Consider the following 144,179-nt stretch of genomic DNA (forward strand, 5'->3'; position numbering starts at 1 on the left):
AATGACTTACTCCTAATATCATACACTGTGAACAGTATTGAATCACCTGTGGGTATTTGTGTAGCTGTATACACTTATCAAATCAAGTTGATTAGGGGGTCCAAATCTTAAAATCAGCACCCTCAACACAATAACAATTTCAACCTCTTACAGTACTACATACTGATCAAATTTAGCTCTACTCAACCCTGGCTTGGTTTCTGTGACTCTAATTGCGCCCTAATATTGGATGTCAGACTCTAAAGGGTTAATATGTAAAATTTCTCGTTACTAGTGAATATGTTGTCCAAAAAAAACCCAAGCCAGTTACAGCTAGTTCAGCTTTAATGTATACTACACTTCTTGTGACTTGGGGTTGAGACAAAAAGTGAAACATTTCCGTAAATATATTTGCAGTGAAAGTACATGTACTTTCAAATGCAGTACAAGTTACAAACTGGAACATCACAAATAACTCACAGTACATTAGCACTAAACTAGTACTCAGACTCACTGTGTGCCATTTTTTCTGTAAATGATTTTGAGACAGATGATAACGTTCAGCAAATTTTGGTTCATTTTTCACTCACAGCTGTTCTGTATTGCACACTATCTAGACATGTTTTATTAAAAGTATCAACATTTTCACCACTGGGGGCGCTCTTCACCCTTCAATGTACTGTAGAGATTGAAAATCACCTTGATGCTTGCAAGCATGTTTACTAAGCGGTTGTGTTACATCACTAGCTCTGTATCTCTTATTTCTCTCATACCCATGAGATACGAGAGAAACGAAAGTCAACGATGTTACACAAGCATGCATTAAATAGGCAATATGCTTGCGTACAAACTACAACATTTCACACACCTAAACCAAAACCTGAGAATTTCTGAGCTCCAAAGTCCTGACAGTTTAGTACTGTTACATTAATTAAAATAATAATTAAAAATTAAAAATGTGGGAAAGTATGAGAAGTAAACCTGAGGAGAATGACACAACATAATCACACACCTTAAAATAAACTGTAAATTGAAAGTATGTCAGTTTTAAGCTAGGAGTACCAGATTTTGATAGTTTATTGCATCATTGTGAACCTCTGTATGGAAAAGAAATAACAATGTCTCTGAAAATTAAAATATCTTGTAAATAAGAATAAACAATATCTTGTCTGGCATAAATTATTCTTAAAAATGTTTTATAACACAGAGAGATAAATCACTGTATTTGTTCAAAGTTCAAAGTATTTGTGACTCATATGTTATTATTATGTATCGTAAACAAACAAACATTATACCCTAACCTTTGACCTATGTCTAAGAAATAGACTTCTCTATTTGCATAATGGACGTAATATATAAATTAATGTTAATAACCACTAGTATAATGTTTGTCAAGCACGGAACAAATAATGATGCCCTTTTGTATCCATGGAAACATTTTTGTATCCATGGTGATGCTCTGTCACATCCTTTTACTTCAGCTTGGGTATTCTGCGTAGATTGATGTAAGTCAATATGAGGAATCCAACAGACATAGATGCTAGTGCGACCTGATTGGACCAGATGCCCCAGTCACTGTAGTCTATGCCTTGGTTGTCAAGATACACTGTACCTGATTGGCTGAAATGAGAAATAAAACATACTGTAAAGGTACACAGTACGTGATTGGCTGAACTAAAGAATTTGTTTGGAATCTCTGGGAAATTGAAATATGGACACTAAAATTTTGCAATGGTCAAATGTGAATTTACGTAACGTAACCTTCATAAGCATAATACACAAGTTTACTATTATTTTTCTATAAATCAAATGGGGGGGGGGGGCAGTATTCTGGGGAGTGACAGTGTAATGTCAGGGGTGAGCAAATCAATTTTGAAACTGGTAGTCTCACAACATCTAGTGGTCCTGCAGTCAGATCTGGTTATCCTAATTTTATTAATGATAATCTTGAAAGGAGAATGCCACTCCAGGAAATGGAGACATTTTCATAAACTATGGACTCTGGAGAGTCATTACATGATTTTTTCATCACCTACAATTACTTGTGATTTAAGAGAAACATCAGTTGATCTGGTGCATTTATAGGGTATCATTGCTAAGGGCTATTGCATCATGGGAGTCAGCAGACATAATGTATTCAAGTTGTGCAATGAATAATCATGAGTCTCCTGAGTTCCTATACATACGCTTCAGAGTTAAACAGCTCTCATGAATATTCAGTGTACAACGTTCGTGAAAATACAGCCGCAGAGTATACCGCAAGTACTCGTGCAAATACCCCACGTACATCATCAAACTTGCAATCATGTTTCATGTGGTTCAATCCTAGTATTTAAAAACTACATACCAGACAGCTATAGGTGCTGATGTCACATTGGTAAAACCTGGAACTGTTGGACCTGGAGTGTAATCACAGAAGACCAGGTCTCTCAATTCCACAGCACTCAATGTCTGAAAAATAAAAACAATAAAAGAGTAAAGTAATTATAAATAAACGATTCAAGATAGACATTTTTTTGGACTGGAATGAAATTAATGGCAAATAACACAGACCAAGTCTGTTGGTAACTCAATAACTTGCAAAAAACTAAAAACTGTACAATAACAAAAATTTTACAATCCTCATCCATATGGTCACTTCAAACTCTATCACATCACATTGACAGTTATAATTACTATCAGAAACTGTACACCTTTTGCCAGTTATATACCACTAGGGGGCGCTGTGTTTGAATAAGTTGTGAGCTGTACAATGTACTGCCATACTTACATCTAAGCTGTACTTAAATATACTGAGGTAGGAGATCCACCTTAACCACACCACAATAGTATTTAGGTTTACAAGGAATCCACTGAATACCTGGAAGGAGAGAAAAAAGTACTCAAATATTGAGACACAAAGATTTGATTATCTACTTGTTGCTATCTTCTATCTAAAAAAATTATGGAACGTAAAATCAATTTCATAAAAACTCAATGCATATATTTCATTTGTATATCCTGTTCAAAACAATTTAAGAAAATTATTTCATCTGATGACAAAGTTTGACCATAACTTTTCAACTGGTTTGAGAATGCCATTAACTTTTACTGTGAAAGATTGGAAAATTATTATTTCTTTAAAGGTAGGCTATAGTATCATGACCTCAATTTCTGGTGCAAGAGCTGTTTCCAAACAGCACTCCTAGTGACCAAACTAAAAATTCTTTTCTTTTTTTTCTGATCACCGGCCTATGACATGACTCAGTTTCTGTAGACACTTACCATCATGAAAACATAGCAGAGTGATATGAATAAATTAGCAAGGGCTGCTACGGATACCAATGAACTCAAACAAAATGCTAAGGATGATGCACAGATGGCAGTCAGAACCAAATTAAGTAAATAGATAAAGAAATTTGTCACTTCCAGTTGAAACCCTGTAATGAAATGAAAATGAAGGGTAAATATATATTGGAACACCCGGTCACATTTGGTGATTTGTTACAGAACATAATTGTACTGCCCATTTCATGTTAGTGTTGACTGGCTCTGTTTGATACAACCATACACAAACCAATAAGAAACTGCACATGCTAATCTTTAAGAACAAGTCCATCTATCATAGATAGAAGGACTGTGCTTTACGATAGTAAGAGTAAATGAATACATTTTCATGTGATATTTTGTCTAAAATAAATGAAATGAACTTAAAATGGCCATATGGATAAGGATCATTGGGTATTTATTTTGGAATCTTAATTTATAAGCAATTTTATCATAGCTTCCTACTTGAAAAATCAATGTGAAACAACATTGACCAAGTCTATGTTTGTAACTCAATACATTGCAAAAAGATTTTTTTAAATGTGTAAACAGTTTGTTATTGTATAAGAACATGGACATTACTTCTTACATGGCAAGACAATACGCAACTGTCCATGGTAGCAAAATAGTGAAGATGCCATTATCTGGTCACATGACTACACTTAAACCACTCACAAAATAGTTTACATCACACAGTCTGATCACATGACTGAAACTTACCAATCATGAAGTATGTTACAGTAGCAAATATGGTGGTAGGAATGATTCTCATTGGTATGAGATCACAGAAGACCTTGGCAATGAAGAATGCAGACACCCTGTAGTAACCACTTGCTGACTCATGTCTGAAAGGTAGAGGCAAAAGTTTTATGTCTCATATTTTGAGGTTATTTTGAGGTTATTTAGATACAAAGCCTTTCAATCATCTGACAAAATGTGTCAGAGCATAGACCCTCCAGCTCCACGGGTCTATGGTCAGAGATAGTGTAACTTAGATATTTTCACTACAACAAAATTTCGCTATTTTTCAATATTCAGCTAGTTCTCAAGACTAATTTTTACTAATTACCAGAATCGTACATTGTGTTCATATACAGGAAGGAATTTTAGTCACTACTTATTTTTACTAATTACCAGACTAGTACATTGTGTTCATCTACAAGAAGGCATTTAAGTCACTACCAATTTTTACTAATTACCAGACTAGTACATTGTGTTCATCTACAAGAAGGCATTTTAGTCACTACCAATTTTTACTAATTACCAGACTGGTACATTGTGTTCATCTACAAGAAGGCATTTTAGTCACTACCAATTTTTACTAATTACCAGACTGGTACTTTGTGTTCATGTACAAGAAGGCATTTTTAGTCACTATTTATTTTTACTAATTACCGGACTGGTACATTGTGTTCATGTACAAGAAGGCATTTTTAGTCACTACTTATTTTTACTAATTACTAGACTGGTACATTGTGTTCATGTACAAGAAGGCATTTTAGTCACTACTTATTTTTACTAATTGCCAGACTGGTACTTTGTGTTTATGTACAGGAAGGTATTTTAGTCACTACCTATTTTTACTAATTACCAGACTGGTACTTTGTGTTCATGTACAAGAAGGCATTTTAGTCACTTCTTATTTTTGCATTCTTTATTTTCCAGCGAAATAAGTGAAAATAAGTCTTTTAGCAAAAATTTTGAGGTTTACAGTATTGACTTATACCAACAAACATTAAGATTCAAGAAACATAATATCTACAAACCTAGTTACAGGTTTTGTGGACATAGCTATATATACTATTTAAAAAGTGATCCTTGTTACTCCTATGTTTCTCACTGAAATACCTTAAAAATGATAGGTTGATTAGTTGGTTTAAAAAGAACGTACATACATGTTGGCGAAAGTTACAATTCATAATCGTACTTTTAACAATCTTGATTAAATCAGAAGGAAACTATGAAACACTTTCAGCAATTCAAAGTAACATTTGTTGGGATACATGTTTGTGGTGTTGCCACCTTACCATTAGTGATGTTGATATTTTCTGATCCAACCACAAAGGGCGCCATCATATTTTTATATCTTTAGGTCAGATTTCACAAATACAAGGGGTGGTCAAGTCATGAAAAACATGGAAATAAATTGGGCAAGAATTTGTGAACTTCAAGACATCAAAAATAACCACAACAATGTTTTCAAGTCGGCCTATTTCATGAAAGTAAAGGTAAATCATCAATATTCTATGCGGAGAGTACTCACAAGAATAGAACCCTCTCTTGGATAAACAGCTCCACAGCCGACAGATTACCAAACACCATATTCATAATGATAAAGAAGAATGCACCAACCCTGAAATAGGGAAACAAAATAATGTAAACATACAACTTATTAATCAGTCATCCAGTTATTGATGGAGTGGTGGAGTTATGACTAAAGTGCTGACCACGCAATCTTTGCACCTAGTAGACTTTCTTGTCCCCCGCACTGCTCGAGTGCGTCTCCGGGGAGAAAGAGTTAGCCTCCCTTGTTCCTGTCTTTGACTTTGCTTAAAGAGATTGAGCTAAACACAGTTGGGCTTTCTTTATAGTCTGCTTAGCACACTGTTCACATTAGCATTGTATGTACAAAATGTCGACAACTCACCAATGAGTTGGCCAGTGGCAATAAATTTGTCTATGAATGACTTGGTCAATCATGGGGACTCGTCTCCCTAGTAAAGCTAACAGTAGATACTGGGGTACATTACCTGTTTTGGATTCCTGATGATAAACTGTCATCAACCTGCCAGTAAATAATACCCACTACTGCTGCAAATATCAACATTATCACCATCTATGAAAAAAAATGGATAATTTGCTGTATGAGACATGTCCATAGAAGAAAACAAACATCGAACAGGGAACTTGCTAACCCGCCATCTTGAATATCCTGAATGTTGCATCATGGGAAACATGATGATAAATATGAATCAATCAGTATAATTTAGTAAAGTATAATAATCAAATAATATCTATCTATCTATCTGTAAACAATCTTGTTACATTGTTTGTAACCACAAATAATGTAGTCATGGTTACCCGGACCATTGTTGGAGATTTATTTTATCAATAACTCCGGATTAGTCATTATGATAACTAGAGATAATCACATAGTCCTTTGTGTCGGAGCATGCTCAGGCAAGTCTGGATTGCAAGTTCCCTATTGGTTCCCTCCTAACCCTAATCCCATCCCCCATACCCCCATACCCCCAGCCCCACCCAGTCAGACAAGAACACTATACCTACCTGCATGACAGAAATAAATGGATTCCTGATCAGGTTCATGACAGTTCTTCTTGACAAATAAGATAACTAAAAGAAATTTAACAAGAAAAAAATTTCAGTAACATGTCATATCTGATCAGCAAAGAAAACATGGATTTATCTTTCTCACAAATTTCCTTGAAAATCAAAGTTCTTCTCAATTTTCTCCAAATATGAAAGCTTATTCCTGGTCCTTTTGAAATGATAAAAAAAAATCACCAGTTTGTTTTCGAGGAAATACCCATCATGAAGCAATGTGTGCCTGAGGTCCAAAAGTTGACAGCAGCAAATGACAAACAGGATAAGAAAGGGCCCCTATAATGTTTTAAAAAATTCAAAAAAATGGGCTCCCTAGATTGGTAGAGAACAGCAACTAGGAGCAGATTACAACATATTATCTTGTTGGATATCCTCACCTGTTTCAGGAATCCATTGGCATATCCTAGCTCTTCCATGGAAACCTCTTCACTTCCCCTAAATGTATCAAGGATTGGATTTAATCTGACGCTAAGAAACTGATTATCGGTAGACTTTGAAAACAATTCATTCAGGTTTTCTGACTGCATATCATCACCATCTCTTGTATAGCCTCTTCCTTGTTCAACATCACCTATAAAACACAGAAAGCTAACTTTGAAAAATTCTGAAATCTTTTAGGGACAATCATTTACAACGAAAATCATGAAAATGCTCCTCACTGGACAAAAATCTTACCAACATTGCTCCTTTAATTGGCCATTCGAGACTGTAAACATGGCTGAATTATTTGAAGGTGGTAAACACTTTGGAGTGACATCGCAAAATGACTTTCCAGAACCAAAAGTTTACGAACATGTCTACATTTTCTGCGGTAGTGTTCCTATTTAGGTTTTAGTTACCTAGTTTGTCTTGGACAGCAGCTACAGCTGTGGAATCACCATTTATAACATCCAGGAAAAAATCGGGTGGATTGTTGTGTTCTTCACAAAAATACCCTGTAAAGATATACATTTGTAGAAGGTTTAAGCAAGTATATAACTCAGGAACCTTTTTATTTGAAAATTAAAAGAAGCTAAATGAATCATCTAAAAACATTGGCTCGCCATTTGAAAGTCTCATCTATAACAGAACCCCATGCTGCATGAGTTCCAGTGTGGCATACTCAGGGTATTTGCAGGAGTGCTTGCGATGTTCTCTGCAGCCGTACTTTCACCAGCATAAAAGTATGGGCATCCACTATGGGGTTCTGTTATTACCACATATGTTGATCCGAAACAGCAAATATCTGTTAATATCATACTGTGCGATTACATGATATCGTATACAAAGAATGAGCATGCATGCATTTGCATATAATTTGCATACAGGTATGCGAAAATGTTATCGGTATTGCACTGCAGTGTAAATACCATTGGTATGCATGTATACTGGTGCATGTAATCACTGGTACATAGGTAATAATAGTCTTTACAGGTCATTGCTGTAACAGAAATCTGGGTGTTTTTATACTTACCTATGCTGCTGAAATATTCCAATGCTTTTTCATTTGGTCCATGATAAACAGTGTGTCCATGAGATAGTAAATGTAATGTATCAAATACTCTATAGATGGAATATCTAGGTTGATGGATTGACACTATTATGCATCTACCATTACTTGCTAACCTAAAACATCAAATTAACAATAATAATGTGTTAGGGTTTTTTTAGACTTAATTTGTGTGTCACTGATCAGTTCATTTCATTTTGATTAATATCTCAACTAGATACCTAAAATAACATCCACATATCCAATATGCAATAGTCTCACTCTAGCTCTCTTTCTAGCTCTCTATGTGTTTGTGTCCCTTTCTGTCTTGCTGTCTGTCTGCCTGTCTGTCTGTCGCTCAATCTCTCTGTCTGTCTCTGTCTTTCAATCTGTCTGTTTCTCTGTCTGTCTGTCTCTGTCTATCTGTCTGTCTGTCTGTCTGTGTCTGTCTGTCTGTCTGTCTGTCTGTCTGTCTGTCTGTCTGTCTGTCTGTCTGTCTGTCTGTCTGTCTGTCTGTCTGTCTGTCTGTCTGTCTGTCTGTCTCTCTCTCTCTCTCTCTCTCTCTCTCTCTCTCTCTCTCTCTCTCTCTCTCTCTCTCTCTCTCTCTCTCTCTCTCTCTCTCTCTCTCTCTCTCTCTCTCTCTCTCTCTCACCAACATGATGAATCATAGCAATATTCAAGTAAGATTAAAAATTTGATGAAAGTCATAACATATCAAGTTATTTCTTACTTTTTAAGCAACAACATAACAGCATTAGCTGTACTAGCATCTAAACCAGTAGTTGGTTCATCTAGAAATAATACACCTGGTTGGATTATCAATTCCATACCAATGTTGGTACGTTTCCTCTCTCCTCCTGAAATTCCACGTATAAATACCGTCCCTACCTACATGAAATAAATCACATACAGATTGTAACTATCACTACAATGAAAGGAAAAATAAAAACAATTTTCTCAAAATTTTAAGAAAAAAATTGAACAATAGTAAGTTTTTGGTCGTAACAAAAATCAAACAAACTAGAAATATTAAAGTACCATTTAGCATGTCTGAAATTTTGATTCTGTTGTGCGAGATCTTTTTATTTTTTGCAAAAAAATATAACACTCAGTACTATTAAGCTTGAATAATACCATGTATATGAGTCAGTTTTGAAGTTGTGCTGTGTCTTCAATTTGAAGGTCAAGAAATCGATCAAGAAGTAGAATGTTAATGCCTAGAATGTAGTTGATATCTTAAATTTATAGAGCCTTGTCAGGTGAAATTGTTTGTTTGTTTGTTTGTTCCAAAAATATGGGTTTTTTAAAATCTGATGTACTCTTCTTGAGCTGTACATACAGAGAGAGGGTGAAAATTACGTGCTCAGCAGCTAAGTGTAAAAACATCAGCCCGATAAATAAAATCGGTGTCTGTTTGCATTTTTACACTGATATAGGGAGTCTCTCTCTGATTCCATTTATATTATTGGGGATTATTTGTTGTGGTAGTTGTAAGACGTTAACACAAACACAGAAGACTACCTAACTTGCTGGTGCAATGGAAGTGAACGTATAATCACTTGGCATGGCCATAGTCGTAATTGTGTGGCAATATCGCTTTTGTTCCATTTTAGCAAGTGAACAAAATATACACTTTTTTCAGACTTCATATGGATAGAAAACCCAACAAAACGTAGTCACTTTTCAGAATGATGACAAAACACTGTAACTTTAAAATAACTCACCTTTGAGTCAGCAACGTCACTCAGACCTAATTCAGAGATGACTTCCTTGACTCTTTCATCTCTCTCTCCTTTCTTAATAGTTCTTGGAAGTCTTAAGGCAGCAGAAAATGCCAGGTTTTCTCGTATCGTCAGCGTTCCCATGACAACATCATCCTGATGAAGAATCAAGATAAAGAGATATGTACTATACTATACCATCAATACAATAAATTTGGCTGTCTTTTCCATTTATGACATTTACCTTGCAATTCTCATGAAGTATACTAGAATAGACAACTGTGGTCATGTGTTTTTAGGCACTGGATTTATTTTGGCTGAATACTCACAAAAGCTTTTTCTGCAGAGCTTACTCTCGCTAACATAGTTCACGAGTTGTCATATTTGTTTGTATTGAGCTGTTGTGAAATATGCCATTAAGATTTGCACTGATGAGCTGACTGGATAAGTTTAATAATTTACAAGTAGTGTCTACTTTCCTCTCTCTCTCTCTCTCTGTCACTGCCAAATTAAAATGCATCTGACATGTCCTAAATTCCCATTCTGCAAAGTTGTCCATGCACCAAAATATATATTTACAGTAATCATTTGATGGAACTCTTTATTTTTTGTTGGGGGGGGGGGGGGGGGGTTCAAAAAGGGAAAGGGATAGGCACTGAAATAGCAATCCATTTCTAGAGGATGTTTTAGCCACACTGGGAGTTTCTGGCCACTGAGGGCGATATCCCTTTTATGGAAGTTGCCTCACAAGTCTCACCTCAAACCTCACTTTAACCTCAGTTCAGATTGAAGCCAACTCCATTCTGATATATGACAGTGAGTGAAACCAATGCATTTTATTTCATTTACCATCCAAGTTTTTATTGAACAAAGTGAATTCACAAAGTATACCAACACATACCTGTACAACATATCCTGACATACATTTGAAATTACGTGGTTGTCTCTGTCCATTGATTAGAACTTGACCATTCAAACCTTTAGGATCCTTCCTTCCTGCTAAAATATCCAGTAATCTATGAACAAACAGAGGAAAGATTAATGACACAAAAACAAAACAAAGAAACCAAGAAACCCAAAGGATAGAAACAAAAGATGTATCAATTCATGTATAGATCGAGGCCATAAAACTGTTCTTATCAAACCATGACATGTAATACGTGTACAAGTCTCTGCTGTTCCAACATGCTATGCCAAGTGTTATTAATCCAATTCATGTGTTTACTTTCCCTGTTTGTGACAAGTTCTATTTGTCAATGCTTAGATGTTGGTAGTTGTACTTCACATCACTTCGGTCAGACATTCACTGCCAAAAGATCAAAATCTTACAGTTCCATTATCAAACTCTGCCTTGATGTACACATTTTGTTACTGATTACTGATTGGTCAGTCTGAGTGTCAATCAACCTGGGTGGATGTTGACCAGATATTATACTTCACATATCTGATCAAATGACAGATGGATATCGTGCATTTAATCTTCTCCTGATCCAGCCTAGAGTCAAGTCATGTGGGGAGTTTGACTGTCCTCATCATCTGCCCTCAAACTTAGCATTTCCATAACGTTTTTTACTTATTTTTAAAAAAATGAAATTTCAGCCAGAGTGAACAGAATAACTTCGTATTGGGTTTTAAAATTTGCATATGTGAGATGACATCAATAGTGTCATCATGTGATTAGATTAGAACCAATGAGGAGAGAGGAGCCATACAATGTAAATATGATTATGACATCATGAACTCCACTGTGTCTAATTTTAGGTGTGAGTGTACAACTGTTAGTGATATGCTAGGTGAGAGGGTATCCTGAAAGATCCAGTTGTTTTTGCTTATTAGCTCGATGGATCACCAAAACGAGTGGTTATATAAGTGGACCTACAACTGGACATTTTAGACTAGGTGAGAGGAGAGGTGAAAGTCAAAATCCCCACACGACTTGCCTTTGGGCTAATACAGTTTTATAACCAGTCTGTAAGGGTATGCTGTGATGGGACTCCCTCACACAACGGCCAACCCCTCAAGTTTAATCAAGTTTGGGTGAGAAGAAGCCAGTGAGGGCAGAACGTCACAACATATCTTACAGTCTATGTTATAACCAGCTATAATTTCCACAAGGACAAAACTACTAAATCTGTTTGCATCATCACGATCTGATCAGATTACATTGTAATTGTGTACTTACGATGTTTTTCCACTTCCAGTTGGTCCAAGTATGGCATTAATACCAGGAGCAAATATACCACTGTATGAAAGATGGAAAAAAAATTGAAAGATAATCTACTGGTAAATTGATAATCAATTTGTTATCGTAAATCACTATAGGAAAATAATGCTAAACTTATACAAACACAAACAAATGGCAGGGAGTGATTTGAGCTAATAAGACCAAAATAGAAATCTGCTTACTAAAGACAAATAGAACATTTCCTATATAGACACCTAGGGCTTTCACATTGGTAATTTAAGCATGGCCCTAGCATAGATTCTTGAACTTTACTGTTGATTATATAGAGCTAAAAATATAAGTTATAGAGCTGGGGGTAAAAGTCTAAGTCATACTATAGTCTGTAAAGTACAGCGTGATGGGGCGCTCTCGCATATCAGCCAACCCCCTCTCAGGAGGCCGGTGAGGGCGGAACATCACGACGTATCTCACAGTCAACCCAAGTCAATAACATATATAGAATCTAGGCTAGTCTGACCATGAGTATCTCTTAGTCTTAGATTAAGTGTTGTCTCATCAATGTGTTTTATCATCTTTGGCAAACCACAAAACATGAGTCAATCAACAACCAGTGTATTCTCAAAGATACAATATTCCATCCTATCAGATTATGTGATAACACTTGAAAAATGAAGCACTGATTATAACTGAATGTATGTATGTAAATTGTATCTCATAGAGTATAACTAGTCACTATTGTTAGTGACCGACTGTAACCTGTGCTTCGCATGGGATATACATATTTTGTTGTAACCTGTCCTTTGCATGGGATATACATATTTTGTTGTAACCTGTGCTTCGCATGGGATATACATATTTTGTTATGTTAAAAAACTGACATATGGCATAACAACTGGAATATTTAAGTCAAATCACTTCATATAAGTAGCTTTCAACAGGTATCATCAACAGCGATGAATACAACAAATTTCATGTACAACTGTGTTGTGAAGGTAACTCTGCTAATATTTTTGTAAAGGAAATACAGGGGGGGGGGGGAGACTCCTCCTTAGTATTATATATATTATATAACCAAAACTGGCTTGTAAGATACATCCTGTTGTTCAGCCCTATCAGGCAACCATGTAGTCTGTCTGCTAGACCTCGGATGTTCTTCCGATACAATACGACACACGACCGAACATCGCTATCAAGGATGGAACATCCAAGGTCTAGCAAATGTCATCAGGATATAAATAACTGCCAATCAGAGAACCTCATTAGCGACAAGCACAAACAGAGGACAATAGCTAAATTTTCATGCATATTCATCTTAAGGAGGGGCTTGTAAAAATAACCACCAATGCGTTAAATGAAATGTGTGAATGACAACGTCTACACACTCATCAAACACAATTACCATAAACCGATAAGACATAGTAATGTACATGTGTTTGTCAACAACTGCATGCAGAGATTGAATATATTAAAGTATATATATGCATACATGGCCGGCCGGCCCAACCCACTGCTTAACGTAATCTCAATGGAATGTCCGGTCTGAAAATGACATTTGCTAGACTCTCCGGGCAAGCCCTCACTGCGAACTTCGTTCGCTTATAGTATCGAAAGAAAGCCCGAACGTCTAGCAGCAAGACTAGCAACCATGATGAGTGCTGGTGAGCCGAGGCATGAATGTCTGTATCTTAGAGACTAGAACACAACTCGAATAGAGACAAAGTCAAATCACTTCATAATATGAGTAGCGCTTGACAGGTATAATTGACAACGACGAACCCCACAAACATAGAACTATCACGTGAACATAACACGTAGCACTAAAATTTTGCTAATCAATTTGGTCAAATAGGAAAATACAGATGTGCTTGAAACAGAGCGATGTCTATTTGATACCTATCCAAAAAGATAGTACCAAGACATGACAAATCTCCAGACTAACATGGATCAAATATTTAAAGAGTTTATGGGGTCAATAAATGTTTCAATGATCGACTTTTATGGTCTCATGGGTTATACTAATCTGGATGTCAACCTGATCTGGGTAGAGAATTCGCACTAGACTTAGGGTTGTACAAAATGAACAAATATGTCATTGATTCTTCTGCTCCACATTATACATTATGCAATGATAGAATACTGTACTTAAAGGCAATACAAGAGTACAGAAAAATAAACAAACATACATCATAAGTAGTTGTCTGGATCCAAACTAGACTATAAACAATATTTGACTAAAAGTCAAATATTTCGAAAACTTTCAAACCTTCAATGATTGTTTTGTATTTACTACTAAGATGTTGATAAGTTGATTAAAATTAACTTCTAAATGTGAGATACAGTATTGGGTTTCTTGTATTTTAATGTGCTCAGTAACCATCATATCTTTACATTACATTGATTATAGCAGTGGTGTGACCACTACATAAACATGGTGATGTCACACTTGTGAATGTTTGTTTAGGGGGAGGGGTTTTTGGCCTAAACAACAAAGTTAGTTTATTGAGCTTACATACTATGTAAGTATGTAAGTGTGACAGAAACAAATCTCTCCCCAACATCGATAATTAAATGTAGTGCCAATAACTGTAGTAGTCATTTTGTTTCCAATAAATTCCAAAACTTTCTTTTGTGAGTCTTAATATTTTCCATTTCACTTTTTGTTCAGAGATAGCTATTCAAAGAACTGCTACAGTTACAGGGTTGAGATTGTCATGACATGAAAAAATCACACCATTTCTTATAGGTGGATTAAATGGAACTTGTTGTATGTTAACTCACAGCTAATCAGTTTGTCTGGTAGTCTAGTCCTATAGGTAATCATAGAGAAAGAGATCGTAGAAAACAACTACATGTATACAGTAACTAGACTACTTGTCAGCCAGGTGGGAGAGGGGGCTGGGGGGTTGGTGGGTATTAATTATCACAGTACAGTACAGTACAGTGCAGAGCAGTGCAGTGCAGTGCAGTACAGTACAGTACGTACAGTACAGTACAGTACAGTACAGTACAGTACACTGTACAGTACACTACAGTGCAGTGTAGTACAGTACAGTACACAGTGCAGTGCAGTACAGTACAGTACAGTACAGTACAGTACAGTACAGTACACTGTACAGTACACTACAGTGCAGTGTAGTACAGTACAGTACACACAGTGCAGTGCAGTACAGTACAGTACAGTACAGTGCAGTGCAGTACAGTACAGTACAGTACAGTACACTGTACAGTACACTACAGTGCAGTGTAGTACAGTAAGTACACACAGTGCAGTGCAGTACAGTACAGTACAGTACAGTACAGTACAGTACAGTGCAGTACAGTACAGTACACTGTACAGTACACTACAGTGCAGTGTAGTACAGTACAGTACACACAGTGCAGTGCAGTACAGTACAGTACAGTACAGTGCAGTGCAGTACAGTACAGTACAGTACAGTACACTGTACAGTACACTACAGTGCAGTGTAGTACAGTACAGTACACACAGTGCAGTGCAGTACAGTACAGTACAGTACAGTGCAGTGCAGTACAGTACAGTACAGTACAGTACACTGTACAGTACACTACAGTGCAGTGTAGTACAGTACAGTACACACAGTGCAGTGCAGTACAGTACAGTACAGTACAGTGCAGTGCAGTACAGTGCAGTATACTACAGTACACTGTACAGTACACTACAGTGCAGTGTAGTACAGTACAGTACACACAGTACAGTACAGTACAGTGCAAAAACAACATACAGAAACAACAAAAACAAAAATAATAGATAATTATATATGTAAAACACTAAAGTACAGTATTGAATACAAAGAGAATTTTCCCAATGCTATCAGTGATAAAATCATCATATATGTATATGTACTATAAATAGTACAGAACAAGGTCATCGTCAGACAGTCTTATATAATCACATTATTTACAATCTTACATAGTCTGTTATTGTGCCAAAGGTTAAATTGTTATTTAATTTAAATTGATAAATTTGTTGAATTTATCAATGAAAATACCATTTAAATTGATATTAAAAGTCAAATCATATTGTTCAAATTGGTCAAATGTATGTAAACTGAGTTTGGTAACTGTAACTGTTTTAAGTTCTGTTTAGACTCAAACTGGGCAAGTTGGTTAGTCACTCTCATTGCCATGCAAATATCTTAAGATACATTTGGCAATGTGTGCTCAAGACTGTTTGATAACACTATTGACAATAGACACACATGATATGTCAGTATGTAAGTCCCTTCATTTCACAGAGTTTACATCCTAGGCTATATTTACATCTGCCAATATATAAGCCTGGTATCTTACATGATAATCTGGATGCCAACGTGATTTCTAACTAAACCAATGATTGGAAGTGTAAATGGTAACAATACTGTATAGGAACTAGACTACTTACATGACTGCAACAAATTTCACTATTTTTCTAGCCTTGAAGACCAAATGCTATGTCATTTATTTCGATTTTTGTAACTGCTATTTTTATTTTTTAAATGTGTGCTCATCCAGTGGAGGATGAGACAAAATGAATGAAGTCAAAATGGCGGTTATTTAGGATTATGATAGCTGAAATAGTGTAGTATTATTAGTCCTTCAAGACTACAGGTAGGCTACAGTTAGGATAGTGTAGTAGTGTTAGTCCTTCAAGTCTACAAGTAGACTACAGTTAGGATAGCTGAAATAGTGTAGAAGTGTTAGTCCTTCAAGTCTACAGGTAGGCTATAGTTAGGATATCTGAACTAGTGTAGTAGTGTTAGTCCTTCAAGACTATGGTATGATACTATTTTTCAGACCATTTCATATTTGTGGTACATGACAGAGAACATGATAGTTACTATAACTGCAGTGAATCCTAGCTCATAATCAGTTCACATGATAAACTTCCCTTTGCAAAATTCATTTAGCTTGGAATCCATGAGGATTGTATTTTTACATTCACCTTTCCAATCACGGAAACATTAATGTAAAAAATTCAATCCGTATGGATTACAGATACATGCATCAAGCTGGGTGGGTTGGTGGGTGGGAGGGCTACAAAGTATGGGTATGTACATATGAGTAGTAAAGACACTATAGTGTCATATCTGATCTTGCTAGACATATTCACAATTGCTTTTGACAATTAAGCAGAGCAAAGCTTGAAATCAGCTCCCTCCATAAAAAATTTGAAATTTTCCCATAATGCATCTGGTTGTAGCAGGTACAAACAAATGATTGGTTTGCCTTTGTCAGCCATTTTGAGTATGTTTAAGCATTTGGTGTAGGGTCTATGGTTTAACTAGTGTTGCTGCTAGACGTTCAGGCTTTCTTTCGATACTATAAGCGAACGAAGTTCGCAGTGAGGGCTTGCCCGAACTTGGATGTTCCATCCTCGATAGCGATGTTCGGTCATGTGTCATATTGTATCGGAAGTACATCCAGGGTCTAGCAGATAGACTATGGTTTAACTACTTATTTTATTGTATTATATTGTAATTTTCAATTAGATCATTGCCCACTATTTTTCTTTGTTCAGTCGAGGAAAATATGAGTGACCTAGGGTACCTTGTCACTATGAGTTACTAGATGAGTAACAACAAAACCTTTATATAGGTCACGAGTATGTTCCGTCCAAATGAAGAAAAAAAATGGGGAATAATATAATCCCTCAAGCATTAAATCTATGAAAAGTCATGAAAAATAATGACAATTTGGAATGTTTTGACTGATATTGTAAGCATCACAGAACCAGTGACCTGAGGACTAGACACAGGTTATTGTGATGTAGAGTAGACCGGGGTAAATCCACATTTACTGTTCAAAGACAATAGTTTGGCTTGTACATGTATTCAATGTTATATAACATCCCACAGAATGGTTATCTCTTGTATAGACTCCCATGATCAGTGCTTTTGTATCCTGGATGTGGTGCATTATACTTCCTCCAAATCAATGGATTAAAATATAAAATTATCGAAGCATTTTTTGTGAAATTACTATGCAAAACCACAGTTGGTGGAGGGTCTATGGCAAAACACATACCTGACATCTTCCAGAATATTTTTCTTCGCCTTCTTTCCATCAATTTTGGTATTCACTGTGTACACAATGTCGTGGAATGATACCGTGGACCCCTTTGTCTTTGGATACGATTCGATGCCGTTCTTTTTCACGCCAACGCTCCCATACGACGTGTGTCCGCCATCTGCAAGCATTGGGTCCTGTCGATCAGAAGGAGAATCAGATGATACGAATATAACCTTACCATCGTCATTATCTACATCAATATCGTCCGTATTTGTTGCCTTTTCATCAACACTATATGCTGTAGTGGTAGCCATCTGTTGTGTTAATCAGGGGAAAATGCTCTGTATTGAATGTGCCGACGCGACGTCAAGCACAATGGTTTTGCAAAGTCAATGGACGTAGTGGTTACCCTTGAAACTATTAATGTATAATCAGACCATACAATGATACATCGTATCTCATTCGTCATCAATGGTCTGTTGACGTGTTGTCATATTTACATATTTTACGTAACAGGGATACACGTCCACCAGAAGAGTAAAGTGACAACAAACACGATATTACCTGCTCGCAAACGCGATAGGTGGTCGTGTTCCTTTCCAGTGACATTTCATTCGCTCCGCAACTCCCTAGACCGCGCCGCGCTGTCCTGTCGTCTCGACTCTGTCCGTATACGCACCACCGGTACACTACCGCTGTGGCTACAACAGAGTTTGACCCTAAGACAGGTCACCGACGCGACACAGCGTTTATATAGCTATGACCTCTATAGGGGTCATGCACTCTCGCTTTCACACTGTGAGTTCATCTGAGGAGTCTGATAGTAATACTAAGGCCCATTACTTGGACTGAATGGGCAAATAACCCATTTTAGCAAAGAATTAGGCCATTATGATTTAGGACTTACACTTTAACCATATGAAAAATGCACAGCTGACCATAGTCCTGCTTGCAGACGGTGCACTGGTCGCGAGATACATACAATGTAGTTTGCTCACCGAGGTATCTCGACAGCGCAGTAAAGACTGGGGCTAGGACTAGTAGGAGATACAACCAGCTAATCTCGACAGCGCAGTAATTTCCCTCCCAAGGACGACTGTAACTTTTGTGGAAAATGAATAAATAAAAGATCCATGTCTGATCCGCTGATATTGAAAGTACGTAAAGATGTAAGAAAAAAGTCTAAGCTTATATATCCCGAAATGTAGCCTAAAAATAATAATCACAATAACTCTTTTGGAAAGTGAAGTGAACCTTCTATTTTAGTTTATACTAGTCCAACAGGTTTTGGACGAAGAATCTCCGGGAAGAATTTTAAGCTCTGCCTGAGTTGAACGTGCGGGTCGTGCGACAGGGTATAGGCGTGTATCGATAGGGCACACACTAGTTTGTTTGTTTCAATGTTTGTTTGTTTGTTTGTTTGTTTGTGTTACAGTTTTTATGCCAAAGGAGATATATGCGGCCTATCAGTTTTCTTTCAAAGTGCCGCACATCTCATCAATGGTGTATGCTACTGCTTTTATCAGGTAAATACCTAGAGGCTGTCGACTGTCGTCCGTGCCTCTTTTGCTACGTTTCATCTAAATCAAAGTCATCGCATCGCTCCGTAGCACTGGATACTAATGCGTACCACAGACAAGTATATCTTCTTAGTTGTCTGTGTGCGTACTGATAGGAACTGCGATCATTGCCGAAGGCACGAACTGTGAGTGCCGAAGGCACGATAAATATTTAAATTACGTCTATCCATGTAAATTTAGAATTGCAATGTCTAGGTTTCGTTGTTCCTCTCATGATCTGAATATTGAGAGAGGAAGACATCAAAAAAAAAAAAAACCTTATGTTATTGTAACTTCTGTATCTTAGACAATGTTTGCATTAATATAGAAAACGTGTATCATTTCTTAGCATTTATATTATGTCCTTGTTATGATGAGCTGAGAAGGAAATTCCTCCTAAGATAGTTTTACGAAAACCCTTCAGTTGATAAATATATGTCACTGCTGGTAAGGTCACAAAATGTCACAAAGTTAAATGATCGCGCTGGCATGTTTCATTTACTTTTCTTTCAAAATGAGAACCTAAATTTCATATACAGTACTTCCGTTATCTTTTCTGAACTGTATATTTTGTGTTGTACAAGCTCTTTGAACATGTGGCCTTCATTGCAAATAAACTATCTATAATTCTAGTTTACACTGATAATTTTGTTTTCCCCCAAGACCCTTCGATATCTCACAGAAAACGTCAAGCGAATTGCAAATTGGATCTGTAACCTTGTTATTAACTTACGCGGTGATATCATCGTTATTGTGTCACTGTCTTCAAATTCTTTCGAAGTTTACGACAAAGCTACCCGATACTCAACGTCACTATACAGGTGTACGCCGTAAGTACACTGCTAATGTTTCGCCAGCGCAAAAATTTGCACTGTTTTTTTGTGGGTTTTTTTTTGCGAGGCTACATGATGAGTCCACTATCACTGCATTTGAAACAATATAATAAAAATCGATGTAGTAGACGGCTATTTATTCACTTTTAATATTCCCCATTTTTTGTTAAATTGTCCATTGTATGCGTATTAGGTCATGTTCACCTTTTGCTCTTGGTTACCTAAGACCAAAGCTTGAAGATGATGTAATTATTTACAAAACCGTCACAATTTCAGCAAAAAACCCAGAGATAATAGTGAATAAATAGCCAACTGAACATACATTTTGGGGGAAATGTAAATTTACCTGAAATAAAACACGTTCTCACCTTTTCGTTTTTCTCAATTTGCGTACTCATGTTAGACCCTTGTCCTCTCCAGTCCATGCCGTTGAAATGTAGGACCTGCTCACCTTGATAGAGTATATAGATATGTCTAGGTGTTGAACAGTCACGTGTGCATAATATCCTGCCGAAGGTAACTGTAGCACACTTCTACATAAAGGGCTCTGTTTCAGTCCCAAGTCATCGCATTAATCTTATCTAAACAGTTGATATATAACTAAATGATTTGTGACGTGGGACTATTGTTTTGTGGACCTTTTTTTTCTGCCAAACAATGTTTTTCACATATAGATTTTAATTTTTATCCTAAGTGGGCCTTTAAATTTCCAACCATAACTTGACCGTTTAGTATCTATCCAAATTGATTGATATTGTAACTGATCAACAATATCAGCAAGTATATGGGCTGTGAATGGTTTTGTCTGGTCATTAGCAAACACAAATAAGTAACTATGATATAAGTCATTATAGGGAGGGGTTCCATATTACCACAGCGACGGTTATAGACAGCAGACAAATTGTGTGCATTGATTTATATTATATTGCAGTCTGCAGATTATATCCCCTCCACTGGTGGATGCCAGATTTATAGCAGAGAGGCCTAGGGTGTCGGTGAGACATTGAGAATAGCATGGATAGGTCAAAATATGGAGGTAGGACATTTTGGATGATTGAAATGGGGCGAGCGGAAAGGGAGGGGAGGAGAGGGGTGGTTGACGAAATTCAGTGTCAATGAACCTTCTTAAAAGTTAGATTCATTGGGCAAACCAACAGATACCCACAGAGTTAAATTTACATGTCAATAGATATGGATAGTTAGCTGAACCACAAACAAAAGCAGACGGTGTCAATATTTTTAAGTTTACTTCATAACGATAGGAGTTAAGCCAGAAAGGGGGACAAACAGACATAGACAGACAGACAGACAGACAGACAGACAGACAGACAGACAGACAGACAGACAGGCAGGCAGGCAGGCAGGCAGGCAGGCAGGCAGACAGACAGACAGACAGATAGACAGACAGACAGACAGACAGACAGACAGACAGACCCTTAAGTTTACTTAATGACGATAGGAGTTAAGCCGATGATACAATCGGATATGAATAAGGGGTAAAACATTTTAATGTGAGGGGGGTGAGAGGGAATTTAAATGTAAATGTGCAATATATATTATTAACGGCATCAATTTAAATTGATTAAGTTTAAAATGTTTGAACCACACCATACAGACATTGGATTACATCTCATCAGATCAGAAGAAAGACTGGGGGAGGGGGGAGGGGGGGGGAGGAAGAAGTAGCTGCTGTCTGTCAAACGGAAGGGACTGTCTAAGACAGAATTCGAATGATTCAAAAACATACTTTTTTTCTCCTGTCCCATCCCTTTCCACTGACCACAGCCATGCGCTAAAACTTCGACTGTCATGAAGATTCCAAACACACTGACTTTTTTTCAGCATGTTTATAAAAAATCCATCAACCACTGCACTGTGACACGAGCTCATGTCGATGGTCCGATTTCCATATAGCGGGACATGTTTGTGAGTGCGCCAACAACGGCAAGTCATTCATAAACCATAGGAACCTGTCCATACCTAAACTACCTGACTTGAACTACTATCGCTACTACACTGTTTCGCATTTTTTTTTTAAACAACGATATCAAACGAAAATCAAATGTCAGTTAAGGATAGGGGAATACTGTTACAGTAGTAGTCGTTCAAGTCTGCAGGTAGGCTAGTCCATACCCAGTACGATGAGACTACAGACAAGGAAAAATATGTCAGTGTTTGAAGTAACAATACATGTATTTTATTGTTTAGAAACAATCTTCAAATAAACCGTCTACGGTTGGCACTTCACTTCACGTTTTCAAAAATTATAATCTCTCTGTGCTGATGTTGTTTTGACTTTTTTTTTGAAAGATAAGAGAAGCTTTCCTCCATGAGAAAAAAAAAAGTGGTTGGAGTTCTTTGATGTAAGATGGTAAAAAACACTTACAATCAAAACTACCCGAAGAGGCATGCGCATAAAGAAGATGAAAAATGTTTATAATTTCTCTGAAATGAGTACACCTGCGCGGTACGGTTGCCTAGATTCTCGCAGCCAGAGCCTGGGCCACCAGCGGTGAATTTGGGTGGAATCTGTGGAAATATTCGAAATATTTCGGATCGGAGGGGACTGGGAGTGGGATGATAAAGTATACTATCACGAGATTATAGGTTTAAATAAACAAATGTAAATTTAAGTATATTTCGATATAAAGTACAATTTTTTTATTGTCATTCAATAGTATACAAATGTAGGTTTACTGGTCATATTCCTTCTGTACGTACCTGCGCGCGCAGGTGAACTAGTAATCTGGGAAGTATGAGTATCATGGTACAAATGTACATGATTTGGTTTGGTTGGGAAATCGATGTAATTTTCTCAGATATCAGCTTTACCTATTCACCTGTTGAAAGAATGTGTTTCGCAGATTCATTGTTTGAAGTGCGACGAATCCGCTCACTTCACACCCACTTCATACGTATCACCGGTGAAGTGTCCATTCGTTGACAGCTCAGTGTTGATGTACAAAATAGGGTGTTATTAACATGTAACACCACATTTTGTACTTGACACTGAGCTGTTAATCTGATTAAAATGTTATGTGGTTGGACTGGAGGCGATCGCTCCCGCAACAACAAGATCGAAAAAAAACAACGCTAAACGAAAGAAATATAGGTAAATCTCAGACTTGTAAAGAGATCGAACTGTCCTCACTACGTCAGACTTTAATCAGATTCTGAATGGGGGCATTTGATGAAAATTTACGAGTCAAACGCTTGATGGTAATTCGAAACAAACAAAAACACATGACATACATACATACATACATACATACATACATACATACATACATACATACATACATACATACATACATACATACATACATACATACATACATACATACATACATACATGCATGCATGCATGCATGCATGCATGCATACATACATACATACATACATGCATGCATGCATGCATGCATACATACATACATACATACATACATACTGACATACATACATACTGACAGACAGACAGACAGACAGACAGACAGACAGACATGCATGCACGCACACAGATAGACATACATACATACCTACCTACCTACACACACACATACATACATACATACATACAGACAGACATGCACACACACAGACAGACATACATACATACATACATACATACATACATACATACATACATACATACATACATACATACATACATACATACATACATACATACATACATACATACATACATACATACATACATACATACATACATACATACATACATACATACATACATACATACATACATACATACATAGAACGAACAAAAGCCCAATAAAATAAAAATGTGTTCATGAAAAACATGTTTTTTAGGTTTCACTGCAATCGAAACCCAGTTTTATTATGTTGGAGACTATCATATTAAAAGCCAAATTCTGATTAAGATTAATTTTAAATGTGAACCTGTATTCAATAGGCTCCAATAAAGATTGAATTGTCCCAATATTTGATAACTATGAAATAATATTTGTACCAATTTCAAATTTGAGTGAAAATGTGTTAATTTATCAAGATATAAAAAATGGTGATGATGCAATGTCAGGTCGACTTGATTTAAAAGGTTGTCCAGATTTACCGTCGTATGTTTGATTATTTCATCCGAGATTTTCTCAACATATTACAATGTAGTTCTCTTCAAAGGTAACGTTTATGATTGGATACTACGATCTATACATGAATTTTGTCTTGTCAGTCACCGTCGTCAACGCATGCGTGCTGAGGTCACCGGTAACATGTGACTCAAACGCCATATTGGAACTTCCTATAGCAAAATGGCGACCGAGCAAGTTGAAGTAACAGGAGAAAAGGTAATGATACTGATATTTTGAGAGCTACCATTAGAATTTTTCAGTTTTACTGGTTACTAAAGACGCCTTTATTAACTGCAGATGAAAGAATTGAACAGAATCCCAAAAGTCCAAAAGTATCAGTGATTGTTTCACGAAATATGCTAACACAGTTGGACATGGAGGTTACACAGAACCCGGCATGTGTTCACGTTCATATCAGCTCTACAGTGTGCAGCATGTAAAAACGTAAAATTTAGAGTTTCATTCTGAAAACATGTGTCACATTATTTACTGCCAAGTGTTCGCACCCGTAAAAACATCAACGAAACAGTTCAAAGTGTTGATCTGAAAATATTTGCTAGGTATGTAACAGCATGTTGAATTTAGGGTATCATTGGAAGCCTGGCCTGTCGGTTTCATTTTTTTTTCCGTTTCAAAATGTTCGTTCTGTTGCAACGAACACAGTTTACGTAAGTTTTACATTACACATGGACCAAATTTTCTAAATAATTTTTAGAAAACGTGTTTTGGGTTCAAAACAGCACAACCATGTGTTCACACTTGAATGAAACAAAATTTTCATTGATGACAATACAATAGCGATTTGTCAATATAAATTATTCTTTAGAAAGAATAACACGACAGTTATAACTAAATGTCACCCAACGTGATTTCAACTTGGACGCCAGAATGCAAACCATGCCATGAATAACTTAGTATTTGTCAAGTGTGTACAGAGAAATAAAACTGCATCCATGTCACTTTTTCGCTGGAGAGCTTGATATTTTTCAAAGGGACTTTGTTACTTCATTTGAGCATCCCCTCTAAGATCTATGAATGATTGGTCACACCAGACTCAGTCTCAATTTAATGTTTTTCCTTTCTCTATTTAAAATTTGACACCAAAAGTAAACAGTACTTGGTAGTTTGGACACGAATTCCAAATAGTGTAAATAATTTTGAACTGTGATACTTAGTTTGAGATTGAATCATGATAGCGAAATAATATTACCATTATGTATTTGTAAATTAATATTTTTCACCAGCTCAGCAATAGTCGAGTCATAACTTTTTGTGTAATGTGATACGGGTTATTTCAATAACTGCTGGTAGGAACCTTAAACATTACCTCCACGGGAACATTATTTTTTATGCAATGATAACATGTGTGAATGAAGTAGGATATTTGTCATCATACCAGCAATTTTATCAGATGTTGTGTAAGGTTAACCGATAATTTGCTTGAACAGCTTTCACAAACAAAGCTACTCTGTGTAATATATTAAAGCCTCAATAGTTATAACTGGATTTTTTTTAAAAATCAGACAATATATTTGCTGAAAATTATTGAAATACCAATATTTACACACTTGACATATCATGTGGGTTTATTTTTTTATCTATAAGTAGCACAGTAGTAGGTTGATATTGTGACTGCATTTGGGTACTGATTTTTAGGTGCGGACCCAAAAATCAATTTGATTTGATGTAAAGCACTATATTATGTGTCTGTTACACAAAAGTTTAGCCACAGGTGATTTATTACTGTACAGGGAGTATGATACTAGGAGTAAGTCAGTCATTTTATGTACAACAGTCTTTTAAAAATGTTCAAGTTGCAGCTAGTTTGGGTTCACATTGAACAGTTTAAGCATACTCTGCTCTTAAGATGGCCTATGATGGGTAGCACATTTGAGAAATCCAACTGTGAATGTAGCTTAGAAACCAGCTGATTAGTTTCATGACTTTCTTGAACTAGCGTTGACTCTGGTGTCTGTTATGTGAATGTAGTGTATATTGATAACACACTTTCAGTAATGAAAAATGATATTATGTAATGATATGAAACATATGTAAGAAATTATTAGAACAGTAGATTGATTATCACAGTGTTTGAATCCTGATGTAAGTGAGGGTGAGAGGAAATAGAGAGAAGAATGGGAGGGAGAGGAAGGGAGGTAGAGGAGGGCAGGGGGGGGGAGAGGAGAGCAAGAGAGAGGGGAGGTGAATGAAGGGGAATTCAAATGAATTGAAATGTGGTAGAATTTACATCACTTCATATTCCTTTAAATTCTAATTCTGGTTTTAGAGTAGGCTGTAGAAAAAGCCTTCTGAACTAAGAAATATCTTAAAGCACACATAAAAATATTGATACAGACTCTATGATAGTTAATACGGTCAGCTTAGGTCAGGAAAAATGTCCCTCAAATAAAGAACAATGTTTGTTGTTGGTAGGAAAAAGGGTTTCCTTGTGAGTTAGCACATAGTAAGTAATAAGGGAATGTAGTTTGTTGTAAGAAATTTGCTGTGTATCAGTGGTGTGCATTGTGCCCGCTAAGATAATTTGACGCGCCATTGATGTACAAGTTTCTAGTGACACCAAAATTTGGTTTTCCACTATCTCCTACTATGTTTCTCTCAAGAAATGCAAGTTTTTTCTCATTTTGACTTGCAACAAAATTTGGCTATCATTAGAGAACACACTGGTGGTGTGTCAAATTGGCTGAGAGGGCAGTACAGTCAAGTGAAATTTCATGCATATATAGTGTAGTCTGTCATTTTTGTTGATTTTGGTAAATTTAGTGATAAACTAAATGATTTGTAGGCACACTCCACATAGTATATGATTAGATCCAAACCAATGGCAATGTGAAGTACCCACAATGATGAATATGTCTAATTTCAATGACAGATATGAAAGGGGAAAAATACACAATGCCCTCCAATTTTTAGCAATATTGTTGGAGGGGAAGGAGGTGGGGTTTAAGGATGGGTATAATTTCTATAACAATTATAGTTCAAAGTTGAAAGGTTGCATCTCTTGTTGGTACTCATTGATAGAGGGAGTGAGGGTGGGGATGTTTATCAAATGGGAAAGAGCCAGCTGGTGAAATCTGAGGACACTGTAATATTTTTAATCATCAAAATAGTTGTCATGCTCTAACTTTGCAACACAGCAAGGGTTTCTTTTAAGTTTCCTGAGTGTACATGATATCTACTTGTAGTAGCATAGTCTCAGGTTTGACCGAAGACTGTCTACAAAAGACAAAAACAAACCTAAAATTTATTATAGGAACTAAGTAGGTGCTAACACAATGTGATAGAGGTAATTTCATATGTACAGAGAAGACTGGTAATCGAGACTGACATTGTCAAATATTTTAGTAACCAAAACTTATGTCATAATGTTATTTGTATATCCTGTCTGTATACCTGGTTAGAATTTGACCAGTCAGGCCAAATATATGTGTTTCCAGTAACCTGAAGACCCTAGTTAGTTGAGCTGCTAACCCTGAACAGTTTTCAAACATTTTCTTTTAAAAAAAGGTCAGAACTTTTTTGTCCTCTTGACCTCAGTGTATATTTGTTTTCGTTCCCCGGTGATGTCTGTACATATTTCATCAAAAACTATCACTGACTGACACTGACAGTTTGTCTCTGGGTTGAAGAAATGTTTTTCTATTAAAAAATAATGTAAAATATAATGAAACCCTGACCTATAAAATAAAATAACATTGAGTAAAATAAAATCCCGACCTACTTACACTATTTTCTAAGGCCATCTTTTCAGAAACACAATTATTATTTTTTTTTGCTTGATGAATTTTATGCTTTGTGAATGTTCGCTGTGACAAAATATCACCAAGTTGTAAAAAGAAGATCAATCGTCAACTGTGGAGTATAAAGTTTTCAAGCAATCACTCAGGATTTTTACCCAGCTTGGCAGATAGCCAGTGAAGGTCGGGATAAAATTAGCAACATTATAATGATCCAGATTTTTATCGCATGACATGTGATATATTTTGTAAGGATTACTATTACATGGCCAGGCTAAGGAGTGGTCCTGGAATACAGAAATATTTCCAAGGCCACTCCCGGAATACAGTAATGTTCTCAAGGCCACTCCTGGAATATAGAAATATTGCTAAGGAATATTGAAATTATAGTGTAATAGGCAATTAAGATAGTGAGTACAAATGAATCGGTAACGTGACACAAACTATGTTTATTAATAATTTTAATGTTCAAATGTTAATACTTACATAAAACTTAAATTACTTAATTCTAGTACAGTATCATGTTATGTTATATGTTGTAATGTTAACAATTGATGTATGTCTTCAGCGGCATTAAGCGTTGTCTTCCGGAGATGTCAGCGCACGATGGTGCCACGATAGGGTTTCCTTGATATTTAGTAAACATGTAAATAAGTTGTGTGATCAAATTGTTTGTGTTCTGCCTGTATAGAGGTTTGAAATCTGCCAATAGAAATAGTTCAGTATATTTCAGTTAATAGTGGAACACTACATATATCTTCTGATATGTGTAAGAAACAACAAGTTGGGTTGCTCTGTACAATATCTTACCCACAACTCTCTCTGATTAGTATGCTTGGGGGTTCCTTATTTTATAACTTCTTCAATAACCCATACTTATCAACATTTTAAACATTGTAATTACGTTTAATTAACATGTAACAAAATTGCACTTAGGAATCAAAAATAAAGTTCTAAATGTTTTATAAAAATGTACTAACAACCAACTTAAACATGTACATGACTTTTCAATGTCAAGTATCACTAACTTGGGTAGTCAGTGTGTATGATGAGATTTAATATGTAAATTTCTTTTGTCATACCTATTCAAATAAATCTATATTTTTGGCAGAGTCAAAACAGGTGCATATCTTTTCCTTAGTTTCTTTGCAAATATTCTGCATGTCTTTCAAGAAAATCTGTACACAATTTTCTAAAATTGCTACTCCTTCTGCAATAAATCATTGATACCAGAACCGATGAAAATGGGTATTCAGAAACTCATCAGTGGCAATTCTATGCTTTGCAAATGGCAAAAATATTTTTACAAAACCCTGTACACTTGTGAGATTTGTCTAACTTAAAGGTGATAATGTCCAAAAGTACAAATCGGAGAGAGTTGTGGGTAAAATATCGTACAGTGGGTTGGGTTAGTTCATAGGTTGTCTGTCAGTGGTCGAGCGGTTAGCTCATATGTCTATGACCTCTGCAGCCTGGGGTCAAACCGGCCAAGAGTCAGCTAGGTTTGATTACAATGTTAACCAGGTCAGTATGTAAGAAGAGTGATTCTCACTTTGTCCCTGGTTTTCTCTGGGTACTCCAGTTTCTTTCTGCTTTCAACACTAGGGCACTGCTCAGTGTTGACCATTCAACAGATTTCTGAATTTATTCAGACAATTATTTTTATAATCGATTATTTCATCACACACAGTTGTCAGTGAAAGACAATTTACAACAATCAGACATTAGTGAAAGACCATGCATCAATCATAATTAGTGTCATTACCAAGTACTATAATCCTTTGATAGGGTTTCATTATGTAAATCTCGTTAGATTTCCTAGGATGTGTTATAACTAATTATAGCGTTTTGTAAAGAGAATATTATTTCATAGGTCATGGTAATGATACTTCTATACCAGCTCTCCTTTGATTAACCACAGTGTTGTAAATGTATGTAGAGTTTGTAAATTTGCTGTCCGCATTTTGCAGTGTTCTGCTAAAAATAAAGTGTTGTACTTAAGGTTTGAACGTGAAGCTGTTGTCCACAATTTGAAGTGTTGTGCAAAAAGTATATTGCACATATTGCCTATATATTGACTAAGACCACAGTTGCACTTTGATAGCTTGGGGGCTTTGGGTTTGATTGCGAGGTGATGACCTTTATTTTATTGCACATGTCACTTTATAGTCAAAGTGTAATTGCAGTCTTGAGTTAGTCACACAGTTTATTTGTTGCAGTAATGTGTACTGCAAAAAGTATATTGCACATGTGACTAAAACTGCAGTTACACTTCTGATAACTGTTAGTAATGTTTCATTATGAGGCTCCTGTCCTCATTTTGAAGGGTACTGCAAAAAGTATATTGCACATGTGACCAAGTCATGACTGCAGTGACACTGATAATTTAGGTGTCATATTTAGTGTTTCATTATGAAGCTGTTGTTCTCATTTTGAAATGTTGTGCAAATAAAATGGTATATTGCACATGTGACTAAAACTGCAGTTCGGTTCTGATAGCTTAGATGTCGTGTTTAGGGTTTGATTGTGAGGCTGGTGCCCTCAAGAGATTTTAGTGTACTGCAAAAAGTATGTTGCACATGTGACTAAGACCACAGTTACACTTTGATAACTTAGATGTTGTATGTAGCGTTTGGTTATCAGGGACTGTCCTCACTTTGAAGGGTACTGCAAATAGTATATTGCACATGTGACTAAAACTGCAGTTGGGCTCGGATACAGTGATAGTTCAGATGTCGTGTTTGGGGATTGATTCATGATTGTGAGGCAGGTGCCCTTAGAGATTTTATTGTAGTATAAAAAGTATATTGCACATGTGATTGGTGTGACATATCTTTTAAAAGCACACCTCATATGATTGTATATAGTGTATAAGATATGACATTCATGGCACGCTATCAATGGAACGATCAAGAAGTTTGATAGGCTGAATAACACGACATATCGTACAGTCTAGATTGTATACAAATATAAGAAGCATTTTTTCTATAGAGTAGAGTAGAGCAGAGTAGGGTAGAGTAGATGAAGTTTGCATTCTTAAGATATTGCCCAATTACCGAAAATCATTAATTATGCAAATTACCCATTAAAATTAAAAACTATACCAAAAGGCTTTAGAGGATATGTGTGTTTTCTCATGATCGATGTATGTGATAGATTACATGGAATTTGAAGCATGTATTCCACAGATATCGATAGACTGAAAAACTGTCGTTATTCAGTTTCCCAACGAAATTTGCACATGACACCTTGCATGATATTAACATCTGTGTATGTCTTCACTCTGTAAACAATTCTCTCTGCTACAATGCCCTTGAATACTAGATATTACCAAAGTGCAAATTATTAGATGCGACTCTATCAGGAACATAAACCATGCAGCCTTTTTCAGGGCCACCACAGACTCTTGGTGATTCAATATACTCTCAGGAGGGGAATATAAAGTTGTTATTCCAGTTTACAAGGTCATTGTTTATATGTTATTCCCAAATATTCGTTCAGCCAAGGAAAATACTCATGACCTAAGGGGCCGTTGTCAGTACAAGTTGCTAGAAGAGTAGTGACAACCCTTAGGTCACGAGTATTTTCCGTCTGAATGAAGAAAAATATTGGAGAATAACATATTTATACCAGCACCAGTAATATCAAAGAAAAATTGGGGAAAGTGATGGCAATTTTGAATGTTTTGACTTATATTCCAAACACAGCAGAACCAATGACATAGACACGCATTGCCGTGACATAGAATGACCAGAATATGTGTTCCATATTTTTTGTTGAACTTTGCGTGTGCATGGTATAATATCCAACATATTTCCTTCTTTCCAGGATAAAGTTGAAGCCGAAGAGGCGATGGACGTTGTCAAGGAGATCGGAGAAACAGACATTAAACCAGATTTATCAAAAAGTCCCACAGAAAAAGGTGCCGTTGGAGCTGCACCACTGGAAGTACAGAAAATCAAACATCCCTTACAAAATACATGGGCACTATGGTTCTTTAAAAATGACAAGTCGAAAACATGGGCTGCGAATCTTAGGTTAATTACAAAGTTTGACACAGTTGAAGACTTTTGGGCGTAAGTATTCTTTAGATGTAATTTGTGATCCTCTGCGTAACAGTACACTTCCCATGATGCCTTACACATGTAAAGGCAGTCTCATGACAATATTTATTGTGGTATTTTACACAATCGAAGATTTTTGGACATAATTATTACCTAGATGTTATTTGTGATCAGCTGTCTGAACTTTGACCTTTGTAGTGTGTTGTTAACAGTAAACTTCCCATGATGCCTCACTTGTACCTTTGTACAGCAGGTCTTTTGACAATTCTTATAACATTATTTTACACAGTGGAAGACTTTTGGTCATAATTATTATCTAGATGTAATTTGTGATCAGCTGTCTGACCCTTGACCTCTGAACTCTAGTGTGTTGTTAAACAGTAATTTTCTCATAATGCATCACACATGTACAGCAGGTTTCATGACAATTTGTATAATGTTGTTTTTAAAGAAGCAATGCATGGTGGTAGAAATGACTCTTCTGCTTCCTAAACGTAAGAAATGCATTCAAATGAAATCAGCTTCACTTTTGTATCCCTTTGCTTTGAAGGTGATTCCAAATGCCGCAAATCACAACCTAGAAAAATGTTCTTTATATAGTCTCTTAACCTGTAAATGCAACGCTGACTATTCAAAATTACATGATAAGTTAGAAAAAAAGAGATAAAACTAGCAATCAGTGACTGACCTGAACAGCCCCGGACTTACAGTTCTACTGCCTATTGTTCTCGTGTTTAGAGTGTATGACATCATAGAGGGGAACATTTTGTGTCTAATAGTAAGCAATGGCAGACATTAGTAATTTTGACTTTGATACTCGTCAGAATTTATCTGAGAATGCTGAATGTTCTTTCAATGATGACTTTACCATGTTCGATAGATTAATAGCACCTTTTATGTAGGTGTCGTGTCTTACAATAGAAGCAATAGTGAATGCTAGTGATTTTGGAGAGTATATCGGGTTCATGTTGATCATTGAATTCTAATGCCAGTTCGGACCTCGATAAATCTAGGAGCTCAACTACTGTTACAAGTTGATATCAAAATGCCTCTAATGATAACTAGAATGTTTTGAACCAAGCATAATGTTCCGATTGCCGATTTTTTTTCCCGTCATAGAAGTTGATTGCTATTATTTTTTGACTGCCTTGGCGAGACAAAAATTAAAGCCGGCCGAATTATTTGTTGTCTATATTTGAAATTAGAGTGACCTGCAAATGTTTCACTGTTTTCGTTGTTGTCTTGTATTGTCACATGCTTGGCATGACAGCTAGTTGACATCTATTATTTTGGGCCATCGAAATTTAGTGTGTAACTTTAACTTTACGGGAATCTCAGCGATATATAGAGCTGTTTACATTGAATGACTCTGAGTAAATCAGTTATAGCATGGAAGTATCACTGACGATACTACATGTCAGGACAGGACTGCATGTCATGATACACCTTATTGGAAGATTAAATACTGGTATATTTCATTTGAGATGAAATATTTTTACTTTCTCATTAAATGAGCCACTAAAAAGGCAACGCGAGTGGGAGAAAAACGCAGCAATGCCGTCAAGATGGTATCGCAGTGCTCTTCTCGGCAAATGGTAGAAATAAGATAAATAAAAGTCATAGACATTGAAACACCAATATGTTTCTAACATGTCGTCTAGCAAAATAGCAATAGTGAATGTGAGTATTTGGAATCACCTGTCACTCATTTTATATGGATGCCAAAAACCTGGCAATGCCCATGGCTTTTGTTTATGTTGTAAATTCGTACACAGAATTTCATTTTCAGTTTTTGTGTTACTATTACAGGTTATATAATCACATACAAGCAGCTAGCAGATTACAGTCTGGCTGTGATTACTCATTATTTAAGGTAAGTTCAATAATAGTGTGAGAGAAGGGAAGGTGGGGGAAGGGCAAAAAAAATGCTCCAATATTCATAAAAATGAAAATGGAAACTCCCAAAAGGGGGGAAATGTTTTTACAGATGAGGTCAGTGCAATGATGGTACTTATCAATAACAAGAAAAACTGTGTCTGTATTTGTTAAACTTAACAAAACTAAAGAGGGAGGGGTGAGGAGGGAGGGGGGGGGGGTCTTTACAGCTGAGGAGGTTCTCAGAAACATTACCTAATTTCTATGTCTGTCCTTATTGCATTTGATTTCGGCTAATCTGATAAACATATAAATTGATAATCTAGGATTGTGAAAGTAACAAGTAATACAGTCCTTATCAATCAGTATAATCCTTGATGTTTCAAATAACAGTTTTCCGACTAAAAGGCATAGGTAAGATAAACGTGGGTTAAATACCCAACGAATACCTGTGTATTGAAAAATAGAATGATATACCATATAAAGTTCAAATAAACAGTAAAGTACACACAGAAAGATGCACACCAAAAAGAACGCAAACATGCACCCTGAAAAATAGAATAGATGTAGTTAGATGGTTTGGAAGAGTTTGTTCATTCCGTTGGGTTCTAACACTTTTTCTAACTGTTGTTTAAGATGTGTCGTGATAAATCTGTAAGTTGATAGTCTGTAAAATACATTGTGTTTTGCTGCCAGTATTTACAGGGGCAATTTAGTAGTAAATGACATGTCACATGATGCGTTGTGTGGTCTAACAATTACAATGATTGTTGAAAGGGAAATATGGTTAAGTTGCATCTATTCATTTTATGGAATAAGTATTTTTATATTTTTTTAACTTTATTGACAATTTATCCATATTGACAGACATCAGTATAAAATACAATAAAGTATAAGTACAAATAATTTCATTCAACAAAACATAATATCATCAATCAATAGTGCAACAATATATCAGAGTCTTCCAATATTTCAACAACTAACAGCCATCTTAATCTGGGAATGAGGCAATGACCTAAAAAAAATGAATAAATAAATAAATATGTTACTGGGCAGTGTTGTGTTGCCTGTATATGTAAATGATGGCAGCTGCAAGATAAGTACTTGTACACCTGAAGTTACATATATTGAAGCTAACCTTTTCACACCTCTGGTTACTCAACACCTCCAGCAAATTTGGATCATTCTGTCAGATCCAGTTAGACACTGATGAAGGACAAGTGATTTTGTTCGAAACTGTTTCTTAATCAAAAGTGGAAGAATAGAACTTGTGTATGGACATCTCATCTTATTCTATAGTGAAATTTAGTTATCAGTTCAAATCAAGATTTTGAGCGGGATATTTTGAGTTCAATTTAGAGCAATAGAAAATGGAGATAATCTCTTCAAGTTTCAAGCATTACATCTTAATGGGTGATAATTGTATGATTGTATGATTGACCAAAATATTTTTGTGTTTCAGGATGGAATTGAACCCATGTGGGAGGATGACAGGAATAAAAATGGTGGCCGATGGCTAGTTAGTCTTAGTAAAAATCAAAGACATAGTGATTTAGACAGATTTTGGCTTGAAACGGTAAGTTATTTTTACCCTTGTGTTATTTTACCCTTGTGTTCATACTGCAGTTGTAAAGACATGCGACTGTAGAGTGTCTCTGAACTTTACTTCATACTGGAAGCTGGTTGGGTGATTTATAAGTTGATTCATTGCTTGATTTTTTCAGGCTTCAACCAAAATCACCAGGCCCTGACAATCCTAGATTAATGATAAATCATACAGGATTAAAATGTTTTCAATTAAAAGGGAACACCACGCCAGGAAATGAAGTCATGCCTCTATTTCCTGCAATGGCATTCCTCTGTAATAGAAGGTGGTCGTCATGGAAATAGACTGAATAACCATGACTTTGAAGTTAAACCGTGATGTCATCATTTTGAATAGATTATAATTGTTTCAAATTTACTGTTCTTCAGTGGCTATGGTTTACTGTACAATTTGATTCTTGACACCATGAACTCTATATTTGCCCATTGACTTTGAAACTGTTCACTGAATATTACAGATGCATGTAGTATTTTGGTTTATGTATAAATAATTGTTCTTTGGTTTAATCCAACGTTTTCAAAAGTTCTTAAAAATGTTTCATCAAAAATTCAGTCACCTTGAGAACAAATAAAAGGGGAACATGCACTCTAGGAAATGAAGGCATTTTTGTACACTTTGTGTTCTGAAGAGTCTTTTCATGATGTCACATCAATAAATTTCTAGCAGTTAGCAGGAAATGCAAATATTAAAACTTGCTGGTTCATCTGTGGTAATAGAAATATTTGGGTTAACCATCTTGTTTTCAAGGAAATCGTCAATCTTGTATTTTCCAATTGAGTTAACATGGTATTAGACGGTCATATTGGATTCTAAAATGATTTTGGTGTCAATTTGACCGCTGTTTGTAAGGTGATCCAAAATTTAGTGATTTCAACTGAGAATAGGTTGGTTTTTACTTGAAAAACAGAAACAGCAAATAATTTAAAGCGTTTATTTCCAAGGCATAATCTATGTTACACTTGACAATCAAATGCTGAAGTCCATCTTACCTTTGAAAAATAACAGAGAAATGACCAGATGAGTAGAAACTATTTCAAATATGTCAATGTGAACTTTGTCCATATAATTTTATATATGTCTGGAATGTCATTTCAATTCAGACTGCAAACAGGAAATTGAGAATATAGCGCCCTCCCTCAAATTGGGGTATCATCACCGTACCTTTTCCGTGTCCTTGGGTATTCTGTAGAAGTGTAAATCAGGGATGTTTTTTGTATTGATCAGACATCGAGGAAAGCAGCAGTGCTCTATGATTAACTGAATAACCTATACCATGTATACCCCCAAGGTACACACAGACAGGAAGTAGAGTGCCACCATGGCAAATTTTGGAAAAGCCTGTAGGATATTTTGTGTCGGGAAAGTTTTCAAAGTCAAGATTTTGAATACATCAAAATTATTACTTTATTCTCCAACACCAAAGCACATCCTAAAAACTTCAGAACTATTTCTTAGTCAACATCATGACTTCTTTTCCACATGCTACAATGCATTTACTACACGGTGCACTTGACAAAATGTCAACCTTCTTGTTCTATTTTAACCCTCTAGCATAAGGTAAAATGTTACAACTCATGGAATAACACCGGTGCATTTGCTTGCTTGTGGTAATCAGGAATGAGAGACAAGGTTCATGCAAAGACAAGTGTCTGTACCTTGTCAAAGCGTAAACCACACGCAATTCCAGATCCAATAAGCCAAAGAAAGGAAACTATGCAGGAACAAAAGTCAGAATGGGATACTATTGTTGTCTGTGTCTGTGTCTTCCAGAGGGTGAATCAACCTCCATCACAAACACCCACTGTTATCTTTGTATCAGTTATCTTGGTTCTATGTACCTTAATTTGTCTTTGCATTAAGTTCACTTCATTCAAGTGAATGCACTGGTGTTATTTTGCTAGTTGTATTGCAGGTACTGAGAATCAAGCATAGTAGTACTAGGCTTGTAGAAGCCTTGCAGGTTAACAGTGGAATGTCACTGATTAATCCTCTTTTTGTGGGGTGGGGTGGGGGTGGGGGGGGGGTACTTGCTTACACACAAAAAAGTACAATCTGGGAAAAACAGTATTAAATTTTACGAATTGAAGTGTACATAAAATACCAGGAAACAAAAATGGAACATCCTCTTACAAATGGTACTTTCTTTTTCTTTTTAGATATTATGTCTTGTAGGCGAGGCATTTGATGATGACAGTGAGACTGTCAATGGTGCTGTAGTTAATATTCGTAACAAGGGTGATAAAATTGCCGTTTGGACAGCAGATGCATCTAAATCAGAAGCTACAACGAAAGTAGGGTAAGTCTAGATTTCATATCATATCATATTAATATTGCTACATTTTAACAACAACTATCCGTGTAGCACTGTTGTGTTGGTAAGATTTTTGTTGCGCTAGAGAATGTTTTGTTTCACGTTTCATGATTTGTGTTGCAATTTATACCAATGTCTAAAAGTGGTAAAACAAAGAATAGAATAGGTCAAATAAAAAAAGTTGTTTGGTTCCAGTTACCCGACCCCACCTAGTTTTTCATGCCAACCCTAAACTTTTTTTTACGTATTCATGAAAAATAAATAATAAAATCGTGTAGTTTCGCAAGAAATAGTGGGTGCGGAAACTGACATCAACTTAAAAAGACAACATAAAACCATTCCAATCTGTAATGGCTGTACATCTGATAGGAAGAAATAAACACCACAGAGACCATTTGGAAAACAATGGAAAACCTGAGGTAGACACTCACATAGAAAAAAAAATAGAATAAAATAAAATAAAAAATCTACCTACCCCACCTATTTTAAAATTGAATGTAATCGGAACCACACAATTTATTTTTTACGCCTTAGTAGTGTATATGGTAGGGTAGTTTGCCTGACTTTGATGTGATGTGGTCTGGTGTGGTGTGGTGTGGTGTGATGTGATGTGATGTGATGTGATATGATATTGACTTAAATGAAGTTCTTGAAGTCAAACCACAGTGATGCAGTGTTTAAGATAACAAAACATAGGCTATCTTATTTCAACTAGGTGGTATCAGTTCAATGTGAATGTGATATCTTTCAACAAATCTGCTTCCTTTGTGTATATACATTTCAGTCAGTTTACAGGAGACATGAAGTTGGCTTGGTGTTTCACTCTTGGGGACATGATGTTCTTAACACAAAGATAGACACAATTCAACTCTAGACTTAACAGTAAGAAAGCCACAACACTCACAGCAGGATTTTTTACCCAATCACATTGAAAGTAATTAAGTATTGCTGTTTACAGTGCAGTAGTAGAAACAGGCTTCTGCTGAAATATATTACACACTGACTTGATGATTTTAATGACTTCAATTGTTCACTTTTCGACTAATAATCAACCTGTTAACTTGACTACTTCTACATCCCCACTGTTTGCGGCACCTCTAGAATTGTTTCTTTTACATTTGGAGTAGTCTTTGTGTGTAAAAGAAACATCCTGTCTCCTGATTGAAACACCATGGCATCTTAATTTCTCCTGTAAGTGTAAAACTTTTGACCTACAAACATGGAAAAGTTATTACTGTAAGTTGACCTCACCCAATTTGACCCAGTTCTACAAAATATGGCTGTCATACATTTGTGCCCTAGTTACAGAAACCATTACTGTCATACAGTCAGTCTGCAACACCTTCATTTGCATACAATCTATCCTTCAGATCGCGACCGTTATACTTGTCTGCCCATGGGCCGGGGCTGTATTTTAGGGTATTTTCAACTCACCGTAACTTTCACCAGAATCCACCATTTTAGATAACTATAAAAGCGTAAACCTCAACCTCAACTGATATCTCTTCTTTATTTGTATATTAATTTTAAAGTCATTCTGTGAAGCATACCTAATCCATGGAAATTTCAGCCCGGTTTTTCACTCATAGTTTCCTTAATACGGACCGGAAAGTTTACAAATTTCACAAAAGATGGATTCTTATATGCTTTAATGACCATGGTAAAAAAAATTTAGCAAGGTCGTTATGTAACGATCCGTTTTTCGGTAGAAAATGGGTGATTTGACCCAGTTTGAAGCGGCCTGGTTTGTCCGAGTGATCTTGCATGCCAAAGAGGAAAGCGGGAGTTAGAAAATGGGTGATTTGACCCAGAATTTGAAGTTGGCCTGGTTTGACTGGGTGATCTTACACGCCAAAGAGGAAAGCAGGAGTTCTTCGTGCTTACTAAAATCACAGTTCAGACCCATTATAAAGTTTTGATGTAATTTGTGTTTAATTTGATATTACCCCGCAATTTTAAATAATAGTGAACCAGAATAAAGAAATTCGCATTTATAGCAAGGTGTATTTTTGAAGTTCATGATGCATGTGCAGTCCATAGTAAGCTTATTCAGAGTTCAGTGAATTGACCAACCTTTGTGGGCTGACAATTTGAATGACATAAATATGTCTTGCCATTTCCAAAATACAAATATTTGCCAAGTGAAAATGATTATAACTATAATTTGGCTTCAGCTTTTGCAATTTGTTTTGTGTCTCATTCCCCTTTGTATTTAAAATCTGAAAGGATTTTCTCCGGTCATGTTGGTGCTTACATGTACTGGAACAGCGTTTTGAAGTAAGGTGACACATGTCGAGGTATTTTGTTGAGAATTACATATAAAATATTGCAAAATATCAAGCGGAAATTTAAATACAATGGAATTTCACAAGATGTCATCTGCTAGTAACCTAGTTGGAAGCTGGAACAGTTACAATTGTATATACAGTTAATTACATAGTAAGTACTATAATGTAAGGAATATATAATTATGTAATTTCTGACTGATGAAAGTGAGAAGGGTAAACTCATGAAGACTAGTAACGCACTAAATCGACACCCACACCTCTATCTCACAAAAGACAAATAAAAGTCCACACAGAACAAGTTTTATTCAAGAAAAAATAAATCTAACCTAAATTAAAGAAATTCCAAACTTCCAGTTGGAAAAGTAAGTCTAATATAAGAAATCTGCAGAAATCGCAGTTTAGTGTTTTGTAATCTTGCAACGAATGTGAAAATAAATAGAAAAATCATGTCTTCATTATGAGTGAAAAAAACTAAATTTCAAGTGTACGAAAAGGAAATGTCATTGTCGATTATTACTGTGCGACACGAGTGGATTGTATTAGTAGCAAGCATGTGACGTGATGCGATCGGATCAAATTATTATATGTAAACACAACTAAAAATGTTGTGGATTATGCAAGTACTATGGCCCTACATTTGTGTTTTTTGAAATACTAGGTAAAGGTTAGTTGACGAAAAAGGTTGTTCAGTCATTGTTGGTGTTCTCAGTATGGGAACACTTCCTGGCATCTGTCTTCAATTGACATCACATCCCCTATAAGTACACGCTGACACTGTAGGCTCCTTCCATATTTTTCATAGAAAATGGCATCTCCAAGGCATAAAATAAACCAAATTCAAACCATAATATTGCTAATATGCACTGGAAAGTTTACATACTTCATGGTAAGCATGATGCAGGTCTATATTTTGAGTCAATACAGCTCGTTTACGGTGACATCCTTGTGTAACACTCAGTTCAAGAATTTTGCAAGACATGTCATGATGAAGTGAATTTTCATGGCTGTCAAATTTGTTTGGTTTCTCAAAATATAAAAATCAAAACTGGACAAAACTCGTCAATATATAGTTCGATATATGTACCTTTTAATCAAGCAACCGGATGACTTTGAACAGTCTAGAAGGAAGCCAATCAATGTCGGAAAATTGGAAAAAAATTGACCCAAGTCATGCAACCGTGTATGGAGCCCAGTGTAACGAACCAGTTTTTCAAATTACTTTTCTAATTCTAATATGTTAATGAAGGTGTTGCAGACTAACTGCATATATTTTTGCCCTAATTCTGTTATAGATATTTGACTTTTGATTGCTCTTCATTGCTGTGCTCTTGTTGATTTTAAAATTTCATCACTTGCCCAGCATGATTATCTTACATTCTCTCTGTATATTACACTAGTAAGAACCCCAGTGATGGGGCTTCAGTGAATACATAGTTTCAGATGCATTTTGCCATTACCATAGTAACAAGGATATTACCATAGTAACTAGTATATCACCACCAGAGTAACTAGGATATTACCTCAGTAACTAGAATATTACCATAGTAACTAGGATATTATCTTAGTAACTAGAAATTACCATAGTAACCAGGATATTACCATAGTAACTAGGACATTACCATAGTAACTTTGATATTACCATAGTTACCAGGATATTACCTTGTAACTAGGATTGTTTATATGTGTTACCCCTGTCTTTCCCTCCCCACACCATGGATTAAAAAAGATAAGAATATAACCTGCAGGTGTTAATTTTTGTTGTCATTTTCTTTTTATCCACAGACGAAGATTGAAAGAAAGGCTTAATTTGCCACCTAAATTTATCATAGGTTTCCAGGTAAGAAAATTATTTGATTTTTGTAACATTTTGTTTCAAGAGCTGCTAGAATACCATAGTTGTGCCTTGTTCCACTTTGGTCTTCCCAGCTGACATGTCTTCTCATGGGTGGGTAACATGTGTCTATCTAGCTACTTACCCTCAAAGGAAAGCTGGTCAAAATGATAAAATCTAGGTTTTCATGTCCATTGACTGCTAGTGAGAGATATGGCAACACCAAATTTGGAATGACGCCAGAAATTGCTAAGTGTCAAATAGACACACTGGTCTCTCCATTCTCATATTCTGAATAATAAAATCATTACAAATATTTGTCGGTAAAAATGACTATTTGGTCAGTTTTGTCACTGCATCTTATGTGTATGTAGTGTTTTTGTTAAGGGTGGTAACCAAATAAATTCTCCTGAGTTCCCCTGTTGTTTTACCAAGGTTCCCTACTAGTGTTTTTGTTAAGGGTGGTAAGCAGGTAAAATCTACCTCAGTTGCCCTGTCATTTTGTTAGGATTCCCTACCAGTGTTTTTTCATGAGTGGTAAGCAGGTAAAATCTACTGAGTTCCCCTCTCAGCTTATTGGGGTTTTCTACCAGAGTTCCCCTGTAATTTTATTTGGTTCCCTACCGGTAGTTTTGTTATGGGTGGTAAGCTGGTAAAATCTACCTTAGTTCCCCAATCACTTTCCAGGGTTCCCTACCAATGTTTTCGTTATGGGTGGTAATAGGTAAAATCTATCTGAGTTCCACAGTCATTTTATCAGGGTTCCCTACCAATGTTTTTGTTATGGGTGGTAAGCCGTTGTAATTTACACGAGTTCCCTATCAGTGTTTTGTTAAGGGTGGTAAGTAGGTAAAATTTACCCGAGTTCCCCTGTCATTTTACCAGGGTTCCCAACCAGTGTTTTTGCTAAAGGTGGTATGCAGGTAAAATTTACTCAAGTTCCTCTGTCGTTTTATTGGGGTTCCCTACCAGTGTTTTTGTTAAGGGTGGTAAGGAGGTAAAATCTACCTCAGTTCCCCTTTCATTATATTGAGGGTCCTCACCCAATCATAGTGCAGTGTATTTGAAACTATGCCAGTTGTGCTGTATATCTCCGTTTCTGTTACCATGGTTACCAAACCTTAACAAAAACATTGATGTAATAAATAACACATTTCATACTTTGTTCATGGAGTCCACGATTGTAATCGGTTTATTTTGTTTGTTTGTTTGCAGGCACATTCAGATACGATTAGCAAGACAGGTTCGACGGCTAAGAATCTTTATAGTGCGTGATACTGCATCTTTTATCTTTGTAGAAGAGGAATCCTGTACATTGTTTATCCCCAGATAAGTTATGTTATAGTATCCGGAAAATGGTGATATTGATGAAAGCCACACGGCGCTTAACTTCAATATCAATGATACATCATTATTATTGACTGTCATTTTAGAGTTCTGTAAATCATTACTAGTATGCTTGCACCCCTATTCTCCATTAACATTGGTATGGTCCTATTGTTTCCTTTTCATGGGTTGGTCCATTGCTTTGACAAGAGGGGTGTAGTTATTAGTTGCTCTTCTATCGCATCAACCTATTGTCGAAATTGCTGTTTTAGGAGACCACAACTCAAAATTTTGGGTAAAGATAGATAAAATTTGCTGAAAGTTTTGGTTCACAATTATGTGGAGAATAAAACTTTACGTTTGCCATACTAGTTATTTTAAGTTAGTCACAGATATTAAATGTCACCCTGGACCTTTCTATGATTATGATATGCTTGACTGAATTTTTTGGTTCATAATACAGCAGGCTTGGGCTGTTCAAGCAGATAAGAAATTCAATTGAGTTTTCAACAAAATATGTGAAAAATAGGCCCAAAGGAATGGACTTAAAGGGCGCCCTCTAGTGACGAATCATGTTAATTAGTGTAAGTTGTCTAAAGGGATAGCTATGTAGGGCTAATGTTTGTCTGCCATGTCTTTTATTTTCAAATCTTCACACAATATCAAATCCTACTAAAAGTTACTCAAGAATTGGAAATACTTTAATTCTGGGTTATCCATCACACTATTGTAATTATTACAAGGGTTGATGTACAAGTATTTTCTTTTCGTATCAACGATTTTTATTCAGTTTTTATGTTAAAGTTGATCACAGATCACAGGAAGTATTGAATGAGGATATAACAACTTGTTTAGTAATATGTGAGTGGCACTTTCTAGAAAACTGATAAATATTTAGATCATTCTGTTGTTGTGGTTTAGGTTAGTTATGATACACGATTTCCAAAGAATCTCATTTTCACCAAAAATACAAATCGGCTTTCAAATTTTATTGATTCAAGGCGAACTGTATGAAACTGTCTCAAAAGTCGTAAGAGTGTTATATACCAGTATGTAGTAATGGATGAGACTGCATGTAAAATTGATTTCTACTACGTTGTCATGACGATTTAAGCACTCGTTTTTTTCAGTAAATTTGTTCCAGTGTACTTAGAGATGCTGCTAAACCATGAACTGATATGATAGTTTTGTAGTGAGGTGGTATATACACTTTTACACAAATTGAAAAAGAACTGTCCAAAAAAAAATTTATATCAAAATTTCGTAAGTACATGTATGGAAATAGTAGAGAGCAAATTATTTGCAGTTTCCATTGAACTTCGTAATTTAGAAATATTGTTGAACCATTTGATGAGACATAGAATAATGTTATCGTAGTGATTTTTTAGTCTCCAACAGGCACTTGCCCGGAGGGGAGTTATACGTTGGGTTCCGTCCATCCGTCCGTGTGTTCACCCTCATATCTCTGGCAATCCACCAACTGATTTCAACCAAACCTGGCACAAAGGTAACATACTATGTGAGACATATGCACGTCACTTTGTTTTGTGACTGAATCAAATATGGCCGAATGGCAGCCATATTTGTTGTTAAATTGCATAATATGCATCGTAAACTTTGGATGTATTATATGTAGACTCCACCCATATCAAATATGTGCTTTCTTTTAAGACCTTGACCTTTGACCCTGAAAGTCTTCTGCAGGGTCAAATAGCCAAATTTGGGTTATCTTCATAGCTTTTTGAATCAAACATTTCAAGTGATGAAAATGTAATCATGACTTGAGTTTGACTGACGCATATGAACGTCACTTAATTTCACAACCTTGACCTGTACAGCAAAATGGCAGCCATATTTGTGATCAAAAAGCACATTTTGCATTTTATCTCCAAAAGTTCAATGGACACCATTCAAGTGCCTACATCTACAGAAACCATTCAAATTTGCAAAATAACTCAGCTGTATAACACACCAGTTGGGGACTATGTCTTCTACTGGCTTGTTCTTGATAACATTTCTGAAAAAAATGTTGAAAAATGTAACACAGAGGGTACGACACAGTTTTTTTTCGGTATGAAAACAATGCTATTGTTATGATTTCCTTTTGAGAAGTTCTTTGGATTTTTCTCCCACCTTTCAGGATTCTGTAAGTTGTGACCGACAAGTGTGGTTAGCTTTTAAACGGTGCAAATCAAAAATATTTCTAAGGTTAAAAAAAAATGTATGGTAGAATAGTTTGAAGTTTAGAATTATGACTTTTTTTAGCTAGAAGACTGCAGTCATAAACATCATGAAATTACGATGATGGAAAATTAACATTAATTATTGGGAAAATTTACAAAAATGAGAAGCAGGAAAAAACAACAAAAAAATGAAGAAAAAAAATATTTAAAAAAATTTGAAAATTGAAAATTAAAAAAATAAGCGAGTTGAAGCTACTCAATTGGTGACCCCCTAAATCTAATAAATAATATGTATCCTCTGTCACTGTTTAACTATTTTGTGAGGTTCACTTTGGTCCTATAGAAATTGTGTTATCGTTTCGTTAAAGTTTGTTTGCAGTTGACACAACTTTTACGGATAAGTTTTGTTCTATAATGTTTAATAAACACCAAGAATCTTTCAATTTGTAGGGAATTAAAGGCCTAGTAATGAACAGCAAGCATGTCCTCAATTTATTATACATCTAACTACATTAGTCAACAGCGCCCTCTGTGGCCAGAATTGTTTTTCTTTTGCTTTTACCATGGGCTAAGTGATGCAATGTAGAAATGGTGTTCTTCAGATTTCTACCAGCAGGTATGTTACAGTTTTATTTTAGAAGACAACTAAAGAATGTGTTAGGGATGATCGCATAATGTCGCACAAGCTCAACAAACAAACATTGTTCGGTTCGGTAAGGTTAAAAAAAAATCCCCCAACCCCCAAGTGTGACATCAAACATTTATGTATGAGAACTGTAGCATTCACACCACTATGATCGATGTATAAATGTAAAGGTCTTTAAAATACTACCACAAACTCAGCACCATATCTCATTTTAAGGAGTGAAAGTTTTGCTGAAATTTGGTTAGAAGTGCAAAAATGACCCCTCCACCTAAACAAACCCAGTTCCCTCACCCCTAAATGAACAAAGTTCGCTTGTTGAGCTTGTGTGATCGTCCCTTACCAGTCTGTCAAACTGTATACAAATGCACTGTGTTCTCTTAGTGTTGAAGATGTAATGTATAAAGGTATTTTGACTGTACATAAATTTGTTGACATTATGTACATGGTATTTTCCTGTCTCTGTGCTCTCTTCGTTTCAAACTATAATTTTACAGCACTTGGCAAAATGCAAAAATCAAATTTAAAAAAAAAAAGAGGAAAAGGAAAAAAAAAACACTTTACTACGTGATGTAGTATAAAACATTTTCTATTTGAAAATAAATTAATACTGCTAGTTAAATACTGCTAGTTCTGTGACTTTTTTTATGAATGAATGTGTGGATGAATTTTTGGCCAAATACTGGATGGTTCTACACAAAACACCACCACTAAGTTTCACTGCAATTACAAATTGGAGAAGAATTTTTTTCACTAATTGGTAATGATTGTAAATATATAAAGCATTTAAAGTAATGTATATCATCACAGGACCAATGTGGCAGAGTGGTTAAGGTTCTCGACTTCAACCCTTAGCCTGTACAATTTCAGGTTCAATTCCTGTTGGGGTATAGACATTTTTTTTCCAATCACTTGGTGATTGTAATAGATAAAAGTGATAGACTTACTAGTGTAAGTGGGGGGGACCCGACAGAGTAGTGGGTAAGATGTGGACTGGCAAGACAGAGTCCTGAGTTCAATTCCTAGACAGGCAACCCGAGTTGGAGTTGGAGTTGGAGTTGGAGTTGGAGTTGGAGTTGGAGTTGGAGTTGGAGTTGGAGTTGGAGTAGGAGTAGGAGTAGGAGTTGGAGTTGGAGTTGGAGTAGGAGTAGGAGTAGGAGTAGGAGTAGGAGTTGGAGTTGGAGTAAGAGTAATTTGTTGCTACACAACAAATGATTCTTTATTAGAAAATGTATTTATTGACTATAATTTTGAAACAGCTGCATAACAAATGATTCTTTATTACAAAATTTATTTGACTATAATTTTGAAACAATTTCAAATAAATGACACAAATTAACTTTCATAGTAGCTTTAACAAATCAGAATGTACCACTCCAAATAAAGACTACTATAATTCTTACTAGACTTTGTTCAATATTACAAATATAAATGTCAACCCTATTTTCTAACATAGTAATTTCATGGAAATAATAATACCATTAAGTGTATCCTATTGGTCAATGTACTATCAATTTTATCTTCTTTGAAAACTTATAAGTAATAGATAGTCAACTCGTTCGAGAGGGTTATGTGCCAATAAACGAGGGGGGCGTAGTATCAGTCTAGCCATAGTATAAGTTATGTTAGAAGGACTGTTCTTAAAATGCCATTTTAAGTGGTAAATATAAAACTGTTCTTCCAATCTGTTGAGTAAGTTACTAAGGGGATATTTTATCACCTAAAATCATAACAGTAATCGATACAATTGTACTAAAGGCAGAAATATCCTTGACTGCATTAAGTTTTTATGATGAAATATGTAGAATAATTTAATTGGTCACCTTTTGGGTAAAGTGAGGAACCTTCAGTGATATCCCATTTTCACCTTGGAATGGAGTGGTACATTCTGACTGGTTAAAGCTACTATGAAAGTCACTGCTTTACAATTTGATAAGCATGAGAACACCATTGTGCACTGTGAAGAAGCTGTACTTAATTCCTATTTTACCCTGGTCCCTGGAGACTAAGTGAGGATGCTGTAAGGAGATGCAGGGAGAGCTAAAATTTACATATAACAAAGGCATAGCAAAGTTACACCTCTCACGGTTAGTCTAGTAAAACAAAAGAACACAATACAATCACCATTGGGGGCGCACTTCAAAATTCACTGCATATCATGTTTTGGAGGATAACACTCTGGTGAAAGATCAAAGTATTTTTGACAGTAGATAAATAAATGTTATTCATCCTACATAACCATTTCATAGCATTTTTAGAATGCTAAGTTTGACAACATTATTGTGAATGGCATTGTAAAACAACTATGACTGAAATACATCCTGTTGCTTGTTGCATGCTTCTTAAGCCGAACTGAATCATGTCTCTATGTGATGTCTAGTTCTCACCTGATATTCATATACTGTATTGCTCATTTAAGAACTTCTGAACAATTTGTTCACAGTTTCATGCACAGCCAAATGATCAGTGGCCGTGATGAAGAATTGTAGCTTTCACTTTGCCAAATCTGGGGCGCCCTCTTGTGGTGCTTACCTGCAAAATGGCAGAACTTAGATATCTGGAATATGGCCTATTTGGCTTGTGTGTAGGCAAATGACCAATATTATTCTGTTGACTCAATCTCAATCTATATACAATATAGTACTTTCCAAGTCTGTGTGTCAAAAGAACGAAATTTCAGATTGGCTCCAGTTCCTTTCGCCGATGATCCCTGGGAAGCCTTATGTGAATTTGATGATCGCTGGGGAAGCCAATGTGAGTCTGAATCTCAGTGTATGGTAGTACTTCAGAGTCTCTGTGGTGTGTCAAAGGTTCAAATTTCAGATGGAATCCAGTTCCTTTAGCTGATGATCCCTGGGAAGCCAATGTGAGTCAGAATCCTTTATCAATGTCAGCATCGTCTTCACCCTGTACAAAATAATAAACAAATGAAAGGTTTAGTATTTTGCACTAAATTATTTTTTTCAAGCCAAAAGATGAATAATGAAACACCATCACACATTTGTCTCAACTATTTTCAAAATTTCCAGTTGAGGAAAGCAAAATTCTACGTGCATAATTTATGAAAAATTAAAACAAAATAGTGGTGACTTTGAACATTTGATTTTGAGTAATGAAGAACCAATGACATTGCCATGATGTAGGAAGACCACGGTATAAATTCCATATTTTTTGTGTGAATGTCTTCAACTTGGCTTGTGCGAAGTATAATATGCAGACACTGAATACAAAATCGACATGAATCTTTTGACTAGTTTGACATCATTGGGAGATTATTAAAGACGTTTGATTTGAATTTAATAATCAAATTATATAATTTTATATAGCCAACAATTTAATAAAAATAATTTTTTTATTTTATCACTGGTGCAGCAGTGTTAAAGCCCATTATACCATGCACATGCCATTTTATAGAACAAAAAATATGAAATATGTACTCTGGTCATTCTCCGTCACAACAACGCATGTCTAGCTACGTCACTGGTTCTGCTGTGTTCGAAATAAGAGTCAAATCGTTTAAAATTGCCATTACTTTCCCCAATATTTTTTGGACAAGGTATGTATGATCAAAATCTGCAGATAGCTCTTAGACAGGTCTGAATGTTTACATTTGGTCCCCATAAGTAGGAGATTACACAACAACACACCTTTACATATATGTACAGGTATACCAGATATCTATTGGCAACAGAAGGTGAGATTCTTTTGATTTGATTTCCACCACACTGTGCCTACAGTTGTAAGCGAAGGGATGATAAGGTAGCTCACTGTACAATATCTTACCCACTACTCTCTCTGATTGGTATGCTTGGAAGTTACTTAATTCATAACTTCTTCAATAACCCATATTTGTCAACATTTTAAGCATAGTAATTACGTTTAATTAATGTAACAAAATTACGTTTGGGAATCAAAAATAAAGTTCTAAATTTTGCATAAAACGTGCTAACAACTAAATGAAACGTACTGTGAATAGAACACTTTTCAATGTCAAAGTATCACTAACTTGGGTAGACAATGTGCATGATGAGTTTTAGTATGTAAATTACTTTTGTCATACCTATTCAAATAAATCTATATCTTTGGCAAAGTCATAACAGGTGCATATATTTTCCTTAGTTTTGTAGAAAATATTTTGCATGTCTTTCAAGAAAATCTGTTGACAAATTTCTAAAATTGCTACTCCTACAATAAATCATTGATACCAGAACCGATGAAAATGGGTATTCAGAAACTCATCAGTGTCAATTCTATGATTTGAAAATTTCAAAAACATTCTTACAAAATCCTGTACACAGTTGAGATTTGTCTGACTTCAAGGAGATGATGTCCAACAGTACAAATCAGAGAGAATTGTGGGTAAAATATTGTACAGTGTAGCTCTCATAGATGTAGTTTACATGATTTTTCTAAGGTTTTTGAGGTTGGGTATTATGTAACATATATCAGCACCATATTTACATATACCAGACGACTCATCGCAACAGTAGGTGATTCACTTGATTTGATTGCCACTGCGTCATCCTACAGTATGCCTACAGTTGTAAGGGGAAGTATGATAAGGACACCCTAGCAACCTATTGGACAGTCTAGATGTGGACGGACTCAATCTGATGTAGTGTACACTTCACGATTTTCTTTTGACTGTTACTTTTACTGTCGTTTGATTAAAAGATTTGATGTGCACTCTGACTTACCAAGTTGTTGAAATTCATTCCACCTTCAGGAGCTTTAGGACTTGTTTCTCTCTTAGTGTTTCTCGGCTGCTCACTTTTGGCAGGCCATGTAGGGAAATCAGATTCATTTATTTGGTAGAGGTGATTCTTTGAAATATTCATGTTCTAATGCTGTGTCTGCAGTGATACATCTCGTAGAGTTGTATTGTTAAAAACCTAGAAAAAAAAAATTTTAAATTTAGTTTTGAATATTCATGGCTTTTGCTTTTCACTCTGTGGATCTTGGTTCTCCCTTGAAGAAACGTAATCATTTTTTATGGAGGAAGTATACTCCACTTTGCCTGAGATGATTGGTTGCATCAAGGCATTGGCAAAACACAAAAATCAACGACAGATTATGGCGGCCATCTTAGACTTTCAAATGTCCAATCAGAACCATTAAAAATACCGCCAATGGCATTGTAGCACAACTGTACAGTTTTTAAAAATGCTATCATGCTAACAATAAGTGTTCATTTGGTGAATGACTATCCAGTTGCCTATCCAACCATGTTGCTATCTTTACGATATATGCTATCATTTGGCTGTTGCTATGGACGTGGTCTTGTTGCTAGGCATATTTACATACATTTTTTGAATGTTTATTCAATTGTCTATTAAACCCCATTGTTATCTTCGCAATATATGTGATCATTTGGCTGTTGCTATGGGCGTGGTCTTGTTGCTAGGCACACTTGCATACATTTTTTGAATGTTTATTCATTTGTCTTTCTATTCCTGTTGTTATCTTTGCAATATACATGATTATTTGGCTGTTGCTATGGGCGTGGTCTTGTTGCTAGGCATATTTACATACATTTTTTGAATGTTTATTCAATTGTCTATTAAACCCCATTGTTATCTTCGCAATATATGTGATCATTTGGCTGTTGCTATGGGCGTGGTCTTGTTGCTAGGCATATTTACATACATTTTTTGAATGTTTATTCATTTGTCTTTCTATTCCTGTTGTTATCTTTGCAATATACATGATTATTTGGCTGTTGCTATGGGCGTGGTCTTGTTGCTAGGCAAATTTACATACATTTTTTGAATGTTTATTCAATTGTCTATTAATCCCTGTTGTTATCTTTGTGAAATACACGACCGTTTGGCTGTTGCTATGGGCGTGGTCATGGTTGCTACGGTATTTGCATACATTTTTTGAATGTTTACTCATTTGCCTACCATATGATATTTGTTATTTGACCAAAATATACTGCCATTTGGTTGTTGCTAAGGGCGTGGTCATGGTCGCTAGGGCCAATTTTGTCAAAATGTTTTGAAGAATAACACTCAGAAACATCTCACCAAGTTTCAGACTCTGTGACAAAGTACTTTTTGAGATATAGGTTTTTGACCAAAAATGAACTTTTTTGCACCTAATTTGCATATCACTCCTGGAATCATGGTATGCTTAATATTTCTTTGTCCATACATCCCTAGATACATTCCCATTAAATTTCAGCCCAATCTGCTCAGTAGTTTTGGAATGAAAATGAACTTTTTTGCACCTAATTTGCATATCACTCCTGGAATCATGGTATGCTTAATATTTCTTTGTCCATACATCCCTAGATACATTCCCATTAAATTTCAGCCCAATCTGCTCAGTAGTTTTGGAATTATAGATTTTTAACCAAAAAGACACATTTTTAGCCCTAATTTGCATATCACTGATGGAATCATCCCGTCATGAACAAATCTTACTTTACACCCCCTTAAGAATGTTCTCACCAAATTTCGCATCAATCTGCCCAGTAGTTTCTGAGTTTAAGTTTTTTGACCAAAAATCACATTTTTTGACCCAAATCACACACCTGTGATGCGATCAACTAGACACCCAAGGTAATGGACCCACCAAATATCGTGGCAATCGGTTCAGCGGTTTTTGACTTTAAGTTGTTTACACACACACACACACACATCCACACACACACACACACACACACACACACACACACACACACACACACACACACAGACAGACGCCGGGCGATCCCTATAGCACTACTGAACCTCAGTTCAGTTGTGCTAAAAAACATCCATCAGGAATATTCAGGCCATGTTTTATGCTCATATCACACCTGTGGTGACACCATAATTTTTAACACAAAATACTGTAATGGGCTTTTGAACATCAGTCACTTTATAACCAGACATGAAAACAAAAGGTAAACACAAATGGATGTGTGGGGGCGCTGTTTGTTTTATTTTGACCTTAGCAATGGTAATAGTCACCAGTCATTTTTGAGTTTTTGATTCTTACTGTTTACAAAGTCCAAGTTGTCCACGTTGACAGTATTGTATGTAGTTATAGGCAGCTTTTTCATCTCCTAGCTGTGCTTTGAAGGTTACTGAATGAAAGGCAAAGAATGACAGTACTTCTGTTCACAGTCAATATGAGCAAGCCGTCAGATATGCAAAGAATGGTTACTTTTAAAAAAACTTTCCTATGAAATCTCATAACTATTCATAGTATAATCTGTTTCAATGAAATGTTAAGTCTGTTGTAGTAAGAACTAAGATCAACATTATGGAACACCTTAATGTACTGTTGACATTCAATCTTGCGAGACATTCAAAACCCACATAAGAAACCAGCACCCCACAAGGTCCATCTGAACGCCCACCACCACTTGTCAGAACCTTCCCAGTTATAGTCCCTGGTGGACCAATTTTGGAAGTGAACACTACAAAGGTACAAGGGTACCATTGTTCACAGTCCGTGTTGGCGAGTACTCAGATATGCAACCTATGGTCACTTTAAAAAATACAACCTTTTCCTATGAACAGTCATAACTACATTGTTTCAATGTACTGTTACATCTAAAGAAGAACCCAGGTCTACACTCTGAATGTTACCCAACACAATCAGACAGTCCACAGTCCCTACTGACAAGCCCTCAGGTATGTAACCTTCACTGACTTATGTAATTTCCCACATGTATCAACAATAGTTTTAGATTGAGTATATTTGAATTGGCCTATCCTTGATTTCCATACTAGTATATAGAATGAATCTCCTTCCTACCTTTGCTCCTAGCAGTAGTTCAGGCACTCTATACCAGAGTCACTACGATAGGCGTGTACTGTTTGAGAGGGGAACCATACTCCCTAGCTAGTCCAAAATCACCCACTTTGAGAACACCTTATGACTTAACAACAGGTTTGAGGTCTTCAGATCACGATGAAGTATCCAATTGTCATGGAGATGACGTAGAGGACATTTCACTTCACCTACATGGATATAATAGATAATATCAATATATGCATGAACACTCATTTCATAAGACAGTACTACTAAAAATTTTGTTTCTGAAACAAAGTTGAACAAAAGAAGTGACAAGAAAAGGACAATGTGATTTAAACTGTAAATATTTTGATATTATTCAACAAAGAAAATATGAGTGACTTAAGAGACCCTACATTGTAAGATACGTCGTGACGTTTCGCCCTCACCGGCCTCCTCTCACACGACTGTACTACTCTGCACTAGTATGTTGGAAACTTCAAAAGATTTTGGCCCCGCCCTGAACTAGTAATCAGAAGGTCATGTAGAGGTCGTTATGTAGATTTGAAATAAAATATGTAGAATAGCTTTACGTCAGGCGATAAGAGCAAATGTTGCCATGGTAATATATGTCAATCACTCGGTCGGCGACTCTCGCTCTAGGATTGGGCTTGCATAACCACCGATAATACCACCAAGTAAATAAACATACACATGTGTGGGCTAAACTGTACTTAGAATAACGTTCTTGTACTCCAAATTTTCAAATTATTACTGCCATGTGAAGTTTTGTAATAAATGTTATGGAGTCATGGATGAAGGTAAAATGCAAACGAAGTCCATGATCACCACATTCAAACTTACGTGTATGGAGTGTGTCGTCTGTAGTATACATATTACACCCTAAAAAGGCTATCTGTGTTTCCTGTACAGACGATCGTTTCACGTCCTATTACGTGATTTATTTTGTGTCCTGTTATGATTTATTTGTTGTCCTCGTCAACAGCAATTCCAATCAACTTTGTTGACGCATGTTTGACACCAGCTTTGGGTGAACTGAATACTATTTGCACCTGTCCACCAATGACATGTTTTTTGGTATTACTGTCGGTCAAAGTCGAACCAACAAGCGATGCTGTTATGCCTAACTTTTGACTACGTTCTACTTGGTCCATTTACCGCATTTTCTTTTGCGGTGAGTGGACCTGCGCGATCACAGAAGCAAATATATAGAGCAAGTAAAAACACCAACATGTACAGAAAGTAAAAACACCAACATGTAATATGCACAGCAAGTAAAAACATCAACAAATGTACAGCAAGTGACATTTACAACAAGTAAAACACCATTAAGTACAGCAAGTAACATGCAGAAAGTAAAACACCAACATATAACATGTACAGCAAGTAAAAACACCAACCTGAACAGCAAGTAACATGAACAGCAATTAAAGACACCACCCTGTACAGCAAGTAAAAACATCACATACAACAAGTAAAAACACCATCATGTACAGCAAGTAACATGTACAGCAAGTAAAAACATCAACATCTACAGCAAGTAAGAGTTGATTTTATTATATTGTATAAAAAATGCCACTCATTTATAAAAACATATAGTTATATAAAAATACATAAATACTGACTGGCGTGATAATTTCCAAGCTTACAAAAACTGACTAAATATTTAAAATTACAGGGTATACTTTGGTGAATGTACAAACTTTACAATAAGTACGAGTTTTCCATAGCAACCAATTTCATTTATCCATTATTGAATTCATTATTCTGGTCTGCCTATCTTTAATATATGTGAGGAAATTTTGTTAAAGCTGCATTAGGTGCAACTGGAAACTTTTTTTGTAACTGGTTACTGATAAAATGACTTGTTTGTACTATCACACACCCAGTGAATTACCCATGGGTACACAAATTTGTATAGCTGTACACAAAATATGGTATAATAAATTCAATAAAATTTGAGTTTTTGGGTCCACACCCTAAAATCTGCACTCACAATCCATATGACCACTTTAAGTCCCCTTATCAAAGACAAACACGTCTTTCCATTTGACCATTTGTATAAAATACACAGTCTAATAAACAAAACTGAAATCCACTTTTTTCTACAACAATTCATTTTGACATGATTATAAAATAAATAAAATTAGTAATAAAATACAAATAATATTATTTCATTCTTGAGGTTCTGTTAATATCTTTAATTATTAATCTGATTTCTAGCCTATTCTGTGAGAGTTAGTTGATTTAATCTAGACTCGAACAAAAAATATTTACATAGATGTTGATAGATTACCAGCATTGGTTTCAAAGTTAGTCTCCAAGTTTAAATTTCCTTCACTTGTGGAAGTGTACAGTAAATTACTTGAAGATTTTATCTTATCACAGTTGGATACTAATAAGTTGTCAATGGATTTGCCTGTCTGATGAACAACTTTATACAAGGAGTTTCTGCTTTTTCAGGGCTAAGTCTTGCTTTCTTTTCAGAGATATATACTCATCAATTTTGTGTTTGAATGAATCTGTTTTAAATACCTGCATATGTCTAAAGTAGAATTATACTATCATAGCAGCCATATCAGTCAAAAATACATCGAAGATCATAGAGCTAGTATTTCCAGAAAAGGCAACTACTAAGTGTGTACACCCTGGTGTTTACTGCTGATATTATCTCTAACTTCAACAATGTCTGTCACTGTTATAGCAAATGTAGAGACAAAGTTGGAAACCAATTCTAGTAATCTAACAATATCTAGGTAAACATTTTCATTCTACGCTACATTAAATCACAGACAGGGAAGAAATCAACTACCACCTTTTCCTGGCATATTTAGTACAAACATCAATTATTTTAATGCCACTGAGGGCGCTGTTTAGTATGGGAACAACTGGGTCGCATTCGATTAGCACAATCACAATCAAGATTTTGCATTGATAAATACCAATCACACTCATGATTGGTAATCACAGTAATCATGCACCAAACCATGATTGACGTGATTACAAGATGGCGGACAACGTAATATCATTGAGGGGATTATGAGCACATAGCTGATGGCAAGTTAGACATGTCAGAAAACATTATATAAATAAATTGTGATTGGTCAGATTGGTAATTTGTTATCATTGTAAACATTTTGATGATGTAAAATAATCTAAGAAATGTGTCAAACTTTCATGTAAGTAATCATGATTGTGATTGAGTATTTTGTATACAACCTCGTTTCCAGAAATGATGTCAGATTAATAAAAATCATGATTATGCAAATCGAACGCAACCCAGGTGACACTTTATTACTCTGCAAACAGAAAGCACAGCTATTTCATATACACTCATATTTGCATTACCGGTAGTGCCAAGACCGGACCTCTGGGAAGGAGAATGACTGTTCATGATACTTGTTGCTACAATATTGAGGTGTCACTATTCCTTTTCTTGCCACTGAGGGCACTGTTTGCTTCACACTATACTGGTAGTTAAAATATACATGTTTTACATATACTTGGGGCAGCATTACTGACTAATGTTGACCATTATATACATGTTTTGTTGTTCAGTTACAAACAACCACATTTTAAAAATATCCTAAGCTTCTAAAAAATTACAAAAATATAGGTGACAATATATCTACAAACAGTACTTGTGGAATTACAATTCTGTGACATAGTACAAATTACAATTAATATAATTAGTGGAGTAAAGCTGAACATTATTGCACAAACACACACACTGTGTTTACATCACACAATAGAAAATTCATGGTTGCACACATTATGCAGTGCTTTTTGACTAAGTACGGCATGGTGGATTGTTTTATGTAAATTTATCTATGTCATATAAAATATGATCATTCGCACATGTTATTGGAAAACGGGAAAGAAAACTAACTGGTCCAAAATATGTTATTTGAAGCCATTGATAAGAAAACAATATTTCCATTGGTAGCTGTTATGCTGGTGGATTTTAATGTCGCCATAACTCCATCCACAAGTGTGACAGGCTAGGCTATATACTTGGTAGTTGATGTTGTCATGTACATTTGTATGTTGAAAACAGTCTGATGTTATACTAGCCTTAATCATGCACAAACCAAATAACTGTCTTTGAACAGAAAATATGGTTGATATACCCTGGTCATTCTACGTCTACATTTGAATCGACCTTTGAACTGATTATGACCACTGGTGATCTCATTTTGGAGTTGAATGTGACGCTGTCACTGACCTCAGTGAAGTATGGACGAATACAGTCCATCGTATTTCTATATATACAACCAGACTACTGTATAATGTAGAAACATCATTGCTAATTAGTGTCACATATTAATTATTTTAATTAATGTCATGTTAATTTGTGTACGGTCATTATGAGTTGTTCTACAAACGTTTTGTTTTTTTACCCTAAATGATCTCACACAGCTGATTTCAGTAAAACACATGATTTATGTTAATTAAGATGATTTATGTTAATTAAGATGATTTATGTTAATTAAAATTACATAATAAATATGTTAGTACAATTTTCCTACAATTGAACAGAGCCTGCTTTCTTGATATCTAACGTTGCATAGTCACTTTTATTTTGTGTCCCGTCTAATTCTTGATGCGTTGAATTCTCTACCGAACTTGACCTCTTGAGGTTATCTGCATGACCTAAATCCATACTCGTATCGCTAGTAGGTGATGCTGGAACATCTTCTACAGGTTCACAGTATGCTGCAGGTTCCGCATATTTATTTTCTACGATGACACCATTTGGTTCTTCTTGATACGGACCTTCTGGAGTAGTCACGTTATCGTACTCGGAACTAATGCGCTGTGTTGCTGGTTTTCCTTCTGTGTTAGCAGCCTCTTGGTACACTGGGTCATCGTCCTGAGGGTGAAAACAAATTAATTTTTTCATTCAAAGTAACAATATTTGATTCCCTATGAAACTACTGTGATGTGTACACAAACTCAGATACAGTGAAATGAGTTTTATCTTCTTGATCAATGTGTGTATGTGTATGTGTGTGTGTGTGTGTATGTATGTGTGTGTGTGTGTGTGTGTGTGCGTGTGTGTGTATGTATGTATGTATGTATGTATGTATGTATGTATGTATGTATGTATGTATGTATGTATAATTATGTAATACTAACGTTGGTAAACTTTTTTGAAAGAGCCTTCCAGGGTAAGTGTTGTGATCAAAGTACTATGCAACTATTATCACTGGCATGGACCTGTAATGTCACAACTGTCTAATATAACTTCAGGTCAGTATGGAGCATACAATCCACAGGATTAACGCATTCACATAGCAAACTGGTCCTCATTTATACAGCTGGGTTGATTGGGGCATAACCCCAGCTTAAACCTTGCTTAACGACTTTGGTGATGCAGAAACAAATGACAGTGCTCAAACTGTCTACTTTGTTCAATAACTTAACTACAATAACATTGATATTTACTCAGCTATTTTGCTTATGATTAGTCAGGCCTGCACTTTGATGTGTGGATATTTCACATGGTATACATTTAGTACATGTGTAGCAAATGACAAACAGTTCATAATACACTGCAAAACACCCATTAGTTGGATATCAAAGATACATTATTGGAATCTTACCTTATTAATTTTCCTAAATGACCCTCCTTCTTTCGCTGTCATAGCAACATCATCATATGCAGGATTTGTGAAAACAGCTACATCTGGTCGACTTGAAAAATATCGAGCTTTTCTTGGTGCATGTTTTCTGTTCAAAATTGAAAGATTCATACATTCAATCCATGTTTGTGTGTGTGGTGTTATTGGAATATGAATAGCTATCAATACTATACAGGCAATACAAATACACCCCCACTACCTCCAACCTTCAACATCCAACCCCAGTGTCACCAATCGTCACCCAACCTCCACTGCCTCCAACCTTCACCCCATCTCTATTACCTCCAACCTCCACCCCATCCCCACTACAACCAATCACACCCAAATTCCAATCATCCATACTTACATTTGCACCTACAGAATATCACACATACAACCAGTATAGCAATCATTACAATAAAGGCAATACTAACACCCCCCCTCCAACCACCACCCCCCCCCCCACCCACCCCCGTACTTACCTACAGAAGATGACAAGTACAATCATTACAATACAGGCAATACTAACACCCTTCACCCCCCCCCCACCCCCCCTCCAACCACCCCCTCCTCCTGTACTTACCTACAAAATATGACAAGTACAACCAGTATAGCAATCATTACAATACAGGCAATACTAACACCAACACCGATTGATATGTTACGTTTTCTTTCTTCTTCCTCTGTACGGTGAAAAAAAAACATACAACAGAAAAATGTTACAAAAAATAAGTATTTTTTTCAACTCCCTTTTTTTCATCATATAGTATCAGATACCTGTCATATTCTACATACTGAAGTAAACTTAACCATCACTAAAGTTACTATCAACAGAATTCCAACCTGGTATTCAGACATAGTGCGATTTGATGACATAATCTAGTATATCATATGTACACTAAAATGTCCAGGACACCTGTACTACGCCATCAACTTTTCCTAACAATGCCAGATGATAATTATTAGAGCTGCACTAGCTGTAACTGAAGTATTATTTTTAAGATCAGACAACCAACAATATATTCACTGTAAATTGTTTACACCAATAATTAGACACTGTGCATGTTAATCAGTGGTCGATATTATCCACAAGTAGAACAGTAACGGGTTGAAATCATGATCATGTTGGGGGCGCTGTTTTAAGGTGTGGACCTGAAAATCGATTTGATTGTATATTATGCACCATACAATGTGTACTGCTACACAAATATGTTTACCAACAGGTGATTCAATACGGCACAGGGTGAATTAGATGAAATAAGTCATTATTTCACAAAACTGTTTAAAAGAATAAAATATTCCAGTTGCAGTTTGTGTAGCTTTAATGACATTAACATTCTACAATAGTTTTATACTAAGTATTTCCAACGTATAGAATTTCATATTTTCTGCTCCACATTTGGTTGAACAACAAAGATTTAGTCAATATAAATCGGAAATTTTGTACCTAGTTTTCTCTTCTCAGCTTGCGTCAATATCTTTTCCTCACAAGTCCTCCCAGTAAAGTTGCTATGGCAACTGTAAATGAAGAAAATAGGAAACATTTCTAGACTTACTATATCTGTAAAACATTTCAAAAATGCACAAATATGACCTCAGTATGACCCCAATGATGGCATCCTTATGCACGCAATTTTACTGCCATTTTATGTGTACACATATATAACATCATTTGTATTTGTTCTGTCATGTGTTTCCATGTAAACAAATAGTAAAGAGAAGACTTACAGACAACGCATCTCATTGGTTCCATCAATCCTCAACTGAAAACAGGTTCCACCATTATGACAATAATCAGTAGAATGTTTGGCATCACAGCGAATAAAACCCTTATCACTGGTTGGTTCGTCTCTGGGCTCGGCAGTTGTTTGTTTATCTCCGGGGTAAACACTTGTTTCTTTCTCCAAGTCAGAACTAGTTGTTGTCTGTACTGTGGTTGACTTTTCTTCCGTTGTTTTTTCTACAATTCACAAAAAAAATGAAATTTTGTAAGTGCGTAAATCATAACGTACCTGAACTTGCAGTAGTCTACACATGCGTGGGAAAATGTCTGTGTATGTGAATGACTTCAAGTCAAAAACACTAGGCTGATTACTATGACACAAGCTCATAGAATTATCAGTGCACAAATAATTGTTTTTGAAGTGATTGAATAAACTAATATCAATTTCGTTGCAGAGAGTTAACATTCTTAAAGTGGCCATATGGATGATGATTGGGTATTTATTTTCGATTTTTAAATTATAAAAACAATTTTATCACGGCTTCCTACTTGAAAAATCAATGTGAAACACAACAGATACCAAGTCTCAGTGTGGGTAACTCGATAGAGTAAAGGCAGCTAAAAAATATGTAAACAATTTGTTATTGTACGCCAAGAATTTGACATTTATTAACCTATTGCAATTTATTGAGATACAAATAAGGACTTGGTATCTGTTGTTTCCTATTGATGTTTCAAATAGGAAGCCATGGCAAAATTGTTTTATAAATTAAAAATCCAAAATGAATACCCAATCCTCATCCATATGGCCACTTTAACGTCTATAACCCCTTTTCTCATTACTATAATTGAGTATTTTTCTATTTGAAGCACAGATGAACTTGATTGAATGAATGACAGAAGTCTATAGTAAATTGTCAAAAATATCATTTTGATTAAAAGTGACCCACAAAATTAATTAAAAGTAGGAAAATGAAAAAAGATGTCATCTTCTAATACACAAATATCAAATAAGTATTCTCAATCCTAGGAATATAAGTACAAAATATGAAAATAAACTCATCAGATGTTGCAAGAAATCTACAAAATAGTGGAGTTAAAGGCCAAGGTTTTAATCCCAGGTTCACATATAGTATTATCTTATCAGTGGAATCATAGGGATTACACATAGGATTATCCTTTTCTTCTGAACATTTTCTATAACTCTGACAACTGCCAGACAACTTTTTTTTCGCAGAGAAATTTTAATCCTAATCCAAAGTGGGCTTTTCAAGAAATCTCAGCGAATGATTGCACTATACCACATAAGCTCAATAAACAAACATTGTTGCTTCATTTAGGGATGGAGGGGGTCTGGCGTCAATGTGAAATCCAAATTTCGACACAAGAATTGCACGCCTTCAATGATAATATATCAAACATATTGATGACACACTTGTGAACATTTGTTTAAGGGGGAGAGAGAGAGAGAGAGAGAGAGAGAGAGAGAGAGAGAGAGAGAGAGAGAGAGAGAGAGAGAGAGAGAGAGAGGAGAGAGAGAGAGAGAGAGAGAGAGAAAGAGAGAGAGAGAGAAAGAGAGGGAGGGAGGGAGGGAGGGAGGGAGGGAGGGAGGGAGGGAGAGAGAGAGAAAGAGAGAGGGGGGGGGGGGTTGGCCTAAATGAACAAAGTTTGTTTATTGAGCTTGTGTGATTGTCCCTTACCAGTTGTCGTTACAGCTGGTAGCTGTATCTCACTCCCAACACAAACACTGCTGTCATTAGAGTCTGGAAACTGTGAACATTCTAACTCAGCTGGCCATGAATATCCCAGCTGTCTAAGTAATGGCCCACATTGCAACTCGGCTTCCTGGCACAGAGACTGACATAGAGGCAGGAGACGTCCTGCCTCACAGCGTGGTATGAGGGCAGCACATAAAATGAGGTTTAGATCATCATGACATGGTATTCCTATGAATGGTTCATATTGCGTTACAGCATCCCTTGCTTCTTGCTGAGATTCGTGGCCGAATAAGTTAGGAAATCCAGTCTGAGTGTAAGGTAAACTCTGACAGGTTGGTATGGTAATGTCTTCACATTGCACTGATGAAACTGAAAATTAAAAATAAAAAAAAATTATTTTAATTCTTGTTTGGTTGTTTTGCAATTAATATAACACACACAGATGTACATGCACATCCACTATCTATAACAAACTATCAAATTCCTTGTGTCACGGTGTGTGTGTGTGTGTGTGTGTGTGTGTGTGTGTGTGTGTGTGTGTGTGCATATGTATGTATGTATGTGTGTGTATATGTATGTATGTATGTATGCAGGCATGCATGGTGAATGTATTGATGTAAGGATGCATGTACATTGTATATATGTGGATAATGTGTACCATGTATGTGTGTACATACATGTATGTGCACACACAGGCACTACACACACATACTACCTATACAACATGATACCACGCAGAACACTTGACATCATGCATGTAAAGTAACCAATACTTGAGATTCTATATATACATGCATGCAGATAGTATATTACTACCTGTCGTTGAAGTCAACTCTGTCATACTTGTTGTTTTAGTTGTTGGACGGATAAAAGGTGGTGGAGACAGACAAGGCTCAGAGTCCAAGCTATCATCAGGTAACGCAGAACAGTTGAGTTCTAGAGGCCAAGGAGGTCCCAGATCACGAAAAGTATCGATGCAATTAGAATACGTTGTCTGACAAAACGACTGACAGGGAGGTAAAGTCGAACCGAGCTGACAGGAAGGTACAAATGTTGAACAGAGTAACAGATGTAGATTAGGATCGCAGTCAGAAGACAGAAGGGATGAATAAAGAGTGAGATAAGATTTGGCATCTTGTTGGGAATGGTGACCGGCAAAGTTGGGAAAACCAGTCAGTAAGTAAGGCAAACCCTGACACTGTGGGATCTTTATTTCCTCACAGAAGACTGAAATGTAAATGAAGACAGAAAAACGGTGAAAGGTGACAGAAAATTTCAAGAAATAAAAACTGAGGGTCAGAGAGACTAAGAATTAAGAGAAAATGTACAGGATTCAAATATGGTGACAAGTTTCACAGTGGCTTCATACGGTGATGGTGATACAATCAAGTATAGAAAAGTGAGTAAACAGAATACTATACAAAATAATGAAACATGAAACAAACAGTTGCCTGGCTTTACAAAAATCTTACAAACACTGCTACATTTTATTGTTTGACTCAACAAAAAATCTTACTAACATTGCTACATTTTATCAGCTGACAACAAAAATCACTAACATTGCTACATTTTATTGTTTGACTCAACAAAAAATCTTACTAACATTGCTACATTTTATCGGCTGACTCAACAAAAAATCTTACTAACATTGCTACATTTTATCGGCTGACTCAACAAAAAATCTTACTAACATTGCTACACTGTATCATCTTGTGTGACAAATATCTTACCAATAGTGCTACATTGTATCGTCATGTGTGACAAATATCTTACCAACAGTGCTACATTTTCTGTTGAGCTGGATAACGTTTTGTTTCAGGTCTTGTGATTTTCATTGTATAGAAGTAAATCTGAGCTGTGTGTGTGTGTGTGTGTGTGTGTGTGTGTGTGTGTGTGTGTGTGTGTGTGTGTGTGTGTGTGTGTGTGTGTGTGTGTGTGTGTGTGTGTGTGCATTGATGCAAATAATCATTGGTACATTTGTACATATGTCACAATGCAAAATTATTGCCTGTGGATTAAATATCAAACGAGTCATGTCATACAAAATGTACCAAATGACATTGACATGTAAATGAGCTTCAATGAACAGAAGGTTGCATTGGGTGATGAGAAAAATAGGTGGTCACTGTTTTACAAGTACACAATCAGGTGACTGTACAAGGAATGGGTATTAATTGTAGTTGCATCATAAATCTGCAACCTCATTCCGTAAGTAGTTTATATTTGGGATTTTGAAACATGTAGCTCCATATGTACGTCAGTAAAGAAATGTGGTAAGGACGAGCATGAATACTTTGATAGCAACTGTCATGCACTGTTTTTTTATTATTTTTCATTCTGTTTGAAAATTAAGCTGACAGATTTATTAATGCTAAAGATTAACTTAATGGTCTCTGAAGAAAAAATAGCATTTCAAATTCAATAACAACCAATTGTAAGAAAAATTAGATAAAACAAGGTGAATTATAAACAGAATTGATTTCAAGGTGTGACTTTGTTGACAGGAAAGTTTGCAGTGCATACAGCAAATATATGCACAAAGGTTTCTTTGAATGAAAGAAGAATGATTGTATGTTAGAATTTGGCTAAAATTAGATGTAGTACATGTACATCACTTTTGAACAAAAGCTTTTCATAGGAATTTTGGACAATGTTTTGACTGCAGACAGCAGGAACACTTTTTGTCTCACACTTTGTTTCTGTTGAAAATTTTGTTGTCTTAAATTTTTAAATTTTGAAGGGATGATTAAAGTTGAACAAGCCCAATTAACTCTGTGTTTGAAAAGTATTAATGCAGGCAACATAATTATCAGTTATTCATATGTTTTGTTGCATATTTATCATATCATTTGCACAATTACCATATACTTTGCATATGTTATATCATTTGCATATACTCACCAATGCATTGAGGTAAAGCATGACTCCATGACCCATCATTGCATGTAATGATATGCGCTCCAGCTAATTCATAGCCACGATTGCATTCAAATGTAACAATGGTGTAAGCTTTGTAACTGGGTGTCCCAAGCTGGGAACCATGGGCTGGAAGACCAGGATCAGTGCAATCAGCTAAAAAGTGGAAGCAAGAGAAAGAATGGCAAGAGCTCAGACAAGAAATATAGGAAATTGTTATAGAGTTTAACCATAGAAAAACAAAAGTAATTTAATGAGAACTGCATTATAGTATTTCGCTTCATAGCATTGAAAGTGATGACAGCTAAGAAATGTTAAGATCTGGCGATGAATTGTGAATCACACTAAAGAATGTCGAGTTTTTTAATTAAAAAACTAACCTTTGCTGTGATTGAACCAATTTTAGTCTCTGTAAGACCATAATACTGACTAAGGACGGTTGGATTCAGGAAAATTATTATGAATGCTACTAATTTTTAGCTTTCCATGAAAATCTCAAATTCTGACTCTAACCTGATGAGTTTGCTAGAAACCTTTCCCTGATGTATAAACTTGTTCTAAGCTTGAGCCCCATCTCCCCATCAAACAAATTTTAATAAAGTTCTTAAAATCTCTCCAAATTTTGCCAGTTAGAAGTTTGTGCCTGGTCCTTTTGAAATAATAAAAGAAATTTTGGGGTTCACCATTTTGATTTCAAGGAAACCGACTATCTATTATTTTCCCACCATATTCAGCGACCATACTGGCATAACTTTACTGGCATAACATTCTGACCTCTATTTCAAAAATTGTATGATGACCCTTGAGTTTCTAAATTCATTTCAACTGAGAATTGGTTGGAGTTTTATCGAACAAAGTAACAGCAAAAAGTTTAAATAGTTTATTTCCGATTTGCATTCCATTTTAAACACCCTGGATTTGACCAACTATGAGGTCTCTCTGGAAATTCTAATGACCTTGATGAGAGCATCCTCGACTATGGACTTTTGATAATTTGGTTTGACAAATACAGTTGTATGATCTTGATAAATCTAATGAAGAAGTACTTTGTTGGTCTTACCTATACACTGTGGTACTGGCAGTGACCAAGTTCCATCCGACTGACATGTTGACACTGGAGATCCGATTAGACTGTATCCTGTATCGCATCCAAATGCCACCATACCACCATCAGGTACTGGGTACCGGTATGTACCGCCTCCAATTATTATATTCGTAAAGCCACCAGCTGGAATACCGGGATCTGGACAACCTGATAAATATAATACAAAGTACATTTCTCGATTTATCTCACGTTTCTTTCCTTTCTGATAGTAACACGGTCTATATCTATCTAGGTTCAATTTTGTATAAAATACACATTCAGTGACAGCTATATTAAAAGGGAAAACCAGTCAGGGAAATAAAGGCATTATCATGAACTATGTGTTCTAGACAGTCATTTCATAATTTTACATCACTTTCATTACACATGATTTCAGAAAAACACCAATTTGAACTTCTGCCTCACTTTGGGATATCTGCTATGTGTCACATGGGAGTCAGAATAATTGCAAATTCAATAGGTGAACAATGAATATTCATGGTAGTCACTGCAAGTAATAAGCACTAAGGAGTCACTTAGGGCTAAGATCACACGGCAGCACATGAAGCAGGCAACAAAATTTAACTAAAAAACCGAGATTCCTAAAAATTGTCTGATCTGAAACAAAGTTAACAGAATTGATAAAAATGCAAAAACCTTTGCTGTAAAACATTGATATTTTAAGTCGGCTATAGTACTCAAAAATCATGGCCCTCAGGTACAAAATTTACCTCTGATCATCACACCTAGTGGCCAAACTCAATAATCTTTTGTCTTTCTGATGACCACAATATGATGTATCATGGACCAACACTCTTTCATATTTACATATTTATAACTTTAATCACTTACCAGACTGAACAGTTGTGGCTGGTGTAGAAGTTGTTGTTTCAGCTATAGACTGTGTTGAAAAAGTCAAAGAAACATGACTGGTTGGTGTTGTCGTTTCTGCATCATGTATTCCAAGACAAACATCAGGGTCCTCAGAATCTGGGAAATTATTACAGTTGAGATATGCTGGCCATTCAAAACTATATGTTCTCAGGACATCTCCACATTTATCATATGTGTCTTGACAGAAGGATCGGCAGGGTTTCAAGACTTCATTGTCAATACACTGTGGGTGGAACACCGCACACAGAAATAGTGGCCAGTTAGGAGAACAGTCAAGAAGAAATAAAAGTGAGATTTCCTGAAGCTGTTCCTCAGCTACAACACTATTCTGGCCACCATCGATAAAGTTCGGGTAACCCGCTTGATTGTAAGGTACACGACTTTGACATAAGTCACTCGTGAGTGGTTCGCAGACATTTTGTTCGGTCTCATTTGAGGGCGCTGTTACACTCTGCACTTCAGTTATTACAGAACTGGTCGTACTGTCTTCTCCTGTAGATGGAGGACTCTCGACTGTTGTCATAACTTCAACAGTGCCAAAACAAACTTCAGGATCATCCGAATCCGGAAAGAGAGAACATGAAAGCTCAGATGGCCATTGAAAACCAAATTGTTCCATTTCTGAGTAACATCCATTGTATGAGGATTGACAGATTGACCGGCAAGGAGGCCGTTTTCCTAAGGAATCACATGGTGGATGGTACACAGCACATAAGAACTCTACAAGATATACAGAACATTGTATTTGTACCAATGGAGAAAACTGGTGAAGTTCCAAATTTGCGTCATCGCTATTTGTATGACCAACATAGTTGGGGTATGCAGTCTGATTATAAGTGACATCATCTTCGCATAAATATCCAACCAGTGGTTCACAGATAGGAGGTACAGCTGTTCCTGGTAAGGTCAAAGGTCAAGAAAGATAACACGTCATGTATGAAATCTACAAAAAAAGCTTCTAACTATAATATAGTTTTCAATGAGAAATTGAAAGTGGATTTGTAAATACTAATAAAAAGCCACAACTCTTTACACCTCCACTCACACAGTCTAGTTCCTATACAGTATCATTACCATTTACACCTCCACTCACAGTCTAGTTCCTATACAGTATCATTACCATTTACACCTCCACTCACAGTCTAGTTCCTATACAGTATCATTACCATTTACACCTCCACTCACAGTCTAGTTCCTATACTATATAGTATCATTACCATTTACACCTCCACTCACAGTCTAGTTCCTACACAAGTATCGTTACCATTTACACCTCCGCTCACAATATAGTCAATGTTGTTACTCTAGAAGTCCTGAGATGCATGAGATGAAATTTAAAATTCATCCACAGCCACCCACACAGTCATTAACATCATGTCTTTGTTAATCAATCACAAAATTCTAACCAATAACACAGTCCCTCATAAAGTTAGTATTTATTGGGGCAGTTCCATAATGTCCAAATATGATATATTTGTCAGCTCAGGATGTTACTTATACACTGTTTACATCATTATAACAGTTGGGGTTCACTGATTGGATGAACAACTTTTTGTGCTGATTGAGGGACTTTGACTTGATGTGGTTTAGTTAGAAACTACATTGGCATTCAGACTATAGCAAATACAACTCAGTGTGAAAGTGTCCTGGTATATTTCCTTGATCATTGTCATATATACAATGTATGTACATCTGACCCATAGCCTACACAACTACATTTGCAAGTGATAATTCTTGATCTATTCAATAACGACTTATAAATGCCTGGAAGTGATTACTTGTGTATAGGCAGAGACCAAAACAAAAACATAAACATTTTTAAAATAAAAATAACAAGACATTATTTTATAAAGATCAAATAACTAGCAATCTGATTGTTGTTGTTTCTTACCTCCACTGAAATGCACCTTCAGGTAAAATACACTGATTACATAAGTTACCATGGTAACACATCTTGAATTCATCTTCTATAATACACAATTACAAAATAAATCTGGAACAGAATAGAGAGTTATAAATAAGTACTGACTTACTGATACAAGTTCAGAATAAGAATGGTTTCCAGCTATTAATATTATGAAGCAAGAGCAGTTTACATCTGATTCATACACTTCATATACTGCATGATAAATTATTACCTGTCCTCATCCCCTCCAACCCCTTAAGCCAATGAAAATGTGTAAAGTAAACTCACCATGGCAAACCCCTTACAGGGGAACACCATTCCAAGAAAAACAGGTATTTTCATCAACTTTGGGTTTTGGAGAGTTTTAATATTTCATGATTTCAGGTAATAATTTTTGCATGATTGCCATGGAAACATCAAATTGAAACTGTATTTCACCTACGGTTGCTTTATGGGACTTAGCAGACATGCATATTTATTAGATGCACACTCAATATTCCTGACTCCTAAGTGCTTATTACCTTTAGATAAACAGTCACGAATATTCATTGTGCATCTAATACATATGTATGTCTGCTAATTCCCATGATGCAATGGTGGCCCAGTGTGAGAACAATAGAGGTGCAATAGAGTTCCAATTTGGTGTTTCCATGGCAATCATGCAAAATCTATGTTATATGAAATCATGAAATGACTCCAGAACCCAAAATTTATGAAAATAGATCTAGTTCATGGAGTGGTGTTCCCCTTTAAGTCATACATATTCTCTGACTGCAGAATAAACTATAGAATACCATAATTGTCATTGCAGAAGTTTAAATTATCAAAAATATGGAAATATTTAATGCTAATATCATACGTTTAATCATATTTAAAATGTTAAAATCATAAATAAGTAAACACATGTTGCCTTTGCACCTAGAAAATAAATCCGAAAATAAAATTTTCTGTTCAAATGCATACAACTTGGCTTGCAGGTCATAGAAGGCAGAGTTAGGTTCTTCATCTTCTGATAAACAAGTCAGGCTTGTGATTGCATTCAGAGATGAAATTACATCCAACATGCTGTCTCACGTCAAAACTATGACAATTATTGTGACCACTGTACTCAAATTTCACCGTTCACGGCTTTGACGAGACACTCTCTGTTTTAGAAATATATTTGCAGTATCATAAGTAGACAGCTATGTCAATCTTTACATACACAAAGGTCACGGCCAATTTAGTATACTGTAGTTCAATAAACGCCATACAGTTTTCAGCCCTGGTCTAACCTGCAATCATGCTAACACCAATAGAAATATGCCAAAGGATACTAAATACTAGTATACAGTGAAAGAAAAAATACCTACATTGCATTGCTGTAATAATTGTAGCGTTGATTACCGTCGCAATAAATGTAACTTTTTTACAAGTATTTTTTTTTGCATTTTTCATAATTTTTCTTGTCTTTTCTTTCATGTGTCAAAGTTTGCAAAAATACTGTCAGTATAACTGCTATGGTCACCATAACTACCATATCTATAAGTTTAGACATTTAAAATCCTCTTTCTCCCAACTTGTACTTAAATGTGTACAAACAAATACCCCAAGGGAGAAAGGGAATTTAAACTGTACCTTGTACAATGTATTAAGAAGCAGGATACAGATACAGATACATTCATGCCTTGCAGTGTTTTATGCTGCACTTCCACAAACTTACAGCCACAAAGAACACAACAAGTACTCATTGAAATAGCCTCATTGAAATAGCCTCAGTATGCTACACTTGCACTCAAGTGTCATACAGATCAATCTGATTAAAATCTGATGTGGTGAAAGTGGCTAGACTTTATTTACCTCTATTTCAATTACTTTTGTACTGTCAATTTTGTTCCGGGTGATTGCCGTCACAGAAGTCGGCGATCACCCGGAACAAAACAAACTGACACAAACTGATCAAAATAGAGGTAAATAAAGACATCTAGTTGCTTTCACCACATCAGATTTGCCAATATTTTTTCTTCTTTATACTCATGACCTAAGGGTGTTGTCACTACAAGTCGACAAAGGCCCCTTAGTGGGGAATCTAAGCATTCTGTCCTATGTCAAGAAGTTATGACTACTATATACATACACACATTATTTTATATCAAAAACACATTTCATTATTGAGTAATATAGTAACTTATCACATTCACACCAAGCTAAAAGAATGTAAAACTTTGCGTCATGATCTTAAACATTTCAAAATTCAAATATAAATAGCGAACAATGTTTTTTTGAAATGTCTCCTAAAAACTTACTTCCCACATGGTTCATACACTGCAGTTACTTCATATTATAATGTTAATAAATCAGAATTATGGCTGTACTATTATTTCCATTAAAAAAAAATTTGCATTCTGACCTTTGACATTGTTTACGGTTTCGACAGCATCTCCTGAGAGTTAGAAATTCCCTTTTGTACAACGTAATTTATTGTATATACTACGTGGCCAAAATACAAATCTGAACATTATGTACATACATGTATGGTACAATAGATATAACGTCACAGGCTCAAATAATACTGTCTGCCTCTTTTCTCAAGGAGAGTGCACAGAACAAAACTGCAGCCAGTCTTTGCAATATATCATTTTCTTCAGAAAACATTATCTCTATAAACTTTGCATAAGTAGGAGGGGTTAAAAATAATGAGGGAATGTACTTTCTACGATATTGATAAAACAGCTGACATTTGTAAGAAAATGAAACATTATCCTCTATCACACAATTTCAGACTTTTCATAATCAATAATAAAATGTGACTCATTACCACAATTTTTTATTGGATATTGCCAGCTTTGATCATTATGAATATTTGTAGAAATATCTCATCCAAAATAAGTCAATCTCTCAAAATAAAGATGTCATAACTTCTGTCTGAAAAAATAGGTTTCGAGCTAGCAAGTCTAAAACTAAATAAGGCCTCCCCATCACATGATAGCGATTAGATGGATTAAATACCTGTACCAGTTCTATACCCTACAGTGTTGTTTATAGTATTTTGTCAATTTTTTACAACTATTGAAATTTCAATAAAACATTAATTTTCCCAATATATGCATGCCTTGTATTTACAGTACTACATGTACTGTACACATTTGAAATTGATCACGCTGTCTGAAAAATTAGAACTATTAGAAAAGGTGGGGGGGGGGGGGGGTTGATTGAGAAAAGATTGTATGATGATTAAGAATACACGGTGATAAATCCCTCGTTTCAGAGAATAATAATATTATGACTTCTATTACTCATATTTAAAATATTTATATCATTGCAATATGTTTTACATATCAAAGACGCCTCCTTAAATATCAAATATCAGGATTAGTTTGTGCATGTGGTTGTAGATAAAGGTTAAACCTAACAGCAAATTTATCACATGCAATGTAAGGTTGAGAAATCTGCTTCATGCAAAACAACAATCTACAGTTCTATAACCACTTTTGTGACTGGGCTGGTTTCGAACTAAGTAAGCCTTCCTCATATGATAGCAATTGGGTGTGTTAATGCCTGACCAGTTCTATGTAAATTAAAATACCACGCTCCATGGAGCTCAATGGCTGCACTAACGCCACCACACCAGCATGATATAGCAACAGTAACTGGAAGGGTTGATGTCCAGTATACTGCAAAGTAACACTGGGCTGACACTAACACCTCACCAGCATGTGTTAGCAACTGGAAATTTTGACGTCCAGCATGAAGCAACATACATTGCAGCACTGAGCTGACACTAACACCTCACGAGCAAGTTTTAGTAACTGGAAGAGTGAATGCCAGTATCAGCCCTAAAGGATAACTCAGTGTAAATACTGGACTGGCACTAACACCACACGTGACACCAGCAACCGGAAAGGTTAACGCCTGCACCAGCTCCTACATGTATGTTTACACCACATTAGCTTAGAGCTAAACACTTGGCTGGCACTAACACCACATCAGCATGTGTTATCAACTCAAAGGGTCAATGCATGCACTAGGATATCCCGGTATCAATACTATAGGAAGACAATGAAGTAGGAAATCAAAAATAGATTCTATACTATACTGTAATACCCACCCTTTGTCATCAATTATTATGTGAGCTACTTTTACAATCCATTCAATTAAATTATCTGTTGTCTATTTCTTTTATTGCGTTATTATCAAAGCACATTATACATTTGTAGCTGTAACTACATTACCTTGTAGGTTGGGTTAGGAGAAACAAACACAAGAAATAGCCTTATGAAAATAGTACAAGTCACTGAAAATTGTGACAAAATGTGTTGTAGCCAAACTGATTACACTTGATTTTATTAATAGGGAACTTGCAAACCCGCCATGTTGAATGTTGCATCATGGGAAATGTGATTATAAACACTAATCAGATAGTATTGTAAACTATATTGTTACATTGTTTATAACCACCAATAATCAATTCATGTTTACCCTGACCAGTGTTGAAGGTTTATTTCATCGGTAGCTCCAGATAAGATATTATGATAACCACCGATACTCCCATAGTCCTTTGTGTCTGAGCATGCTCAGTCTGGATTGCAAGTTCTCTATTGGAGAAGTATTTAATTAAATTTCCTCTCTTTTGACAGAAATCACTTTTTAGTTCATGTTCATGAAGAGCTATTTCAAATCACCTTTCCTTCAAGTTACGTGTGGCTTGAATAGTTACCATTTCAGTATTGGAAGATATCCTGTCACCAAACGTCATCAGGACATTTGATTCTCAAACAAAAATCATAATTCTGTACTCATTCAAATTTCAATCAATGATGCAATCAATTTGATTTTCTATCAGCCACTATAATTATTGCGCTTAGATGTAGAGATCAAGCACCCCTCCCTCCCTCCCTCTCCTACCTCCCCTCAATTGTACATTTAATACAAAACTTGTCACAAAACCTACCTTGGAAAACCTGGAATGGTAGTGTTGACTTTTCAGCACCTCACAAACCAGAATCAAGTAAAATGAACCAGAGTTGTATAATTTGAGGTTTGCGTCTATTTTCAGGATCAGATCTGAAAATTCTCGACTAATTACCGATGATAGCCAGTCAAACAAGGAATACCTAATACCTAATACCATGAAGACTACAGGAAATGGTCCTACATCACACCTAATTTTATGAATATGATGAAAACGTCAGAACCAATTTTGCGGAGATCTTCAATCTGATTCTGATTACGAAAGCAATTTGTACCAGTATACGTTTAAAAGTGAAGACTACTAGACTGACAGATCAGCCGTTGTGGGCGTGGTCTAATCTCCCTTTCCTCAAATATTATGGCAGGCTGATAATCCCAGACCAATAACGTCATTGCAGGCAGTCTACAACTCGACCGACTTTCAAAAAACTTGAAATTTATACCCATTATCACTCACGTACACTTCAACCTATGCTAGGAAGCAAATGATTTTTATGGAATTTCACCTTGTTGACAGGTTGATATAAAAACAAGCTGTGTAATCTCACAGCCACTTCAACAAGATTGTTACCATGTAAAGAGATTGATAACCTATGTATCTACATGTAAAAATGTCTACATACTTGAAGTGAGATACATGTTGCTTGACATGATAAAATGTTATGTGTTTAATAATATCTCCCTGTACCTCTTACAGTGTATATGATCAAAGAACGAGATGTATGTAGAATGTATTGTACACCCACGTATTTTCATTACAAGAAAATTTTGTGATTTTTTCCAACAAAAATATTTTGCAACAATCTTCAGTTACATGTAGTTCTCAGACTACTGTTTACTAAATACCAGACTGGTACATTGTATTTATATACAAGTAGGCATTTTAGTCACTACTTATTTTTGCGTTCTATGTTTTCCAGCGAAATTAGCAAAAATAAATCTGTATCTAATTTCCAGGTTTACAGTAATATGTCGAGTCCACATATCTCGTACATTGTACTTGATCAAAAAATGAGACATATGAATGTACGTATGAATGACATGAATGTATGAATGACAAAGAAAGAAAATAAGATACATGTACGCAGAATGATATTTGCAGAATCAACTTTGGAAATCAGGATAAAATTCAAATTCATCTGTCAACAAATGTTGAAAATCTGAATAATTTTCGAAGTCTCTCAACTGTCAAAAGAAATGTTATGTATAATGTACATGTATGTGAAATGTAAGCAAATTATCTACTCATCATATGCAACATAGCCTTGCCGAGATATAATTGGTTCAAAATTTGTGTAAATATATGAAACGTTACAAGTACAAATTATCAAAGAGAATCATTAAATCATTATATATCTCACAATACAGTCTCTCAGAGATGTCATTATCTGAAATTAGAAAAAAAAACTTAAATGTCACTGCCTCAAGAGAAATGTTTCTAGGACGATGTACAATGTACAAAGTATTTTAAATCCCATAAATACAACCCCACTGAGACGGTATTACTGAAAATTGGAGTGAGATTTGAACAAATCCCTAAATCCCTAAATGTCACTGACTCAAGAGAAATGTTTGTTCCATGTATGACATCAAAAAAAAAATCATTTGAAGTCTCACAATACAGCCTCACTTAGACAGTGTTATTGGAAAACTGATTAAGATTTTGAAAATTTTTGAAATTCCAAATGTCATAAGTTGATGACTAAAGAGAAATTTTACATGTCTTATGGCAAAAAATAATTTTAAATTTCATAATACAGCCTCACCTAGACAGCATTGTTGGAAAACTAAGTAAGATTTGAAAGAAATTCCAAATGTCATAAGTCGATGACTCAAGAGAAATGTTACATACAAAATAAAAACGTTATTACATTATAAACCATTGACTTTCCGTACAGTCATACTGTGGGTATTGTTGAATATAAACAACTCTATTTCCTTTTTGACAATTTTTGAAATTGTAAATCAAAGCACATTAGTGAGGATAAATACAACACTCCTGTATGTTTTCATACCATCTCTGTCAATATTTTCAATAGAGTTGTCATTACAGGAACTCACACAGGGGGCAATTCTAAAGGAGTGCCTCTATTTCAATACATATTTCATCTTCAGTGTATTTTTTCTAGGAGTAAATCTTCCCCATTTTATTTATGATTATATGTAATTATTATATTTCTGCACTACACAGTGTAACAGTAAAAAAGGTTTCATTGTTTAAGAGCATTAGTCTGGTTTCCATGGTAACATGTCAATGTGCCAACTGAATATAATGTCGCATATGAATCTTGCTATAGAAGCCATGTACATGTTATCGCTTAATAATCAATTAAGATACATGGTTGCCATGGTAATATCTGTTTCTCAAGATATTCATATTTTACAGCACTGATATTCAGGAAGTGTCTTATTCACTCTGGTAAATATAATTAACGAAGATGCATCATCGTTGCCATGGTAATCTCTGATTCTCAAGATATACATTTCAGTACTGATACTTAATGAAGCATTTTATTGACTACAGTAGCTGCAACCTATTTAGTCTCAGAAATCTAAACTCAACAATTTTTGTAATTAACAAAGACGCAAACTGTTGCCATGGTAATCTCTGATTCTCAAGATATACATTTCAGTACTGATATTAATAAAGAAGCATTTTGTTGACTCCACGGTGCCTAAACACTATAATTAGTCTAACAAACTCATATTCATCAATTTGCTACAATCTTGACTGGTAGCTGACAGCTGTATTTCCTCTTAATATGACAGGGGGCACACAATGGTCAGACCTTTCCAACTAAATGAACAATAATACTCATATAACTTTTCTTTAGTATAGCAACGTTGTTATTTGTGTGTTTCCCATGACCCAATTAACCTTGCTTTTTTGTTCCAACAATTTTTCTTTTAAATTTAAAAAAAAATCTACAGAAATATATCTAAACATCATATGTATGAAACAAACTTTTCATTAGTTGTAAATCACTTGGCCATCATTGTGACAAAAATGATGAAAATGACAGACTAGAACATTTTTTACATTTTTCCCACTGTTCAGCAACAAGTATTGTAAAATACTAACGTGTACAAATACTTGCCAGTGTGTGTTGTCATGAGAATCATATTGACCTCTGACCTTCAGCTAGCAAGGTCAAAGATCAGTCAAACAAATTATGCAGTCACCCTGGCATGTCCTTGACAGAGTGAAGGATAGGGTGATAAAATCCAACTTAATTTTCATTTCACGGTTTTTGCTTCAAAAAATGTGTAGAAGATATAAAATTTTAGATTCAAAACAACTTGTATGTTTGTACAAATGTAATTTAAAGTGAGAAATCTATTCTAAATTGAAAACTAAACTTTACTATAACCAGTAAAACAAAAGTTAACATTCAAAATCGAGATCACAGATGTTTGAATTTTAGTCCAGGGCTTGTGCACATGGATGGTAAAACTTAAAAGAATCAAATTCATGTACATGTAATTGTAAAATTTACAATTTTCTTGGGTTCCAAGTGATTGGCAGATCTTAAAAGAATTAAGCTGATATATTTTAATACCATATCTTGAAGTATGATACAAATTTTGATACTTTTATTAATATTGTTTCCCATGAAAATCTTACAATTAAAACAGGAAATAAGTGACTACCGGTGTTTGATTTTATATTTTAAAGGTACATGTGACAGCACAGAATACAACCAAGTTGCAAAATTTCTCTTATAAAAAAATGTTTTGCACCTGTTTTAATTACAAAGCATAAAGTTAAAAAGAATCTGCAACAGAAAAGGATATTTTCTATTGAGCTAGAATAATTTATTCTATGAAGCCTGGACATATTTTAGAAAATATAATTGTGGCTGTGTTTTTGTTAAGGACAGAAAGTAGATAAAATCTACCGGGGTTCCGCAGTCATTATTTTACCGGGATTTCCAAACAAAATTATGGTAGATTGTAATTTGTATTGGAAACCATGCAACTTTTACCACTTTTCCCCTTTGTGTTACCGGGGTTCCCCAACCTTCGCAAAATCACCGTGTAGGTAATATGCTATAGTTTCCAGAAAAAAACTTGCCAATTTTATGGTCTGGTGTTCTAGCTTGGATATATATATATTTATAAATGATCTGTCCCTGACCTGAGACCATGAAATGAGGGACTGCACCCTGACCAAACTCTTAAATTTCATTTCATGTACAATAAAAAAATCTATGTTATTGGAGTGGGGAGAAGATATGCTGACAACATTTCGAGTAAATTAGCCTCAGCCATTACATGTAGATATTGTTTTTGAGGTAATGAAACACAAAATATTAGTGTTTTTTGCTGATGTTTGGGAACCATGGTAACAGAGGGGTGAAATCTGGCAGTAGTGTAGATTTTCATATTTATTCTTGACAAGAACTCTGTACCTAGGGAGAGTATTGAGTATGTTACCTATGGCTATAAGTATAAGTTGTTTATGAAACTAGATATAGGACACTGGTAATCCAGCCTTTGGTTTACTCATAGACCCTCCACCAACCTTGGTGGAGGGTCTATGGTTTACTAAGATAGCCTCAAACTAAATACATTGTTTTTCAAAGTGGTAGATTACACAAGTGGAGGATGAGATGTGCCATTCTGATTGCCCTGTGATCAACATAGTGTAAACATTGGAAGTGCTAAAACAGCACTAAATAAACTAGTTTTCAGAGACACCTCCCTACTGAGACTATAACTAAACCAACACCATTCAATAGCTTATCACTGGTGCATCAACATGTTGCAACAATAGTTTTAGTTTGTGTCTATCCACAGACAAGGATTTGTGGGGGGGGGGGGGGGGTTGTTTTGGAAGGACCATAATATTAGGTCTAACTAGATTTAAACTGAACACCTACCATAGTCTTTGATTTGAAGAGGAGAACCCAGTACATGAAAACTACTTTGCTTTAGTTTTATCACCCTCATCCTATTTCAAGTAGTATGAAACTGTAACAACAGAGCAACCCCAAAATGATTTACACTATTGATATACTGTACTTTTTCCTTATTGTGACATTGACCATTTACACAGCAGATTTTGTCCAGTATCTATGCAACAACTTATTTCAGAGTAGAGAACTACACGACAGGAAGTATTACAGCTGTATCTACAACTTATATTCTTTTATAACATATCAACTTACATTTAATAAGGTCACTGGCCAATTGATATTCATGTTATTAATCACACAACAAAAATGTCTTCCAACACCCTGAAAAAAATTACAACCCATGTAATCATTTTCTCTCCTTTGCTCTGATTACATTTATTTGTTACCTGACCACTTTACGATTATTTCAAAAATTAAGAAACAAAATGTCCAGGATGCCTGTGTTGACTGTTCCTTGATATATTAATAATTTAATTCCAACATCATCTGACACCGACATTGACATAAAAATACATTTTACAACTGTTTTCACTGAACCATTGGCGCTCCATGGCGAGTACTTTCACTCGAAAAAAGCTGTTTGGGATTACCATACTAGTTTCTTGCTACATATTACATACGTTTTCCATATCCAGAACTTTCCACAACTCCAGAATGAGCAAGGCCGATGGAAAATTATAAATTGAAAACCACATGCACAACGACGAACGAAGCTTCGGCATATCAATGAACATTTACACTTGTTTATCAGCAAGAGGTCGTGTAAATCAAATAACATGGTATGTTTGTATGTCTGTTATCTATAAAACAAATTTGGGGTGTACTGTTACACCAATACTAATAGCAGTACGCATTGTACGTAAATAGTGATTTTTTTGCAAGGCCTACAAGTTCACATACGTCAGTGACTTTTGTAGGACTTAGTCAACAACATCGCAATACGGCCAAGCACATGGGCCAAGGGAGGTCCTATGATAGACGTTCACCGACAATAACATGGATATAAAAACGTCCCGACGCACGAGAAATTGATAAAAGTTATACATGTACCTGATGGTAAGATTTCTGGGTATGGGTTGGTTTACAAGAGCTCTATTTTATGTAATGTTTCTACTTCGTACACGTAATTACTCATGTCAGAAATATCCTATTCTTCATTTCAAATTTTCATACAAATCAACACCATGACTAAACCAACTATCCCTTTCGAAAGTCGCTACCAGCATCAGCAGTAGTGTACCACACAACGGTAACAACATGATTCTTAAATCTTCGAGAACTCTTCAAAAGAGGACACTTACCTGTCATGAAGGCACAGTGAATGGACGGATTCCGACTTGTTTGGGAAGTGTCGGATATTCACGGTTCAAACCCAGCGACGTGCAATCCTGGAAAAGTGAAATGAAAAGCCTATGACAAGGGAGGCGGCCCGGTCGGTGTGAGATGGTCTTGGAATATTCCATTATCTTCTTTTCACAATAAGAAGTCAATTTTACCTTCTTTCTATTTTCTCGAAGATACCTATTTATAAATGGACATTAACTTATTTTAGTGATTACACAGTTTTGGTTTTAAAATTGTCGAAAAATGCAACACAAAAAGTAAAAATATTGCGAAAATGTCAAGCCGCCTCTCCCTGTATGTACTGGTATGGTCCATTGACATGATACGGGGTCAGAGGTTATTGCAATGGCGTCAATGAAAATGTAGCCGCCCGATCGACTGTCCCAAGCCGGTGAACTTTGTTTTGTGGTCTAGAACAAATTTGGTGAGTAAATATTTCGTACATGTAAGTAAGGCATCTTTTTGAGTATCTCGTGAAGAAAACAAATGAACTATTATCCTGTCAATATCCACAAATAACATCGATGTTTTGACTCCGAATCTCCCAAAATCAGCCTGACACGACGAAAGCGCTTTCAAATATTCGCAGTGTTAATAATACATGCTAATCATAACAATCGGTAGTAAAAGCATTTTTTTATTTTATCGCTTGTGAGTTAACTTTCAGGAGAACATGGATGGCATTCCTTTACAGAGAAAGTAAACGCCAAAACACCAAAATGTTGAAGCGTTCAACCTATAGTATTACTGTACAATGTGAAGAGATACTTTGCTTTGTAAATACAGTTCAATGTCACATTATGTGTATATGCACAATATATGCTGTTTGCAGAGTGCAAATGTATGTAAACGTTATATTTTGTTTAACCTTGTACATACCATTCCATGATTTCTATGATATTTCTGGTCTTTCAAACTAAAGTGCATGGATTCATGGCTAAGATTTGTCTTCTATGACCTATATTACATATGCAATAATTTTTCCCATTGTAGTTTTACCATCAAATTATTTGGTAATGCAAATTCCTTAGTAAGATTCTTGCATCATTTAATTAGGTACAAGAGTTATTCATAATCATGTTGGTGCAGCCATTTACTCCATACCACAACTAGTCATCACATGCTTTGTACACTAAATATAATCATTGTCTTTTTTTAACTTTATCACCTCGTGTCCTTGAAAATGTTCATCAGGTCGGTAAAACATAACTTTCGCCTGAGCTAGTCAGCAGTTTGACAAACCTGTCGACTAGGTTAGGCGAAACGTTACTAGCAGGTAATTATAATGTTTTGGATGTGTGGCAAGAACCAGCATAGTATTCTATCACTTTGTGGTTTTAAAAATATTTTTGGTATTTTCCACAGACAAAACAACCATCTAGTTCAAGTCCAAGTTGCATAGCAGTGTGTACACCTGCAGGGATATGTTCAGGATTATTAGACATTGTAAACCAACCACAGTAAGCATACAGAGCCATGGAGTGAAACAGAAACGCATATATCCAAGTACCATATACACAGTGCAATGTGTACAGCATTACTCACAGGGTAAACTTCGCAATCGACGCGGTGTCAACTTCGACACGTTTGGAACATGGGACAACCGTCTTGATCTGCCAATATTGCTTCCTCAGAGTATCAAACATGGAAAACCAATCCCTAAAGTATCACTGGAACATGTAGAGTTTGCTTCCTTAGTAGGAAGAAGACAAGTTAATGAGGATAGAGTACGGATTACAGAATTGGTTCCGGATCTGCTGTATTTTGCGATTTTCGATGGACATGCTGGGTCTCTCGCAGCAGATTATTCTGCTGTTCATCTTGAAAAACACATCAAATTCTGGTTGGACCGTGAAGAGGATTTAGAAAAAGTGTTAGAACAATCTTTTATTGACCTCAACAATGCACTGACAAGACACATACATTATGAGTATGGAGGTGAGAAATGTACCATGCTTTCTAGATCAGACTCAGTGGATGTTTTTGCACCTGACCCATTATAGCCCTAGAAGTTTTGGCACTACTTTGGACAATTTGGCACCACTACCCAAGATATATCAGCACTACTAATTAAATGTTTGGTCCTGCTTTCATAAACTAACACTAACCCTGTAACTCCTAACCCTAATTGTCTTGGGTACAGTGCTGAAACGTCACAATCGGCACAAAACCGAGGTCCTTGTTTTGTAATTTTCACACAATAGCACTGTGCTGCTTGCAAAAGCACATCCTGGGGAGGACAGACCAAAGTAACAACAGCTCTTGTGCACAATAAATCCTTGCATAGGCAAAAACTATGTAATAAATATGGGAAAAAATTTCCTGATTGCTAATTTTAGCAAAAAAAAACATACCTAACAATAGGAATTATGACAACTGTTGATACTTGAGCTGAGGTACATTTCATAGGGGTAGTAGCTGACATGAAGTTTTTCTGATTTCAGATTCCGAGTATTACTCAACTGGTACGACAGCTACTGTATGTTTAGTACGTGACAGTATAGATCTAGTCATTGCCAGTGTAGGTGACAGTAGAGCTGTGTTGTGTCGTAGAGGGAAGGCTGTCAGACTAACCAGAGACCACCAACCAGAAGACAAAGAAGAAGCAGAACGAATCAAACAAAATAATGGTTTTATTAGGTCAGGACAATTTCAGTATTACAAGGTTATTGTCATAATGGGAACTTATAATGGATTGGAGGGGGGAGGGGTCATCATACTTTTAAAAGTTACAAGCTGAACAACTTCTCTTGGGATGATTCATGTCCTATACAACTTATTTTTTAAGGTAGAACACCACTCCTAGGAATGAAGACATTTTTGTGCCAGTGAGTGTTGTATGACACACTCTATGACTCAGTGTACATGTACTTGTACTTGTGTTGTTCTCTGCTGTAAGCAAAGTGAGTGAAAGCTGACACTGTGGAAGTGTGAGTGCAAATACCCTGAATAAGTATGTTGTAATGTAATAGGAGACAGTAAACTAAATAGTCTCTTCGTCAAGTATGTTTGATTTTCACCCTGATGAACATTATAAACAGTAGCTCTAAATTTGCTATAATCAACTCCTGTTTAACATAGTAAACATTGGGCTTGTCTCATACTAGTCTAGCTGCTAAACCCCTAGGGTTATTCTACTTACTGTAAAGGTGACCGAAGGCCACTGCTGAGGGTGCTAGCCCAAAGAGGTATTCATGGTATGTTCAGACAGAGGTACTCATTACCTGTGAGCTTTATTCTGCAAGATCCCAGGTTTTACTACAAGACTAGACTAGTAGATTCATCATTGTGTACACTTCTTTAAAGATCTATGATTCAATCCTAGATTCTTGCATGAGTGATATCTTGTCAATGGAGCCATAAGGATAATAATAGGATGCTTCATTTGTTCAAGAAAGACTTTTTCTATAGTTCTACCAGACAAATTGTTTGTCACATCTTGCTTTAAATCCTGTGTAGTGTTCCAACAAATGATGAGAACCGTTTGTTAGGGAGAGCTATAGAAAAAGTTAGGCCAGAACAATAGAAAGAGCCTATGCAATCCTTATTTAGATAACACTAATGCGATGACCTGGGATTGAAACATAGCCCTTTAAACACATGCGGTATGTATTGACAGTGTTTTTTGTTGTGATTTCAGCTGGAATAGTCTTGGTACTGCATTGGTTAATGGATCACTAACTATGACAAGAAGTATTGGAGATCTTGCATTGAAACAATATGGTGTTACCGCCAGACCAGAAACAAAGTCACTAGAAGTATGTAATGTAATATACAACTATTGTGTACCAGAAACAAAGTCACTAGAAGTATGTAATGTGATATACAACTATTGTGTATCTTGCATTAAAACAATATGGTGTTACCGCCAGACCAGAAACAAAGTCACTAGAAGTATGTAATGTTATATACAACTATTGTGTTACTGTATCTTGCATTGAAACAATATGGTGTTACCGCCAGACCAGAAACAAAGTCACTAGAAGTATGTAATGTTATATACAACTATTGTGTATCTTGCATTGAAACAATATGGTGTTACCGCCAGACCAGAAACAAAGTCACTAGAAGTATGTAATGTTATATACAACTATTGTGTACCAGAAACAAAGTCACTAGAAGTATGTAATGTTATATACAACTATTGTGTATCTTGCATTAAAACAATATGGTGTTACCGCCAGACCAGAAACAAAGTCACTAGAAGTATGTAATGTAATATACAACTATTGTGTATCTTGCATTAAAACAATATGGTGTTACCGCCAGACCAGAAACAAAGTCACTAGAAGTATGTAATGTTATGTACAACTATTGTGTATCTTGCATTAAAACAATATGGTGTTACCGCCAGACCAGAAACAAAGTCACTAGAAGTATGTAATGTTATGTACAACTATTGTGTATCTTGCATTAAAACAATATGGTGTTACCGCCAGACCAGAAACAAAGTCACTAGAAGTATGTAATGTTATGTACAACTATTGTGTATCTTGCATTAAAACAATATGGTGTTACCGCCAGACCAGAAACAAAGTCACTAGAAGTATGTAATGTTATGTACAACTATTGTGTATCTTGCATTAAAACAATATGGTGTTACCGCCAGACCAGAAACAAAGTCACTAGAAGTATGTAATGTTATATACAACTATTGTGTATCTTGCATTAAAACAATATGGTGTTACCGCCAGACCAGAAACAAAGTCACTAGAAGTATGTAATGTTATGTACAACTATTGTGTATCTTGCATTGAAACAATATGGTGTTACTGCCAGACCAGAAACAGTCACTAGAAGTATGTAATGTTATATACAACTATTGTGTACCAGAAACAAAGTCACTAGAAGTATGTAATGTTATATACAACTATTGTGTATCTGTATTGTATATTGTCCAACAAACTGAAGTGTGTCTAAAAGATATTTATCTTTTGTAGTTTACGGCCTGGAATAAATGTCGAACTTCTCATGTGTCTTATCTCATTATTAGATTAGGTACATGATAAATTCGATACCTATTGCAATAAATTGCAGCAACTAGTATGAAATTCAACAGGCAATTAAATTTGACACCTCCTATCAAAAATAATGACAGAAGTGTGACTCGCAATAAGCGTCAAACTATTGCCATGTCAAATCAAATACAAAATAACCACAATGCAATGCACCTGTCACGAGCAGTCATATCATTTTCAACGTAATGTAGCAGTGTTCAGCTCATACATCATTCTCATGTTAAAATTAACTTCATCTATATTCCCAATGCTAAAATAGCACACTACAGTGATATTTCTGTCTTCCTTGATTTTGTATATCAACAAAAATGTCGTCCGATCCACCATATGACTTGACCCCTAAGCATGTCATGTGTCACTAGACCCTTTAAGCTGTTCATTTTCATATTAAATTCAACAGATTTGATTCGATGTCAAGTCCGTGTCATACTTAAATATATTACAATACAATTGGATTAGATTCATTAGAAGTTCAACATTTAGTCTAGGTGTTATTCTACAAGTTATGCTCACTCTACATGCGGTATATCATGACACATTGTTGGAACATGTGGTAGATACTTATTACTTATAATTATAGGTAAGAAAGTGTCAGAAACCTGTAAAGTTTAGTTTGTCCATTTTTTTTCTCATTTTCAGATAAAACACGGACGTGATAGCTCCTTGGTTTTAACGACGGATGGAATCAATTTTGTAATGAGTGACCAAGAATTATGTGATGCCGTTAGTCAATCTAACGATCCGGCCGAGGCTGCGAATCGACTTGCCGACCTTGCTCTACAGTATGGTAGTGATGACAATGCTACTGCTGTTGTAGTGCCACTTGCACAATGGGGAAAATTCAGAAATCCATCGTTTTCATTTGGCTTTACTAGAAATATGATTGGGAGAAGGTATTAAGAGGTGTAGCTTAGGGAGTTTGTCTTGCTATTTACAGTATCTGCTGCCTGTGGTAATTTGGTGAGGCCACTCAGTTTATCAGGAATTAGCTGAGTAAGGCTACTTAGGTACCCATACAAATGTATGCTCTCAGACTATGTAATAAGCCAAATGTGATGCCACAAAATATTACACATGTATTATACTATAGTCATTCAACAGGTTCAAACAAAGTGGGTATATTTTTTACGTAAAATTTTAGACAACTCAGAAAACCAAGTCAAAAATACACAAACAGGCATTTATATGCCATTTTACTGTAATTGCCAACAACTTTCTTATCATCAAAAGATCAATTATTTTATGAGTCAACGTACGACTTGTATGAATTTGACAGAGTTGTAAAGAGTGGATTGTTAAAATACAAAACATTTTACTACGTGTAGTATGAATTAATGTGTAAGGATTTGATAATAAATGTCAAATGTTATTCCGTCTACTGTGATATTATTTAAGTAATTCATGACTTTTTTGACACAACTTGTTTGTTCAGGAATATGTATTATATCAAGTTGTATTCAATCGTGAAAATTACGATACCAATGTTGCCATTATAACCGTAGCCCTGTCCATATCTGATCCGGGTCAAATCTGAAATAAACTGATCCCGATCATTTCAATCCTCATCAAATCCACTTTCTATCTACACTAACAAATAATCGTTGGATTCAATTCGAATTACATTAGCGTACCTGTCCACACATGTACCAGCTCTGAATCAGATTACGTATTATCAAACTAATTCACTCGATTACAAATTTTGTAGTATGGACAAGGCTACAAATGTATCATAAAAATTATTTTTAAGATGGGATATAACGATGTTATTAGTCTGAAAAGTCTGAAAAGTCAGTTTATGTAACCACTTGTTATCCACATGCACTATTGCATAAGTGGACTGGATCTCAGTTTCAGGATTTTTGACATTTTACCCATGATGCAACTGTTCTGAATTGAACCCCCTAGCACTGTACAATTTGATTTAAAGTCAGTTGTATTTTAGATTTTCAAAATTTAAAAATTATCCACTATTTGTGCATTTATGCCAACATCACATGAACAAACACACGGGTAGTTTTATAGTTGAAAGTAAAAGTTATGAGATATTGCTGAAGGACATGTGCACCTTGATATGTGCACTTTCTGAAATTTTTGTAAGTAAAATTACATTATTTCACTGTGCAGCATGGGAACATATGTGAAGTCAATATACACAATTTTAAAGACATTTTGTGTGGTAACTTTTAAGTAAATTTTTTTTATCCACTCATCAGTATTGAAATATTTCAGTTTAAAGTCTTAAATAAACATTGCTGAAAAAATGAGAAACACAAAATTGTTCTGATGATATTCTGTGTTTTTTTTCTCTCTGGTGTTTTCCTTCTATTCAGTGTATTTAGATAAAGCTGTTATGTTCTGTTACTACAAATCCTTCATGGTGCACTTTGAATTTTGAACAAGAACAAAATAAGACTTGTCCCTACCAGCCACTATTTACATTACTAGATTTGTACTAGATACAAAACATTTTGTGTTTCTTTTGTCCATGTATTGCCTGTGACTGCATCTTGTCTATTTGTCTGTCCATACATTCACAACTGTTTCCTAGATATGCATCAACTCAAACAAGTTGAGATGAGCACTTGCGATTTCCATGAACACTGGTAGAGTTTAGTGTCAGTAAATGACTTAACAAAAGAATAAGTATTGGATTTCCATTGCAAAAATGGTGACTTGATTCATGGTAGTTAACCTGAGGTGTAGGACAGGAAAGAAAAAACTATGGCAAAATACCTAAGCCTACAATGTATAGTGAATTTATGTGGTCACTAACACAATGTATCAAATCAATGTATCAAATCTATAAACAAACTTTCTTGCAAACATTCACTACGTACTGTTAAGTCATTATCCAGCAGTCAATAGTTTTGTAAGTCAACCTCTGTTGACCCCAACATGTTGACCAATAGAATTGCTCAGTTGCTAGTTTTCTATTTTATGGTCAAATCGTCTTGCTTAGAACAGTTCAACAATGGCTAAGCTTCCATTACACCTCCCTAACACACAGACACACTAACAATGCATGCTTGCAACACTTTTGCATAACAAACTATTGTATGGATTAACTATTTTGACATTGTCAATAATCAAACCAACTGATGGTTGACTTCAAATTCGGTTAGAGGTTGGTAAGAGAGACCTTTGCAGATAAGTTTGGCTTTGCTTTGCTCCACCAAAAATTATCAATGAAGATCTCTCTTATCAACATTTGTATTAACCTTTATGTAAACTCTACATATGACAAGACAACTCCCTCCAAAGTCATAAATGATACACAAACAGATATCTTTTCAGGAATCTGTTAGCAGGAGTTACAAAGTATGTAAATGTAAATACTTACTAATGGGTTGAAACTTTCAAAATCAATGACAAGAGCATTGGTGATTTACAGTAATAATTATTGCACATTGCAGTTTATTTCATATTGACATAAAGGTAATTTATACAATGTACACTCTTGGAAGACATAGTGATTCCGCATAGTTCAATAGCCCTATTGCTGGTTCCAAGATGCATCAAGTATCTCCCCATACAATGAAATCTATTCTGTACTTGCAGGGTTTTTTTGCACGTGCTACTCAGGGGGGGATGGTCGTTATCTGACTGTTTCTGAGTTTACCAGTAAAATCATTCTCTGTCGTTGATGGCATGTAGTCTTTGTTCTATAAAACCACTCACCATTAAAGAGGTCAACATGTCTTTCCATCGTTTTATGTAAAAATATTATTTCAAATGTAAATACAAAACAAGACTAAACATAACACAAGCATCTTGGAACCAGAAAATCAACTATCCTGTATTTAGATAACTATACAATTATGCAAATTATCATCAAATATTCATGACTTTAATATTCCTGCTGCTGAAGTAAGTAAAATAAGTCTGGTAAAATGAATGTTTATATACACTGTCCAATCAGTGGAACTCTCCTATGGGCTTCACAATGGCTAGATCGAAAGACCAGCCATTGAGGGCGCTCTCATCATCCCTTTTTCACAATGGGGAAAATGGTGATAAGGAACATGGTCTTCTTGACACTTAATTTGCATATTCATCAACAAGTCTTCATTGAAGACACAACTCCTCAACTATTTTAAACACCACAAAGTGTCTGGATTATTCTAGAATTCACTTGATTTTGATATTTGACCTTCATGGGACTATTGATACATGTTTTTTGTTTAATCGAAAATTGTAAATTAATTAACGCTGACAGTATACAACACTAACCTGTAATGCTGTCTCTATTTCTCAGCTATAACCTTCCCTTTTGATTAAAACTCCCAGAAATGTAAATTTCCATGTAAATAGTCCTGATACTGACTGAAACCCATGGCAACCATTTCTGAGTTTCATGATGACTTTCTAGTTGTCATAATTTTTATGATATTATTACTTTCATTTATTATTTCATCTTTTCTCACTTGTCGTCTCTTTCCATGTTCATCTACAGTCTGAAAAATAAAGTGAAGCAAAAATATTATTGTTCGGAAATTTGATTCAACATACTTTCCTGTGGTAAACTTGTAAAGGAAAGCACCACTCTAGGAAATAAAGGCAGTTACAGCTAGTGTGGCTTTAAAGCTTTAGTGCATGGGTTTCTGATTGGATAAATTAAACCTCGAAAACACCAATGATAAAAGAGAGTGAGCATACAGAGAGGGCTTGTAGGCTTCTAGATAGAATCTACACAGAACAGGCTTCAGTGGGTTATACTTATAGTTACATTTCACACACACACACACACACACACACACACTTGTCTATGACACAAGTAAAGCTCTCTAAATCCAATTAATTTAGGATTTAATGACATGCACATACCTCAGCTCTGACAAATTTACCATTGACAAGGTGAAGTTGATGTAGCATAACTTGGTACAATCCATCCACTGTGGTACCAGGTTTTAGAGAAACACAGTCATACAGTACTTTACCTTCATAATTATTCTTACAATCTACAGATTGAAGTAAATGATAAAATTAGTTTGTGAATGTATAAAATACTGTTACAGGGAAAGAGAAGTTATTTTGGCTTTTCTGCATGTAACATGACACACACTCACTTTCAAATGCAAAAGAAACAATTATAAAGGTGCCAGACACAGAGGGGATGTAGATGTAGTCAAATTTATCATGCTGATCAGTTGGAAAGCAAAATAATGGTACTGTTAAATGAATACTATTCCACAGTTTACAACATTTTTTTTACTTTTTTTTTTGTGTTTGTGTGCTAGGAATTGTTCCCACCATTTTTATACACATAAATACACAGCCACACATTTCTGCAAAACTAGTCTACTTTTTTGAAGCATTCAAAAGTGGTCTGTATGGATTCAGTGCCATTGGCATAATTTTGGCATTATCTACTTTACCATGAGATAAACTGTCTTTTTCTGTTCTCTTACCAAAAATTTCGAGTGTTTCAAGGTCTTGTATAGGAAAGGCATATACTGGAGGTTTCAATGACACGGCCATGCTGACTGCATTGTGTACATTAGTAGACCCATACCTATTAATACAAACAAATAGTTACAATATTTTCCAATGAAAATGTGATATTGTAATAGTGTTTTTGCTCAGGTCTGGGTACCTCAGTAACAGAAATTTGGGGATATATGGTAAACTTGTATAATTTCCAATACATTATACCGTAACTTTGGTAGAGAACGGTGGTAAAATTACTAGGGAATTCAGGTAGATTTTAACCTACTTACCACCCTTAACAAAAACACTGGTAGGCAACCCTGGTAAAATGACTAGGAAATGCAGGTAGATTTTTACCAAATTACGACCCTTAACACTGGTAGGGAACCATGGTAAAATGACTGGGGAACTGAGGTATATTTTACCTACCACCCTGAACAAAACACATTGTGTTTATGAAAATAAAAATCAATATTTGTTACTACACCATGTGAATATCTGGGACATGTATTCCTGCCCATTACTGTCTTCATTATCCTGTGGCAAAATATGAATTGAGTAATATATGCAGATGTTAAAATTACTATGAGAAAATCATGATTTTGTATGTCAAAAATTCATTTATACTTACACTTTTAAAATATTCTCAGATATCTGATCCAATTTTTCCTGATATTGGAAAGTGATTTGATTATTATCACTTTGGTCTTCATTGTTGGTAATTATCTGGAATTCTTCACTTCCAAATTCATACTTGATGTGATGTTCTTTTTGAAGATTTTGTAGAAAGCATTCACTCCAGGAACTGACTGTTATCATGGATGTTTCTGGTAGCAACTCCTGAAATCTGAAAATGGATGAAATAATATAATAGTGCTATTGACCTGTTGTAAAGGCTATAGTAGGGAAACACCAATTTGGTGCGTCACTAGAAATTGTGTGTGTCAGTGGTGCTTCAAATAGGCTTGCAGGTATGCAATACTGTTTCCGGTATTGCACTGCAGTGAAAATACCACTAGTATGCATGTGCACCAGTGCAAGTAATCTCTAGTACATATCAAATGATACTGTACTATTGACCCTTCATAAAAGCTATACTGTTGAATGTAAAAGACAAGATTGTAGCTAAGTGTACAACATACCATTATGAAATGAGAATGAATGTTCATGGACTCTAGGTATAACAGACTATAACAATTTGTTTTCTTTAAATTTTCAACCCAAATTCACTCCTTGTACATCATGTGACTTCCCCACTACCTGCCCTTAATCCCCAATGTCAAATACAACAGCTTCTTGCCTTTTTTTGCAAATTCCCTGACACTCTTATTTCCCATCTGCACTCACAGTGGAATCCCAACATTCTGGCCATACCTTTGTTTACTATAGAATACCTACAAAACATCCAAAATTTTGTATTTCTACTACACTGTACACTAATCAACCCATAATTTTCTTGCTATAAGAAACTGAACCCTAACCCTACGTTCCAAGCTCATATACAAATGTATATCTATTCTACAGTTGAGTTGACCCACGTTTGCCATACACTTGTATCTACAGACAACTGTCCATGATCATATGAACTGGTCCATAATTTTGCACTGACAACTATATTCAGCCACATTGTTGTAATTCAGGTATACCCTTACCTTAGAACATTTTCTCTTGCTGTCTTGACATCAGCTTTGTTCAGCACCAGCAACATAGGGAATCTTATTTTGATAAACTCCTTAACTAGGTTATGAACAACCTGGTTATTCCATGTTGGTAGGTTTACAGCAAGTTCCCTGAAATGAAACACAGCAAGTTTGTTCAGTAGGCTTTGTTCAACTCCAGCAAGATAGGGAATCTTATTTTGATAAACTCCTTAACTAGGTTATGAACAACCTGGTTATTCCATGTGGTAGGTTTACAGCAAGTTCCCTGAAATGGAAGATAGCAAGTTTGTTCAGTAGGCTTTGTTCAACTCCAGCAAGATAGGGAATCTTATTTTGATAAACTCCTTAATGTTCAATTGTACAATGTTATACAAACACAATAAACAAAGTTTGTTCATTTACACGCAAAAAACTTTCCCCTCCCACTAAACAAACTTTCTCAAATGTGACATTGATACATTTACATATCGTGTAAACCAAGGTAAAAATTGTAACGGTCACTACACTATGATCGATACAATGTAAAAACATGTTAAACACATTAAAATACTACCGGAAACCCAGCACTGTATATCATGTTAGAAGTAAATTTTAATCAACATTAACATCACAGTAGTAAATACAAAACTTGTTATCATTGAAGGTGTAAATTTGGTTAGAAGTGCGAAAATGAAGTTCAGCAATCACATTCATGTCAGATCCCCTCTCCTCCTAAATGAACAAAGTAAATTTATTGAGCTGTGATTTCTCATCAACAAAGTGTTTGTACATTGCCTTTTCTCTAAACAAATACTATAAAACTTTAAGAGCAATAAAACACACCTTGTATCTATACCAGCATTATGAAATGCTGCATGGATGACGGATTTGTTGGCATGGTAACCAGTAAACATATCCAATATTTTGTTCGGCCTCTTTACAATTGACTCCCACTTATTCATAACATTGTCATAAATCCATCGGCTGGGGATAAAAAGTGAAATGAAAAGAAAAATGTAAGATGTCTTTACATTCATGTGTGTGTGTGTGTGTGTGTGTGTGTGAAAGTCAGCAACTTTGAGTATTTCAGGGCCATTTACTACTGTTTTCATACAGTCGCTAGCATGTATTAAAGTGGCCATATGGATGACAAATGGGTATTTATTTGGATTTTTAAATTTATAAAACAATTTTATCATGGCTTCCTACTTGAGAAATCAATGTGAAACAACATTTACCAAGTCCTATTTTGTAACTCAATAAATGGCAAAAGATTAATGTGTGTATAAAAATGTTTATTATTGCACGTCCAATAACAAACCTTTTACTCATTTTGTAGCTTTTTGCAATTTATTTAGTCACAAATGCAGAATTGGTGTATGTTGTTTCACATTTTTTTGAGTAGAAAAAACATAGTACAGTTCTTTCAGCAATCCAAAATAAATACAAATTTCTTATCAATATGGCCATTTTAAATTCTTCTGTTATTCAGCACTACAGTTGTACATTTTAATCATTGTACAATAGTTTGTGTAAATATTGCGTTTTGTAAACCTGTCTCTGTATCTTTTATTGATGTTTCTTCTGGTTGTAAAGAGGAATTTCAGTTTTTATGGATATCAAAAAGAAAATTTTATCTTATTCACATAAAGTAGAATATAATACCCGAAAAGTTTTTCATCAGTTTTCCAGAAGTATTCAGATCAACTTTGGTCATTTTCCCGGAATATTGATCAGTGAAATACATGTCGAAAAAGCATATGAAAAACGTGTCAAAAAATATTTTTGTTTTGACAATCAGCACTTTACAACAGAAACATCAATTGATTTTACAGGAATTTCCAGAAGTAGATTGCATTTTTCCAGGGCTTTCCAGTAGTCCTTTGAAATTCCAGGACTTTATAGGAGTTTCTAGGAGTAGATTGGTTTTTTTCCAGGGCTTTCCAGGTGTCCTTTGACATGCCAGGACTTTATAGGAGTTTCCAGGAACACTTGAACCCTGCTTATATATACAATACTTACTGTATCTCTTCATTCAGCCACTTGACATCAAGGGCTGGATCGTAGTCATCCACTGGTTCACCTTTCTCATTTGTTTGACCCGAAATATCAATAATGTGAATCAATACATCAGCATCACATAGATCATTTAAAAATCTATAGTGAAAGATAAGATGAACAAGAATCTAACTTGTTGTGACTTCATTTTAGTAAAACTTAGGAATACAATGAATTTATATTTATCTTTTTAGTATCAGGTTTTGACTATTTCAGATACAAGAATTGACCCCCTAGTCCAGACTAAATTACTTTTTTCAGATTGCAAGCACTGACCCCCTAGTCCTGAGTAAATTGCTATTTCAGATAGCAAGCATAACCCCCTAGTCTTGACTGAATATTACTATTTCAGGTGACAAGAATTGACCCCCCCCCCCCCCTAGTCCACACTAAATTACTATTTCAGATAGCAAGAACTGAGCCCCTCTAGTCCACACTATATTACTATTTCAGATAGCAAGTGTTAACCCCCTAGTCCACATGAAATTATTATTTTGGGTTGCATGAAATTGAACTTGTGAATATGATTCTCACCTGTTTCCTCTTCCCTTTCCGTCAGCTGCACCAGGAACCAAACCAGCAACGTCCTTCAATAATATCGGTAGAAGTCTTTCTCCTTTATAATTGTGACCATACTCTATAGGAAACATTTCACATAAAATTCAATTAGATAGACAATCTCAGAAGACACCTTCTAACAACAGTGTAGTGTTACATGACATTCTACATTGAGTTATAATGAGACCAAAACACCATTGAGAAGCTGTCATTCATAGTCATTTTATTAAGGTAAGCTCTGTGTAGATTTCACTCAATTATGTAAATTGTTTTACCTAGTTGGCATGGTAATCTCTAAATTATGTAAATTGTTTTACTTGGTTGGCATGGTAATCTCTAAATTATGTAAATTGTTTTACTTGGTTGGCATGGTAATCTCTAAATTATGTAAATTGTTTTACTTGGTTGGCATGGTAATCTCTAAATTATGTAAATTATTTTACTTGGTTGGCATGGTAATCTCTAAATTATGTACATTGTTTTACCTAGTTGGCATGGTAATTTATCAATCATGTAAATTGTTTTACTTGGTTGGCATGGTAATCTCTAAATTATGTAAATTGTTTTACTTGGTTGGCATGGTAATCTCTAAATTATGTACATTGTTTTACCTAGTTGGCATGGTAATTTCTCAATCATGTAAATTGTTTTTACTTGGTTGGCATAGTAATCTCTCAGTTATGTAAATTCTTTTCACCTGGTTGGCATGGCAATCTCTTGATTACGTAAATTGTTTTTTTTACCTGGTTGGCATAGCTTCTTCATTTTCTGACAAGGACATGGTGCTGAATAGAAAGCTTTCGATATATTAGGTTCAATTGTGGTGAATGGGTGGGCAGCTGTCTTTGCTAAATCACGTTTTGTTGCAGCATTGAAGAACGTTGACTTGCCAGCTGATGGCTTGCCCTGTAAATAACAATAACAACACAGTTTGAACTAGACTGTAAGATACATCATGTCGCTCTGCCCTCACCTGCCTGCTCTGTGAAAGGGGTTGACAAATGTGTGAGGGCATCCCATCATGGCATACTTTGCAGGTTTGGACTAAAGGTATGCATATCAAAGTTTTTCTCAATGTTAAACCAAGTTTTTTTCCAGGATGATATGAAGCAAGGTTCCCTCTGATTGGAAAGCAACTACACTATCTTAAAATCTATAACAATATCAACCCTAACAAAAAAAACTGTGTGGTTCCGATTATGCTCAATTCTGGAATAGGTGGGGTAGGTAGATTTTTTATTTTATCTATTTTTTCATAAGTGAGTGTGAAGTTCAAGTAGTTATGTTTTCCGTTGTTTTCCATATGGTCTCTGTGTTATTGGTTTCTTCTCATCAGATGTACAGCCATTACAGATTGGAAGAACAGTTTTGTACTGTCTTTTTAGGTTCATGTTAGTTTACTCATCCACTATTTTTTGTGAGACTTCACAATTTTCGCAATTTCATTACTTTTTTCTCGAATACATAAAAATAGTTTAGGGTCGGCAGTGAAGAACTTGGTGGGGACGGGTAACCAGAACCAAAAATTTTTTTTTCTAAGCCTTAGCACAAGATGTCATTCTCCTCATTGTGTTCCAACCATATCATAAAACCTTATCAGTGTTTCACATCATTCATTGCTATTTACCACAGACCTGATCATGTATTCCTATTTCCAACAATTCACACTAACACCCTAACCTCCTAAAAATCTGTATCTGTATCTGTATCATAGACGTACAAGCACCAATACTGGTTGTCAAGTACATAGTTAAGGGTCGCGTGTGGGGCAATACCATCAAATCACTATACCATTTACCACTAACCCTACAACATACTTCCATCTTCCCAGCATTCACTATCACTTACCACTAATCCTACTACATACTCCCATCATCCCAGCATTCACTATCACTTACCACTAATCCTACTACATACTCCCATCATCCCAGCATTCACTATCACTTACCACTAACCCTACCACATACTCCCATCATCCCTGCATTCACTATCACTTACCGCTAATCCTACCACATACTCCCATTGTCCCTGCATTCACCATCACTTACCACTAACCCTACTACATACTCCCATCTTCCACCTGCCCCAGTGATCTCAGCACTACTTATTTTAGGTAGACAATCTTCTTCAACTTGATCCACCGCAGTCAACTAATGGATATGGGAAATAAACACAGTGCTGCATCTAATTATAAAGGTCAGATTAACAAACGTACATCTCAGCATAACTGGACTTCCAAGATTAAAGTGTCAACTCACACTGTAGATTACAGCTCATGTCATAATACAACCACACAGCAACCGATAAGAAACTGTACATTCTACACAGAGATAGCAAGATCACAATGTCTTGCTACATTTTGTCTGAATGATATAAACTATTTAAACGTCAAACTAGACACAGACACGTGGGTGCTAATATTTGAATGTCTGCAGTTAATGTCTACAAGGTGACACATTATGTAGATCTTTTCATTTAAACAAAATGCTGCCAAAAATACTGCATTCATTCAACCTTGCTATCTTAAAGTCTAGAATGTTCAGTACGTGTTCTTATTGTTTTCTGTCTGGTTGTATCAAGCAAAACCTGTGAACATTACCACGATGAAACTGGAGGTATTTACAGTTAACTGGCTTGTAGAGACCTGCTCAAGTAAAATGCTTACAGTCTTTTCGAAAGAAGACTGCATGGACTAGCTCACCTACCTCCTCAAGTTCAGGTACAGAATCACTGCTTGCCTTTATATTCTCACTCAACCATTCTTTAGCAGCATCTACAAGTGTGAATATCATAGCCATTCCAACTGTAGCTTCTGCCTAGTAATTTTTGAAGGTGATAAAGAAATAATCATGTTAAATTTGAACCAGGTTAATCATATCAAAATATGATATAGTGGTTGGCTATTTGTTCACTATAATTGCCTTCAATTTTTTACTTGAACTGTCCCTTTTTTCATGCTTTGGTCTTAGCTAAGGAGTCGTGACCATTGTACTTGCACAACAGCATGTTTATAAACACAGAACAGCTGTATATAAAAGACACCTTGAAGTTAGGAGGACATGGCGTCAGTTTTTCAACATCCTTTGCAGCAAAATTTCTAATTTCAAAACAGCTAAAATGTTTCTGAATTCCAACTTCAAAGTCTCAAAACTTTATAGTATTTGATTTGCTTTTACATAGACATTAATTAAAATCAGTAAGATATGAATGATTGAAAGGCCTGCGTATCATTGGGAGGACGTTTTCTTTAATTACACAAAGTACTTATACACTAGGTATAGCCATATATCATACGCATTACACCTTTGAAATAAAGAACTCATTTTCAATAATACACCAATGCAGTGTTGCAGCCAGAGGTTTTTTTGGGGTCATTTGACACACATTTTTTGGACCTGACCCACAATTTTGGAAGTGATTGGGCGTAGATGACCCATACTAAAATTGTGTGCAAATATGTTTAGCAACATGACCACACCTAAATGTATAGCAACAGCCAAATGATTGCGTATATTGCATAGATAACCACAGGGCTGGATAGGCAACTGCATAAATCATTTGAAGCAAATATCTAGCATGGATCAGCAGGTGGATAAATATGTTTTAAAAAACTATACAGTTGTGCTACAATGCCATTGGGGCTTTTTTTTATAATGTCCCAAAAAAATTTATGAGGACCCAGAAAAATGAAAGTCTTGGGACACTATGTCCCACTCTTTCAAAAGGCTGGCTGCAACACTGCCAATGTAAACACATAGTTCTTGTATAAACAAAATCACTTACTGTTTGATTCAAATGTTGAAGTAACTGTTTATGTTGCGTTGTTGATATGATATCTCCTCTCATAGGAATTTCAACATTAGGAGGAATTTCTGGGTACTTCTCACTGAATACTATCTTTAAATACAGTGGACCTATGGATACCACGATAAGAATACTTAATACTTAGACATGACAATTAAAATCAAGAGGAAACTATGAACCAGATGCTTTTGAGACAAATCGATTTATGATGGGTCACAAATTTTAGCAACAAATGAAAATTTCCATCCAAAGAAACTTGTTAAGTAACCATTTTACTATTAGGATATAATCCTTGCTAACTTTATACATACAATAACAGCTGATTTGAGACTATTTTATTTGATATCCATTCAAGATTCACTACCCTAGCAAACGAAGGACAGATTGAAGTACAGTATTAAGTTTCTGGGGGTGGGGGGTTACATTAGCTTAATATTAGCACAGGGTAAAGGACAAATGATCAATTTTGTTCTCGCGATTTTCTGGATTCCTAATATTATTTTCTGTATATTTCAAATAAAAAGTTTTAATTCTTTCTAATTCCTACCTGATATCACTGTCTTATCTGAGTTTATCAGCTTTGCATTAATTAGTAGCTAGCTAAAACAAACTCACTATTTGCCCAAATTAACGGTAAAACTTTATTTGAAATATACAGAAAATAATATTAGAAATCCGGAAAATTGCAGGAACAAAATTGATTATTTGTCCTTTTCCCTGTGGTATAAGTTACAATTAGTACCTATCTATCACTTGTTTGTTTATTCATTTAATTATGCTGGATAGCTAAACATCTGTCTCCCAAGAAGTCCAGTGAAGGCTATCCCTCATGGGTTCCATGTCAATGCAGGATGAAACGAGAGTGTCCGGTGAAAACCTGTGCTGTTCAGTACTAGTAGTCAAACTGAATGATATTCTCCACACTTACAGTGTGGCAATTTTAATCAAACCAAGACTAGGGCACAAATCCTTGCCACAGTTATAAGTGACAAGTGGTTTAACCACTTGGAGCCATCAACAACCCAAATTAAATTATATCATCAATTGTGCTATTAAGACCAGAAGATAACCATCAAATTTAGGCACATATCAACATTAACATTACACTAGCATATGTTAATACAATCTAATTAAATTCTGATGTAGTGAACTTGGCATGGTTTCTTTATTTACCTCCTATTTTCATTGTTATTTGTTCTTTTTTGTTCTGTGAGTGCCTGTACCTACATCTCATATAATACCATAGGAATTCTTGTACAAATCTCATACTCACGAGTAGCCAATCAGAATCCATCTCACAATATAACACTTGAGGATTGAAATTGACACAAAGAGAACCATCAAACAATAACAATAACAAACATGTGTCTGCGCTCAAGCTCAAGCTCTTTTCAAACAGTGTTCTGAAGTACTGTATCCGTAAGTTGTGGCATAAGATACTTTTCATTCGTTGAGTAAATCTATTTAGTGTTCACATTTTGCCCGAGAATTCCTATGGTATTGTGTCAGATGTAGGCATCAGGTACTCACGAAAAAAAAGAAGAAAAACTGACAATAAAATTAGGAGGTAAATAAAGATATCATGCCAAGTTCCCTATATCAGATTTTAGTCAGATTGACTTTAATAGAGCCTGGGGCATATCAGAGTTCCAAATATTAGAATCTAAGCTTGTGCCATTTTAGGCTAACAAAATATATCTTACCTGTGAGTTCTACGTCAAGATTAGAACATTTGATCATAAAACATGGTGGATGACTACTGATATCTGAAAATATAACGTAAGGAATTAAAAACAAAATGATACATCAATCACAAAATTATGATATTATGAAAATGAATATAAATTTCATGTTACTTATTCAATGTATAACTATAGCCAATGGAGGTGTCTTCTCCATCATTGTCTATGCATGGATGTATTTATAGAGAGAATACATCCATGGTTACAATTGCTATATTATAAAAATGCCTAGTTTGCAGTGTGCCCTCTAAGCCAATTTCACGTGCCACTGATGCACACAATTTCTAGTGTTGCACCAACATTTGGTGTTACCTATCTCTTTCTATGTGGTGACTTACAAGAAATGCCAGTTTTTATCATTGACTCACAACAACAAAAAATTGGCTGTCACAAGAGGGCACACTGATAGTGTCGAGTGTGGACTAGACATTTGGGTGTCACTGTATGAAAGTAGTCTGGAAAAGGAATGGAAACAGCTGGAGAACAAAAGAATGGTCCGATGTAATCCTTATGCTTTCACTGATAAGATTAAATTAATGCGAGAACCTGGGACGGCAACGTTGGAGGCTTTAAACCTCCATGTGAAAGTAATATTGAATATACCCGGAAGTGATTGCACACAGTGTGTGACATACCACATGTACATGTGCCATGCAAATTATGACTAGCGTGATAATACAGTACAGTGCAGTACTCACTAAGACATACACAGACCAATTAACTTAATGATTCGTCATCTTCCCCCTTTTTTTAAACTCAGAAACCTCATTTTAATTGTATCTACGACATATGACATACCTGTAAAGTCATCTTCAAATATAGCACGGAGAGCCTCAAGTTCGTCTGCTTGCTCGGTCTCCAAATCCATCCCAATAAAGTTGCCTTTCCCAACTTTCGATACTAAAAGTTCAATTAATTAATCAGTCTTAAGCAATATAGACGTGCTGCACTTCTGTCATAGTGGAAATCCCTCCATTTGCATAGTAATTGCAAAAAAAATAACAACAGATTTCGTAACAAAATGAAACGACAAGTATTATTAACCTTTGACACTGTGTACTTGTTTGTTATCTCATTTCTCAGTATATTTCAGTTCGGTAGCATGGATCGCGATTTTGCCCGGCGATTTTTGTGTGGCACTTTTCTCGTTGAACTTGAAGTGAATATCAAACGCAAGAGACTGAATTGATATATAATATTATTATGTAAATAAATAAAAATAATCTGCTCCACTAGCTGCAACATTGTACAATACCGTAGGCTATACAAGGAGCAATATCGAATCACCTATGCTTGGAAACCGTAATTTTTTCTAGTTCAGTGTATACCCGGTGATAAATCAAACCCAAAAATCAGCGCCCACGATTTCTACCTGTTTCTGTCCTGCTTATGGATAATATCAGTTACTGACATAACATGTACAATTATGTCTAATTATTGGCATATCGTATTTGAACAATTTTCCGTTAATATATTGTGGGTGTCTGATCAAGACAACGGTACTCCATCCAGTACTAGCACAGTTTTAAACCGAGCTTTCGCGCTAGATTTAAACTTGCCATTACACCCGTATAACTTACCGATATTATTTACCCCCTAATTAACAGTCTTTTCAAATTGATAAAACTTACTAGTAGTAATTCACCAATTTTTTTAGTGAATATAATCTTTGGTTATTTGATGAAAAAATGTCAATGTCGTGACTTTGAGTCCAAGGCTATCACTTGTAAAGCTTAATTGTGTGTTTGAGCACAGTGTTCCCTCCACTGTCATGTCTATGGTTCAAGTTTGAGTACAACAAATAAGTGAGAAAAAGCTAAACGTGTCCTTTTTGTATGTTAATTATTCTGGATGTCAGCGTGGTTTCTAACTAAAAAGATGAAACATATCAATCCTCATCAATCCAGCTGGTCAAAATCAAAATGTGTAATCAGGACCATTATTTTAAGATGGTGCAGCTGACCTTCACCTTAGCAACGGTGAGATGGACTAATCCTGCCATCCTGTGAACTTGTCGGGCATAAGTAAGCTTACAATAGACACCGGTGGAAAGATAAACAACGCGTTCCGCCTTGTTGTTTATTTTTCCACCGGTGTCTATTGTGTACTTACATCAGGAAGTCTGGACAGCCGTAGAATATTGTATCACTGTCTTTCCACTACATGTAATAAGTGGACTGTGACCCCACAATGTTGTAGTTGCATTACATTTACAATAGCATTATCTTAGCATTTATTGTGAAATAACCACAACATTCTGCACTTTGCACTTTATCATCATTGCGTGGGAATAGTAATTAGCGATGTTTGCCTCAGGAAACTAGTATGTTTATAAACAAGCGACATAATTATAATAGCCTGAAAAACAGACAAGAGTTAATTAAATATCAATTAGCAGGGACTGGGTGCGAAATAATTAGCTTTATAATTTTCCACACGGCATCTTGTGAGTTTTAATTTCCACATTAGTCTGGATGCTAACGTGGTATCGAATTGTAAGGGAGATCTTTAGATTCCATGAAGCTCTAGACGAGTGGAAAATATATCTGTTTTTGGACGGATGGGACCCGGGGATGCATATGAGAGCGTTGGTATCCAGCTGGACGTGTGCATTGAATAATAGACCGACGCCGCAGTGAATGAGTAAGTCAAATTCCAATACTGTCAAAACTGTTTGAGTGACATATCCATCAACACCTTATCACTTATTTGGACCACAATGAACTGCTTCCCGATAAAGAGCCTCTGGGTTCCATACTTTTCATTCTTGCCAAACGGCATTAACTGCATTATCAGACTCTTGGTGTAATCACATTGACAGCAGAGATCTGGTTGGTGTGGTCATCCTTGATTTGAGGAAGGCGTTGTGAATCATGAAATATTATTTGATAAATTGCATATTTATGGTGTTAATAATGCACCCTTTAATTTATTCATATCCTATCATGCGTATAGGAAGCAACATACACACATACATAAATATATTCCGGAACTTAAAAGCACCAACTCATTTAGAAAAGTTGGTTTGACCATCATTCTTTCTACGATAACACTCGCAAAAATGTTTTGATCAATTTTCCTTTATCCATTTGAATCTTCGTAACGTTTTCAAATACAGTCTTGTGATGGTCACCGACATTCTCGAACTTTTCATCCACAAACATCACTTGTTTTGTCAAAAGTTTCGTTTGAGGACCTCACAACGTGTTCAACCCAGCTGATATTTCTTTTCTTAATGTATTCAGAGATTTCCCCTGCTTTACTAATTGACAAAATCTTTTCATTGTTGTATTTCCATGCCCAGTTGATATTTTCAGCACTGCTATCTCCATCAGTTTTCGATCTTTTTCTTGATTCCGCTATTTCCTTTTGTGATGACATTCTTGCCAAGCCTCCCCTGATTTGAATGTGCACTGTATCGACTACTGTCTCTGAGTAAGAGTCCATGTCTCACAGTAGTAACATAACCGACTTCTGATATACGGTGTTGTAAAACGTCATTCTGATGTTGAGTTTGTGGTGGTAATTACACAGCAGCTTCTTCAGGAGTTCCGCTAGTATATCTGTTGATGCACGCCTATTTTTCAGCTTCTTGATGTTTCTCTTTATATCTTCAGCCTTTGGGGGTGGGGGTTAGAAAATCCTAGCATCATTTGCCTGAACAAATGTTTTAAGGAATCGTTTCGAGTAGCAGCGCCTTTTACAATCAACTACCGGCTGCAATAAGATATATTACTAATATTAGAAGTTTCAAAATTGCGTGTTATAAACATTACTTTCAGGGTTTCATAGATGACAATGTAAATTTTTAGTATGGTCGTGTATTTTCTGTCTCTTGCTGTTTGTATTTTTGTCTGTTGGACGTTTTGTGTCGTTATTGAATATTTTACAATTTTTATGTAGTCTCATTTTCTGCCATTGTATTTTTATTCTCGCATCGAATTCCAATCGCGCTAGACCGTGCATCTCAGTACGTTTGTACTTACGAAAGTACTGTTATTCATTACTCATATACATTGTGTTTGTTTATTTGGTTAGTTTATAGTGTTTATTTGATTGTTTGATTTGATTTGATTGACCCTTCGTGTAGGGTCTATGGTATAATGTACCATATAACAAAATTTACTCGATACTAGTCTCGGTTACTCAGACTCTCGCCGCTGGGAATTCTGCCTACATCAGACCTCCCCCAAACAAAAGTCTCGCCAGCGCCTGCACAGGAAGTAGCTTCTAGAGCATGCTGGGAAATACTTCACGTCCAACATTGTAGGCCAGGCTAAACGATTTAGGTACTTTCCAGGATCTAGTATTTTCGCGACATTTGGGGAGGTCTCGTAGGCAGACCCCAGCAGCGATAGTCTGGGTGACCAAGACTAACTCAATATCGGTTTATCTCAAACTCATTAGAATGTAATTTGTAAATATTGCTTCTGTAATGCAATTACTGACAGTAAGGTTTTCATTGCGTAACGAATCGATTTTGGGAACCAGGGAACTCTAACACTACAAATAAACAATAGTTTTAATGTATATATTATTATTAAAGGGGAACACACCACTTCAGCATTAATGGCATTTTCATAAACTATGAATTCTGGATAGTTAAGAAATTAACATCAAGTTGATCTTGTGCCCGCATAGGGTATCTTTGCTATGGGAGCCCGTTGCCTCATGAGAGTCAGCAAAAATGATTATTCATGGTTGAAATATGAATATTCATAAGAGGAGAGATGTTTTACCCTCAGTGAAGGGAATTAGCACACTTAGGAATCATGCATATTCATTGATCAACCATACGTAATCATTTCTGCTGACTCCCATGATGCAATATGGTCCTTAGTAAAGATACCCTATAAAGGCACAACCACATGATCAACTTGATATTTCTCTGAAATCACAAGTAATTGTAGGTGATATAAAATCATGAAATGACTCCCCAGAACCCAAAGTTTATTTCCTGTGGCGTTCTTCTTTAAGCAAGAGCGCCACCACTGGTGAAAGATAAAATAGAAAAAGACAGGTTTATACCTATTCATGTACACGTATCATTTCGTCTTCCAAGGCCTAGATCTATTATTATACATGTATTTTAATTTATAACTCAGACCACTAACAAATATTATTGGTTTGAGTTTATAACTAGCTGTGAAGACAATGGCATCAATTTCCTTTGAAATTTGATATTAATTCTTCATGAGGTACTAATAACATAATCTACGAAACAGTAAAATTACAATAATAAATACTATTTGATATGAATTATGACACATGTATGTGTTGTCGACCCTGCTTGCATATATTCATTATTTTGTCATTGAGCCGTGAAGTCAGATGGTCAAGGTGACCTCCACTAAACGGATTTCCTAGAATTGACTCAGCTAATATTTACTCTCCAGCTCCGCTCTCTTAACTCTATTAATGGCATACGAAGTGTTATAAGACAGGCTGAGAGTGTTAATTAACGTGGTTTCATTAAATATACATAGCCACTCACTGACTAGATTATGCGTGTGCTTGCAGCCACATTTTGTACAGTGACGTTAATTCAGGTACTCTGGAAAGCTCTTGGACCCCGGGTTCGGACGAGGGAAGCCGCATAAAAGTGCAAGTAAGTTTAATTTGTACGTCCAAAACTTAACCAAAATCTCTCCTTATAGCAGATATGTGCTTTCATATCGGTTTAGCATGTAATTTTTGATATTTCAATACGACGGATTACACGTAGAATGTGTAATATCAATATACACAAATGTATAACTTCAAGTGATATTAGTGTTTGCGAAGAGAATATGATATATCACACACTATCTGTTTTCATAATCCACAAAGTCTCTTTCGACTGGAATACCTAGAAGAGTTTTAAACTACATCTTTACATGCATTTATCAGCGTACTATTTTATATAATATATGCGGTTTATATATATTCAGTACTTTGGTCACTGGTCTTGATTATAAGTGAGTAAAGATACAGTTTACATTGTAAGCGAGCACCAAAGTAGTTACAGAAATTAGATAAAGAATATATCAAAGCAACGAAAAAACATCAATGAAGTAGTTATAATAACTGTGTCTAATCTAACATGATGGTATATTATTCACTATCGACTAGGTATTATATAATAATCTGTAAAACGAAAAACCTTCTAAACCCAGATAAAGAATAAATAGTACACAGCACACCTATGAATAACTATGGGTTTATTCTGCTGGTTTGATGCGCTTTGTAGTCTCACCACATAAAACAGAAGGACGGAGCAAACCGTACGAGGTACATCCCCTTTCAAATTATCGTTCACCGTCTGTGTTTGGTATCTATATTAACATAGCAAGAACGCAATTTTTGGCTACATTTTGTTAATAATGAAACAAATCTACTGATGAGACGCAGACACGCAGGCTTGAATGGTTTATTGTCTGCATTTGATTTTGATGTATGCATGGCTGCACTTAGTTTATTTCATTCAGATAAAATGTAGCAAAAAACAGTATGCAGACACGCGGGCTTGAATGGTTTAATGTCTACATTTGATTTTGATGTATGCATGGTGGCATGTTAGTTTATTTCATTTAGATAAAATGTAGCAAAAAACTGTATTCATTAGTCAATCTTGCAGTGTAGCTTCGTCTTTGTTACTATGGAGCTGTATCAAACAGAGCCAGTGAACACTGAGTTTTAAACATGCATGAAACGGGATGTACTTGGTAACTACCTAATAACCTTGAGCAGAACCGAATTCATTTCCTACGTTTTACGTACACTTCAACAACACTTCTCACAGATTTTTACCGTACAACATGCTTGCAAACGACCAATGGCTTCCTATAAAAACCTAATTATGAAACTATTTTCTTCTTAATTTGTAAATTCAGCAATAGTGTGGATTATTATTTCGTTAATTCCCAGTTTTCTCAATCTCTAAAAGTTTGAAAGCATCGTTCACGTCGATTTTTGTCAAGAAAAAATAATACTAAGCACACATCAGTACACAAGTTAAGTTAGGTACGTAACTCACGTGGTCCTAGCATCTTTTGCTGTGCATGAAATAGAATTAAAAAAAATTCTTTCCGATATTTTTAAGCTCTCAAAACTTATGGCTTTTCAGAAACGGTCTAACTCCACAAGTTATAATTGCCGCAAAAAGTTGTCTTTTTTGCGACAATTACGAACCAAGTTTTTGTTTGTTTGTTTGTTTGTTTGTTTGGTGTGTGTGTGTGTGTGTGTGTGTGTGTGTGTGTGTGTGTGTGTGTGTGTGTGTGTTTGTGTGTGTGTGTTTTATTGTGTCGTCATGCACATTTTTTCAAAATGGAAGTTTAAAAGCCAGAACAATCCAGAACACACATTATCTCAGGGCATTATCTCGTGTTTTTACCTTGGCCTCAAAAAGGCAAACATTTACAACCTTTTACGACATGTTATTTACATATCGATCTACATGACTTACCTAAGTATTCCTGGAAACTGAGTATTGTTTACATACTCAAAGTTTACACTGCATGGCGGTCATTGACCCCTATGAAATGAGAGCCCCTTGATTGTTACGTAGTACAGAGCAACGTTTTGAATGGACCACAGACCTAGTGTAGGGTTTATGATTGCACGACGAGCAAAACATTGAGATCCACTTGTTGTGTTGATTGTATCATAGACCCTACACCAGGGTAGGGTCTATGATTGTATGGAGCACAGTGGATGATGGGGAGTACTTAGAACTGATCGCCATGATAACCAAGATAATCAATCAATCAATCAATCAATCAATCAATCAGTCAATCAATCAAAGGAATTTGTATGGCGCCAAAATCCAATACGGCGTAATGTTCTATGGCGCTGAACAGTATCTATAATTGTTTGGTTCCGGTTACCCGACCCCACGTAACTTTTCACTGCCGACCCTAAACTTTTTGTATTAACATATTCGAGAAAAAAATAATAAAATCGCAAAAAATTGTGAAGTTTCACGAGAAATAGTGGATGCAGAAACTGCCATCAACTTAAAAAGACACTCTAAAACTGTTCTTCCAATCTGTAATGGCTGTACATCTGATAGAAAGAAATAAGCAACACAGAGACCATTTGGAAAACAATGGAAGACCTGAACTAGACACTTAAACAGAAAAAAAATATATAATAAAATAAAATAAAAAATCTACCTATCCCCACCTATTCTAATTTATTTTATTAGACCTAATCAAGTCAGTGATGTAACCAGCAGTAGTGTTATTGAGTGCCTTGTAGGTGATCAGTAGTACTTGGCGATTATGTAACATGTCATCATATTCATAGTCGAGTAAGAGGTTTGATTATCTAGATTCGTTCATACCCACTAGATCACCATTCACTACAGCTAAATATATTCTCCATTGCAAATAGTCTATATTCCTATATGAATATTGACATAGTAATTTAATATTGATCATTAATATGCAAATTGGATTACATCTGGAGGGTTAGTAATAGTATAGAACTATGGTAAAGATCTTGAATGCTGCAAAAAAGAACTTGGGATTTAAATGAAAATGTATCATTTATGGATGACATTTAAAGATATTAGTTGATTTTTCTTTCATACTCTTCATGAAAGCCAAAACCGATTCCCAGTCTTCCTTGCGGACGAGGTCGAAAATCAAATTCTAGGTTTGGCACTTTAAAATAAATTTGTATAATTTATACTGTGAAATCTAAAACTCCAAATCCAATTTCCTTTCATTTGAATTTTAATTAATACTAGATGATAAAAAGTGACAAAGGTTGCTGCCAATTCATCTAAAATAAACATTGCTCAATTAAGACGATACTGATTTCAGAGCTACTCTGGGACATGATTCCCATCGTGGTAAAAGGGGATCGGGAGCAATACAAGTTTGTGACAGATTTACTACTGTGCGTTATTATCCAAATTGTAATTTAGCTAGTATCAATCTTGTACAGTTTATAGAAAGAGAGAGAGAGAGAGAGAGAGAGAGGGAGAGAGAGAGAGAGAGAGAGAGAGAGAGAGAGAGAGAGAGAGAGAGAGAGAGAGAGAGAGAGAGAGAGAGAGAGAGAGAGAGAGAGAGAGAGAGAGAGAGAGAGAGAGAGAGAGAGAGAGAGAGAGAGAGAGAGAGAGAGAGAGAGAGAGAGAGAGAGAGAGAGAGAGAGAGAGAGAGAGAGAGAGAGAGAGAGAGAGAGAGAGAGAGAGATTCACGATACATTGTATGGTATGATACCGTGTTAACTTACTAATTGTATCCTGCTGGTAAACACTATACATTGAGGTAGCCCAGAATAATGCCATTGTGTTATTTGTATAGCAGGCATATCAAATATGATGTTGTATGTTCGTCTGTCCATGTGTGAGAAGTATCTAATATATGACTACTTGTGTTGTAATATTAAACACTTTTAAGCGTTAATTTCATGTTTTCATTGGTTGATGTTACATATTTGTATGGTTAATATCTTTCTTTGTGTGATAAAAACAATATTTTTATTTATATCAAAATTTCATGGTTTTTTTAGGGGTAAACGTCTATTAATTGTGGTATTTGTTGTGACATTTGTATGTTGTCTTCTACAAAGAAGTATTGGTATAACTCAAACTGATATTTCTATTCGTGATTTTACACCTACTTGTTGATCTATATATGTATTCGTAAATACTATTTATTTCAACTTACTTTGATACTGGATAAATGTTACTACCCTTGGGATGTCATTATTGTATTGACTTTATTTGATGCATTTGTATAAGAAAATTGGATTTTGTTTGCATTTTCAGGCAGTAATCATTGTTTTTTTTCAATTAATTGACTACACGCGTTGTCGTCAAATGCAATGCACCTCTACTACGGCAAGCGATAGTACGCAGTCTTCAAGGACATTGTTCCACGAGAGGGGAATAGAAGGCTAACACGATTACTTGTTACGTGTTTTGATCGCGTTGCGACATTACATCAACTGTAATGAGCTTGAGACATAACAGAAACGTCGATGTGTCCATTGTCTGTTTCTTAGCAACCAAGCTACATCATTACATGTTGACAATAACAGTGCGCTTTTTCACATTGGTTGCCATGGGAACCAAGCTGTCGTCAGATGATTAATTTTTTTATTTAAAAAACATCAAAAACATGAAAACAATCAAGAACGTTTCGTGGCGTTCTACATTTATTTAGTACTGTTGCAAATTACTGTATTTCATTATAGATGGCGGGCTATTCATGCCACAGGGACACGCAATCTTCTTTGTGTTTAGGTGTTTATTTATGTGTTAAAGTGTTTTTTTACTCTAAGATCACTAATTTCATTTTGCAAGAAATAAAAGGAAACAGTCAACAGTAATATAGATGGCGGGCTATTCATGCCACAGGGACACGCAATCTTCTTTGTGTTTAGGTGTTTATTTATGTGTTAAAGTGTTTTTTTACTCTAAGATCACTAATTTCATTTTGCAAGAAATAAAAGGAAACAATCAACAGTAATATAGATGGTGGGCTATTCATGCCACAGGGACACGCAATCTTCTTTGTGTTTAGGTGTTTATTTATGTGTTAAAGTGTTTTTTTACTCTAAGATCACTAATTTCATTTTGCAAGAAATAAAAGGAAACAATCAACAGTAATATAGATGGTGGGCTATTCATGGCACAGGGATACAGAATATTCATGAATGGATACACATGTAGATAATACATGTTCGAAGATTTGTTGCTATGCTTGAATATACGCGGTACGAAAGCCTTATTTGACAGGCTAGTAATTTTTTTTACTCTCAATAATTTTATGTTACAAATAAATGAGAGAAAACAGTCGTTAGAAAGAGTGCGTGTAAAACAGTCATTGGCAAGAGTGCGTCTCCCTGTGCCTTTATAGTAGGTTTGATGATCGATTATTTCAAGGCAGTCACTACTGCAAACGTACTCTAGATCTTGAGAAACAAAATCGACGCATCTCTTGAATAACAGGCCTGGGAATGACGTAAACTTTGAACGTGTAAACCTCGTGCAATACTGATATCTGACCAAGAAATCGTCTACAACTGTCAAACGCAACACGGAAGGGTAGCTTTCACTTTCACGTGTACAACACATCGGTCCTGAAAAATTCCTTTCCAAGGAGAATATCACAGTCAGAGTATAATTAATTTAGTAGCAATGGAATTGGAAGGCCAGCCCTTGGGTTCTTTAATATTATGAATGGATGATGAAAAGGGAATCACAAAATTAAAGTGGCACAAATCTGGTTCAGAAGAATGCAGAGTGGTCAAAACAATAACATATTGACACTATATATAACCATAGACAGTGGAGGGGAGAAACACGCGTATCCAAATATGCAAAATACATGTAAAACATATTATCATTCATATTCAAATAAAATATTCTACGTCATAAATTATTCAAGCTATTGGATTGGCTTAAAGTTAATAATATTTGCATATAGTTTGTAAACTTTTAACTCGAATGAAAATACTTACATAAACCTCAATTAAATTGATCTAGCTTATTGTTACATGTAAAATAAATGTTGATGTATGCCTTCCATGGCATTGAACTAAACATCAAGTTGATAGAATGATATGGGTTTCCTTGCCATCTTAGAATACCTATGATAAATCGTGTCATTTAATCAAATTGTTATCCCTAAACAATGAGTTTGAGTTGTGCCAATAACAAGAGATGATGGGTATGCTTCAGTTATTAGGTAGCTATTAAAATGCAGACGAAAAAATCCCTACAAAAATTGCTATCCATTCTCATCCATAAGGCCAGTTAGACGTTATTTAATGAAAGCGTTGGCATGCATTAGCGAAATCTGTAGGTATTGTCTAAAACATATTTTGTTATTGACATTACAGCATCGCCATACGGTTTACAACTATCAGTATCATTATTTTGAAGAGTTTTTACATAATTCCTTACTTGATATAATAGGGATGGTTTGTTTTTACATTATAATTTATGCATTAAAGTGGCCATATGGATGACAATGGATAGTAAATTTAATTTTTAATTAATATTAGCATGTTAAATTCAAGGACATCAAGACACATCTGTTTGCAAGAGCTTTCTCTAATTTTTTACATTAATCTATTATTCATGTTCAGCGTCATAGGACATGACCTCGTGGATTTTGGCGCTATGCAAATTCTTTTAATTAATTAATTAATTAATTGATTGATTGATTGATTGATTTATGTTCACTTTCCCATGTAACGGGCGTAACCCCCTCCCCCACCCTTCAATATTATAAGAAGAAACATATTCATAACGATCTACTCATACTCTGATGTATTACCATAAAGTTTTCATTACGACTACTTCTCTTAAATCCATTGTCCACGGCCATCTGCTACCAACACTAAATACAACAAGGTTAAACGAAACAATCCATACTTTACGTGATATTACATACGCATTCAACGATAATCTAATATTCATACGTTAGATGTACTTGTCATTGGTCGAAATCAAAAGTAGGGGATGGCTATTTAGAACAGACAGCTGGGTTAGTTGAACACAACTAATCTATAACTTATAAGAGACCCGTAGATATACGACCACAGCCACCCTACTCTCGAGCTCACCTCCGACAATCAAAACCACAGTAACGACCCCGCGCCTTTTACAGGTAATTACTCATTGTATGTTGTGTGTTATATATTATACTGCCTATACAGGTAGTATTTTTCATGATCACAAATTATTTCTAAATATCTCGTTCTTAAGACTACATCGTCGTAAACTGATATCCTCTTTACGGCATTGTCGTAAAGAACTTTTCACATTTAACGGCAACGTCATCTGACGTACTCTCCCACACTTCCCTGATTTTCGTCAGCGGAAAACAAAACGCGCAATCATTAATCGTCCATTTTGTTTTGCACACAAAGAAGTACTAGGTGCGAAAATAGGATTAATCACCATGATAACGTCACTCATTCTGCAAAAAACAGACCGTGGTGTTCTGAGAAAAAAACAGATCGTGTTGTTCTGAGAAAAAACCAGACCGTGGTGTTCTGAGAAAAAAACAGATCGCTATGTGAACAGGGCTAATCCAAGTCTGACTGGATAATCTACAATAACAAACATAACTATACATTGCATCCCTTCTATCGATCTTTTTTGTCACTACAAATAATTATATTGTTTTAACTTATTAATGAACAAGCTTGAGATAACTTTAGGTAATATTTGATTACTTAGGGGCGAGATCAATAGTTCAATGTAGGATAAATTATTTTAGTTGGGGGGGGGGGTGAACCATTTCAGTTCTCATCCTACAAAAAACGATTTTACTTTTAATGGATCTGTTTTGGAACGACATTACGAATTGAATTTTCGCTATAATAAATGCATAGCATTAAAGTGTCAATAAATGATATATTTTTCCCTCACCACATACTCATAGCACTACATACTACTACATACTGGCCTTATATTCATAGCACTACATACTGCTACATACTAGCTTTGTATTCATAGCACTACACACTACTACTATACTGGCCTTATATTCATAGCACTACATACTACTACATACTGGCTTTGTATTCATAGCACTACATACTACTACATACTGGCTTTGTATTCATAGCACTACATAAGCTTACTACTACATACTGATTTTAAATTGACTGTGCTGTCTGAAACAATTGCCAATTGTGGTCAGAAACGGGTTTGGGTGCCCGGTGAGGTGGGTGTCTGAGGTCTGAGGCAAAATAAAAAAAAATACGTGTTCCCGTCAACCCGACCCTAGTTTGCATTTATGTTTGTGTCTGTACATTTTTCATCAAACTATCACAGAAGGCGGGTATTCTGACCAACATTTCGAAGAAACATTTCGACAACACTTAATTTCGAAGGAATGTTTTTTCAAGAATAAAAACAATTAAAAAGGTATATATTAAAAGATAAAAAAAATATAAAATAAATTCCTACCTACCTACCCCTTTTTTACTGAAGCCATGTAATCGGAAACAAACAATTATTTTTTTCCGCCTAACTAAAAGAATTTAGTTCTTTTATCCTACTTGGAACAACTGATCTCGTCCCTTAGAACGATATGGTTATATATACATGTAGCACGAATATGTGAAATAGATATAGTATTTTCCTAGCTGAGCGTAACACTTGCATGTGTACCGTGCTTGTATTTTACTATATATAAATATTACTACCTATTTTGAAATCCCTACCCATACTTATTCTACACGATCATCTGATAGTGGCAATCTCCGAATACCGAAGGCCAGACTCAGTATTACTCAACACAACATTGTATTTGCTGCAGTCAGACACTAGAATTCACTGCCATATCATCTAAAACAAATAAATTCAAGATTTAAATTTCAAAAAGCTTTAAAGTCTTACTTATCAGCTTTGTGATTTTGTTTTCTTTTTTCCCCGTATAGTCTTTATAGATTTTCTTTTTCTCGACACTGTATGACTTTTTTGTAAATTTTATTGCAGTAATAATTGTGGGCTGTGGACTCGATTAGTCCGTTGGGACTACTTCCACCGTGACAGTACAAACCAGATATAATTTAGTATTCTTTTGTTATATTTTGTTTGTTTTGAATTGCAGGTTTGTAATAATTGAGTTTATATTCAACTTTGTTCTATTTATCTATATCTGGTTGAATAAAGATTCACGATCATTCACAATAATTTACCGTGACAAAGTCAGTAACCATGACACGGCCATTTCAGTTTGTCAGATTTTACCTGCTCACGTCACGCACGCGCGCCACGGGGCCCCGCGCATGCTACAATAACAGCGTGTGCTTGAGAACGTGAAGTATCGTGTGTTAGCATTTTGTAAATGGGGTAGAGGGTTCCAAGGAAAATATGACAATTTAGGAATATTTTTTCAGTCTATGCTGTTATATCATTATTTTGAAACCCACATCAGTAACAATTCTACGTTTGAACATTCAAAAAAAAATGTTTCCACAAAACACTGCACATGGGTGCGAAATGTCTGAATTAAGAAAACAACAACCCAATGTCTGAGCATACTTTGTAGAAATCAGAGAAAATGTTGGGATGTCCAGTGTACTGAGACACACACAAACTTACACACAGACATACCAAGCACCCCTCTCCCCTCAAATCAATGACCGCGCCGTATTCGTGTATCATGCATCAGGTGCGCTCAACGTGTAACCACAGACAAGGAAGAAAGTCTGTGGTGTAACACGCCCCCTGACATGACAGCCCACTCTGGCGTGTTGCGTTATGAATCTCCCTTGCATCATTTACATCATCTCATTACACATGTGCATTAACAAAAGTGTTAAACGCATCTGCTTGGCTTCAGGATTTCCCGGTAACACGTACGTCCACATGAATCACTTCACCAAGACGACTAGTGCTTCGTTACGTATATTGCAGCAGAGGTGTTCACTTCTTTGATAGGCATGCATGGTATGGCATGGTAGTCGGTGATTAAAACAGTGGCTGTAGCGACGACATCCAGAAGACAATTAACATAAGAAGACCTGGAAGTTGGAGACTGTCTCTATCTGGAGAAAATGAACCATCTTGTGATAAACGCGACTGCTGTCAGTAACTCAGGAGAAAATATGACATCAGATACTACTGCCCCTGATGTGGCGTACATAGTTATGAGTGTGGTGCTAACCTGTATATGTGCTATCGCAATCGTTGGCAACGGTATCGTCATATATGTATTTAGCAGGTAGGTGGGTATACATATCTCGGATAACCATCATTACTCATATATATACATATTGTCATATTTGATAATTCTTTTCATATCTCATACCATTATGACATAGAATTCATGATACTTATTTATCTATTTTTTTAAAGTTGTGATTACACATTTTGTTAAATATAAACTTACGGTACATATTTTCGCTGTGAATGTTTGGAGAAGGACGATTAACACTTGAATGTGTGCTTTCATTTGCGTACATTATAGATTGATATACTCGTATTACATATAAACGGGGAATGGTCGTCCTTCGATATCCACGACGTCGATCACGTCGATATTGGCGTAGCCTTGTAACTTGTATTTGTCAATGTTCGCACAAATTTCCTCATGTATATCGCGGTGGTGGGGGTGGAGGTGGAGATGTGAACTTTTATAGTGCCCGTCAAACAAATTTCTTGCCTGTTATCCCAGCCCCAGACGTTGTCTGTTACCCAAGACCACGATGTTACCCATTGCCACAATGCCGTCCCTTACCCAGACCACGATGTTATTTCTCGCCCCAGACGCCGACGTTGTCTGTTACCGCAGATAACGATGCCAATCTGTCTGCCTGCCTACCCATCCGCCTGCCTGCCTGTCTGCATGTCCGTCCGTCGGTCGGTCAGCAGTCAGTTGGTCGGTCGGTCGGTCACCAAAGTGGAATTATGAGGATTTTCTAAAAAAAATTTCATATGGGCAAAACAGAGTCCAAGAATGCCAGAGATACCCGAACATAAATACTATTTTTAGTAAAACTTCAGCTACTTTGATACAACGAGTCAGTCAGTCAGTCAGCTATGGATGTATACGCTGCGGGGTTTCGACACGTCTAGGGGAGAAGACGTGTACATCCAGAGCTATCAGTCAGTCAGTCGAAAGGATGGGCAGACAGGGACGCAAAAAAAAAAACCCATACATAATCAGTCAGTCAGTCAGTCAGTCAGTCAGTCAGACAGACAGACAGACAGACAGACAGACAGACAGACAGACAGACAGACAGACAGAATCATAAAGAAGATAATGGCAACTAGTACAGTCTGAATCACAACTTGAAACGCAGACACTTAATTTGTTTAAGTATTGGCCAGGATGACCATGAATGTTTATAAAATTTAATGATGTTTGACTATTGACAATAGCACTTAATGATGTCCCATAGATATATGAACGACGCAAGCTATGTGTATGGAATATGTGCATGCTTGAGTCTCTATACTATAGCAATGAGTTTTTAGACACCGGCACAATAAATCGTGTTATTGAACCTCGTTATTTAAAAATGCTATCAATTAATTACTTTTCATTTACACGGTTATATTTGCCAAAAAAAGAACATTGGAGAAAACACGTATATTTACATAGTTGTGGCTATAATGTGGAATTCGTTTTGTTTGCACAATGCTAATAATGGCATTTCATAAAGATATGAAGACAAACACGGCTTGATTGGCCACAGTTACGTATGACTTTCAATGAATGGGCTGATCATCAGATCAATGTCGTCCCATTCTCGCAAACCAGAGTACACTTTTTCTGCTGACGGAACGAAAAACGATGCGTCCATGTGTTGGACGGTGCCGTAAAAGAGGCTATGGTTTACGACGAATGTGTCATGCATATGAAAGGGTTTTGAATGGAAGTAAAATTTGGCAATGGGGTACAGGTAGATTAATGTAGGACAAGTTTTCATTTGATATGTTACTAAAGTATGTATATATTTGGAATATATCAATCCTGTATGGAATAATGCCAAAGTGAAACTTTTAAATTAAAAAAGTAAGAAAACATGTGACTCAGACCAGGTGTTGTCTGTAGCAACGTCTCATTTTACCTAATCTGATTAAAATCCGATGTACATGTCGGCTAATCATTCATATTTTACCTTCGTTATTTTGCATGAATTGACCTTCGTAGTACATGTTTACGTTATTAGCCTGATCGTAGAGGAGGCGATCAGGCTAAAAACGTAAACATGTATTACGAAGGTCAAGTCAGGCAAAATAACGAAGGTAAAATAGCAATGAATGATTAGCCGACATCTACATCGGATTTTAATCAGATTGCATTTTACCCTACCTGTCTTGAAAGTCAAATTCTTTTTCTATAAGTCATTAACGATTTAATAAATACGCGATAAGCTTCATCTCGGTATAAAACGAATTATAAAAAAACATTAATTGTGTTTATAAGTTTATGCTGTCGGGAAAACATGACAGACTTGGCATCCAATTAAAACTATATCTATGTTCATTTGGTCTGACTGTCCATATTGTGCACCGAACACCAAGCTGGTACTTCGAACAAAAATATCCAATATAACCATTTTAATTATTGAACTTGAAAGAGTAAAGCTATAGAAAATTACTTATGTTCAATGGCATGACTTTCCAGCTGGTACTTCGAAATCGAACAATACACCCCAAATTATCAATAGCTTCTATTCTGACAATTAGAAATTGTCTCAGAACATATATATATATAATATATATAAATTGTCTCAGAACGTATATATATATATATATATATATATATATATATATATATATATATATATATATATATATATATATATATATATATATATATATATATATATATATATATATATAGTTTTATTATTTACTATTACGCTCTGCCACTGCGGTATAGAGCACTGTCTTAGCAGATTGATACTCACCGAGTTATATATATATATATATATATATATATATATATATATATATATATATAAATTGACCATCAATGCAGCAAAGACAGTTTACATGCTCATTGGGGGAAAACAAATAGTCAGGAACGATGAGGGCAGTGTTTATCTTAAGGGCGTTAAACTGAATGAAGTTGATTGTACATATTTTATTGGGGTTCTAATGGACAATCAGTTAAAATGGAAAAGTCACATTATAGGTGTAAAAAAGAAAATCTGTAGGTTGACTGGAATCTTCTACAAATTAAGATATATTGTTCCACAATCCACATTATTAATGCTGTATAATACTTTCATCTTACCTCACATTTCATTTGGCTTAGAGGTATGGGGAAGTACGTTTAAATCATTTCTAAATGATATTTTTGTTATTCAAAAACGGATTGTACGCATTATTTCAGGCAACAAATATAATTCCCACAGTGCCCCTTTATTCAAAAAACTCAAGATTCTCAATATATACAATCAATTCAAGCTACAGGTCGCAATTTTCGTACATGACGCACTTCACGACAGACTCCCATCGCATTTTAAATCGTATTTTACCCATTTAGAACATGTTTATGGAACTCGTTCAAAAGATCGAAATATACTTCACCCCCCTAAATTCAAGAGTAGATTAGGTCAAACATCCATCAAATTTGTTGGTCCCATGGTGTGGAACAGTATTCCAGAACACATTAAAGATATCCATTCAAGAAACAGGTTTAAACTCGATTTCAAGGACTACTTGTTGTTAAATTCATAATTTGTAATTCTTTACATTGATCACTATGTATATGTATATATTCTGTTGGTGTATTGGATTTATACTTTTGTATGCGTTTCTTTCTTTCGCTGTGTTTTTGTTTTCATTTTTCTTACTCAGTGTGTTTTTCATGAACTGCGTTTAAAATAGGAACACGTCAAATAACTGATTTTGTAAAAAAATAATATAAATATTGTAACGAGGCTGAACTCGATTAGTTGCTTGACCAACTATTTTTCAGTCTTTTTCTCTACAGTACAATGTATATAAAAAACTGCTATGTATTATTATCATTAATTTGAGAATAAAATTATTATTATTATTATTATTATATGTAGTATTCGCTCAAAACGAACCGTGACCTCGGATATAAAACAAATATTAAAACAACTATTACAAATTCCCCCCATTGTCATGATTGTATAAACTGACGTCACTGACTGAAGGAGTCAGGACACTAGGTGTAGGACGTGTGTGTGGATTATTTCCTTGTTCCTTAGAAACTGCAAACTCAGTTCAACAAGAAAATCTAGTGACCGGATATACACCACTCATTTCATTACCATGCTCCGACGTACATGTGTCCATAATTTCATCACGGTTTGAAATTCTCCCTGATTATTGTAACCCTTCCCCCTATACGGTTAACTGGGTCATAGAGTCTAGACAGTTGACACACACACATATATATATGCCTCCATTGGCTATGTACACTGAGCGCAAAAATGGACGTTGTATTACTCTGCCAATGATTCAAGAAAACAAATCCACTAGAATGTAAATGGTAATACTTCACAGACTTGGACATAAGCCGAGTTTATGCATTTTTGGACGATTTCTCCCGCAAGTAGCAATAAATCTTACTAACACATTGCTACATTTTATCGTCTTGCTCAAAAATATCTCAATTTAGAAAGATATCTGTTCAGCGAAACGATAAAATAGAACACTGTTGGTAAGATGTTTTACTTCAGGTTTTGTGATCTTAATTAAAGCTTTGACGTGTAGTTTATCTTTATCAACCACTGCAGTCATGACATTTTGGCTATAAAGATGAGGTTACATGTGAACAAAGAGTGAACTACGACGAAATCACGCCAATTACATAGAACAATCCGTGTTATAAGTCGATAAATTAACGTGCAAAATGCGCCGCGAAAATAAACTCTTTAAACTTTTTGCTGTTACTTTGTTCAAAAAAACTCCAACCACGTCTCAGTTAAAATAAATAAAAAATCAGTAGTCACGGTACAGATGTTTTAATCAGACATCAAAAATAAAAAGTACGCCATTTTGGAATCCAATATGGCCGCCGAATACCTGTCAACGCTATGAAGTATTAAACGATTGCCAATATATTACCTTGAAAACAAGACGGTGAACTCCAACGTTTCTTTTATTATTTAAAATGGGCCAAAAAGTAAGCTTCCATATAAAAGTTATTGAAGAGGTTTTCAGAATGTTGAAATTCGTCCTGGAGGTGCATAACTTTACTTCAATATATAATATGACAGTTTGTTACAACTAGTAAAGGGTTAATGCCAAAAGGGCCCAACTTCATTTTTTGTGTGATTTTTATACTTTTTCACAATTATAATTGTTAATGTATGATTCATGATCTCGGGAAAGGCCAACCATTATTCTGAAAGATAACATGAAACGTGAAAGTTTTGCTCTGAATCAAAGAGAGAGAAAAGTTTTGCTCGCAGTCAAAGGGCTTAGTGAAAAAAACGCTTGTTTTTGACATTTTCTAAAAAATTACATTTCTCAAAAGTCCTGATGACATTTTCGTGGGTGAAGACAGATAATGCGAAATAAAACGTTATTTAAATTTGACTTAGGGGCATAATGGCCTGGTGCCAAAAAGACGGTTTTTTTGTCATTTTTCTCAAAATGGCCTTTTTGACGATAGGCTCTTATGGCACTAACCCTATTACATGTATCAAAAGGAAACACAGAGTGCTGAATTCCGAAAACCACGCTTTTGGCCTTTTTCTCAAAGTGGCATTTTTGTAGTGGGGCCCCTTATGGCACTCACGCTATTATATTACCAAAGTGCTGAATTCCACCGTGTTGTATTAGAAATGTAAGTAACTTCGCAAGGATTAAAACAAGTCCTTTCTCCATCTTTTTTTCCCAGTGAGAAGACATTGCGAACAGCAAGAAATGTATTCTTGATAAACCTGGGTATATCAGACCTCTTAATGTCCCTATCGTTCCCATTGTCACTAGCGTCATCAATAAAAGGTCACTGGATGTTCGGAGATGCAGGTATGTTGTGATTTCTAATCGTTTACGGAGTTTATTTAGTACATTTTAATTTTATTCCCTTCAATTTTTTTTTACTTTATTACAATTGAAATTAAACCCGTGGATTTGAAATGAAATAAGAGCCGAGCGATAACATGTTTAACTCTGTAACTGGAATACTTTCAATTGTTAGATAACCTGACGTCATTGACGCCCTGAACAGTATTGAATCACCTGTGGGTAAACATGTTTGCTGTATACATAATATGGTACAATTTATCCATTGGCAATCAAATTTATTTTGGGTCAGATGAACTTAGAAAGAAAACGGTTTATTCCAATTAATTGTGTTTTTGTGTCATTTCGCTATTTGATGGACTGTACACTAATAACTTTGATAAACATTATGTGTCTTCTCTTTAAGGTTGTACTTTTTCTGGATTTTGGGTGACATATTTCGGACTACTATCAATAAATACCATGACAGCCATAGCGGTGGAAAGATACATCGCAATTTGTAGATTATACGCCACAACAGTAGTCATCACCTACAAGTACGTCATGTTGTCTACATTAGCACTGTGGATTGTAACGTTCATCTGGGCAATTGCACCGATCACTCAATGGAACGATTACGTCACTGAAGGCCTGGGAATCAGTTGTTCGGTAAAATACACGTCGACATCACCTGTTCATACGTCATACATTGTGGCGTTACTGGTTGGAGAATATTTTATACCGCTGAGCATTATCATATTCTGTTACCTCTTGATATTCATCGAAGTAAGATCACAAAGCAAACTTTTCAAGAACCACACACTTTATCGCCGTAACTCCAAAGTCACCGACGGCTGCAGTCAACGTCAACAAAAAATTGCGAACGAATATCACGTAGCCAAAATAGGAATCAAAATATTTGCAACCTATTGTATATCATGGACTCCTTATGCTCTCGTCATTTTGACGTATTTGTTGCAACCCAATGTGAATCTCTCCCCCCTTGTAGTTTCTATCCCCGCTGTGTTTGGGAAATCATCCGCCATTTATAACCCCATCATTTATGCATCCGCCCATCACCAATTCAAAAGAATCATGAGGAGAAAGTATCAACATTTTATCAACCAATGTTTTAAATGCGAATCCACAACAACAACCAGCAGGAGAACAGTTAGTCGAAGCAGTAGTCTACGAATGACAATGATTACCCATGATGTCAACTTCGACACACAATCCAGAGATAATAAAAAACATAAAACATTATTACCGTCACAAGAATGTAGAACGGTACACCATGTGGAGACAGAGTTCATTTGACTGATACTTTTTTATATACACATATCATCAACTTTGTATGTCTTAGTACGCCATAGCTGATTGGTTCACTTCTATTTAATGACTTTTATATTAAAAGTCTTTCGATAAACTGCATGAACACAGTTGAGGATCTTTTCTTTTCAGCAAAGCGAAATATAGGAATATCGATGTCATCACAAGTTCAATGAAAATACCTCTGTGTACATGCCAAAATGTAATACATACTTGTATACACACACACATACATACATACATACATACATACATACATACATACATACATGCATGCATGCATACATACATACATACATACATACATACATACATGCATGCATGCATGCATGCATGCATGCATACATACATACATACATACATACATACATACATACATACACACACATGCATGCATGTACATACACGCACACAAATCACACAGACACACGCAGATGCACATACAGACAAATACATCTCTCTCCCTCCCTCACCCCCTCTTTATCTCTCTCTCTCTCTCTCTCTCTCTCTCATAATTTCGGCATTATTATGGATGTTTTGAAATGAATTGGCTCGTATTCAGATAAGAATGGTTTCAAGCTAGCAACTGCTGCCTCAAAGAAATTAATTGCAATCGCATTATTCAAATAGATTTCATACTTGTGGCTGTTAGATTTCACAGCAAATTTTTCATGTGTAGGTGATTCATCGAGTCAAGGAGTTGTCTACTCTGGTTTCAAGGCTAGAGATGAATACCACACGTGTTAGTTACTCTATGAACGCTGAACACGACTTCCTGTCATAAGAAGATCTGTAATACAATTTGTAACTGTGTTAAATAATTAATTCTACACAAACATGTTATCTTCTGTCTGCAACTCATTCTAAATAATCAGCATGAATGAGTCTAATACATGCAACTGAGTAAAGTCTATGTAACAAATGTATGTATGTATGTATGTATGTATGTATGTATGTATGTATGTATGTATGTATGTATGTATGTGTGTGTGTGTGTGTGTATGTATGTATGTATGTATGTATGTATGTATGTATGTGTGGGTGTGTGTGTGTGTCTGTCTGTCTGTCTGTCTGTTTGTCTGTATGTATGTGTGTTGTGCCTATTTTATGACATCATTATGTATGTTATCTTGAATTAGAAACAGTTTTCTGGAAAAAGAAATAAACCTGATCAGAGAATTATTAAAGGTGACAGGAAAATTAGAAATTTGTAAAGGTAACCTTGGTTAATCCACTTCTAACATAAATTTTATAATCGGATTTACTCAGTGTTTAAAGGCTAAAACGACTTACGGAATGGAATTCCCTCGCACTCTAGCAAGGTTATAATGCGCCTAGAAATTAGACCCAATAACGTCAATGTCCCAGTTACATACTAGCAAACTGGAGTGACTATAGTGTTTCAAATTAGTCAGCATGATGTTGGTTATTATTACGATTATTACGATTTATGTTACAAATCATGCAAAATTGAGACACTGATAGAGTGCAACCATATAAAATTGATACATTTTGTTTCACTTTGAACACAAATCAACATCACTGTTGGGTGAAACCACAGGCACTTGAATCAATCTGTATGATTTTTTTTTTTTACGATACATTTAAAAAAAAGAAATCATACAAATTGATTCAAGTGCCTGTGGGTGAAACAAGGAAGACAGAAACAATCATCGTAAACCACAAGCTCTTTTATGACACCGCCAAGAGGTGTCGTAAACCACAGGCTCTTTTACGACACCACCAAGAGGTGTCGCGGAAGAAATAAGTCTGGTTTGCGAGAATGGATAGAGAAACACAAAACTGTTTATTTGTGTTCACAGTGAGATAAAATGTAACATCTCATGTGCGTGTGCATTATCAGGGCATATATTTTATTTTATGTAAATCCCGTTCTGTAGCTATAGGATGTAAAAACATTATGGAAACTGTGTAGTCTTTCTGGTTTGGTAGTAACTGTGACCGCCTCCCACATATCATACAAATAAAGAATATTAATACTTAAAATTGACAAGCTTAATTATTCCCAAATGAGAGTTTGGAAATATGTAATGCCAGTTATGAAACTTATGCAGGATATATTAACAAATATTAACGAACAGCAATTATTTTTACGGCCTTATAATAATAACATTTTTATCACACAGTTGAAGGTGATTCGGAAATTTAACAAAATTCTTCCACTTGGAAATAATTAATATCGGTTATAAAACAGTTTTCAGAGTTTTAAAGAAGGAAGTATATTAATGGACACTGATTACTTTTAACGGCCTTTTCTGTTTTTTAATGTTGTTTGTCAGACAGGAAAATATTGGTGTCAAGTCGGAACTGTTCAGGGACACTTTGACGTCACCGTCCATGATCTATTTTATTGTAACCATGGATACCAGTTTATTGAATTTATTCTCTAATTTTATCTACAAATGATAGTCAAATATCATTTGGTCATCCAGACTGTCCTGTTTGCATACAGAGCATATCCTTCACCTAAGTGACATGTTTGAGTTAGTTGTTCATTTGCAATCGATAATTAGCCATCGCAAATAGTTTTTAATAGCCTTGGTTGTTTTGGTCATCTGGTCATTGACCTCTGGTGAAATGGTCCTTGCCATCTGGTGATGTGGTCATTGACCCTTACTAAGCTTAATATATAATAAGCAATATACTGTAAAATTTGTATGTGCATCTCTGAACCCCAACTGCTTAGACTTAGCATACAGTATACATGTTTGTTGTCGCACGTTGATTTTTCAGGTAGGAAGCCAAGATAAAATTGTTTTAAAAATAAATACCCAATCCTTATCCATATGGCCACTTTAAAGGAAAAGTGCAGCCAGGCTTAGTTCTGTCTTTACTATACTTTTGATTACTGATATCATCTTACATATAGTCTGGATACCAACATGGTTTCTAACTAAACCACGTCTAGTCAAAGTCCCTCAATCAACACAAAAAGTTGTTCATCCAATCAGTGAATCCCGACTGTTAAAGTGACGTACACAGTAATGACATGACTGTGTGAGTGGCTGTGGATGAATTTTAAATTGCATCTCATGCATCTCAAGACTTCTAGAGTAACGACTTTGACTATATTGTGAGTGGAGGTGTAAATGGTAATTATACCATATAGGAACTATACTGTGAGTGGAGGTGTAAATGGTAACAATACTGTATAGGAACTAGACTGTGAGTGGAGGTGTAAATGGTAATTATACTGTATAGGAACTAGACTACTTACATATGATTCTGGGTGATAAAATAGTACCTTTGTAACTTATTCAATGTTGAAATCTTGTAAAGAAGCTCTACTGCACTTGCCATGTGATTGGCCACTTCCAGCAAAGGTTTATGGGAAAGCCTCGTGATGTCATCAAATATATACCAGTGCCCATATCATTTTCAGCAAGGGTTTATGGGAAAGCGTCTTGTGATGTCATCAAATATATATCAGTGCCCATATCATTTCCAGCAAAGGTTTATGGGAAAGCATCTTGTGATGTCATCAAATAGATACCAGTGCCCATATCATTTTGACTTGACACTTTTGGTATTTGACACTCAACCCCATCACTAGTCTGTGAGTTACGCCATGATGGAGTGCCCTCACCCATCGGTCAACCCCTCCCGAGAGGAGGTCAGTGAGGGCGGAACGACGCGACATATTTTACCCCATCACATAAATTCATGCATGCACATTAAGCAATACAATGACACTTGTTTGATATCAACTTTTATTGCACTTGAGTATTACAATTTCAAAAATCGATATGAAAAGTGTTGGTTTTTGTCATAGTCAATGAAAAATGGCAAAAAGATATATACATACTTTGGACTGCACTAAATACACCTTAATCTAATGATGTGTGCAAATAAAATAAGGCACATCAGAAATTAGCTTCACTGAGTTCCTATGGATCACTGAAACTGGTTATCACCCCACTCTTCCTTAATGGTACATCCCTATTGTTAATATAGGAAGATGATTCCACTTCCTTGAAATAGGGGGGGTTAAAGAAAGCTATTATTTGTACCAGTGAATACATATAAACTATTCTGCATGGTGCACACATCAGATTGTCTACATTCCAAAACAATAAAGCCATACATATATATATTTATCCATTTTTTGTTTTCAATTTTCATGCAAAATTTAATGCATTGACTTGTGTTAGACTCTCTAACAGTCCTCGGAGCTTCGCATCACTAAAATGGTCATTTTGTATGTACTGATATCTACTGCATAATTGTACTCGAATATCCTTGTACTGTTAGCCCTCATTAATCACATTCATTGATGTATTACTGCAAAGCCTGGGCTTCACCGTAACATGTCAACAAATGGTAAGCCCTATGTGATCAATGAGGGTGCACATCACGGGGATATTCTAGTACAATTATGCAGTAGATATCAGTACATACAAAATAACCATTTTAGTGATGCGAAGCTCCGAGGACTGTAAGAGAGTCTAGACTCGTGTGTAAAGGGGTACATACTACTCTGGTTACTATAAAATTAGAAGTACATATGCTGACAGAATAACTATTAAAAGTAACACAATTCTTGTATTCTATATTTGTTTGTTTATTCAAGATGAACATCACTGTAGGAAATGAAGCCCGTTTCATGTGAGTGTTCACTGGCTGTGTTTGATACAGCCACACAGAAACCAATAAGAAACAGTATAGTTTTTTGTGACATTTTGTCCAAATGAAATGAACTATTTAACATGCCACCATGCAGACATCAAATGCAGATATCACGTCTCATGTCTGCATTAGTTCCACTATTTGTAAATGGTTCATGTCATTTACACAAAATGTAGCAAGAATTGTTTGCAATCTTGCTATCTTAAAGTTTAGCATGTACAGTTTCCTATTGGTTTCTGTGTGGTTGTATCAAACACAGCCAGTCAAACACTAACATGAAATGGGCTGTAAACTCATTTTTTATATATCAGTGAATCTTGCATGACAATATGATAATTTGACCTCATGAAATTAGCACACTAACTGCTTTTGAATATTGTAGCCAAGTTCTGTCTTGTTTCTTTCTGTATAAACATTTTTAAAAACCTGACTGGCCAGTAACATGTCAACAAATGATAAATGAACTAGTCATTATTATAAGCCTGCTACAGCTGATAACATCATGCAATTGATCAAAATCTGCGAAAAAAAGGACCAACTTAACTCTTTTGTTTGTACCTCTCATCAGCTGTTGTGAATCCATTGATGTGTACAGATTGTTTATTGTGTTAGATTACACATTACACAGCAGAGATTAATTCACTACATGTTAATCAGATTACCATGATATGCAAAGCTTACTGAATATTTAAAATAATATTTTAGATAACTCACAACCCTATTTTTTGAGTGCAACCATTCCTAAGTACAAATTTGTCGATATTAAATGAAATACTGTAGCCTGATTCATTAGCACCAATTTTATTAATATACAACTTACAAGTCTCTCTTTGTAGCCTCTGATTACTTCTCTGTAATATACTGTGATTGGATGAGAAATGACAAACAATCTGTTTTTCAACCAATGAAAAATAATTGAACATAAGTCTTAGCCTGGCAGAGTTCATTTGTATATGCTAATTGACAAAAGCATTCCTTTAAGTAACGTTTGATTGGTTGATATAAAATGAATAGTATACCTTATATAAGGGATGTCCTGATTTGTTAACTTGATGAATAGACAACAGTGATTTAATTAGAACCACAGTGTGACACTGATAAATTCTAAGTACATGAGATGCTAGTAAGTTATATGTGTGATCATCTTTGATGGAATAATGTACAGCTAAAACAGGGAGTGTTCACCAAAAGACTGTCAGTGCAAATGATTGAATAAAATAGGGTGTATTTCTTCTGTGGCTGGGAAGGACTTTGAAGTGCGGCATGGTGGTGTCCTCTACTGCAGAATAATACCAAGTGTTAGATTCACACTATGCAAGGAAGGTGCACCAACAACTTTGAACTCACATCAAAATCACGAAAAAAATACATCTGATCTCTGAAGCTTCTGCATGCAATTTATCAGGATTTTTTCTTGATCTAAAATTTACACACCACTGTTTGGTAAATAACTCTTCTTTCTTTTGTCCAGAATCAAATCAAAGTGTCTATTTGTATAAAATTTTCCTTGTTGAACAAAAAATCAAAATATTATTTGTTCAATACCATACTTGACTAAAGATATGACATTAGTATTGTCAACTTAAAGTATCAGTAATACTGTCAGTTTGTTGTTTATGGGTTTATCACCAGTCAAAGTCCAAACCCTCACCTGGCAATTTTCACCAATATCACTCTGAAGTGTTCAAACATAATGGTAGAAAGTCGAAAGTCTTAGAGTATAATGTCCAGTGGATGTTACCCTGGTATGTGAATGTCAATTTATCCATTGGACACTAGTTTTGTCCAGTTTATACCAGTTGCAACCGGTTTAAATCTAGCACAGTCCAGTTTCATATATGTAAATTTATCAATTTGACTCTAGTATTGTTCAGTCTATACCAGTTGCAATTGGTTTATATCTAATGGTAAATCTACTCTATTCCAGTCTTGTCCAGTTAAGAGCGGTTTGACAAACTTGAATCCAGCAGTAACATTTTACAGTTCACTGCGTTCTTGTTAGCTTGCAACCCGAATTGTGGTCTGCCATTTTTTGTGGAAATTTAAGAGTAGGGTTGAATACCAACTTGATAGGACCATTCTGATCTGTATACAGTCAGTTTTACATGGAAAGATGTTCATCTTTTCATCTTTGACTGTACACTGAGTAAAGTCAGTCACAAATTCCACCATCTTCAGCCCTTACAACATACAGTGCACAGTTTCTCTGGCAGACAGCGACTGTGAAAAGTATGACCTGTAAAATCAATGAGTTTACAATATAATCCACTATTGTAGCCAAATTCCAAAATCTGCATTCTTTTAGAGTTTTTTTAAAACTGAAAGCATAACATACAATTAATGCACACTACATGACCCTCAAACTAAGGGCATGAGTAAAACAAGCTTTCATCAAAGATGAACCCATTTTCTTCTCAAAAAACTTTAAAAACACATGAACAGCATAAATGATATAAATGAATATCTGTACTTGTTTTTCATTCATACGATTAGAAACTTACCACACTTCCCAACCAGTACAGTGCCATCTATCTGCAGAGTAGAGAGAGTCAATGGTAGTCTGCAAACTCTGCATTTACTGAGAAGAGATCAATATATTGAATTAATTATGAATAATGAGTTTGGTATTAGTTCCTTTCTACGAGACTGGTATAAAGGACAAAATAACAAAACATGCACTTCATGTTCTTGAAGATGAATTACATCAGATATGATGCTGTTGAAGGGAAATTTGCAGCCAAAAGTTACTAAAGCGGGCGCTAACACTAACGAAAAGCCTGACGCTGGATCCCTATTGTATGTGTAACATGTACAACAGGTAGGCTCTAAAACATCCCGCTCTCCTATTGGTAGAGAATTTCTTATGCCACGCAACTCACTGTAAATAAACAATATGGCTGACCCTAGTTACCAGACGTTCTTGCTCAAAACAAAATTAGCTTTAATATTTATCAAAATCAACGAGAACCAAAAAGTATCTTACAATTACCTTACAGCTCATGTAAGTTGGATTGTTAAAAGACTTCTTGCAAACACGATCATATAGCCAAATGATGACTTCAACAGGATGTAATCCGATAGACTATGCTATTGATAGTGGGAGCAGTAGTCTGCCTTAGAAAACTGATGACACTAAAGCTATCGTAGAGGGCGCTAACATACTGAAGCTGTCGTAGAAGGCGTTAACATGCTGAAGCTGTCGTAGGGACGCTAACATACTGAAGCTGTCGTAGAAGGCGCTAACATACTGAAGCTGTCGTAGAAGGCGCTAACATACTGAAGCTGTCGTAGATGGCGCTAACATAATGAAGCTGTCGTAGATGGCGCTAACATTCTGAAGCTGTCGTAGGAATGCTAACATACTGAAGCTGTTATAGAGGGCGCTAACATACTGAAGCTGTCATAGATGGCGCTAACATACTGAAGCTGTCGTAGATGGCGCTAACATACTGAAGCTGTCGTAGAGTGTGCTAACATTCCAAGAAACAAATGGCATGGAAATGACATAGAGGGCACACATACTTACAGAAAGCTAGTATCAAAAGAGATATCAATGAGGGCACTTGTACTGATAAAGACAAATATCATCAAACTAGCATTACTATGAGAAGATGGCAATATTTCTACCTACCTGTCAATCTGAGTCAACACGCCCCAGTGTGTATCTGTTTCTTCTGGTGTCATAGTCAATGATTCACAGTTTTCTTTTGTCTGAAAGTAACCACATCAAAGAAGAAATCACTACGGTCCTTTCTGTAGAATTTACTATTATCTATTACATCAATTTTATCTTTCAAATCTCAGAGTTTTATCCACACTGTGCCTACCCCTCCCTTTTGTTACCAATGCAGTATACAACATCATTTGACTGTTGCCAAGGTCATGGTCTTGTTGCTAGGCATATATGTGAACATGTGCCTACCCTTCCCTTCTGTTACCATTGCAGTATACACCATCATTTCTCTGTTGCTAAGGTCATGGTCTTCGGTATTTATGAACAAACTGAGCAATGTGTGAATCTACATCAAAGACACCCCCTGTTGTTTTTGTATCAGTTGTATTATTGTCTTTACCTAATTATGTCTCTGCGTGAAGTCTTTCCTTAGCTAACTTCATTCATGCAAATGCAGCAGTGTTTTTTCACAGGTTGTAACTTCAACTAAAAGATTTACAAGAAGTGAAATAGTTAAGATATACTCACCAATAGTTGGAGAGGGAAGCCAGTGGGTGGAGTTGAAGCTGGTGGATCTTGTATACTTTCAGGTGACTTAATCTCTTTCTTAGCATGATACAGTACACAAGAATGCATCACATTTACTCTTTTAGACCATAAATAGGAATCTACTCGTTCCAACACACTGTGGGCAATATTCCTAATACAAATGTGAAAAATAGAAAAATACCAAATTTAGTGTTATATCAATATCCATGATACCCTTAGTAGCAAGCTGAATGGTCAACTTGGCAAGCATTTTCTCCACTCAGCCTGTGACGTCAGTAATATAAATTTATCAATTGTCCAATGAGTAGTCACATGGTGTCTATACTGTGCTACGATATTCAAGTCACTCGATACCTATATTATGTTAATTATGGCTTAATATTTGTTGGCTAACAAATTAGCTGAAGTATTGAAAAAAAAAAACATTTAAAAAAAGGACCAACCCAAACAAAAATTGTGTGTTTCCGGTTACCCAACCAACTCTGTACATATTTCATCAAAGTATCACAGAAGAGGTATTCTGACTAACATTTTGATTGTTATTGGGTGAAAGCAATAGTTTTCAAAAATAAAAACTATTAAAGATAAAATAGAATAACATAAAATCTAACCTACCAATCTTATTTTCTGAGGCATGTTATCGGAAACACACAATATTTTCCTTCCTAATACTAATAAATTTGATGAAAAATAGTAAATGTGACTCACTTTTGATGATGTTCAATTATGGCAGTCATTATACAGGACTGGTAGAATTCGTTATTGAAAGCACCACTTGGGACACCAATAGGCTGTACTAACTTCAACATTGTCTGTGGACTTGTGGATCTCATCATCAATTTAGCCAAACTTTGCCATGTTAGAGTTGGTTGCAGTGATATATCATCTATCCCCTGGCCAGGGTCTAGTTCACTCCGGCATTGCAAACAGTTGTAGCTCCATAAACAGGTGTCCTTACTTTGGTAGAATTGCTGAAATAACTGCAGTAGATACTCCCATGCATCAAGAGTGAATGTTACCTTAGCTGGAAAACACATTTGAACAAAACAATTTGAAATATTTTGAGAAAGAAGGATGGGAGAATAGAGATATTCCTACACATCCACAAAGTGAATGTTACCTTAGCTAGAAAACGTGTTTGAACCAAAAAATTTGAAATTTGAAAAATGGAGGGGAGAATAGAAATAGAAACTCTTATCCACCGAGAGTGAATGTTTCCTTAGTTGGAAAACATGTTTGAACAAAAACAATTTGAAATATTTTGAGAAAGAAGGATGAGAGAATAGAGATATTCCTACACATCCAGTGACTGAATGTTACCTTCGCTAGAAAACGTATTTGAACAAAAACAACTTGAAATATTTTGAAAGGAGGGGAGGACAGATATACTCCAACGCATCCACAGTGAATGTTACCTTAGCTAGAAAACATGTTTGGAAATTTTTTTTTTTGAGTATTTGGAAAAAACAGATTCATTTTGCACAAAGATTTACAGAATATAAAATCTGAATGTGCAAGTGGGCTTCAAAATTTACACCCTTGTATGTTAATTCAAGGGTGTAAATTTTGAAGCCCACTTGCACATTCACTATTTTCATTATGATGAGGTATCTTTTTATTCACCTAAATATGAACCTTGTCATTCAACAAAATTGATGGTTATTTGTATTCAACAAATAACATGACATTTGTCACAGTGAAAGTCTGATATATATTATTTCATTTTGCTCCTAAGTTTTAAAATTTTAGAAGCATTTTGCTCCCAAATTCAGCAACAAATTTATCCTAAAAAATCTTGCTGAAAGAGTTACCTTCCTAGGCTGAGTCACTTGACTTCTCTTACCTTCATCTGACAGTACATCCTCTAGTAAGTGGACATCACCAAGTTGTACAACATACTGTAACCACGTCGTCTTTGGTAGCAAGTCACAACTTAATGTAATATATCCTGGCCAGTAACTATAATGTAATATACAACAAGCCATTGAGAATGACATAGTCCCCGCTATGATTGGGTTTTAAGGAATTAGCACTACTCTGATCACGCAACAACACTTGTGAACCTAAATCAAACAGACTTAGATATGTTGTGTCTGCTTGTCGGACATGGAACATGCCTACAACAAGAAAGGATTGTTCGGGTATGGGGGATCATATCAATATGAAAATGGATATGCAAATGTATGTCATAGAACACTGTCCTAATACCAACTCTGAATGAGATCTGTTCAAGCATGTCTGAGTTATGGCTTTGGACATGGAAAATTCACAAACAAAATGGCTGCCAGGCAGCCATATTGGATCGTATCATGACGAAAATGGATATGCACATGTATGTCATAGAACACTGTCCTAATACCAACTTCGAATGAGATCTGTTCAAGCATGTCTGAGTTATGGCTTTGGACATGGAAAATTTGCAAACAAAATGGCTGCCAGGCAGCCATATTGGATCGTATCACAATGAAAATGGATATGCACATGTATGTCATAGAACACTGTCCTAATACCAACTTTAAATGAGATCTGTTCAAGCATGTCTAAGTTATGGCTTTGGACATGAAAATTAACAAACAAAATGGCTGCCAGGCGGCCATATTGGATCGTATCATGACAACAATGAATATGCACATATATGCCATAGAACACTGTCCTAATACCAACTCTGAATGAGATCTGTGTGAGTATGTCTGAGTTATGGCTTTAGACAGGGAAAATTCGCAAACAAAATGGCTGCTAGGCGGGCATATTGGATCGTATCATAAAACAAATTAACGTGCATATGTATGCCATAGCATGTTGCCCCTGTACCAAGTTTGAAAAAAATCGGTACAGGCATCTCCAAGAAACGGCTGCGGACGGACGCACGGACGCACGGACGGACAGACGGAACCCAATCCATAAGTCCCCGTTCCGGACTTCGTCCGCGGGGACTAAAAATATATGACAAGAACAATTACATTAAAACAAGTCTCTACAGAAGACACAGCTCCTATCTAGATTATGGATTAATATAGGTGGGTACACTTAATTGTCAAGAGTTGGTGCAGCAATCAAGAATTACCATGGCAACATATCTTGAAATTATGTGACCGCACTCATGTCTTCATTAAATTGAAAGTTACCCTAATGATCTCACCTGTACTTCTGACATATAGCTAGCAAGTCTTCTCTCTGTGAGTCATTTAATGTTGCTGCAATGACAGCATCCAGCAAGGTTTGATTAGTCCACAAATACTGATAAGATCCTGGCCTGCAAATTAAACAAAACATCTATTTACTTTTGACTGAAAATTTCCTTTCATGTATTAATAACATGTAACCATTTATAGTGAATCAATTTTCATGACTCCTAAGTGCCAACTACCTTCAGTGAAAACGTCATGAATATTCATTGTTCAACCACTGCATAAACATTTCTGCTGACTCCCATGATGCAATGTGACTCACAGCAAAGATCCCCAAATGAGGGACAACTTCAACTTGATGTTTCTCTGAAATCGTGCATAATATAGTTGACCTAAAATCATGAAAATACTCTTCAGAACCCAAAGTTAATGAAAATGCCCTAATTTAAAAAATTTTCACACCTTGCACTATGACTTTGGTATGGAACAACAACAATAACAACATGAACATGTGACTCACCGTGGCATCCCACATTGGCAAGCTAACAAAGTTTGATCTTCAGGTGCATCTTGGGATAGCAAGTAATTGACCATCTGACCTCTGACCCAGTCATCACTACAAAGGTCATTAAGTATTGTGTCTCTACAATGAAAAGAGGATAAACCATCAACAAAACATGAAATTTCAAAAAGATTTTTACACCCAATGTTTTTCAAATCTTGATCAATTTCATGCATGCAACAAATGCTGAAATGAAATTGTTCACCATACTGATGAGATATACAATATGGCTAGGAATATACAGGGTTCACATAGTACTTGGATTCTCCTTAAATTCCAGGCCTTTCCAGTTCTTCATAAGTATTCCGACCAACTCTGGAAATTGTGTTTCCCAGCAAAATACACTTCATCTGTCAAAATATTTTATTTTGTAATTTGAATTTCTCACCTATCGGTATATGTAATCAACACTTTACAACATACAGCAACATGATCATTCAGTTGATTAAATTTTCAAGCATTTCCAGGCTTTGAGTGCATTTTACCAGAAGTTTCCAGAGGTCCTTTGAAATTCTAGGACTTTCAACTTCAAGGCATTTTCAAGGACAGTATGAACCCTGAATATTTGAACCTTGATACTGGTACAAGTTTATGTATGGTGTTATTCAATGTATCTAACGATACCCACCTGTTTGCCGACTTTAATAGTTTACGCACATAAAATATAAACAGCTGTAGACCATCTTGGTGAGTGTTACACATTATCCAGACTTGCCAAGGTTGGATTGTAGGGTGCCTATCAATACTAAACTCGATACCAACATCAGGGTTATTCTTGAACAGCCTGTAAATATACGTGACAGTCAAACGTAGGATTATGGATAGCAAACAAACACCACACATGACAGCATTCCATAGTTACAGCTGACCACTAGGTGGCAGTATGACCAGCCGACTGCAGTTCAATGAACTAACACAGTTGATAACGTGACTACAGAACTGGTTAAAACGATAACTCAAAGTCACCTACATAAGACAGAGGAACCACATTATGAACAGGGACCAAGGATACCAAAGCAATGGTCATTGAACTCAAATGTTAGAAAATGTTTTTTTATAGTAATAATTGGTATCTTTATGAATAGATAATTCTTTGGTTCCAAGATGCATTGCGTGAGATGGCGTCGCTTACATTGTCACATTTAGGCTTGTTTTGTCTTTGTTATGTTTGAAATAACATTTTCATTGTGAAATGATGGAAAGACATGTTGACCTCTTTGATTCCGAGTGATTTTATAGAACAATGACTGAACGCCATCAATGATATGACGAAGAAAGATTTTACTGGCAAATCCAGGGTACGGTTAGGTGATAACCATCCCACTGAGTAACATGTGCAAACCCCTTGCACGGAGAGAGTACATGGCATTGTATAGGAGACACATGATGCATCTTAGAACCAGCAACATGTATATGTTGTCTGACAGTATACCAACCAAATCCTCTACAGACATAAAAAAAATAACTGTTTTGAACTAACCTGTCCATGTAAATAATGAGATAGTTAAATGGTATTGCAGTGGTGATCTGTGATTTGACTTTGTGGTAGTCAACCTCAGTAACCCACTGTGGCAGCTCACAATCTTTGGTGTGTTCTAGAAGACAAATGTACAGTAAGCAATGTTAAATTCTCACAGTTTTACAGGTAATTCTTGGTAGAAACAACCTAAAGTTAGAAGTAGAAATGATCTTGAATTCTATTCAATTTATTTACATCGATAAATATAGTTTACAGCCCTTGGGGTAAACATGAAACAAAGGGATTGACTACGTCTGCCATTGGGGCGGCGACATTCCACAAAATTGTGTCTGAACGAAAGTTCCATAGGGAAACACATGTGACCTGTAAGAGTATTCTACCTTTACTAGAGGGTCCAAATTGAACAAGGTGGACTTATTCATATGCATTTCTTGGTCATGGTGCTGACCAAGAAATCGAATGATCATTATTTTTGTGATACAATGTAATATCTATAGATGGGCACAGAGAAGACGATAAAACTCATACTACTGACTGTGTTCTTGATGTAACAGTGTACATAGTTTAAAAACATATATATGACGACAAGATTGTTGTTTGTCCAAAACAGTTGATTGATATTTCATATGATTCTTGACAATAACCAAATACAGATGCAAACACTGGTATTTCTCGTCAAATTGCAATTTCTCGATCTCCATTCCGAAAATTTGGAATATTTCATTTTGAACAGATTGATACAACTTACCCTGTAGAATACTGATTAGACTAAACCAACTTTCATCTTTGCTTCCTTCCCAAGAACCAATCATTTTCTGTACTCTTTCTAAATCTAACCAGTAGCTGTACTTGTGGATAAATTTAGCAGATTGACTATCAGTTGACTCAAGGATGGCAACATCAGCCTCAGTTAAATCACAATAATTTCCATCTTTCAAGTCTTTTTCTGAGTCTTCCGGTAAAACATCTTGGAGCTGTCTGGTTTCTTCAAGCTGATCTGTTTCCATGGCAACAAGTATCACATTATTACTTGTTGTTGGTGCTGCTATGGATATACATTCACCATTAAGAGATGCTTTATCATTGCAACTGGCATTGTCACACTTTCCAATATGGCTACCTTCAGTTACCATGGAAACTGTTTCCACACTGCCTTCTGTTTGTTTGTTACTTCTCGTTATGTCAGTCCTTAATTTTTGAGACGAAAAGATTTCCAAATCGAGGCACATTGTTGCTAGTTCTGTGATATGTGTTTTGTGTTCTGGTGATAGAGTGTACAATTCTTTCATTTGGCCGTGATACTCAGTTTCTGGTATACTTGCCAAATGTTGAATTATTTTCTCCTGGGCATCTTCAAGATGGCTAATCCATGTGACAAGGATTTCTTTCACTTTACCAACATTTAACAAATCAGTCAAATTATCCAACGAAGCCCTGGTATGAGAAAAATATAATCCTTTTTGAAAAAATAGGAATTTTTGGAAAGATCCGCTCCCAACAACTTACATGTATACCTGATTCTACAGATTGCTATTCACATATTAAATGACAGGACTATGTTGATCACGTGCTGTCATGTCTTGGTAGAACTGACAGGACTTTCCCAGTCACTCCAACCAGATCAAACAAAATGTGTCGCTTGTTACCTGCTTGGAAGGAAAGGCCTTTTCCTCTACATTTGTTACTACAGTGACAGACATTGTTGAAGTTACACTCAAACTTAGAGATAATATCAGCAGTAAACACCAGGGTGCACACACTTAGTAGTTGTCTTGTCTGGATATAGTCCAGTGTATTTTTAATGATATGGCTGCTACGATAGTTTAAGTAATTCTACTTTGAGCCTATGCATTCTTTCATAGTTATAATTTGCAGGTATTTACATGGACTCATTCAAACATAAAAGTGATGGGCATGTATCTCTGAAAAGAAGGCAAGACTTAGTTAAGGAAAAGCAGACAACTCCCTATAAAAAGTCTATTCATTCAGGGAAATGCATTGACTGCTTATCATTATCCAACTGTGATAAGATTATAAAATCTCCCAAGAAATTTACTTTACACTTCAACAAGAGAAGTAAACTGGCAGACTAACTTTGAAACCAATACTACCAGTAGTAATCTATCAACATCTATGTAAACTTTCTCATTCGCTGCTAGATCAAATTTACCTTGCAGTTTTGGTAGCCTCTATCAAATCAGTGTAATCAATCAGAGAAGCTTCCTCCACTGTTGACTCACTGGAGATCTGTGCATTCTCAGTTTCTTGATCACTCTCCATCAAGTCTTTCAGTTTTGGTACGGTCATCTCTGGTCTGTCTACAAATATCCCTGTATTCTGTACACTTTGCTGCAGTAGGACTTTTGTCTTGGATAACTTAGAGGATATGCTGTCTTTCATTTCTGACAGCGAAGGCACATGAAAAGGACTGAGTTTCTGTGACCCTGCAGGCCCGCCAGTATAAAAGGGGACGCCCATATGTCTCACCATTGATTCTACAGATTGTGAATGGTGGGTTGGTGATGATGTCGGTGATGGCAAGGGTGAGGTTGATGCCGATGACGACTGCGAGTGAGATGATGCAGGCACTGAAATGCTACGGCTTGGTGATGAGTTCCGCACGTGTTCTCCAGTTGGTTCGGATGATCTTCTCATCAATAGTACATCTTTTGCTGATGATACCGGTGCATCACTTTCTTGGAAACGTGATGATGGATTTGTTGATTGCAAATTTGACCTCTTCAAAGTTGGTGAACTTTTAGAAATGGACTCGGCAATCAAAGGTTTGGATGGTGGGGAACTACTACCAAGTGATGAGGAGGACCCTGGCATATTGCCATGGAACGTGGAAGACAGTGAATTCTCAGTTGGCGACTGGGATAAACTTGGCGGTAAGGAAGACCATTCCTTTCCTGGTGGCACGTCTTGAAGACTGTCTATTGACGATGTACTATTAATACTGATAGTGTCAAATTTATCCTTCTGGGCAGTAATTTCTAGAAAACAAACAGAATTGTTGAATTCATAAACTTATATTATGAAGATGGTATATATAAGGGTTTATTGCTTTACTAGGTCACCAGCCCATATGCAAAAAGAGTACATAACATGAAAAAAAAATAACATGCACTTATTGCACAGGTATTCACGTCCCTTGAAGACGGTGCACAACTGTGCAAACTGGCTCTGAGATAATTTCGAGAATTCTTCATGCGTTCACACTGAGCAAATTACCCACAATTCATTCATGATATGCAAATGAAGGCATTATTATTACTTACACATAATCACACATTATGAATAGTATGGAAATTTACTGTTTCAGATAAACATAATGTATTAATAACAGAACTGCATTTCGAGTGAATGCCAATGGACATACTCAGGGGTATTTGCAATAGTCTAGCATTCTTGCTACACTCATGAAAGTACAGCCACAAGGAACACTGCAAGCACTCATGCAAATACCCTGATACAAATACAATTGCACACCATGGAGTTCCTTCTGTCATATTTAATATTATAGCATTTATGTTCATCTACTACTTCAATGTATTTCATATCATAATGACATCCCTACCTGGAGCACTTATTTTTTTCTTCTTCCTCTTCTTCTTTTTACTACCAGTGGTTGGTCTGACAGACACAGCGATAACTACATTATCATTATGTTCTACACCACTAGTTGGGGTATCAGGTACTGTTGTCTCAGTACTTTCCAGGGCTGTCTGAGCAATATCGATTTTACTGACTACACGATCAGTGACATTTGAATCTTCATTTATGGCAACTGTATCACCAGTGTTATGGGCAACTGCAGCATCCATGGCATCGGCAACTGTCTCATCTGCAGCATGTTTGGTTTCAGTATCTGACACGACATCTTTATGCTCTAGTGTGATTTCAGTCATTGTGAGTTCATCTCTGTCTATACCCACCCTGACAAATCCATTCTCATGTGTCCCTTCATTTTGAAGCGTACTCTTTTCTTCCCCTTTTTCTTCCTGTCCGGAAGGTATTGCACTTTGATCATGTACAGGAATGATACTATTATGATGCATCGATGGTGAAACCATGGTCACTTGTCCCAAATCTGTATCCTTTGACTCTGAATTTGACAAAGTTTTACAAACAGCATTACCCTCATTACCCATCATACCAGAATTTCCAAATGGAACATTTGATAACTTTGTTTCAACTGTTACATCTTTCTGATCTTCAGACTCTTTTCTTGACGTAATACTCCCCTCCAGTTCAGACTCCTGATTGTTGTTGACCCAAGTTTCGATATCTCCTGCTTGTAAATCTTCAATTTTATTCAACATTCCAGTGTCCTCCTTCGCCATGGTGCCATGTGCAACCAGTTCTACGTGGTTAAAGTGATTGTTAACGCCTTGTTCAAAGTTTTCTATGGTTGGCGTTTCTGTATTTTCTACAAACGCACCCTCCTCACTAGTTTGCCATAACTCTACTTCTAACTCGTTATCGGAATCACCTGTCCTACTTTCTCCATGGACTTGGTATATCCCAGAATTCATTCTGATGATGCCGTCACATGACGATACACTACTCCGCCTGCTGCTGGTCGTTGAACTTCTGTCATCATTGCACGTTTCCAGTTTGCTTACCATCTCACTCAATTTCTCAACATACTCTTCATCATTTTGTAAATGGTCCTTTATCTCTGTTACCATAGTAACAGGGAGATATTTCCTTGCTTTAGAGGGTATTAATGCTGTTTGGAAATAACAGCATAGTTTGGCAGACTGGAGCCATAGCTGTTTGGCTGTTAGTTTAGCAATACATTTCTCCACTGGATAGAGTGTCAGTTTCCTGACACTGCTGTCCTGGAACAAACAGTAGATGTCTGTCTTGTGAACACCAATCTGATGTACATCTGCAAAGTAAGTTGTGACAATTGCACAGTTACACATCTGACACGGTGAAGTCAACCACAAGCTTGAATTACAAGGGTTCAACTTAGTACATAGCATTGAACTGTTGATGCATCTCCTGTTCAGTGATCCCTACCAGAACAACCAATTCCATGATAGTTACAACTAACTTCCAAGTTGCTGTAACATGTGTTACAGGGTGTGCACCTACTTATCTTACAGTGTGTGTACCTACTTGTGTAACAGTGTCACTATTACATAATGGGCACCTACCTTGTACGTCATTGGTCCAGACTACAACACTAATAGTTGACGAGTCCAGTATGTAAATAGCTTTATTGGTCCAGCTGATCAGGTACTGCCCACTGTATGTGTCAAATTACATCAAAATGTTACTTATAATAAGAAACATTCCCTCTTTCTTGATTATGATTGCCAATTCTTAGATATTACCATGGCAACATTTGTCACTCTGCTTGTGAAAATATGGCCACATGATAAATTACATTCACCATGAAAATAACTTCTGTATGCCCCGTTGTTCACTGTGGGTCCGTTGGGCTCAATCATAGTATACCCCCAAAAATGTATATGTCAACAGGAAAACATATTTTATTGGTGAACTCACGTCATTGCAACAAATGTTTTTCATGTCCTAAAAAGTCGGGGTGTGTTAGGGTGAAAACAATACCTCCTTAACAATGCCATGTATGGCAGTTTGCAGTTTGAATTTCCTGCATATGTGGATATGCATAGAATACCCACAATGCCCTGTATACACCCTGTTGTGTATCTAAGAGTTTTTTGGTGTGGTGTTGAGACATTATTCTTGTTGACTTTTGATACTCACCTCAGTGGAAGTAACTTTGAGAAGCTTACAGACTGAGCTGGATAGGAGTCTTCATGTGTAAACACTGGATCAAGACTGAATAGATAAGAAAACAATGAGATTTTGACATTTATCAGCAAGCGCATAGTACAGCTTACAGGCCCTCCTGGACATGGGCCTTTCAGCTTTATATTCTTGAATGCAAAATGCATGTCTGGGC

The 144,179-nt window shown here is 35.8% G+C and overlaps 9 protein-coding genes across 10 annotated transcripts in view; 2 read left to right on the forward strand and 7 right to left on the reverse strand.

Annotated features, from left to right (window-relative positions):
• Positions 1 to 350: 350 nt before the first annotated feature.
• On the reverse strand, positions 351 to 18,716 carry LOC144452045 (broad substrate specificity ATP-binding cassette transporter ABCG2-like). Its single transcript, XM_078143054.1, has 17 exons — positions 18,575 to 18,716; positions 18,026 to 18,204; positions 12,002 to 12,061; positions 10,721 to 10,835; positions 9,823 to 9,975; positions 8,829 to 8,986; positions 8,084 to 8,235; positions 7,470 to 7,565; positions 7,008 to 7,201; positions 6,574 to 6,639; positions 6,036 to 6,121; positions 5,549 to 5,638; positions 4,006 to 4,130; positions 3,244 to 3,398; positions 2,750 to 2,839; positions 2,327 to 2,430; positions 351 to 1,599 (listed from the first exon to the last, which is right to left on the reverse strand). The coding sequence occupies exons 1-17, from the start codon at positions 18,617 to 18,619 to the stop codon at positions 1,452 to 1,454; spliced, it is 2,016 nt and encodes a 671-aa protein (XP_077999180.1). The 5' UTR covers positions 18,620 to 18,716; the 3' UTR covers positions 351 to 1,451.
• Positions 18,717 to 21,385: 2,669 nt separating this feature from the next.
• LOC144452474 (eukaryotic translation initiation factor 4E-1A-like) lies at positions 21,386 to 46,992 on the forward strand. Its single transcript, XM_078143572.1, has 8 exons — positions 21,386 to 21,438; positions 24,613 to 24,727; positions 32,095 to 32,342; positions 34,140 to 34,203; positions 35,668 to 35,781; positions 37,968 to 38,107; positions 42,193 to 42,247; positions 43,457 to 46,992. Exons 2-8 carry the CDS (start codon positions 24,692 to 24,694, stop codon positions 43,514 to 43,516), a joined length of 717 nt encoding a protein of 238 aa, XP_077999698.1. The 5' UTR covers positions 21,386 to 21,438; positions 24,613 to 24,691; the 3' UTR covers positions 43,517 to 46,992.
• Positions 46,993 to 48,996: 2,004 nt separating this feature from the next.
• LOC144451916 (cyclin-dependent kinase 11B-like) lies at positions 48,997 to 54,307 on the reverse strand. Its single transcript, XM_078142822.1, has 3 exons — positions 54,143 to 54,307; positions 51,091 to 51,285; positions 48,997 to 49,300 (listed from the first exon to the last, which is right to left on the reverse strand). Exons 2-3 carry the CDS (start codon positions 51,229 to 51,231, stop codon positions 49,265 to 49,267), a joined length of 177 nt encoding a protein of 58 aa, XP_077998948.1. The 5' UTR covers positions 51,232 to 51,285; positions 54,143 to 54,307; the 3' UTR covers positions 48,997 to 49,264.
• A 1,136-nt stretch (positions 54,308 to 55,443) lies between these two features.
• On the reverse strand, positions 55,444 to 81,307 carry LOC144452126 (uncharacterized). Its single transcript, XM_078143150.1, has 10 exons — positions 81,178 to 81,307; positions 69,993 to 70,094; positions 68,060 to 68,998; positions 67,184 to 67,375; positions 63,190 to 63,576; positions 61,495 to 61,726; positions 61,214 to 61,284; positions 60,350 to 60,449; positions 59,749 to 59,875; positions 55,444 to 59,015 (listed from the first exon to the last, which is right to left on the reverse strand). Exons 2-10 carry the CDS (start codon positions 70,063 to 70,065, stop codon positions 58,668 to 58,670), a joined length of 2,469 nt encoding a protein of 822 aa, XP_077999276.1. The 5' UTR covers positions 70,066 to 70,094; positions 81,178 to 81,307; the 3' UTR covers positions 55,444 to 58,667.
• Positions 81,308 to 81,522: 215 nt separating this feature from the next.
• Positions 81,523 to 88,439, forward strand: LOC144452127 (protein phosphatase Mn(2+)-dependent 1K-like). 2 transcript variants are annotated; one of them, XM_078143151.1, is made up of 5 exons: positions 81,523 to 81,644; positions 82,586 to 83,158; positions 83,665 to 83,860; positions 84,861 to 84,978; positions 86,878 to 88,439. In XM_078143151.1, exons 2-5 carry the CDS (start codon positions 82,645 to 82,647, stop codon positions 87,136 to 87,138), a joined length of 1,089 nt encoding a protein of 362 aa, XP_077999277.1. In that variant the 5' UTR covers positions 81,523 to 81,644; positions 82,586 to 82,644; the 3' UTR covers positions 87,139 to 88,439. The 2 variants fall into 2 exon arrangements, with proteins under 2 accessions (XP_077999277.1, XP_077999278.1); XM_078143152.1 differs by having other exon boundaries at positions 81,572 to 81,665.
• Positions 88,440 to 91,536: 3,097 nt separating this feature from the next.
• Positions 91,537 to 96,686, reverse strand: LOC144452545 (uncharacterized). Its single transcript, XM_078143647.1, has 7 exons — positions 96,665 to 96,686; positions 95,898 to 96,000; positions 95,328 to 95,462; positions 94,149 to 94,289; positions 93,318 to 93,455; positions 92,297 to 92,512; positions 91,537 to 91,750 (listed from the first exon to the last, which is right to left on the reverse strand). Exons 1-7 carry the CDS (start codon positions 96,684 to 96,686, stop codon positions 91,537 to 91,539), a joined length of 969 nt encoding a protein of 322 aa, XP_077999773.1.
• Positions 96,687 to 98,199: 1,513 nt separating this feature from the next.
• On the reverse strand, positions 98,200 to 102,335 carry LOC144452546 (RWD domain-containing protein 1-like). The gene is made up of 5 exons (XM_078143648.1): positions 102,266 to 102,335; positions 101,429 to 101,491; positions 99,705 to 99,835; positions 98,627 to 98,737; positions 98,200 to 98,241 (listed from the first exon to the last, which is right to left on the reverse strand). Exons 1-5 carry the CDS (start codon positions 102,333 to 102,335, stop codon positions 98,200 to 98,202), a joined length of 417 nt encoding a protein of 138 aa, XP_077999774.1.
• Positions 102,336 to 128,558: 26,223 nt separating this feature from the next.
• LOC144452262 (uncharacterized) lies at positions 128,559 to 133,210 on the reverse strand. The gene is made up of 4 exons (XM_078143324.1): positions 133,045 to 133,210; positions 132,475 to 132,554; positions 131,345 to 131,421; positions 128,559 to 131,079 (listed from the first exon to the last, which is right to left on the reverse strand). The coding sequence occupies exons 1-4, from the start codon at positions 133,150 to 133,152 to the stop codon at positions 131,018 to 131,020; spliced, it is 327 nt and encodes a 108-aa protein (XP_077999450.1). The 5' UTR covers positions 133,153 to 133,210; the 3' UTR covers positions 128,559 to 131,017.
• A 559-nt stretch (positions 133,211 to 133,769) lies between these two features.
• Positions 133,770 to 144,179, reverse strand: part of LOC144452547 (uncharacterized) — a 12,002-nt gene continuing 1,592 nt past the window's right edge. The window contains exons 5-15 of the mRNA XM_078143649.1: positions 143,981 to 144,055; positions 143,404 to 143,495; positions 141,816 to 143,132; positions 140,406 to 141,231; positions 138,984 to 139,669; positions 138,236 to 138,350; positions 137,384 to 137,539; positions 136,714 to 136,836; positions 136,205 to 136,318; positions 134,909 to 135,024; positions 133,770 to 134,089 (exon numbers count right to left, since the gene is read on the reverse strand). Of these exons, the coding sequence (XP_077999775.1) occupies positions 133,770 to 134,089; positions 134,909 to 135,024; positions 136,205 to 136,318; positions 136,714 to 136,836; positions 137,384 to 137,539; positions 138,236 to 138,350; positions 138,984 to 139,669; positions 140,406 to 141,231; positions 141,816 to 143,132; positions 143,404 to 143,495; positions 143,981 to 144,055 (3,940 nt within the window). The remainder of the gene's footprint in view (positions 134,090 to 134,908; positions 135,025 to 136,204; positions 136,319 to 136,713; positions 136,837 to 137,383; positions 137,540 to 138,235; positions 138,351 to 138,983; positions 139,670 to 140,405; positions 141,232 to 141,815; positions 143,133 to 143,403; positions 143,496 to 143,980; positions 144,056 to 144,179) is intronic.

This window comes from Glandiceps talaboti, chromosome 22 (genome assembly GCF_964340395.1).
Source record: "Glandiceps talaboti chromosome 22, keGlaTala1.1, whole genome shotgun sequence".
NCBI lineage: Eukaryota > Metazoa > Hemichordata > Enteropneusta > Spengelidae > Glandiceps > Glandiceps talaboti.

Coding starts and splice junctions, on each gene's coding strand:
- LOC144452045 (XM_078143054.1), bottom strand. CDS start 18,619: ATGTCACTGGAAAGGAACACGACCACCTATCGCGTTTGCGAGCAG. Junction 18,205..18,574: donor CCTATCGCGTTTGCGAGCAG/GTAATATCGTGT, acceptor TCTGATCGACAG/GACCCAATGCTTGCAGATGG. Junction 12,062..18,025: donor AATATTCTGGAAGATGTCAG/GTATGTGTTTTG, acceptor TCTTTCATACAG/TGGTATATTTGCTCCTGGTA.
- LOC144452126 (XM_078143150.1), bottom strand. CDS start 70,065: ATGAATTCAAGATGTGTTACCATGGTAACTTATGTAATCAGTGTATTT. Junction 67,376..68,059: donor AGCCACAACTGTTCAGTCTG/GTAAGTGATTAA, acceptor TATATTTATCAG/GTTGTCCAGATCCCGGTATT. Junction 61,727..63,189: donor ACCAGCTGTAACGACAACTG/GTAAGGGACAAT, acceptor TGTGAATTGTAG/AAAAAACAACGGAAGAAAAG.
- LOC144452262 (XM_078143324.1), bottom strand. CDS start 133,152: ATGCATTCTTGTGTACTGTATCATGCTAAGAAAGAGATTAAGTCACCT. Junction 132,555..133,044: donor GCTTCCCTCTCCAACTATTG/GTGAGTATATCT, acceptor GGTTACTTTCAG/ACAAAAGAAAACTGTGAATC. Junction 131,422..132,474: donor GTGTTGACTCAGATTGACAG/GTAGGTAGAAAT, acceptor ATCTCTTCTCAG/TAAATGCAGAGTTTGCAGAC.
- LOC144452127 (XM_078143151.1), top strand. CDS start 82,645: ATGTTCAGGATTATTAGACATTGTAAACCAACCACAGTAAGCATACAG. Junction 83,159..83,664: donor CATACATTATGAGTATGGAG/GTGAGAAATGTA, acceptor TTCTGATTTCAG/ATTCCGAGTATTACTCAACT. Junction 84,979..86,877: donor CAGAAACAAAGTCACTAGAA/GTATGTAATGTA, acceptor TCTCATTTTCAG/ATAAAACACGGACGTGATAG.
- LOC144451916 (XM_078142822.1), bottom strand. CDS start 51,231: ATGAATATTTCAAAGAATCACCTCTACCAAATAAATGAATCTGATTTC. Junction 49,301..51,090: donor GAATGAATTTCAACAACTTG/GTAAGTCAGAGT, acceptor TATTTTGTACAG/GGTGAAGACGATGCTGACAT.
- LOC144452546 (XM_078143648.1), bottom strand. CDS start 102,335: ATGGATTTGGAGACCGAGCAAGCAGACGAACTTGAGGCTCTCCGTGCT. Junction 101,492..102,265: donor ATTTGAAGATGACTTTACAG/GTATGTCATATG, acceptor TTATATTTTCAG/ATATCAGTAGTCATCCACCA. Junction 98,738..99,704: donor TTCAACATTTGAATCAAACA/GTAAGTGATTTT, acceptor AAAAATTACTAG/GCAGAAGCTACAGTTGGAAT.
- LOC144452474 (XM_078143572.1), top strand. CDS start 24,692: ATGGCGACCGAGCAAGTTGAAGTAACAGGAGAAAAG. Junction 34,204..35,667: donor GTGATTACTCATTATTTAAG/GTAAGTTCAATA, acceptor TTTGTGTTTCAG/GATGGAATTGAACCCATGTG. Junction 42,248..43,456: donor AATTTATCATAGGTTTCCAG/GTAAGAAAATTA, acceptor GTTTGTTTGCAG/GCACATTCAGATACGATTAG.
- LOC144452545 (XM_078143647.1), bottom strand. CDS start 96,686: ATGAAGAAGCTATGCCAACCAG. Junction 95,463..95,897: donor GGAAAGGGAAGAGGAAACAG/GTGAGAATCATA, acceptor CTTTCACTATAG/ATTTTTAAATGATCTATGTG. Junction 91,751..92,296: donor TCTGAGAATATTTTAAAAGT/GTAAGTATAAAT, acceptor TTGTATTAATAG/GTATGGGTCTACTAATGTAC.